General features: G+C 42.5%; 21 protein-coding genes across 21 annotated transcripts; 12 read left to right on the plus strand and 9 right to left on the minus strand.

Moving 5' to 3' along the window:
• Positions 1–3,177: 3,177 nt before the first annotated feature.
• On the minus strand, positions 3,178–3,684 carry SERLADRAFT_432300 (uncharacterized protein; the record flags this gene model as incomplete). Its single annotated transcript, XM_007312515.1, has 1 exon — positions 3,178–3,684. One exon carries the CDS (start codon positions 3,682–3,684, stop codon positions 3,178–3,180), a length of 507 nt encoding a protein of 168 aa, XP_007312577.1.
• Positions 3,685–5,842: 2,158 nt separating this feature from the next.
• Positions 5,843–9,627, minus strand: SERLADRAFT_454975 (uncharacterized protein; the record flags this gene model as incomplete). Its single annotated transcript, XM_007312516.1, has 14 exons — positions 5,843–6,606; positions 6,660–6,862; positions 6,921–7,109; positions 7,163–7,305; positions 7,359–7,432; positions 7,485–7,653; positions 7,708–7,824; positions 7,872–8,010; positions 8,067–8,170; positions 8,226–8,291; positions 8,346–8,540; positions 8,594–9,237; positions 9,294–9,372; positions 9,428–9,627. The coding sequence occupies 14 exons, from the start codon at positions 9,482–9,484 to the stop codon at positions 6,014–6,016; spliced, it is 2,772 nt and encodes a 923-aa protein (XP_007312578.1).
• A 1,903-nt stretch (positions 9,628–11,530) lies between these two features.
• SERLADRAFT_404754 (uncharacterized protein) lies at positions 11,531–12,780 on the minus strand (the record flags this gene model as incomplete). The annotated part of the gene is made up of 4 exons (XM_007312517.1): positions 11,531–11,652; positions 11,995–12,031; positions 12,194–12,456; positions 12,756–12,780. 4 exons carry the CDS (start codon positions 12,778–12,780, stop codon positions 11,531–11,533), a joined length of 447 nt encoding a protein of 148 aa, XP_007312579.1.
• Positions 12,781–25,110: 12,330 nt separating this feature from the next.
• SERLADRAFT_432305 (uncharacterized protein) lies at positions 25,111–25,641 on the plus strand (the record flags this gene model as incomplete). The annotated part of the gene is made up of 1 exon (XM_007312518.1): positions 25,111–25,641. One exon carries the CDS (start codon positions 25,111–25,113, stop codon positions 25,639–25,641), a length of 531 nt encoding a protein of 176 aa, XP_007312580.1.
• Positions 25,642–29,263: 3,622 nt separating this feature from the next.
• Positions 29,264–29,855, plus strand: SERLADRAFT_454979 (uncharacterized protein; the record flags this gene model as incomplete). Its single annotated transcript, XM_007312519.1, has 1 exon — positions 29,264–29,855. One exon carries the CDS (start codon positions 29,271–29,273, stop codon positions 29,772–29,774), a length of 504 nt encoding a protein of 167 aa, XP_007312581.1.
• Positions 29,856–30,087: 232 nt separating this feature from the next.
• SERLADRAFT_454981 (uncharacterized protein) lies at positions 30,088–31,226 on the minus strand (the record flags this gene model as incomplete). The annotated part of the gene is made up of 5 exons (XM_007312520.1): positions 30,088–30,323; positions 30,386–30,775; positions 30,826–30,890; positions 30,945–31,064; positions 31,124–31,226. The coding sequence occupies 5 exons, from the start codon at positions 31,124–31,126 to the stop codon at positions 30,275–30,277; spliced, it is 627 nt and encodes a 208-aa protein (XP_007312582.1).
• A 1,545-nt stretch (positions 31,227–32,771) lies between these two features.
• Positions 32,772–32,948, minus strand: SERLADRAFT_345177 (uncharacterized protein; the record flags this gene model as incomplete). Its single annotated transcript, XM_007312521.1, has 1 exon — positions 32,772–32,948. A coding segment is annotated over one exon (177 nt), but the record flags the coding sequence as incomplete, so codon positions are not given.
• Positions 32,949–37,827: 4,879 nt separating this feature from the next.
• On the minus strand, positions 37,828–41,117 carry SERLADRAFT_404756 (uncharacterized protein; the record flags this gene model as incomplete). The annotated part of the gene is made up of 9 exons (XM_007312522.1): positions 37,828–37,949; positions 38,313–38,357; positions 38,412–38,449; positions 38,945–39,070; positions 39,141–39,267; positions 39,896–40,075; positions 40,120–40,214; positions 40,264–40,589; positions 40,809–41,117. The coding sequence occupies 9 exons, from the start codon at positions 41,115–41,117 to the stop codon at positions 37,828–37,830; spliced, it is 1,368 nt and encodes a 455-aa protein (XP_007312584.1).
• A 1,149-nt stretch (positions 41,118–42,266) lies between these two features.
• SERLADRAFT_432310 (uncharacterized protein) lies at positions 42,267–42,688 on the plus strand (the record flags this gene model as incomplete). Its single annotated transcript, XM_007312523.1, has 2 exons — positions 42,267–42,446; positions 42,503–42,688. 2 exons carry the CDS (start codon positions 42,267–42,269, stop codon positions 42,686–42,688), a joined length of 366 nt encoding a protein of 121 aa, XP_007312585.1.
• A 5,124-nt stretch (positions 42,689–47,812) lies between these two features.
• SERLADRAFT_432311 (uncharacterized protein) lies at positions 47,813–48,481 on the plus strand (the record flags this gene model as incomplete). Its single annotated transcript, XM_007312524.1, has 4 exons — positions 47,813–47,855; positions 47,918–48,051; positions 48,102–48,230; positions 48,293–48,481. The coding sequence occupies 4 exons, from the start codon at positions 47,813–47,815 to the stop codon at positions 48,479–48,481; spliced, it is 495 nt and encodes a 164-aa protein (XP_007312586.1).
• Positions 48,482–61,378: 12,897 nt separating this feature from the next.
• SERLADRAFT_404760 (uncharacterized protein) lies at positions 61,379–62,678 on the plus strand (the record flags this gene model as incomplete). The annotated part of the gene is made up of 6 exons (XM_007312525.1): positions 61,379–61,397; positions 61,637–61,756; positions 61,796–61,907; positions 61,983–62,181; positions 62,232–62,366; positions 62,580–62,678. 6 exons carry the CDS (start codon positions 61,379–61,381, stop codon positions 62,676–62,678), a joined length of 684 nt encoding a protein of 227 aa, XP_007312587.1.
• Positions 62,679–66,364: 3,686 nt separating this feature from the next.
• Positions 66,365–68,491, plus strand: SERLADRAFT_444411 (uncharacterized protein; the record flags this gene model as incomplete). The annotated part of the gene is made up of 4 exons (XM_007312526.1): positions 66,365–66,517; positions 66,814–66,992; positions 67,045–67,271; positions 67,324–68,491. The coding sequence occupies 4 exons, from the start codon at positions 66,365–66,367 to the stop codon at positions 68,430–68,432; spliced, it is 1,668 nt and encodes a 555-aa protein (XP_007312588.1).
• A 4,076-nt stretch (positions 68,492–72,567) lies between these two features.
• SERLADRAFT_404762 (uncharacterized protein) lies at positions 72,568–74,059 on the plus strand (the record flags this gene model as incomplete). The annotated part of the gene is made up of 8 exons (XM_007312527.1): positions 72,568–72,570; positions 72,603–72,755; positions 72,853–72,884; positions 73,018–73,028; positions 73,088–73,161; positions 73,459–73,629; positions 73,844–73,969; positions 74,021–74,059. 8 exons carry the CDS (start codon positions 72,568–72,570, stop codon positions 74,057–74,059), a joined length of 609 nt encoding a protein of 202 aa, XP_007312589.1.
• Positions 74,060–86,871: 12,812 nt separating this feature from the next.
• SERLADRAFT_432316 (uncharacterized protein) lies at positions 86,872–88,662 on the plus strand (the record flags this gene model as incomplete). Its single annotated transcript, XM_007312528.1, has 9 exons — positions 86,872–86,965; positions 87,452–87,534; positions 87,583–87,702; positions 87,751–87,813; positions 87,864–88,034; positions 88,104–88,238; positions 88,290–88,366; positions 88,439–88,510; positions 88,569–88,662. The coding sequence occupies 9 exons, from the start codon at positions 86,872–86,874 to the stop codon at positions 88,660–88,662; spliced, it is 909 nt and encodes a 302-aa protein (XP_007312590.1).
• A 2,698-nt stretch (positions 88,663–91,360) lies between these two features.
• SERLADRAFT_432317 (uncharacterized protein) lies at positions 91,361–92,101 on the plus strand (the record flags this gene model as incomplete). Its single annotated transcript, XM_007312529.1, has 4 exons — positions 91,361–91,566; positions 91,684–91,853; positions 91,913–91,943; positions 92,002–92,101. The coding sequence occupies 4 exons, from the start codon at positions 91,361–91,363 to the stop codon at positions 92,099–92,101; spliced, it is 507 nt and encodes a 168-aa protein (XP_007312591.1).
• A 9,320-nt stretch (positions 92,102–101,421) lies between these two features.
• SERLADRAFT_432320 (uncharacterized protein) lies at positions 101,422–101,835 on the plus strand (the record flags this gene model as incomplete). Its single annotated transcript, XM_007312530.1, has 2 exons — positions 101,422–101,511; positions 101,569–101,835. The coding sequence occupies 2 exons, from the start codon at positions 101,422–101,424 to the stop codon at positions 101,833–101,835; spliced, it is 357 nt and encodes a 118-aa protein (XP_007312592.1).
• Positions 101,836–110,361: 8,526 nt separating this feature from the next.
• SERLADRAFT_404764 (uncharacterized protein) lies at positions 110,362–110,994 on the plus strand (the record flags this gene model as incomplete). Its single annotated transcript, XM_007312531.1, has 1 exon — positions 110,362–110,994. The coding sequence occupies one exon, from the start codon at positions 110,362–110,364 to the stop codon at positions 110,992–110,994; it is 633 nt and encodes a 210-aa protein (XP_007312593.1).
• Positions 110,995–115,940: 4,946 nt separating this feature from the next.
• SERLADRAFT_454986 (uncharacterized protein) lies at positions 115,941–118,107 on the minus strand (the record flags this gene model as incomplete). The annotated part of the gene is made up of 4 exons (XM_007312532.1): positions 115,941–116,377; positions 116,434–116,518; positions 116,573–116,652; positions 116,713–118,107. 4 exons carry the CDS (start codon positions 116,870–116,872, stop codon positions 116,076–116,078), a joined length of 627 nt encoding a protein of 208 aa, XP_007312594.1.
• Positions 118,108–129,038: 10,931 nt separating this feature from the next.
• SERLADRAFT_432328 (uncharacterized protein) lies at positions 129,039–130,123 on the minus strand (the record flags this gene model as incomplete). Its single annotated transcript, XM_007312533.1, has 2 exons — positions 129,039–129,208; positions 129,265–130,123. The coding sequence occupies 2 exons, from the start codon at positions 130,121–130,123 to the stop codon at positions 129,039–129,041; spliced, it is 1,029 nt and encodes a 342-aa protein (XP_007312595.1).
• A 2,668-nt stretch (positions 130,124–132,791) lies between these two features.
• SERLADRAFT_432329 (uncharacterized protein) lies at positions 132,792–133,346 on the minus strand (the record flags this gene model as incomplete). Its single annotated transcript, XM_007312534.1, has 3 exons — positions 132,792–133,071; positions 133,141–133,179; positions 133,225–133,346. 3 exons carry the CDS (start codon positions 133,344–133,346, stop codon positions 132,792–132,794), a joined length of 441 nt encoding a protein of 146 aa, XP_007312596.1.
• A 5,724-nt stretch (positions 133,347–139,070) lies between these two features.
• On the plus strand, positions 139,071–141,101 carry SERLADRAFT_404767 (uncharacterized protein; the record flags this gene model as incomplete). The annotated part of the gene is made up of 6 exons (XM_007312535.1): positions 139,071–139,085; positions 139,141–139,156; positions 139,748–139,839; positions 139,896–140,063; positions 140,730–140,805; positions 141,016–141,101. 6 exons carry the CDS (start codon positions 139,071–139,073, stop codon positions 141,099–141,101), a joined length of 453 nt encoding a protein of 150 aa, XP_007312597.1.
• Between the last annotated feature and the right edge of the window lie 2,506 nt (positions 141,102–143,607).

A 143,607-nucleotide genomic window follows, 5' to 3' on the forward strand; every position in this document is an offset into this window, starting at 1 on the left:
AAGTTGTGCACAATAAAGAACTCAATGCATCAGCTGTTTTTTCTGAAGAGACGGCCGGTATCGGAGGTAGATCTTCAGTTCTTGGTTTGATCATTCCGTCTGTCCTTCTGTTCGTGGATGATACACCGTGGAGAGTGCAGTTTCAACGTTCAGGAGTTTGTGGAGTTCTCTGAATACTTCAGAGGTGAACTGTGGTCCATATGAGTTTATCATGTAATCCAAATCGTTTGAAGACGGAATCATGGAAGATTTGTGCAGTTTTGAGTGCATCAATGGTTTTATGATAGGGTGAGAGGATTACCCCCTTACTAAGTCCTTGGTCTACCACGACCATTATACTGTCATATCCTGATGACTCTGGTAAGTCTGTTATGACATCCACAGAGAGATAGTTCATTGGTTCTGTGGTTTTTGGGGTTTGATTTGGTATTAACGGTACTGTAGTTGGATGCATGTTTAGCATCCTTTCACGCATTCTTCTACTTGTTTCATCATTCCTGGCCACCAGTAGGCCTTTTTAATTAATTGGTAGGTTTTTAGCCTTCCTGGGTGTCCCGCCGTTAGGGAGTCATGGTGATCTTTAATGATTTTTCTTTGTTCCTCTGCTTTGTCAATTAGTAGTTTATTCTGATGGAAGAACTGTCCTTCTTCTTTGCTCCAATCTTCCTTCTTTGTTTGTCCTGGATAGTTGTTGTTTGTGAGCATTGCTTGCTTAATAGCGTCTTTTATTGTTCGTGTGTGATATAAGAATGCTGATGCTGGTATCATTGGTGTGTCCTTGTCGTCTTCTTTGTTGTCAATGTACAAGTCGGGTCTCCTCAAGAGTGCGTCTGGTACCACCATGTGGGTTTCTGGTACGTGTTCTAGGGTGTAAATGTATTGTGACAGTTATAGCTGCCATCGTCTCTGTTGTGGAGTGAGTTTTCTGGCTTCTTACCAGTACGTCAGATTTTTGTGATCCGTTAAGATTTGGATTGTGTGGGAGCTTCCTAGAAGCAGGTGTTTCCACTCCTTCAGAGCTCTTATTACTGCCAGTAGTTCTTTGTCGTAGATCTGGTAGTTCTTTTCCGCGGGGGACAGGGTTTTCGAAAAAAATGTGCACAGGTGCCATTGTCCTTGGTCATCTGGTTGCATTAATACAGCCCTAGTGGCATTTTTGCTAGTGTCTGCTGCTATTTTTGATGGTTTCAAAGAGTCAGGCATTTGTGTTACCGGGGATTCGAGGAATTTTTGTTTCATTAAGCTGAAGGCATTATCTTCGATTTGCGTCCAGTTCCACTTTTTGTCTTTTTCTAGTAAGGCGTTTAGGGGTCTAGCTAGATAGCTAGATCAGAGTAATGACCAATGAACTTCCTGTAGAAGTTTCCGTAACCTAGAAACTTTTGTACACCCTTGGTGTTTGTTAGGGTTGGCCAATCATGTATTCCTGCGAGTTTAGCTGGGTCCATAGATACCTGGTTGTGGGAAACAATCATTCCTAAGTATTCAATAGTTTCTGCCTCAAAGGTGCACTTTTCTATTTTGAGGAATAGGTTGTTATCGCGCAACCTTTGTAGAACCTGTTTTGTTCGGATTTGGAGTCTTTCAATGTTGGCGTTGAAGATGAGGATATCGTCCATGTATATGATCATCCATCCTTCATCAATGTAGTCTTTGAATTTGTCATTCATCAGCCTTTGGAATGTCGCCGGTGAATTGCACATGCCAAAAAACATGACTGTTGGTTCGAACACTCCTTTGCTGGTTTTAAATGCAGCTTTCCATTTGTCTCCTTCTTTTATCCTTACATTGTTGTATCCCCAACGTAGATCTAGTTTTGTAAAAATGGTGGCCCCTTTCAGTTTTTTGATGAGGTCAGGTATCAGGGGTAGTGGATATGGGTCTTTCACGGTATATGCATTCAGTTTTCTGTAATCTTGGCATGGTCGGAGTGATCCGTCCTTTTTGCCGATGAAAAAGAAGGGGGACACTTGTGGCGACTTGCTTGATCTGATGTATCCCTTTCTGTAGGTTTCTGTTAAGAATTCCGTTAACACTTTGTCTTCCTTTGGTGCCAATGGGTATAATTTGCAATCTGTTGGTATAAATTCCGGTTTCATGTTGATTACGTGATTATATTCCCGTCGCTTGGGGAGTTTTTCCAACTTTTTTTTATCAAAGACGTTTGAATACTCTTTATATTCATCCGGGAGGATATGCTCCTTCTTTTCTCTGTGTATCTGTGCGTGTTCCATTGCCGAGTTGACCTTTAATCTAATTGTGGTTCGAGGATAGGGTGTTTGGTCGGATACAAATCTATGAATGGTTTTGTATATGTCTTTGTTTATCGCGGTTGTCCTGTTTTTTATTTCCGTGGTTGTCTGGTTTGTCCTGATGGAGTGTTCGTCTGGGTTTGGTAATTTTTTGTCTTTCCAGTTAATGACTGGATTGACTTTTTGTAACCAGTAATATGTCTTCTCCGTCTAGTCCGGTCAATAGAAACTTTGTAAACTGTTTTGTCCTCCTGCATTTATCCTCTGATAGGTATAATGCATAATTTTTCCATTTTTGCTCATAGTTTCGTCAACGTTTTTACACGTTATAGGAGTTGGGAGTTTTTGGAGGGGGAGTCGGTGTTTGATGGCGAATTTTGTGTCCATGAAGTCATCTGTAGCTCCTGAATCTATCAGGGCTTTGGTTCTGATGGTTTTCTATTTTAATGAGCAATCAATTTGTAAAGAGTTGGCATTGATCATTGCTATTATTACAGTTGCCACTTTTAACGGTACTAACATCGGGGTAGTCCGTTGTTTCAAAAACCCTCGCCTTCCAATTCCTTCATTGCTTCTGCTCGTTGATCTTCTCCTAATTCCCTCCACATCCTCATGATGTTTTGGGCCCTGTCTTCTTCTACCACTGTTTTGGTGTCATCTTCTGTTTTGGCTTGACGTACCTTTCTTTCGGGAGTTTTTCCCTTATTCTGACAATTCCTTCCTATGTGCCCTTTTTTGTTGCATATGAAGCATCTCCCTTATTTCCTTCTGGTTTCTTCTTCGTCTTTGGTCAGTCTTTTTGCGCTAGTGAGTGGTCCACCTTTCCAATTTTTGTCGTTCTGTTTTTCCTTGTTTCTGGTACCCCACATCCCTTCGGAGATGGTGTTGGCACTGATCCAGTTGGCATCAAGGTTTGCCACCGTGTTCATCCAATCTTTTCTTCTATGGTGACCAGTTCCTTTCTGGTGAGTGCTCCGCGGAGGAGGGGAGGTCGGATTGCTTTCTGATAAATCATGATCATGGCTCCGTTGTTGATGCCGCTCTTCCCGGCATCTAGCATGAATCTCGAGTTAAATGCCACTGCATTTTCTCCTGGTTCCATCTTCATTTTCATCAAGGCGGCTGAGGCCGTTCCTTTGATGTTTGCCGTTCTGAAGCTGGCTGTGAAGGTTTTCATGAAGTCTGCCCATAAGGGGTAGGTGTTCTTTTCTTTGTACTCGGTCATTTTGGCTTCGCTCCACGAGGCGGCAGTCCCATCCTTCATGTAGCTGAGTGCTACATACACCTTTTTCTTGTTGGAGGTGTAAATGGTGTCATTGATATCAAAGTGTAAATCTGTGGATGATATCGATATTTGGGCCTTATCTGGGGTCCCATCAAAGTCATCAATCTTTCCAATCATCATGGGTTTAGAGGCTGCAGTATTAGACATGGTGTGTGTTGGTGGGACTGGAGATGGATTGGGTGCTGGGGAAGTATCCGTGGTGTGGGAGGTGGTATTGGTTTGCCTTCTGCCACATATTCCTCAAAGTTGTTTTCGTCGTAGATGTCTGCTGTAGTTACTGGGGGATTGTGTTGTGTTTTGGGTATTAGTTGTGGGTGGCTTTCTGTGTAAAGCTGTAGCCAAAGTGTTCTGGTTTTGTAGAATGTGTCCGCCTGTTCTCGGGTGTGGAGTCGAGTGACGTCAGGTTGGGGAAAGGGAGGTGGTGCTGCTGTCCTTCCTTGTCTGGACGATGTTGGTGGTGTTGCTGTCCGTGGATTGTCCGAGCTTTCCTGCTCTCTGAGATCTGCTTGTTGGTCGTTGCAACGTCTTGTCAACTTTTTCTTCCCAAACCTAAATAGGTGGGATTTCTGGTAGGAATATGATTCTTTTGTTACGCACAAAGTGCTTAACAAAGTCTGAGGATTCGTCGAGTGTTCAAAGAGACTTATCTGAAGACAAATTCGAGGACGTAGTTCTGAGTAGAGTTCTTTCAACGAGAGTTGGTCTTCTTCTGGGTAGAAGTCTGATCTTAGGAGTCTAGCTTTGTAAGTGTAAACTGCGTAGAATTGTATTGAAGAAATACTACTACTGTTACAAGGGTATTTATAGGAAATATGATCGGTGATAGGAGTTAGGTCCTATCTAGGGGAGGCTTGCCTGTTGAGGGCTAACTACTATACTGTTACGATAACACAATTTTTGGACTTTCCCTTTACTTTTATTCTCCGCTTTAACCTTATACTATAGCTTTCACACAGGGTGCCGCGTGGCACTTCCCCTTCCCGCGCCGTGTTGCCTTTATTCTTATTTTGGACATAACTCTCTCACACAGTGGAGCTGGCCACACGGGCTAGGCCCCATGATATCATCAGCCACTATATTTATCAACTGTATAGTACACATGTACAAACAACCCTGTAGTAGTATATAAACCCCAATAGATCCAGGAGACTCCTTAGCGAGTCCTCCTGTTGTATACCAACTAACTCACTGCATATTAAGGGGTAACCACTCCCTCATCATCTTTCTCTATAGTGTGTTCCTGTGTGCGCCAGAGTATATCTTGGTCATTACACTATACTAGGAAATGCAGTCTGCAAAGAAAACGGAAATATACGTGAAGGAAATGAGTCATTGGTCCGATGGTATAACCGACAAGTAAAGAAAAATGAGTAGTCCATAAAAGGAATAAAAATTGTAACATCTTCTTTGTGAGGTTCTCAACGTGACTTGTTCAGCTGAAAATCTTGTAGTCTGTGTTGCGCTAAATACTTGCAAGCCCCAAGTTGCATCAGGAAAAATGGAGGTAGCTATATAGAGCTCTATAGCACTATAAGTGCTCATAAAGCTGGTATAGTGGTCAAACCTGCTATAAAACCTCTTCCATCTATAGAGCCTCATATAGTTCTATTAATGCCCTTATAGTTGTAAGAAATTGTTGTGTGGCTGACGAAAAAAATTAACACAGACAGGATTTAAACTCTCAACCTGCTAGTCAGCTTTTGGTTGACTAAGAAATTTATAGCCACGCATTACACATTTATCCACTATACCATGAGTGCTTATAAAATATATTATACGGGTGTTATATATTGACCTTTTATGGACTTAGATTATTTTTTTACTCACTGTCACCACTTATATTTGGATAAATCATTATTCTTATTTTTATAAATATCAAAGATACAAACTACTATTTCACTAATACAGACTACATAATTGATTAATGCTGTATGATTTATTAGCCCTTTCAAGCAGCTTGAACTATATTATAACTGTGACCTTCACAGCTATAGGAGCTATGTAGGCTGCCATAGGCTATAAGGGCACTTATAGTACCTTGCCTATATTAATATACTTGACCCCAAACACTTTTGGCCTCTTTCTATTGTTGAACAAGTTTATTAGATTCATCCAGAGTTTGAGGGAAATATAGATACTTCTCCCCTTGGTTAAATTTTGCTTACTACTATGCTATAAGAGCTATAAGAGCTATGATTGCACTGATAGTACTATAGTTTCTATGAATGCATTTATATACATATGTGGTGGCTATATAGTGCTATATAGCAAAAGGGTTTTTCCCGATGTTCTCACACAGCTGGAACACCAGAATCTGCTTCAGTTATCCAACACTGGTTTGCATTATGTAAATACATGAGTTTGCTTTCTACGTCTAAAAAAAACACAACCTGGCGCTTGCGGGCATCTCCGAGCATGGCCAGTTCTCACTGGGGATGACGCCTGGTCCCTAACGCCTGGTCCCTAAGATCCAGGGTCAAAGCTCCATCATAAATGCTGGGAAGTTTGTCATAAAGGATGGGTTGCATGACAACCGCTGCAAAATGGCGGCGCCAGCATTACAGCTACTACGCGACCGCAAATATCCACCCAATTTCATGGCTATCAGGGTGGTCGATTGCCCTGTGCCATTGCTCTGCGGGCTAAGAACAGACTGCGAAGCACACTCGATGTGCATAGCAGCAGTGAGAGACGACGATACGATCGCGGCGAGTAGCTCAATACTCATCAACTTCTCAGGCGGCTGTTGCTGATCAACGGCACTGATTAGCACCGGTAATGCAATATGCAGAAACAAGGGCAGTAGAGGGGTTGTAGGTTGTGGCATGACGAGGATGGACGTTACTAGATTCCGACATGCTTCCATTTCCCTCACGTTCGCGGGAGTGTTCAGTTCGTACCAAAGGAGGCGCACAAACTGCATAGGAGAAGACAGCGTTAGGCAGCGCGCGAGATTGATATATGGGGCCTTTCCCTCTCTCGTAAGGGCAAGTGAACCATGAATGATTTTTCGAGGTTGATCCATCCATGTAGCACGAGAATGGTGGTTCTTTGATGCATCGCCGGCCTCTGCATATCGTGATCCATTCAGCCGAAATGCAATGAAAGTGGCAATGACCTACTCTCAACAACTGCCAAAGACTGTAAAGCAGTATTGCGAATGATGTCCAAATCATAAACTTGGCGAGACGAACTCGGTGGCAAGGGCAGGCCAATGGACAACATTTTCAAAATATCTGCACCGCACAGATTTAAGACTGACGGGGGGCAAGAAGGCGAAAGGAGTAGAGTCCGGAGAACTTCTATGTGTACAGATGCCGCCAGGCTGCCAACCGAAGGCCATCTGAGTAATTTTAAAGGCCCTACATGGCAAACAAACGTACCATTCCCGCTGTATTTCACTCAGCATAACTTTCACTATACTAACGAGCGTCCATTTCAGGAGCGGACTCATAAAATATGAGATACCGTTACTGAAAACATCTTGGTCCATTTTCCCTTCGTATCGAGCCCGAATTGCATGTGAAAAAACCGTCGAGGAAATAATCAACAAGTTTGTCGGATTGGTAGACCTGAGCCAAAAACTAAATCGATAAATCAGGGATTGATTTAGCGATCGACATACCGTAATATTGTATCTTCTATACCCTCACTGTTTGTATCAAATAACGCCTTGAACCATAAGGTAGTACACGGGCCCCCAAAGCCTTCGATCGAGGGAATCAGCTCAAAATGCGCGAAGTCCGAGCTCGGGAGCTCGCGCATTAGCTTATATGAGCATTTCAGTGTGCTTCAGCATTCCGACTGCGCAGATTACCCACCTGAAATCGTGCCGATGCCACCTGCACGAACAATACGACGTTTCCCAAATGACTAAGAGCAGTTTGTGGGTCACCTTGAGCAGACTGAGTGAAGAGTACACAATGTAGATCAGAATAAATACCAACCGACAGTTTCACAATCATAACCTGAAAGAAACGCCATGGCTTCACTGATTAATAGTGATATCGTAATATAGACAGATAAGATATCCAGTACAGGGTTGTGTGAGAACAATAATCTGGATAAGCGACCTAATAACTCGACGTCAAAAGCTTTAGAAAAAGACAAAAAATGCTAGCCACTTGTCAATAGCCGACATCAAAAGACTGCAAGTTTATATGAACCTACTTTTTGAATCATCTTCGCGAAAATAACATGACTACCAGGATCTTGGCAGATGCGTTTCACAGTGGAATCAGTCTCATTCTGATTTTGTTCCTGGATCAGCTTGAGATTTAAATATGTCTATATGTTCCTTAGCATCTGGTAAACATCAGAATAAAGTGCTTAACCTCCATGTCTTGCCCGTGTATATATGCCTCTGCTTGCAACGTATGAGTAGTGCTGTTAGTCGATGTCCTTATAAAAGCTGAATTTATTGCATTGACGTCAACGAGTGAATGGAGAAATCTTCGAATAAAACGGGAAGTACTGTGTGAATGGGGTTCAGGTCAAAGAGACTATTACTTCGCCTCGGAGTAACTCACGATGTATGGCTTTCGTCGCTGTGGTCGGTAACATCACGGTGCAAGAAATTTACCCAACCAAAATGTTCGAAGACTGATGAGAGGGAAGCTTGCATAGCAGACTGCTAATCTTTGAACCCGTCAGACGATCAAAATAACTAAACCAGAATAAAGTCTAACGCAGTCTATTTTGGCAATGCCGTGTATTTCGAAAACCTTCTCGAGTGCCAGGAGAAGGAAAGGAAGCTTTGACAAGTGAATTAGAAAAGATAACTGCAGTAATCGGAATCGAAAACATACACGGCCGATCATGAAAGACTTCCAGATAAGGGAACCGCGGTGGGTATTTTGCGCTTGCGTGCAGGTAAAAGCAGCTATGAGCAGATGAGTATACAATGCACTCGTCGACCACGCATTCCATCGTTGCATTCCGAAAAACATGGCTACCGTATTTGCTACACAACCGGGGCCAAAATCACCACCACGGCAAGTAACCTAAAATGAGCAAGGTAAGCATTATGTTGTGCTGCGCGGCCTCTGAGACTTACCAGAGCCTGGAGTAACATGGTACAGGTGATTACATCTGAACGATCAGGTCCCAACGTTTCTTTCTTCCCCAAAGCAAGATGAAGAGTTTGCATCATCTGCGCTTCTCTTGCTACTTTGGCGTCATTCCCGATAAGAAAGCTCAGCGACAGTGCAAAAGATTGCAAAGCTTGTCTAACATCAGGTAGTAGTTGTGAAGTATGCAAGATGTCGTTTGCATCTGCGAGTAGGAGTGCAGCCCGTGAAGCAGAGACCCGAGATATATCCGGCACCCACGACAGTATGACAACGATGAGCTTAGAGGTGGAGAACAGGAGCGTATGAAACCTGGATGAGGACGAAGAGTTCACAGTGCGTAACAGCGTGAATGCGTCTTGTACTACATCCATCATGATCACAGCAGTGTGAGAGTTTGCTATAGCCACGTAAGACACCATTGGGAGCTTGGCCACCCAGCGATGAGTATCCAAAGCAATTTTACAAAGGATATCAAGCGTGTCGTCACGTAGTTCCGGTGATCTTACTGCTTGAAGCAGCGTGGCCACAAAATCAACCACCGATATCATCCCTTCGTCCAACCCGTTTCTTAAATAATCATGAAGTCGAGTATCCCCAGGATGCCTGTGGTACAAGGAGATCACTGAGTCTACATGATTTATCTCAGCGGATAAGTCCCGCGACATGCCAACACAATGAACATACTACTCAAAGCTGTCCCCGAGTTAGAAGAACCGTAGTATGGATCGTTTCTTCCAATAAACATTTGGCAGTGACTAGTCCACTTAATCAAAGTCTAGGTCAGAGAGATGAAGGAGTCAAGATCAAGAATGGCTAACTTGCTCAGGAGAAATCCCATTTTGAAAACAGCTTCGAGTCAAGTCAGCTAGTGACATGATTCCCACTGATATCTTCTTTGTTTCAAGGAGTGACACAGGATATAATCCTCTTTGCAATCGGTCAAGACTTTGGATGGACGACGATGATAGATACAAGAAAGATCTACAACTTGTATTCCTGGTACTGTCAGGTCTGCATCAGCGAAATAAAGTTACCGTGAGATGCTCTTATGCTTGTTCCATTTGGGTCGAAAAATTAGTAAGCTCTTTATTTACCTACAAAGTTATAGAAAAATGTCGCACTATTTTCTGGGCATGACGAACAAAATCGTATGTGATGGTAGAGGCAATGTATTATAACATGGCCCTCTGATGATTCAGATGATCAACGCGCTAGTATCATTAGCACTCCTGACCGGCTTGAGTCCTATGCATTATTAGGTACAATTGAGAACGCCAGAATTCTCTTTCGGCAATGTTACTATGCTGTTTCCTGTTGACTCTGGTGTGAGCTAGCTAACATATTTTATCCCTCCTCTACTGAGTGAGAATGAACAATTACAACCCCTCTCTATGTAGCACCCAGAGAGTACCCCTGTTGTCGTTAGATTTGTTTGGAAGAAATGTGCCTCAATTGTTGACTATTTTCTCTTTCATGTCTTACAGGACCTAACCCACTTGTGGCGTCTCGACCACCATCTCAAGCATGGCGGTTTGCCTGACTGAATTCCTGATGAGACTATCGCTTTCTTGATCGCAGTGGTGAGTCTTCAAGTTGGCTATTTGTGACGACACTAGTGCTGACTATATCATCCTATTACCAACAGATTCAATGGAGGCTCGAGGGTTATTCAGGCAATGTCTATATTGCACGCAAACTCTAACTATGAAGTTCTGGCAAGAAATTACTGTGCCGCCCTGGCCATCATTAGTAGTTTCACAGGCGTGCAGGCAGAATTATATGAATGCACCATGCATACACAGGGCATGTGAGTGTGTTAATAGGCTTAGATTATCAGTTTCATTTACATGGATGTATTGTTACAATACACAATTTTCAGACCTTTAAATTTCATTCTCCACTTTAACTTTCTTTTGTAGTTTTCACTCCCCGTGCCATGCAGCACTTTCCATTATTGTTCAAACTCCACTTCTCACACTGCGCTGCCTTTTCTATTTTTAGATACAAGTCTCTCACACAGTGGGGCTGGTCACATGGGCTGTGCCCTATGACATCATCAGCCACTGCCTTCATCAACTGTATAGTACACATGTACAAACAGTCTGTAGATGTATATAAACCCCAATAGATCAAGGAGACTCCTTGGTGAGTTCTCCTGTTGTTTACCCACAACTAACTCGGTCCTATCTTAAGGGGTAACCACTCCCATTCAATTCACTATTGCTTGTCTGAGTTGTGTGCCAGAGTATACAAACTCTAGGTCTAAGAATCAATACTCAGTTTTGTGCAATACAAACTCTGATTTATTATGCTGTACCTAAGAAATCAATACTGAAGCATAATAAGTAAATGAAGATGTGAAAAAAAAAGACTGTATCTACTAACCTCAGTTTTGTGCAATACAAACTGAGGTGTAACTATTCTAGAAACGAGCATAAAAATGAGAAGGAAAAGTCCGAGTTTTTGGATCCCAATGGGGAAACATTTTCCCATAACTATAGGGTGAAAAGTCGGACTGTAAATGAATTATTTAGTACTTGAAATATTAGCGTAGGCTCAAATAAACTGTTGAATCATGAAAATGATATATTGAATATATAGAAATATGCCTACACCAGATTGTTACATGTATAGGATTTGATTGAACCTGAGGATCCCTTAATAATATAATTACGGTCTGTTTATTGGCATTGAAGCAATTTGTCAGTAGTAGTTTGCATGTTTTGTTTCACTCTGGTAGATTATGATTGATGGTGTCAAATCATGAGGGTAGTGAGGTACACATCACCATAACTCTTCAGTTATAAAGGGCATGAACAGATGTAAAAGGTGAAGACTATAGTCTAGGCAAGTATAAAAAGTTTGTTGTGCAGGCTCATCCGTCATAGGCTTCACTCCTTCCTGTTATATGTCAAAAAGACCTAGATATAGATACTATACAACTCATACAGCCAGAAGTTGTATGCTAAGGTCATTGCCACCGCTAATTTGCAGTACTCTAGCTGAGCATTGATCTGTTGCTGCAGCTGTATGAACTTTTGGCCTGCAAAAAAGATGTCACTATGCTACGTTCATAAGAAGATAAGTTTGATTTACCTCAATTCCAACCCATCATAGAGCAGCTACCTCACTATATGTACACCCCCCTAAAAACACACCGTGACATCATCAATTATGACAATGACTCGGATGAGAAAGAGCTCAACTCGGACCGTGACAGTGTGGTGGCTGTTGATAGGTGCCGGTTTTGGCTTTTTGTCAAGGCTGTGCTTGCCACACGTGGCGGATTGCTCGCTTATCCCTTGAAGGTTGCAAATTTGTCTCAATCCGATTGAGTAACCTGATTCTGTTTGAAATGACATCAAATTCAGGTACCCCAACTAACCATGAGTGGGACAGATTACCCAATTTGGTACTCTTATCTGACAATATCAAATTCTAAAGTCAATAATAATATTAACAATAATATCAACATCAATATTTGTATAGACGTAGAGTACAATGGTGGGGCTGACAACGACCTTGAAGTAAGTAACTACCTTCAATCATTTTTGCATTTGCTCATGCTACTTCAGTCCGCTCACCATGACAATACGGCTCCCACAATCTTTGTTGTCGTCCTGGTGCGTGCAATGGGGATGGTTTTTGAGAGGGGGAGGGGCTAGGATTGCAGTCGTAGTCGCCAGCGTTGAGACATTGGGTGGCAGAGGATTGAGGATCAAGAGCCAGCGGTACATCTGTTCTCCTTCATATGCGGCATTGTACTGACGCAATGTGCGGCCAACAGCCACCCCAGGCCCGGGAGCCTGAGAGGAGTATACTATTGGTGCTGCTTTTCCTCTGCATTCTATTGGCGTTACTCCATGCCATTACTCAATTGCCGGGCGTCATGTGGAGATTAGCTTGGCATAGGTTCTGAGTTGGACAACAAAATTGTTACTGTAGATGGAATTGGCTCCCATTTTATGTTTTAGCTGGTGTGATCTTTGGAATATATTACTGTAATTAGCCAACAAACTTGCCATAAAATATGATGTAGTGGGCCTGCACCTGGAATATACCCCTAACCTGATGGGTCTCTTGGGTCCCATTTAATGTAGTGTCCTCAAAGTCAGCACAATCCCTCCCCCTGCTTGCCCCACTCACTGTCTTGCATGACCTCCAAGTGCATGAAAAATAAAGCTTATTGGCTGGATGATGACTTCAAAATTCAGATAAGTTTTAAGTACCTATACAATTTTTCTAAACCAATAAATTGTGATAGCTTTGAATTTTGAAAGCCTTCAATGCTGTCTACAATGTCTCAAAGGTTGGTGCTAGTGTGGAATTTTTTATCTGGTAAGTTATGTTTTTTTATACACAATTTATTTATTTCTGATTTTTTAGTAGCGTATTCAGGCTTTACATTTGAGTAGTCGTACATTTCAATAGTATACTATACTTGTTACTTTGTATATTAAATCCATAGTATAATGATTATAATATACTCTATATCTGTTTCAGAGTAAAATAAAGCTTATTAGAACAGCTAAAACAACTGTCTACTAGTTGTAATAAATTGATATGAACTGATATAGCTAATATATTTGCTATAATAGCAAAAATTATGAACTAGTGTGTACTTATTAGCACTTATAGTAAAACCATGTTTTCCTGATCTGTGTGCATGCAGTTTTGTGAGAGCATGCCATTTGGCAAATCTGGAAAGTAAAGACATAACTAAGTTATCATGTCGCTGAGGTAATATTTCTTCAAAAATGAGGATAGTGCACTATTGATAGGAAGTTTTATTAATATTCAAAAAAATCCAGGTAGGAAAGACTTAACCTGTAATATATCCTCAAAATCCTGTGCAGCTAACTTCTTCATCTCAGAAGCGTGTTACAACCAAAGTTTTTATACTCTGGTGCACAGAAAAAACAAGCAGAGAGGAGTGAGTGAGAGAGTGGATAAACTCCCTTAGGTTTAGGACCAGGTTAGTTGTGGGTAAACAACAGAAGAACTCGCTGAGGAGTCTCCTTGATCTATTGGGGTTTATATACATCTACAGACTGTTTGTACATGTGTATTATACAGTTGATGAAGGCAGTGGCTGATGATGTCATATGGCACAGCCTATGTGACCAGCTCCACTCCGTGAGACTTGTAGCTAAAAATAAAAGGAAAATAGTTTAGCATGAGAAAGTGGAGTTTGAACAAGGGGAAAGTGCAGCATGGCACAATTGTGTGAAAACTAAAAGAAAAAGTTAAATCAGAGAATTGTGTATCGTAATAGTACTGCTTTCTCCAGGTGATCTTTATCTTTAGGAACAGGTCACAGAGAAAATGTTACTTTTGCCTTTTTGAGTTCATTGAGATTGAACTGATAAAATGTTTAATCAGATCATTATATGTATAGACAAGTGAAGCTTACTAGTCTCAGGGTCTTCAGACTGAAGTATGGACACGTGTGATCAAAGGACGCGCTGAAGTCAAGGAGGGCGAAGAACCTCATAAAGAATAGGTTGCCTGTCTTTGTGACCCAATAATCTGGCATAGTTATCCTTGTAGAGCACCCTGGGGTTGTTAACATTGACAATATTGCTGAGGTGGGCAGGGTAACAGCAATTTATGACCTACACACATTAACAAGTGCAAGATTTAAGGGAGAGAGTATTAAGAACAAAGCTTGAAGGAAGTGTCTAGCCACTTGCTGAGAGCAATCAGGGACTGAAACTAGAGTCCAATGTGAGTAACTTTATTATTAGAGAGTATGACAGGTATACAGTACCTAGAGTCCAATGTGAGTAACTAGAGAATAGGAAGCATTGGACTCTGCAGTACTGTCCGAAGTTTTGTAAACAAAGGTAAACAAAGCAGCCATAAAGGCGAAATAATAGAGAACACAATCAATAGTGAATGATAGAAGAATAGATAGAGAAAGGAATGAAAATATATAGGTAGCACAAAGGTGCAGAATCACCAAAACTAACAGAGAGGGCTGTAGGGCTTGTCATTTTCAGCACTATATGTTTGTTATCAGATTTGGGCGCAGGAGGTGTGCTGGGCTTCTCAATAGTGGGTAGAGGCTCGGGGGAAATTGAGTGAGTTGTGGTGAGACTTAATGTTGGGGAAGGAAAGGAAGAGAATAATGTCATACTGTACAGAGGAGACCAAAGATTCAGCAATAAAATTGTTAGAGGCAGATTGGAAGCTGCAATGCAGTGAAAATAATAATATCAATACAGTCTTAAATATTGTAAATGAAACATACCAGCTAAGGACCCCTGATAGAGATAGCAATATAATCAACTTTTCTGAGTGTACACGTAAAGGTACATGAGGTGATTTTTGGACACCAGAAGAGCTGATTGTAATTTGTCTTCCCCCATTGAGGACAGTGACACATTATGGACCAGTTTGCCTGTGTTCACTTGTCCATTGTAATACCAGATGTCCCCATCAGCAGACATCAACTGCGCAGTAAAATAGTAGCCCCCTGTATACACTATATCTCTAGCAATGTTGAATAGGGATTGAGTCTTTAGATTCTCAGGAGAAAAAGCCAGTTGCTTATATGAATCAAACAGCAAAACACCAGGTCGTTTATGACCTTACAATCATGTTTTTGTTCTTGACTTGCATCAATGTAAAGGCAAAAAAACACCATGAATACACACACTGTTATAAAAACAACACCAATCAGTCAAGGACCAGCGATATCCTGAGAACAATTCCACTAGACAAATAGACTCAGCTGAAGTGGTGTCATCTACTTGTTGTAAAATGGATGTCGGATGAAATTTGAGGCTTGAACTGTCATGAGGAAATTCACTACTACCACTTTCAGAAATGAAAAGTTTATTGCCTTCAGTGGTGTTACACAATTCATCTTCTTTGATTACATCCAACCAAGTTTCCTGTGAGATATCCATCTTGATTTTTTTCTGTGGTCGCAGGCAGTATTGACCCGTTTGAGATTCTTCCTTGGCAAAGTATTTATCAAATCATGGTTATCCGAGAATCTTGCTGGGAATGGAAAAAATTTCAATAAAAACTTGGACTCTGCATCAGGTACAAAAACAAGATTACCTTTTTTAAAACTGTGCACAATATACGTGTTATGCTCAATAACTTCAAATTTACGAATTTCCTGTAACAAATCAATGTAGGTTTATTTAATTGATCAATAGTGACTGGCTGTGTGATGCTCAAGCCCTTACATGTGCATGCTTGTGATACGGTACAAACGCCCCAAAGCCTCCTTTGTGCAGGTTAACCAGGACAAAGTTGAGAGTTTTACCTTGATATAAATGTCTTGTTACTGCAAAGGTAGGCTGGATAGGTAATCAATAATGTGTCACTCAAATCCTCAAGTTGTCAGTTTTTTCGACACCATAAGGTTCTTGGGGTAATAATGTGACAAATGACCAGGAGACAGGTATGATTGGGAAGCAAGCAGGTGGCAAACCAGGTATTTTGCATACATAAAATCACAGGCATACCGATGAACAGTACTACAAAACCTGGCAACAATCTGCTTGAAGTCAAAGAAGAAATGTCTGAGCCGTGCCTTCAAGAACAGTGCCTATCAGAGTGCCCAAGGTGCCTCCGTGGCACTCTGGGTCACTGGACCACGTATATGGTACTTGAAACAGCACTATGTCTGAGTAATCACATGACAAAACCGGATAAACCCGGTCTCTGCTGAAGCAGCCATTGTTCTCCATGGAGCATAGCCACCACTCCATGGAGTAACCATTGTTCTCCTAGGAGCACAATTGTACTCCTAGGAGTCATTATACTATAGTGAGTAGCACCTCCGGCTATAAGTAGTAGGGGGTTTAGTATAGAAATACCTCAGTCGTTTCTATAGCCTCTTGGGCAGCGGCTGAGGTATGTTACATTACATTTATTAGAGATCACCTTAAACTAACATCCATTGTAGTTTCACATAGGTAAATAATAAAGTCGTTTCTATAGCCTCTTGGGCAGCGGCTGAGTTTCACATAGTTTTATTAGGTTATGAGCCCTGGTGTGCAAAAGCTACGCAGGAGATAATTATTATTTGAAATGGCAACCTCGGAACCATGACCACAGCACATGATACTGTTAGTTTTGGTGATTCTGCACCTTTGTGCTACCTATATATTTTCATTCCTTTCTCTATCTATTCTTCTATCATTCACTATTGATTGTGTTCTCTATTATTTCGCCTTTGTGGCTGCTTTGTTTACCTTTGTTTACAAAACTTCGGACAGTATTGCAGAGTCCAATGCTTCCTATTCTCTAGTTACTCACATTGGACTCTAGGTACTGTATACCTGTCATACTCTCTAATAATATAGTTACTCACATTGGACTCTAGTTCCAGTCCCTGATTACTCTCAGCAAGTGGCTAGACACTTCCTTCAAGCTTTGTTCTTAATAGGTTATGAGCCCTGTGCTCTAGCCATCTTCCTGACCTCATATCTCACCATCCAAGCGTCCTACTGCTTATCCATCGTAACCATCGTCTTCTGGGACTCTTATTATCTCATCCATCACCTCAGATTACTCTGATCTCATCTTGATCTCCAACAACAACTCCTTGTTGCAAGTTACCCCCATTTCGGACGCTTTTTTGGTCTTATCTGCACCATATCTCGCCCAATCCTTATCTGATCGTCCTGTAACTTCTACCATCGTCTTCTACGGCCTAAATAACACTAGGAGACCTGTCAGAGCGGTTGGATTTGAGCTGGATCTTTCTGTGAGCCTTCATCATCATTTGATCACCTTTTGGCCCCCTATTCCATATCTCCACATCCTGTGCTCGGATCTTGGCCCTATTTGAGCCATCTACTACCCTATACTATTGCACTTTACACCGTCAATTTAGGGGAAATCCATCCACTCCATCATCTTCTGTGAAGTTCGCATTTTTGGCACTTTCACCCCTATTGGACTCCTATTGCATATCTCCACATCCTGTGCTTCACTTCTTGTGATATTTGGGCCATCTATTACTCTATAAAGACGTTCCCTATACCTCTGATTTGGTGGCAATCCATCCATCTTATCTGTCTCTGCATCAATTTCGACTTTTTGCCTATTTTTCGCTTTTTGGCATATCTGGTGTGTGCATAAAGCTCCAATCTTCTCTACTCTGTCCATTATCAGATAGAACAAGCCTATAGACTGTGAAGCTCGCCTGCATTGCCTCAGTTTGCTCTTGCACAGAGCCTCTCTCAGTCTGCGGTGTTTGGGGAGCTTAAGTCACTTTGTTGACTCATATACAAGCCCTATTAACCAACACTGTCTCGAGGCGATTTCTCTGTTAATATCAGTGTGGAATTGAAAGGGGAACACAGGCGTAACCCTGTAGCAGCACTAGGAAGCCTTAGCACCCTCCTGGATCGCTTTTGGACACTTTTTGGACCCTATTTGGACCTATCCTTGCGCTTTCTGACCCTCTCCATATCCTCTCTCTACCGCCTCACCATCTTATCTGCTCGCCTCCTACTGTTGCCCATTGTCTTTGCCACTATTTCATCGCCTATAGCCGTCTCCTACATCATTTATCATTGCTCTATTGTCTTATACAACACCCATCATGTCTGACTCTGATCCCAAGTTCCATCCCTTATCTGGCACTAACTACCCCCAGTGGAGTGGTGAAATGCAAGCTTGGTTGATGACCAAGGGACTGTGGAGGCTCATCTCTGGCGCTGAAAAGTGTCCTGGGACTGACGCTGAAGCAATAGAGAAATGGGAGTTGAGAGCTGAAAAGGCTGCTGGTGTATTACATCTCAATGTCACCAAAGAGCAGCGCATCCATCTTGATGGCATCATTGATGATCCTGTCAAGATCTGGGAGTAACTGGCAATTGTGCACGTCTCTAAGAAGCCTGGGACGAGATTTAATGCCTATGACAACTTCTTCTCTATCAGAAAGAAGGAGGACGAGTCCCTGCAGTCTCTCATGACCAGAATTGATGAAGGCATGTGTCAGACTCAAAATCTTCGTCCTACTGGCTTCTCATTGTCTGAATTGGACGATGAATTGACATGCATGGCCATGATTAGGGCGCTTCCTGATCAATATGCCCACTTCACTTCATCTCTACTACTTCTGGGCACCTTGGACAAGACCCAGCTCAGGGATGCTTTCCTTGCTGAAGAGGTCAATCGCCGTCATCGTGCTGAAGTCGATTCTGCCTTGCATTCTTCGTCTACCACTGCCAATAGCACCTGCACCCATCCTAACTGCCATCATTGCAACCAATCCACCACCTCTACTCGCGTTCAGTGTGATTTCTGTGGTTTACTTGGTCATACCCAAGACAAATGCCACAGGTACATTGCTAGTCGCCAACAGGCAGTGGAGGGCGCTAAGAATCGCTACAAGCGTGGCAATAAGGCTCAGGCAGGCCCCAGCAACTCTCAGAATACCTCTCAGCAGCCCAAATCTTCGCCCAACAATGCCAATTCATCTACTGTGGTCACTGAATCAGCTGGAAATGCAAGTCTTCGTTCCATTCATCCCTCTGATCCTCATTGCCCTCTCCAACTTGATGCTGACGTTGATTGGAATGCAGACACAGGCGCCACTTCTCATATGACACCTCATCGTCATTGGGTGCACCACTATACCCCATATCGTGTGCCAATCAAGCTGGCTGATCACACTGTTGTCTATTCAGCTGGTGTTGGTACTGTGGTGTTTAATCCTGTGATGAATGGCAAAGTGGCTAGGGCTGTGGAATTCTCTAGAGTGCTCCATGTACCAGATCTTCGAAATAATCTCCTCTCAGTCTTGTATTTAACTCGTCAAAGTGGTTTCAATGTCACTATTTCGTCTCATTCCATGTCCTTTATGCGTGACAACACTCTCTTGTTCACTGCAACTATCAATGACAACAATGCAGCATTCCTTGATGGATCTACTGCTGCTTGTGTTGAATTGGGACATTTTACTGCGACTATACCACTTGATTTGATGCTCTGGCATCGCAGATTGGCTCACCACCATCATGCTGATGTCAAGAGACTGATACAGAGAGATCTGGTCACTGGGCTTACACTGGAATCCAAGGCTGCTCCTGATCCTGTCTGTGAACCGTGCTTGTCTGGCAAGATGCATGCCAATCCATTCCCCTCATCTGATACTCGCTCTGCTCATCCTTTGGACCTCATCCATTCTGATGTACACCAAGTCTCTTCCCCCACATTCTCTGGTTATCGCTACTGGGTCACCTTCATTGACGATCACAGTTGATTCCGTGTTGTTGTGCCTCTCAAGGCCAAGTCAGATGTCTTTGATGCTTTCAAGAGATTCAAGGCTTATGCTGAGACTCAATTGGAGCGTAAAATCAAGGCTCTGCACGATGACAAAGGGGGAGAGTACATGTCCAAGGAATTTGAGCAATTCACAGATGACCATGGGATTGTCAGACAGCATACCACCAGGAATCGTCCTCAGCAGAATGGTGTGGCAGAGCGAGCAAACAGACTTCTGACTGAGCGTATTACTGCCATGTTATCAGAATCTGCATTGCCTAACAGCTTCTGGGGTGAATGTCTGTCCGCTTTGGTGCATGTCTGGAACAGGTGTCCCACTGATGCAGTGGCCCATGCCACTCCATTTGAGTTGTGGTATGGACACAAGCCTGACATGTCTCACCTTCGCGTTTGGGGCTGCACTGCCTATGTGCATGTGCAAAAGGACAAAAGAGGCGTCTTTGGCTCTCATATGGAGAAATGTGTGTTCATTGGTTACCCTGAGGGATACAAGGGATGGAAATTCTACAATCCTACCACCAAGCACACTGTTATCTCTGAGAGAGCTGATTTTGATGAGCGCTACTTCCCTGGCTTGAAGAGGTCTTCTGACAATGTCCCACCTCCACCTCCCACTCCACCTTCGCTATCCATACCATTGGGCCTGATTGAGGATGTCCCTGCACCAGGTCCAGGGGGAGATATGGGCCCACCAGCTGCGCTTCAGCAGCCTCAACCATTGCCTGACAATGGGCCTCATTTGGACCTTGATGCAAAACCACCTGTGAATCAACCTCCTGAGCTTCCAAATCACCCTCCTCATTGCTCACCTTCTCCTGACTTGCCTATTGCACTGAGACGCCCTGTAAGGGCTAGGAGACCACCTAGACCATGGTGGCTTCAACACAGACAACCTACTCCTGCCATTGAGAGTGATGACAGTGATTCTGAGGCAGTTGATGATGAAGTGGCACACTTTGGAGACTCTGCTAAGCCTAGGTCATTTGCAGATGCAATGAAGCGTCCTGATGCAGATAAATGGAGAGAGGCAGCCATGGAAGAGCTTCAAGGTCATGAGCGCAATGGTACTTGGTCACTAGTGGAACTACCTCCTGGAGTCAAGGCTATTGGTGGCAAATGGGTCTTCAAGATCAAGCGCAACTCAGATGGCACTGTTGAGCGCTACAAGGCCAGATATGTGGCCAAAGGTTATAACCAGCGCCCTGGCTTTGATTTCCTCGAAATATTTGCACCTACTGTCCGCATATCATCCATCAGAGTTGTCCTTGCCATTGCAGCCATCCACAACCTCCATTTGCGCTCCATTGACATTTCCCATGCATTCCTGAATGGAGTCATGGATGTCAAGGTCTACATGCATCAGCCAGAGGGATTCCATCAGGGTCCTCGCAATCTTGTTTGCCAATTGGACAAGGCCATCTATGGGACAAAGCAGGGAGGCAGAATGTGGAACCAGAAGATGCACACTGTGCTTGAAAAACTCGGATTCAAGTGTACTTATTCAGACTCTGCCATCTATGTCTTTAACAGAGCTGATGTGCGCATTATCCTGCCTGTCTTTGTTGATGACATGACACTGGCATCCACTTCTACTTCTGCACTTGACCAAGCTGTCAAGGACCTCTCCCTGCACTTTAAGCTTCGTGATCTTGGCCCTACTTCTTACCTACTTGGCATTTCCATCACTAGAGACCTAAGTAATCGCACCATCTCCCTCTCCCAACATCAGTACACTCTGGACATTCTGGAGCGCTTTGGCATGAAGGACTGCAAGCCTGTGTCCACTCCCATGGATCCTGGTTTGCGCCTCACCAAGGACATGTCTCCCAAAACATCCAGTGATGCTGCTTTGATGAAGGACATTCCCTACCTTGCTGCTGTTGGTGCTCTGATGTATCTGGCCACTACAACTCGTCCTGACATTGCCTACACTGTTGGAGTCCTTGCCAGATATAACTCTAATCCTGGTCTTACTCACTGGAGCGCTGTCAAGCACTTGTTCCGCTACTTGCAAGGCACCCTTGATCATTCCCTTGTCCTTGGTCCTGATCCTAATTCCAATGAACTCTTCACCACTTTCTCTGATGCTGATCATGGTGGTGACAAGGACTCTGGTCGTTCTACTGGTGCCTATATTGTCAAGATGGGATCTGGTGCTGTCTCCTGGAGCTCCAAGCTTCAGAACATTATTGCTCTGTCCACCACTGAAGCAGAATACATTGCTGCTGTTGAGGCTGGCAAAGAGATTTGCTGGATGCAAAATTTGTTGAAGGAAATGGGCTATCCTATCACCTCTCCTTCCACCCTTCATATTGACAACCAATCTGCCATCTCTGTATCCAAGAACCCTGAGCACCATGATCGGATGAAACACCTTGATCTGCGATGGCATTGGTTGAGAGATGTTGTTGACTCTGGGCAGATTGCTCCTACCTTTGTTCCCACTGCTGAAATGCCTGAAGACTTGTTGACCAAGGCTCTTGCCAAGCCTAAAGTGGAAGTGTTCAGGAAGATGATGGGACTTATTAGATCAGGGGGGAGCTGATGCTTGGGAGGTGCAGCATCAGGGGGGAGTGTTAGTTTTGGTGATTCTGCACCTTTATGCTACCTATATATTTTCATTCCTTTCTCTATCTATTCTTCTATCATTCACTATTGATTGTGTTCTCTATTATTTTGCCTTTGTGGCTGCTTTGTTTACCTTTGTTTACAAAACTTCGGACAGTACTGCAGAGTCCAATGCTTCCTATTCTCTAGTTACTCACATTGGACTCTAGGTACTGTATACCTGTCATACTCTCTAATAATACAGTTACTCACATTGGACTCTAGTTCCAGTCCCTGATTGCTCTCAGCAAGTGGCTAGACACTTCCTTCAAGCTTTGTTCTTAATAGATACATCCATATGTCCAGTTCTCACTGGACCCAACAATTTTTAGATATGGAAACTCCGGATCATCTCAAAGCTACGTCGGGAAAAAGTTCTCCGGGTTGTTACTGGAGAGGAGCTTAAGCCCTCACCAGGAAAACCTACCTCCTTGGAGGATCCTGAAATCACCTGGATACTTTAGGATGAGAAGGCACATGGAATCATCCAGGACCACATCTCTGATGCCCTCCTAATGAGGACTGGAGACCTCACCAGCTCCAAGGAGTTATTTGATAAACTTGTCTCACTCCATCAGACGTCCAACATTGCCTCGGCCTTCTATGCATTCCAGCAACTCACCAAATTGTCCTGGGATGGGACATCATCTATCCAGGACCACATTGCAAAAATCCGGACAATTGATTCACACCTCTCCGGAATGAAACTAGGAGTTGATACCAAACTCATGGCCTTTGCTCTTCTCCAATCTCTCCCATGCACTCCTGAATGGCAAATATTTTAGTCATTGGTAATCAATATGAGTGAAAAAAATAAACTTACCTTTGATGCAGTTGAGATCCGGATCACTGCAGAAGTTGCACGACAGTCAGGGAAGGCCCCTGGAGGTTCTGAATCAGCACTCAAATCCAAGGAGAAGTGGTGTGACTTCCACAAAGCCAAATCACACAACACTTCAGTCAGCTGGAAAAGGTCAAAGGAAGAAGGGAAAGGAAAGACACAAGGATAAAGGAAAAGAAAAGGAAAAGGCAAATACGGCGGAGCAATCATCTGGATCTGACTCCGAGGAGGAACAGAGTCATATTGCATTGGAACATGTACATATTTCCAAGCCCCTTGCTGAACACATTCAAGCTTACCTTGTGTCGGAACCCAATAAGACCAAAACAACAATCATCATTGACTCCGGAGCAACATCTCACATGGTCCCTCACCGCTCCTAGTTTGAGCCAGGAACATACCATGTTCTGAATCCTCCGAGGACAATCAGTTTTGGGGATGAATCCTCTGTAAATGCCATTGGAATTGGAACTGTAATCCTACAAGCAACTGTTTGCAAAAAGGACTACAATATCACACTCTCAAATGTCTTATTTGTGCCAAACTTCACTTTAGCACTTGTCTCTGTCCACAAATTGTCTAAAACGGGTTTATCAACACTTTTTCCAGCAGGGTCAAGTGCTTGTGAAGTTCGGAAAAAGGAGGAACTTATCCTCACTGCGTTACACAAGCAAGGACTTTATCACATCCAAGCAAAACCTGAAATTAACCCGGAGTCAGCTTTTGCAGCAGTAGATGTATTTATTGCACAGGAGAATGGGACACATTGGAATGGACCGCTTGCAACAAATGGTTAGAAAAGGAAAGCTCCAGGACATAGACACCCTTACCGGAACCCCGGAGTTTTGTGAACCTTGTGCTTTAGGAAAGATGAAGAAATTACCTTTCAAGTCTACTGGAGGAAACCAAGCCAAGCGCCCCATACAAATTGTGCACACAGATGTTGGAGGACCAATCAAACCAACTTCCAGGGAGGGTTTTTGGTACTGGATTATCATTGTAGATGATTTCTCCAAATTTCCATGGATATATTTCCTACAACATAAAAGTGAAGCACTGGAATGATACAAGCAATGGAAAGAAGATGTCCAAACATTCTTCCGGACTCATTTGGGAGAAGAAAACTTCACTCCACTGTACACAGAATTCCTCCGGAGCAATGGGGGAGGAGAATATACTGGCAATGCATTCAAAAATCAACTCCAAGGAGATGGTGTCATCCAAGAAACTACAGCTGCAGATACTCCGGAACAAAATGGCATTGCAGAACGCATGAATCAGACATTGGCTACATTAGCAACCACTATGCTCCATGATTTCAAGCTCCCAAAGTCATTTTGGGTAGATGCTATGCAAACAGCTGCATATATCACAGCACGCAGCCCAGCATCAGGACTCCATGGAAAGACCCCATATGAAATACTGTTCCAAAGGAGAGTTGATCCAACTTTGTTTCGCCCTTTCGGATGCCAAGCATATGCCTTAATTCTGAAAGACAAGAGGCAAGGGAAGTTTTACTCCAAGGGGCGCAATGCCATAATGATTAGCTACACACATGGAAAGCAAGCCTACAAACTCCTAAACACTGAAAAACGGACTGTGTTTTCCAGTCGGCATGTCATATTCAATGAATCCGGAAAGGTACAAAAGGATGACACTGCTCCCTGGAACACAGACACTAGCATAGATTAGTGGGAGGGACTCATTCCAGAGAATGCTCACTATCCAGACCAAAATACATTGGAGGAGGATGATCCTGACCCTCGGATCTGAGATCCAAATGAATTGCAAATGGAACCACATCTCCAAGGAGATGTTCCACAAGCAATGGAACCATATCAGCATCCGAGAGCAGTGGGGCAATACCTCTGTGGAGACGTTCCGAGAGCAGTGGGAGCACCTGATCAGCTAAGACACCCTCCACAACAGTCTCTACAAACAAGACCTGAACACTGGCCATCTTCAGAACGGAAAGCCAAAGTAGAGTTACAGTCAGTGGGAGGACAGCCCCTCAACATACAGCCAGCTGATGTGGAAAAAGTCCGAATACAGCTAGACAGCCTGTCCATTGGATCAGCTTCTGGAAGGCATACAACACCTCCAAGGAGTCATCCAACACCTCCAAGGAGTGATTTAACACCTTCAGGAGTGAGTGGGGCAACAAATACACAAATGTGTCTACTCCCTGGAGTACCTGCACAAGTTCCTAAAAGAGCAGTCATGCCTGCTGAAGTCCTAGGAGTACGCAGAAGCAGTCGCCAGACCCATCCTGCAGACAAAAACCAAGATTATCAAAGGACTCTAAACGAGGAACAGTCTTGAAAAGAGCAGCATGACAACTCCATGGAGAAACCTAACACTCCTGAGGTTCATGAAGAAACATCTGATACAGAGGAGACATTCTTTGCTGGAATAGCAAGTACCGGTCCATCTAACACAGACCTTCCAAGGACACTAAAGGAAGCCTTATCACGTCCGGATGGAGAATTATGGAAGTCTGCCTTGGAGGAGGAACTCCTAAGTCTCAATACTAATGCAGTATATGACACTGTTCCACTTCCGAAGGGAGTAAAACCCATCACATCAAAACCTGTGTTCCGGATCAAGTTTGATCAAAACAGAAACATTGAGAGATACAAACTCCGGATTGTTGCACGAGGTTTTACTCAAAGGGAGGGGATTGATTACCAGGAAGCTTTTGCTCTGGTTGTAAACTTAGAGTTGATCTGAATTATTCTAGCCCTGGCAGCAAAGTACAACCTAGAACTTGATCAAATGGACGTATCCACAGCTTATCTCAATGGAGAACTTGAAGAAGAACTGTACATGCTTCCTCCAGGGGGTGTTCCTATCCAACCTGGATACTGCTGGAGATTGAAGAAATCCATCTATGGGTTAAAACAAGCTGGTCGTACATGGAATAAAACTTTTGATCACAAGCTCCAGGAGCTCGGTTTCACAATGTGCTCCCATGTGTGCCGCACGCAACTTTTGAGACCACCGTCCAGTGTTAGATGAGCTGTGCCTTCAAGAACAGTGCCTATCAGAGTGCCCAAGGTGCCTCCATGGCACTCTGGGGCACTGGACCATGTGTATGGTACTTGAGACAGCACTATATCTGAGTAATCACATATGTGTAAGGTGCTCATGCAGCCTGATTGGAGATCAATGAGATTGTCATCAACATGTTCACCATTGCTGTGACTTAACTGCATGACTTTCATACCGCAAAAAGCTTGTATTGTGTTTGCTGCCCCTTCTCCTCATGCATTCTTTGTATATAATCTCGAGTCTGACAGAAGAGCTGGCACAAACTAACTTCCTTTTGGATTTTCACCACTTGGTTTACCTAGCCTTGCAGTCTAATATCAGTCCAAAAAAATGGGTCGAGAACGAGATTAGTGGAGAATTGATAACTTTACAGATCATCCCAAGCACAAAGATAAGGATCCAACATCATTTGCAAGCAAGGATGGCAAGTGTGCAAAAGTTGCATGTAACATGTGCTGACCCGTAATAGTGGACAAGCATAAGATACAAGATATAGAAGATGTCACACAAAACAAGAGAGTGACAGCACATACTCAGGAAATAATTGAAAGTGACAGTAAGTAGGAATATTTGCGCTATAGCATGAGACTAATATGACTACACTAATGTGGGCTGACCACTCCGAGAACAAACCCTGGCTTCCATCTCGCAAAAACACAGTTCTGCAACATCTAGTTCTTCATTGTCCAAACCAGCCACAATTTGTCCACCAGCGTGCCAGACATGAATACAAGAACCGTGGTTATTCTGTAGCAGCATCACCATCTTTGAAACAAACCCGCAGCAATTATGAGCAAGCTGGTCCCTCATCATTTTCACCTCTTCCAAACCTCCTACTTTCAAGATCAAACTTCAGCTCTGGATCACCTTTTCGGACCCCAAGTGCATTTCCAGGTACATTAGCTTCCCCATATCTGCCAGATCTTTATCAGACTCATGCCAAAATTCCATCAAAACACAGCTGCAAAAGCTTCTCGCATCAACCATCACAAACATTGCAATGGAGTATTGAGATGCAGCAAGAGTTTGGACGATGCCTTGCCCACCTCACAGCTTCAGCTGGTCTACCATTCCAATGGGTTGAAGACCCTGAATGGATTCAGTTCTGCCAAAGGTTTCTTCCGAATGCCCAGCCTATCAGCCACAAAGTCCTGTCTAATCAACTTATCCCCGCAGAGGCTAAACACTATTGTGAAATGGCAAAAAAAAGCCTTGGCGGACAGCTTGGGACAGGACAGTGTGATGGATGGACCAGTATCAACTCACACCACATAATTGTGTTTATGGTCACATCAGCATCTCATGAGGTAAGCCACATTTATGATTTTTCATGTTTGTATGACCTATTTCAAGTTGTAGGTTCATACTGTGAAGGTTTATGATGTGTCCTCTGAACAAAAATCTGCCAACAACCTATATACACTCATCAAGAAAATACAGGAGATACTCAAAGTTAGCTGGCATGTGATCCTCATTGCATTTACTTCTGATGCTTCTGGAGACTCTCACAAGGCAAGAAAAATCCTTTGTCAAGATAGGCCTGAGATCATAGTCCTAGACTGCTACGCACACCAAATTAACCTCATTGTAGGGGATTATTTTGCTTGCAAGGAGGCACAGTTTGTATCCGATTTTTCAACAAAGGCTATTGACCTCATTATATAGATACAGAGCAAAATACTCCTTACTACTCTCATTCGCTCTATCTCAAAATACTCACTGGCTCTGCAAAATCTGTTATCCGCCCTGTGATTACACAATGGACAGCACACTATCTTGCATTTCAGCATCTACTTGAACTATGACTTACTTTGCAACAAATTGTGGCTGCAGACGCCCAAAAATACCTGCTGAACGGCTGGTCAGAACTGAAGACCAACAGGCTTTAGAGAAGGCCAACAGAATGGTAGAGACCATTAATAATGTGTTGATTTGGCACACCATAGCGCAGTATGACTTTCATCTGGTCTGAGATTTTTCTTGCACTTAGGCTTCCATAGGATTAAAAAACACCTCGAACCACTTGCACTTGCAGCAAATATCACTCAGGCAACATATTTTTGACTTGACCAAGTCCTGATTACCTTTGGAATATTATTTTCCAAATTTTCATCTATTTTGAACACTCCCAACAACCCAACTGATGTCCCACTCATGCGAGCAACACTGAAAAGCATCGAGAAACACTGGGAAAAATCAGACCAAGACATATTCATTGCTGCAGTAATCCTTGATCCTCTCTGCAAGGCCTCTCCATTCAGCTCCAGTGTTGAGTTCATGACAGCAGCAGGAGTCTGGGAGCTCTGTAGTTGGCTGTGGATGCACTTTTACAAAGAAGAGGCCCCAATTCAGCTCTAACTGTAGAAATTATATTATGTAAGCAAATTTTGGAGCTTCGCCCAAAGATTTACTCTGTGATTACAACCAGCCTTTTGTGGCTATCATTGTCTTTCACATGATATTTACATATGTTTGTTATATAAGATATGTATTTACATTGTTACAGCATTTGTTTGCCAAAGGAATCCTTCTCCCGTGCCTGTTCCTGCACCCTGAGGGACCGAATATCCAACACTACCGTGAGCTTGTGAGTTATCTCAGTAACCAAGAACGGTATGGAAAGCTCCCAGATCACATTCAGCATGAAACTGCATTAGCAGCTAGCGAAGTAAGTAAATTTACTTGTTGTAATACAATTTTGTACTCAATTACCCTTTGACAGAACAAGTCTGTCTGTTGACCAAATGAGCATCTATATTGCAATGACCAACCTAGTCAACCCGCTCCCAACACCTCTTTAATGTCTTGCAAGATATCTACTCACTGTCTCAGCCAACTCAGCCTCTTGCGAGAGACTTTTCAGTGCCTTTGGGCTTATCCTCACCCGGCTTCGCTCTCAAATGAGTATCAAATCAATGACTGATCTTGCTGAGCTCCGACTTCACCTACGTGATGAACATGTCCGCTTGGGGATACTGAAACAAAAGCTGCGCAAACGCCAAATACTCTCAATGTCAACCAATGACTTCACTTTGGGCAAAGCTGAACCTGCTAGTAATCCAGGTCACCCGCCTGACAATTCAAACTCGGAGGCAGAAGCTCTACATAGTCCATCTTCTACATGCGGGAACTCAATGAACGACATAATCATAGGCTTGTGTGGCTGTCTGGATGCAGATGAAGACCCAGAGGTTGTGACATTCGGAAAAATACATGTATCAATCTCTCAGCTATTCAACTTCGAGGATACAGCTTGGATACAGGTAGAGGAGAGGTTTTTGCTACGAGGTTTAAATGAGGAACTCGAGCTATATGATCTGGTTAGTCTGGATGCTCCTGGTGAGTTAGACAAGTCTTTGGACATGGACACTTTCAAGGAGTCTGTGCTGACTTCGGCACCATGATTTTTGGGATATAATTTATATATTTCATGTAATATAGATACACACTGTCTGTCTAAATATCCCCTCTTCGCTCTTTCAAAACCCTTGCCTCTGAAGGCTCATTATTTTGAGCTGCAACTGTCGACACTGCTGCTCGAATGTCCTGCAGGGTGAGACCGGAGTTGCTCGGGATCTTTCGGTGCCATAGGCACCTTGGGCCTTGTCATCGTTGTCTGGGGGTGCCCATGTGCCGAAGGCACTATAGTGCCAACGGCGGTACCCAAGGCCCTTCCACTACTGCCACCGTCCCCTTCGTTATAGATCACACAATTGACAAGAAAACCATCATGGATGGATGGATTGCAAGACAGTATTTAAAACAACCCTACTATATTTCCAGGGTCCTACCCTTCTGACTTTTCCGAGTTCGCGTCAAGAACTTTTTGTCTGCACTCCCCTTGCTTGATTGTATGAAAATTACAGTTATACTTTGATCATGAAGTACATGAATACAATTTTTACTAATCCATTCTACCTTTTAGAGTCCGGCTGATTATACTGTCTTTCGTGCTAGATCGTATGTTCGTGTGGCATCAGTAACGACAAGGGAAATTTTAAAGATCCAAACTAACATAACATGTACAACAGCTCCCCATCCCGAGAAGGCATCTCTATCCACTGAGTTTAGCAATGTTTGTGATATTGTCTCAAACAAATCCTCCGGCTCTAAATCTGGCTCCCATAACCCTTCGGCTACACCAAGCAGTTTCGTGCTTGCTGTACCAGCAACCACGAAGTCTTTAGCAAAGTTCAGACATCCAATAAGGTCAGCAGCAGCGATTAATGGCTTCACACCGCCAGATGGTGTCTTCGAAAGACCAGCTATGACAGGTTCGATGAAATACGGGCCGAAACGATGTTCATAGAGTGTGGAAGACACGAGGTGAGCAAAGGTCTCTGGCTCGATCTCTCTTTCCTCCTTGATAGTATACATGTTAATTCTGTAACGGAATCGTTCTCGCCTAAAAAAATGGCAGATAAGCGTGGCTCAAGGCGATTGAAACACCCATACAAAGTCGTCACGTCAGTTCCTAACCCTGGTAGGCCAACATATATTCTGTCGGTAACAGGGAAAACCTAACGATACATATTCAGCGGACAACACAAGATGTTTCGCGGGCACTGGCATACCTTTTGAAAATTTGACGATATTGACAGAGCCTGATTCCCTAGTCGAAGATCAGAGGCAATTGCAACACAATCCTTGCCCACCATGGCTATTACGGAGCCACCGTTGTATTCCATGATCGACTAGTAGGCGGGAAAGATATGTCAATAACTGCGTTGTCAGAGGGACGCGATGAGCTAACCATTGTAGTGCGACAACTGTAGAATATGAAAGTGAAGTATTCTGAGTCGTATTTGTTGCGTGGTCAGGAAATATGTGACGCGTCCATGTATCCTGGGTTTCCCAGGTCTGCCGTTCATCGGCACCCTCACTTATATTTCAAGCAACGCCTAAAATCCCGCGCCGCGCCACCTGAGCACAGTTGCTCAATCGATTTTTGCTTCGGCCCAGCTCTTCCCTGTTAGAGAGGAGAAAGAAAATAGACAAAGCGTGGACCAGCTGACTCTAATTGCCTGCCAGTGGTAGAAGACATTTGTAGTCTAGAAATAGAAGATAAAAATCAGATTACCTTGAACAAATAGCAGATCCTCTTATATGGTCTACCTATCCATCCTATCATCAATTCTAGCAGCATATCCAACTCCCTCCCAAGTCATACAGCCCCAGATCATCATAGAACCTCCTCCAAACTTGACAGTTCCCTGTACCAATCTATCACTGAGGCCCTCACCTGGCTTTTTCCACACCCACTTGCATCCATCCACCTGACCCCAGGTGATTGATTTTGTTCTCATCAGACCATACAACCTTCTTCCAATCCTCCACAGTCCAGTCCTTGTGAGCATGAGTAAAGTCCAACCTAGCTTTACAATGGTTGGTGTTACAATACACAATTTTTGGACCTTTAATTTTCATTCTCCTCTTTAACTTTATACTGTAGTTTTCACACCCTGTGCCATGCAGCACTTTTCTTTTTGTTCAAACTCCTCTTTCTCATGCTGCGCTGCCTTCCTTCTTATTTTAGCTACAAGTATCTCACGCAGTGGAGCTAGTCACATGGGCTGTACCCACGACATCATCAGCCACTGCCTTCATCAACTGTATAGTACATATGTACAAACAAACCTGTAGTAGTATATATACCCCAATAGATCAAGGAGACTCCTCAGCGAGTCCTTCTGTTGTATCCTCACAACTAACTTGCTGAAGCCTAAAGGGTAACCACTCCCTCATCATCATCTCTATAGCTTGTCTGAGTTGTGCGCCAGAGTAACAAACTCTTGGTTGCTACACTTGGCAGAGAGAAGTGGGTGTTTCCGCCCGACCACAGCCCCCATGCAAGCATTTTTCAAGCACCGGCAGACAGTGTTTGGGCACCATTGGTAGAGGCAATGGAGTGAGCAGTTTGACCTGCATCAAGGAGGTTAAGGATCTGGTTCTTTTGAGCCGGAGAGAGGAATTATGGATGATGGTGGTTGAGAATAAAGAAGTGTGTGAACTTTTTTAAACTCAGACACAATGTTTATATGTATATCTTTGTTTGTAGGACCAAACAAAGCCAATTACTCTATGATATCATTGTGATCTCTGCTTCTAACTCAAAACTGAAAAACTATTGCAGTGGTATTGCTGTTTTGAAATATAAATATCTTCACAGCTGCTGGGCCAATTCACATGACCCAAGAACCATTTTGTAGCCAAGATCAAGTACTCTTGCTGACCCACCGAAGATAAGCAAAATTTCCACGCCTGTTGGCAGTGTGCTTTGTGCACGGCATTTAGACCAAACATTGTAACGGTTTTTGGAGTCACTGTATCTATTGGATGATGATTTGTTTTGAATGGACTTGTTCATAGATGTAATGAAAATAAATATCTATGTGTTTGGCTCATGCATGAAATGATAGGTTGTCACTAAGAGTAATAGTGCCATTGTTATCACATAGTAAAGGGAGAGGCACTTTCTGTGTTCTTGATATTGCACTGAGTAGCGAGCATAGCCATACTACTTCTTTTAAAGCTTTGCAAGCCATGATATACTGCACTTTATGAGTTGATGTAGTTACAATATGTTGCTTTGTTCTATGGCAATACCAACACAGAACTTAGCCTTGCCAAAGTCAGATATCTGCCTTTGCATTTCAAGTCCACTTTGAAGTGTTCATTCTCCTCCTTTGATGTGGCAATGGAGAGAAAATGGTCCACATGGACAGCAGCAATGCAAATTCCTATTGGGAATATGCAGATATAAACACACTATTCTGCCAACATGACCTGCCTATTCTATGGCCTTATTCAGGTGCCAGACATGGTCCTCTTCCGCAGAAGCCAGCAGGTTGTTCCATATAACAAATTTTGTCATTGGGGAGTGTGTCATTTGAGAAGGCCATTTGTATGTCAATTTGTAAAAGGTCTCAAGAGAAAGTGGCAACAAGGTGAAGGAGAAGGCAGAAAGACTCAAGACGTGCTGTTGGGGAAGTTGTTTTGTGGTAGTCACAACCAAGAATGGTGGTAAAGCCCTTACAGACATACCTGGCTTTAATGCAAGAAGGGTAGCCATGTACATTGTGTTTGAGTATAAAAACAGGATGGCCATGCATAAGATGTCAACCAGGATATCTTTCTGGGTAGGGCGGGTGAGCGGAATGTCAATGCTAGAGTAATTGTTAATGAAACAATGGTGGGGGTTGGTGAACCCTAGAAAGGATTATACATCCTGAATTTTTTGGGGTTCTTGCCAACTGTGGATGGTTTGGACTTTGTTATTGGACATTGTGAGGCCTTTCAGAGAGAGAAGGAAACCAAGTTATTCAACAGAACTGGTATAAAAAAAGCATTTGTCAGGATAATTGTACAGACCATTGGTGTGGAACCACTGGAGTACCTCTTGGACATGTGCTGTATGCTGCTTGGGGTTATTGGAGAATATGAGGACATCATTGAGGAGATTAGCAAAGATGGTATTGATGAATCATTGGAAGACTGCAAAAGCATTGGTAAGCCCAAAAGGCATAACCAGCCATTCATACAACACCACAGAAATAAAACAGTAGAAGCCAACCTAGCTTAGTTCTAATATGTGACTAAAAGTTTGACTTTTAGCTTCTATAAAATCAAGCTGTTATATTGATAGTGTTTGAAAAACCATATTTGTAACAGTTGTACTAAATAATTACTTATTATTTGTATAAAATATATGTTGGTTTAATATTAGTATTTTAAATCCCAATTTGGAGTTTGTGACATCTATTTGCTTGCTGATACACAAAAACCTTCACAAAATAGTCACACTAACTTCCAAAACAGCCTTTGTTGTACTTGCTATTATGTGACTGTTTTATGACTACTTTGTGACCATCATCAAGCTAACAGATGTCACGTACTCAAAGTCGAAACTTAAAATACTAGTATTTAACCCATCAATGTAACAAAGGCTGGTTTGTGGCTAGGGTTTTAAGTATTGCAAGCTAACAAATGTCACTAACTTAAAGTTAAAACTCAAAATAATAACATTCAACTAGCATTAAACTAGCACATTTTTTATACAAATAATCAACAATTATGTAGTAAAGTTGTTTACAAATATGATTGTTTAAACACTAAAAAAAAATAACAGCTTGGCTAAATAAAAACTAAGAGTCAACCTTCCAGTTACATTTTAGAAGCAAGCTGGTTTGCTTGCTATTGTTTTATTCCTGTGGTGACAAGCCATAGCAGGTTTGGGAAGCAGTTTTCCATTCATCCCCATTGGTAATCCAGATCAGATGGTAGGTGTGTTGGAGGATGAGCTTGGTATAGATCTTTGCACGGCTTGGAGTATCTAGAAGGTTGGATATACGGGGAAGGGGGTAGCATCTTGTTCAGCCCTTGGAAGTCTACACAGAGCCTGAGGGAACTGTTCTTTTTCCTCACAAAAAGTACTGGGGCTCTGCTTGGAGCAGAAAGGGCAAATAATCCTGTTGGCTAGGTTTTCATTTTCTTCCATAAAGATGTGAAGAGTTTCCAGCTCTGTTTGTGATAGTGAGTAGATCATAAAAAGTGGAGGAGCAGCTTCTTCATCCAGGTCAATTACAAGATTAAGCAGACAATGAGGCGGGAGTTTGCCTGCTTTGGCTTTTCTGAAAACTCTTTCAAATTTGTGGTATATGGAGGGGACAGAGGACATACCCACAACTCCTGGGGCAACAGAGGATGCCCTAAGTCCAAAATTTCCCACTTTTTTTTTCAGATCAGCTTTGAATAAGTCATGCTCAGATCTGGATAATGTAATTGCGAGGAAATTATGGACATGGACAGCCCAAATAGTGTAGTAATAACCTTCCATCTTAGACGGGGCATTATTACCTGATAATATTACTATATAGACGGGGCCAGCAGAGTCCAGCGGAGTGTGCCAGCCGGGCCATGTTAGACGTGATATTATTGTGCCCATCATCAACAACACAGCTGGGTGAGAGTCTGCTCGTTGGAGACAACCAGGCTGGGTCACAGGGTGCTTGTTGATGACGACCCAGCTGGATCAGAGTCTGCTCATCAAAGGCCTGTCTGTCACCTTTTAAGCATTGTTTTTTTCTTTTTGACATTGGATATGCAAATATAATATCTCATAACTTCTAAATCTGGTGGTATATTGTTGCTGGGAGGCTCTCTAAGACTGTAGTGCTTACATTATAGATTCATGGACATGCTTGAACAACATGTTTCTGAAATGCGGTATTATATAATGTACTGACCAGTAATCATTTATTAGAGAACCCACATATATTTTTGATGTCTACAGCAATGCCATGAGTCCTCAAACCCCTGAGCCATCCATTTCCTCTGATATTCCTCTGAGCTGGAAATTTCTGTTTACAGAACTTGCAGCACAGTGTATGCTATTTCAATTCCGGCAAGTATTGATTCACATGTATACTGAGGGGCCCAACCTCCACCAGCCAGAGCCGGGATCCCAGTGGGATTGGAATGCAAAACTCCTGGGAACATCATTTGTTAGCAAATGTGAGAGAGCAGCCGGGGTGTTAGCAATTGCATACCTCATAAGGAGTAAGTCATTTGTATTGTACCAAAGACATTACTGATGAATACCCGGGTAGTGAATATTCAATGGGATGCCACATTGTATGCAGAGCGGTTGGGCTCTTGTAATAACAGCCAGAACAACAAGCTCAAACAGAGTATATCTGAGGAATATCTACCCGCTGCAAAAAATATTGGCATCATCACGATCCCTTCCATCATATTCATGGAAGAATAGTGCTATGGTACCTTCCGGGCATCCTCACTGAGGAAAGACAGGTGAAGATATATTTACATGGTTAAGCAAAATACTTACATGGATATAATATATTTAGCAAAGCATTTGTGATAGTCTACAGCATCTCAAGCAAAATATGGAAAGCAAATGCCCCAAGAAGCCCTTAAAGAGTTGGCATCAATCTTCCAAATATTACACAAATCCTGGGGAGTGTCAGCTATTCCCTGTTACAACCAAGAGTTTGTATACTCTGGTGCACAACTCAGACAACGCTGTAAAGGTAGTGAGGGGAGTGGTTACCCTTAAGATAGGACCGAGTTAGTTGTGGGTAAACAACAGGAGGACTTGCTGAGGAGTCTCCTTGATCTATTGGGGTATATATACTACTACAGTTTGTTTGTACATGTGTACAGTACAGTTGATGGAGGTAGTGGCTGATGATGTCATGGGGCACAGCCCGTGTGACCAGCTCCACTGCATGAGAAACTTGTATCTAAAAATAGAAAAGGCAGCGCAGTGTGAGAAGTGGAGTTTGAACAATAATAGAAAGTGCTGCATGGCACAGGGTGTGAAAACTACAAAAGAAAGTTGAAGAGGAGAATGAAATTTGAAGGTCCGAAAATTGTGTTACTGTAACATTCCCTTGTGGGTTGATAGACTTATCCCCGGCGTGGTTGCAACTCGGTCATAAAGTTTGTGTTATTGAGTTATAATCTTATATATTACAATTAATAAAAGTTTCACCACAGAAAACTGGTGAGGCTCCACAAGCTTCCCGGTCCTTGCGCAAATCTACACCCTTGGGCAATGGTGAACTGTGGTTGCAATCCTTTGTGGAGACCGGGGCCCTCATAAGTGCAATCTTGCATGTAGCTCACCCTGCACTTTATGAATCGGCTCGGGAGGCGCTGATACAAGTTGAGGACTATATGGATGATGTGATGGTACTAAAGGCATGGAGCTCAGTCTTCAATGCACTTTCTATCATTCTATCATCAGCAACCGGGAGACACCAGTACACTGGGATTGTCTCTCCAAAGCAGAGTGGTTTGACATGTTTGCAAGCGTAGGAGACTACAATGAAGCCATTCTGGAGCTCACCGGGGCATGTTTTTGCTTCAGGTTTGATAGTGGGACTATTGCTGCATTTAGTGGGAAGTTGCTGAATTATGGGGTTTCATCCTGCAGTGGTGAGAGAATATGTTTTGCATATTACATGAGGGAGTATATACATACAATGTACGGGGTGGGGACCCTGGGATAGTCAGTACCTTCACATGATCATGTTATGCATTTATAGATGTGGAATAGCAGCTGAACTGCCTTGATCTGGGTACATCACTGCTGCAAGTTTGTAGCTATTTGTAGTAGCTTGCTCAATAAAAAGGGTGAAACCCGGGCACCCTGCAGTTGGATACCGGAAGTGAGTAGAAGCCCGGGAATCTTGTATTACTACAATGGATTGCTATGAAGTCCAAGAATACTGGACTACCATTACATAGTATAATGAACTCAGGGTTTCTATTTAATTGTGGTCCACTATTCTAGTCCCCTCAAACCACTATGCCTAGCCTCTGGAATGAGTCCTTTGCCTGTTTTGAGAAATAGTTCCATGTCCTGATTTGCCTCTCTGCACATGCTACATAACCTGGTTTAGCCTCCATTTTATTGGCATCCCAAAAACCCTTTCAATGCTTAGCTTGATGTTGAAAATACTGAACTGTCCACTTTATCTTGAGGTGCACCAGAATATCTTCTTCTATCCACCTATTGTACATGGCTTTTGCGCTTAGCCAGTGAACCCGGTAAGCTGTATTGTATTACTAAATGTTAGCTGTGTGATACCGTGAAATTGTGACCAGGCTGGGGCATATATATTCAGACATCCAGGTCTGTTGGGAGGTGTCACTTTTCAGATATATGCTCCAAAACCATGGCAATCCAGTGTTGCAGAGTAGGGTTGCATTAGGATTTATGAGCTGGGTACTTGTCTTGAGGTGGTCTGGTTTGAGCTCTTGATATTTTGTAATATTTCTGCCCAGCACCCCAGAGATATAATTGCATGCCAGGCTCTCTTATATATGGCTGAGTGGACTTTGATGTCAGCATCCATGTGAGTAAGCTCTGCCCAAGCCTTCAACTTTTTCTTTTGAGAGCCCCGGGCTGCTCTTACCTTTGTCATGAACAGAAATGACTTTTGACCCAGTAGGATACATATCTGATGCAAGGTGTTGTTGGCCTGACCTTCCCAGAGTGTAAGCTCTTGACTTACTAGATGGTGTAGGCCTTTGATTTTGCAAGTGCCTTTTCCTAAGTTACAGGGTAACACCAATTTTCTCCTCTCAATAGGCTCATCATCGCCATCAAAGGAACCCGGGAGGTCAAACAGATTTATGTCTTCTGCATCATTGTTTTTATCAGAGTTTGGCCACCCTAGGACCTCCTCAAGAAACTATTAAGAACAAAGCTTGAAGGAAGTGTCTAGCCACTTGCTGAGAGCAATCAGGGACTGGAACTAGAGTCCAATGTGAGTAACTGTATTATTAGAGAGTATGACAGGTATACAGTACCTAGAGTCCAATGTGAGTAACTAGAGAATAGGAAGCATTGGACTCTGCAGTACTGTCCGAAGTTTTGTAAACAAAGGTAAACAAAGCAGCCATAAAGGCAAAATAATAGAGAACACAATCAATAGTGAATGATAGAAGAATAGATAGAGAAAGGAATGAAAATATATAGGTAGCACAAAGGTGCAGAATCACCAAAACTAACAGAAACTTGACAACATCAATATTGCCTAGATACCTTTCAACCTTAAGGTTGAAAGCATCTACGCGGGAGAGCAGGTGTTGACGCCTTTCCTCTAACTCCAGTTTTTCTGCTGTTTTCCCCTTTTTGTTGATTTGTCTTGCATACATTTGCAGCTGTATACTGTTAGGTAGAGTTAATCAGTATTCAAAAAAGCATATATTCCTGGGATCCTGGGGGCCCGGGGACTTACTGAGTCTCTTCCAACTTCAGACCCACCAATAACCAAGCAGCGGTTCCTTGAACCACTCCATTTTTTGTTTCCTGTTGCAATAAATGCAGCTGGATTTCTGCTTTGCTGCGTAATTTTGCCAAAGAGACTTTATATATATCCATGGTGTCTTCTTTATGCAGCTAGTTTTGCTGTGCATTTTTTTCCTGGGCAATCTAGGCCTCTGTGTCCTCGGAGTCTGCAGTGGAATGTATGTTTTTGAATGCAAGCATGCTTGATGGCAAGCCTTGTTGAACCTTTTTCAACTTCTTGCAAAGCGCCGGGACTAGGGATGCACTTAGTCATGAATATGGGTGAGTTATTGAAGCCCGGGACCTACCCATTTGTATAAGCTATTAAGAACAAAGCTTGAAGGAAGTGTCTAGCCACTTGCTGAGAGCAATCAGGGACTGGAATTAGAGTCCAATGTGAGTAACTATATTATTAGAGAGTATGACAGGTATACGGTACCTAGAGTCCAATGTGAGTAACTAGAGAATAGGAAGCATTGGACTCTGCAGTACTGTCCGAAGTTTTGTAAACAAAGGTAAACAAAGCAGCCATAAAGGCAAAATAATAGAGAACACAATCAATAGTGAATGATAGAAGAATAGATAGAGAAAGGAATGAAAATATATAGGTAGCACAAAGGTGCAGAATCACCAAAACTAACATAAGCTTCTTCCAATTGGAATCACTTATGTGGTTGTCCAATATTTCTTGCCTATGTGACTTACTCATAGCCCAGGTGCTTTGAGAGACTTCATTGAGGGGAGCCCAAAGCTTTTCTAATATCACCATCAACCTGCCCGGCCCCAGGGATGAAGTTAAGGGCATATCTTGGGAAGCAGATGTCTTGATGTTCATGCACATGGAATAATCCAAATGCCCTTGTACATGGATACACCACTGGGGACCTGAAGATAAGGACTTTCAAGGACCCACTTCAAGAAATGTTTACCATATTGGCACATTATATCGTGGAGGACTATGACTGAGTTAATACCGGCCAATAATGACAAGGCCTGACACAGGGAATATTCCATGTTCATTTGGCTATGAAGAGTGAGCAATTGCCACGATCACAGATTTGTGGGCAACTCACCATTCACCTTTCTGAAAATCTGCTACGGTACCCAAGCAAAATACTCCATGCCGGGCACAGGCAGTAGCACCAATCCCGGTAGCATCAAGGTGCTGCCAGTCCTTGTTTTCCAGGTTTACAGCTCTGTGGCCATTACAAGTAGACCCCACTTTATTTTCTTTGGCAATTTTGAGGTGCTCCATGTACAGTTGGCTTGCTATCAAGAATGCTGTGCCATTGGCCAATGGAACATCATCATGGGGGTTCTTTGAATTCATGTGCTCTGTGTTAAAGTTTTCATCCATGACAAAAGTCCTCAAGTGATACTGCCTGAGGGGGTCCTGCTTCTAATCAAGCGAGACATTGATACCCGGCTAAGGGCAAGCCAGGAAAAACAATGCTAGAGACCCTGGGGGAAGGGTGACAGCTGGGTTGGTGTGCAAATCCATGCCAACACATATCTTTCAAATGTCTCCACTGCTGGGACACCCTGAACTCCTGATATCTATTCTAGAGGGGGGAAATGTTATTGAGGTACCCAGGAAGTCTAGAACTGAGGGACGCACTGGGACCTTGTGCGGGAATGCACTATTTGTCGCCCACCGTATCTTGGAATAGAAAGTCATTGCAGAAGTTTTACATTCCTTGTTATTGATTAAGAAGTTATCAAGCAAAGCAAAGGTAAATGCTGTTTGAGGCTTCTTCTGACTTGCTGGGTACAACCCATTGGACAAGAGCTGAACGTCCAAGCAAGCAGCATTGGGACAGCTACACCATTTAACGGGCAAATGATGCACACCAGATCTGTCTACCAGAAGCATCATTGTATTGCCATTAATGTCAATGGAGCCAGTCCTTTTGGGAATATCACTCATTGTGATGACTTTTTTATCTTCCCATAATTCTCCTTCCTCATTGTCCGATGGGGCACCTGGAAAATTGTCCTGGGTAGCTTCCCCCTAGGAATTACCCTCTGGTGAGTTGTCCTCTGCTAGACTGTGGTTGTCATCACGTCCCAGGTATGGTTTCCCGGCGTGGCCCAGATGAATTACCAAGCTGGCTCTATAAAGCCAAGAAGGTTCAAAATGTGTGCCCACCCATTGCTCAACTCTATGAAATGGTAACCTCTGGTGAGCATCCCTGCAGCATAACATGAAATACTCTGGTTTCCCCAAACATTCTGTGCATCACCAAGTTCTTTCTCTCACTAAACAAAGGCTGCAAGCCTGTCCGGGGACTGCCCCTCTTCCTGCATGAGGACTTGCAGATACTCTGAATGATGATCCAGCCATTGTCTCATGTAATCATTCATTTTGTGACTAAACCAATGTCAGACGAATAATGGTAGGTGTGCTTACTCAATAGACTTGCCTTCACATTGGCTCAAGGACAGGATGGTCAATGTCTTGGGTGGGGAACATATCATGTTTATGAGGAGTTTAACGGGGTGTTGACAAAGTTGATTGGGATATACGGTCTTTCACACTTATTTGTTTTGTATGCACACTTCTGCTTGTTTTGAACTCCTTCTAATCTACTCTTTGTAACACTGAAGCCAAACATTGGGAAGAGCTGTGGCCCATGCTAAATAGTTCTGCGGAGAAGAGATGATGTTGTTAAACCAGACACCAGTTTGAAAATGCTCATACAAGGTATATATGATAGAAGGCAGTGATCGATATGGAGCCTATGCTTCTAATTTACGTTAGCTTCTATGACATCTAGGCCTCACAAAGCTAATTAACTGGATGGATTTGGCACTAAATTTCCATATATGGAAGCAATATATCAGGGAAGGCATTAGCCGGGAGGTACCTGACACATTCTGGGCCTTAGCTGAAGGCCCAGTATGGAGTTAAGGTGATGATATTATTGCTCACATCTGACAGAAGAGCCAAATATTTGCTTGGAATGGATGAATGTGGTATTTAATTGCCTGAAAATTTGCACTCAAACGGAAGAGAGAAAGATAGTGCTCATCTTCAAACATACACCTCACTTTTTAACTTGTACCACATTTGATCATGCCTGAAGTACAGTTTAATGACGCCCAAATTGAAATACTCAATGCACATTTGAAAGAGTTCCGGGGTGCAAATTCTCTACAATGGGGATGTGTATTTGATGATACCTGGGATGAAGTCAGGGAAAATTTGGGAGGACATGTACTAACCAACATCAAGGATTTAACTGACATGAAGGAGGTATAATCACTATTAATTGTCAAAGTATATCATCATGTTTACAATTAATATTGCAGCGGGTCAGATGTTGGTTGTACAACCACACTGGTAACAAAGAGCTCGGGAACAAGGTTGCTGGGCATGGAAAGTATTTAGGTCTGAATCAGGTGCTGAACTTAATGAAGAAGAAAGGGGTGGAGAAGAGGATGTGGGACCTTTACGGAGTGAAGCTGGGGCAGTCAGGTTATATTGGTAAACTGTAGAGTGTCCTGAAGGCAATGTTGACTGAGCTCAGCAAGGAGGGAGCTGGCAGCCCGAGTCTCCAAAATTATGCAGAATCAATGTTGTAGTAACCTCCTTGTGGACAACTTCAGTTCCAAATGGGACTGCCTCCACCCCCCGTGTCCAATCTCTCACGTCAAAATTAACTGGTGTTCATGTGAGCTCAGTATCACCGGTCTAACCATTGGCTCAGAATAAGCAAAGGTCTTGTTCAGGCTATTGACCCATCCTCAAGTTCTTGTTATCAAAGATATCGGAATAAATCCTAAATAGTCCTCAAAACTAATTCATCATTGGAAAGTAGATCCTTGATGGTCCAATGAGTTGACTTACCAATGTCTCAACACAACAGTAATTTTTCTATCTCATAACATCTGAGCATTTATTGGTGACATTGATATTTGCTAGATCTGAGTCTTGATTCCAACTGGACCCGTGATTTGCTTCAGGATATTGTGAATGGCCTTTGTCACAGATATGGTGACAATGAAGAGCAAGCTGTGATTCACACTGTGAACATTTTTGGGTTGGGTTTGGTACCAGTCCAAGGCAAGGGCAGCCCAGAGTGATCTCCATCCATGCCATTCTCACCACACTGTGCCTCTCCATCCAGACTATGAGCAGCTCATTCAATCAGCTGCGGAGTCTATGCATGGTCAATACCAATATTCCAGTAGCAGTTTCACAGCAGCAACTCATAGTGTGTATCTTCAGCTGGTATTCTGGTAGATGGGGTTTATGGATATTGTTTGATAGTTAGTACCTTTCAATGGACCTATGAAACGGGGCCATCAGCTTGCTCATTTTGACAGGCCAGTGATTTTCAACCAGTCAGCAACAACTTCCAACAGGCCAGCAACCAAGCCTCCAGTATTGTGTATCCAAACACGGATCTGGATTTGGAGTCAATGCTTTGACACCTACTAGAAGTGGACAGTGTTCCTGGTGTTACCAACAAGTATTCCCCTGTTGCTACTGGCGGAGGTCAGACAGCCCAAGGTACATAATTTGTTTCTTTTGCATTTTTGTGACGTGTACCACTTATGGCTTTATGAAGACTCCTCAAGCTCATCTGTGCACACTAGGGAGCCCTCTAGTGGCCCTACTTGCAGCAGGCCCCCAAAGCATCAACAAGCAAGGGAAAATTGGTGGTCCTTAATTCCTCATGCCACAGCATCAGTCAGTATTCCTGCAGATTCCGTAGTAAGTGGAGGTGATGTAGTAGACACTATGGGTTTTGTGAATATCATGCCTGTTCCCGGCCCTTCTGACTCATCTGCTGCTTCCAGCAGTACCAGCAGTGGCCTCATTAAAGGAGGCCCTTCCAATAGAGCCGACACATTTCAGACTGAAGCATCAAGTACAATTTCTTACCAACACAATTCTTATCAATACTAACCCTCTTTTACTCAATTTGTAGCTTCTTGCACCACATTTGTGAATTATATTTTGGGCAGTTGGACTAGCGGGGTATCCAACGACTTGGAAGGTACATCAAAATTTTTGTTATGACTAATTTGCACCCCTCACGTTGAAAATCAAAGATATGAATACAGCATTCTTAGACAGTCTCCAAGATATCGCACCTATGTGGTGCATAGTTCAACCTACAGCTATACGGTATACAAATTCCAGCCTCACTTTGGATACAATGTTCCCAAGGAATTGTCTCGTGTTGCAGCTTGCTTTAAGGGCTGTAAATATGGGTATCAACATTCATTGTACTGGAGAAAATTGTCATGTAGAACACGGTGAGTGACAATTTGAGTTTAAATCTATGATGTACATTTACGGACAGCTAACTCTGAATATTTTAATACAGATGTGATGACACTTGACTTGGATCAGGTTCGAGAACCTTGTCTTTGCACAATAATAATATATTGCCACAAAGTGATCAGTACAATCTACAGATTTATCCATACACCTTCTTTTCAACTCAATGATTCAGAGTTCCTGGTCACCAGAGCATCAAAAAATCCACCAGCATCAAAGTGTGAGCCCTCCTCAAGTGGAATCCAAGCATTGGATTTGGTTTTTTCCATGCTAGTTATATGGATCTAGTATCTGCTGACGTAATATCACCTTGCTCTTTTACTAATACTCATTAGATTAACCTTCACTCATTTGCAGAGGAATTCTACCGAGTCCAGTCTTGCTCTGGCCCAGGCTGGGTGTGACTATTTTGACCACCCTGCTTTCCTCCACATTTTGGATCCGCTATACTTTATGCAAAGCTCGGAACACTATATGGGAATAGTGAACCTCAATGCTAGTACTTCACATTGGGTTCCTTTGACCCATATAACAAATGCAATGGTTGCTAATATTGTAGCATTGGTATGTCAAGTCACTGTTACGTCTCACTGGCAAAATACTCTACCCAGCTAATAGGAACTACAATAACAGGTACACTGTTTCATCACCCAATGGGCATTGGGCACTTGCAAGCCCTTGCTCTTGGACTTGACTGACACTGCTACACTCCGTGATATCAACAGGACAAGTGACCGGATCCTTCAGTGGTTGGGTAGTGTTCCGTCATCTGCTCAAGTGAAGAGATATCACAGCGCATCAACTGAACAACCAAAAAATCCTATCATGGCCACACTTCTATCTCTTGTACAAAGAATCTCACTGGAAGAAATATCCTGACAACTTTTAACATGTATATTGGAATAGTAGGAATGAGATAGCTTCAAACTATGCTAAGCCAACTCAGAGTACCACTGGTAGTACTAGTGCTTTTACTACACCTCCTCTGAATCACATCAGTAGCTAGATGGGTCCAAGTCAGTCTTAGGTGCACCAAAACCCTCCAGGACCGCTAACTGGTATGATAAGTCCGCTGTTCGATCTTGAACATCTTCTAATTGGCTGGATATCACAGCCAGAAGGTGCTCAAGCCTTGATACCTTAGCAATCAATGTATTCCAGTCCTGCAACTCCGAACCACCACTTCTATCCTTTGTAACAACCAAGAGTTAGTTACTCTGGCGCACACAAAACACACTATAAGGAAGATGATGAGGGAGTGGTTACCCCTAGAGCTGCAGAGAGTTTGTTGGTTAACAACAGGAGGACTCGCTGAGGAGTCTCCTGGATCTATTGGGGTATATATACTAATACAGAGTGTTTGTACTTATGTACTGTACAGTTGATAAAGTCAGTGGCTGATGATGTCATGGGGCCTAGCCCGCATGGCCAACTCCACTGTGTGAGAGAGTTGTGTCTATAATAAGAAGAAAGGCAATCCGGCGTGAGAAAGAGGAGTTTGGACAAAAAGGGGAAGTGCCGCGTGGCACCATGTGTGAAAGCTAAAGTACAAGGTTAAAGCGGAGAATAAAAGTAAAGGGAAGGTCCAAAAATTGTGTTATCGTAACATCCTTGATATTGGGCTCTGAGTCCACATTCACATCATAATGAAGTTCTATCGGCCATTCAAGTAGCCAATTCAAAACAAAGTCAGCACTTGAGTCACTCTACAGTTGGCTAGGATACTTAACTTCCGAGTCCAAGTCCAAGTCAATACAGGTTCAGGTTTCACCTTTGCCGTTGTAAGGCCCATTGTAAGGCTTCCAAGTCAGTTGTAGTTGCTGTGATTCATAGTTTGAGGAGCGCTTGTCCCTTTTCTTTTGATTCCTACACACAGCAGATTCCACTGACTCGGACAAATAACATGAACCTGGAACACAATTTCCTTCTTCAGGTAGGTTTACCCATTTATTTTTTGAAGTTCTAAGTCTTCCCTATTTTGAGATTAAACCCAGCCCTTCAATTTTTGGGATCATCCCTCATCATATTCAGCAGTTTGAGTTCTGTAAAAAAACCAGCCAAAGAGGTACTCTGTTATGCACCTTACAGTTATTTCCTGCCCTCTGATCTTGTCGTTAATCACTCCACTGGCAGTGTTATTGAGACAAAAAGTCAATGACTCGGAAGAGTGCGTGCATTTTATAGATATTTGTAGTGCTTGTTTAAGATCTGAAATGACTGCCCTGTGAACTGGAAGAAGCCACACAAGAACCCAAAGCTACCAGGAGCTCAGGCTAACAACTGTAGCACTGTACTACCATTTATGCCCAAGGAGACGCAACTGGATTTCCATTTCAGGACTTGAACAGCTTTCAAGTACCAAAAAGTCAACTCACCCAATGTGGGTAGGCCCCCCTATTTTATGCATTTGGTGTAACTACCTTATAATCATCTTGCTGCCAGCATCACATCATGGCAAGTTACGGCTCTTATCAAAGTTTTAGGCTACGCCACTTACTCAAAAATAGCCTCTATGTCCCAAGAAGTCTTTCAAGAGGATATACCGCTTGTGCAGTCATAAGTGTCATATGGTCACTGTAGTAATGCACATCAGATATAAAATGTACTCTAAAGTCGTCTGCCATTGATTTTCCACCTTTTGCATCTATGTCTGACAACAAAGGTGACAGGGAATATTGGCGTAGTTCAGAGAATAACAAGTGTGGCCGAAGTTCTGCCTTGGAGCTGGGCCCTAGGAAAAGACCATAAGTCTGAGTTTGATTTGTATGATGCAGCGATGCCAGCAGCTATCCTGCCATGCTTCACTAGGCATAGTATTTGCTAATGTTTGACTTACTATCTGTACAGTTCTACCCAAGATCCTATTGTTCATCATGGACATCATTTTGAGCAAGCAATACATGCATTCTGTAATGTCCAGAGTCTTATCAAAAACGGTATTGAACATATGGTTTTGGATGAGCCCAAAAAGAGCTATACAGCTGAGTATGAGACTGTCTTCTTTCTCTGTATTTCCATTCATCCGCTCCTTAATTTCCAGGGAACGTAAAGAACAAAGTGTATATTTAGAGCTGCTTAAAATTATTCCGAGGCTGGAGAAAGATTTGATGAGAGAAGATTCCTCTGAGGAAGAAATAATCCATATTGCCGACTTGGTATGGACATTTTTCTTACCACAACATACTCTTATGATAAATTTGTTTACAGATTCAAAAGGTGCAAACAATACAAAAGGTCTTAAAGGCAGGTCGTTGATTGGATTACCCCTAAAGGTCAAGCACTTCCGCCTTACATACATCATAATGTAAAGACTGGGCATGGATTCAATAATGAGCATATGGGGGCTCTTCTATGCTCAGCAGGGATGGATTGGTCAAACTTAGAGTGCATTATTCAACTTGTCTTTGATTTGATGTATTGACTTGTTGTTATAGGAATTGGAGAAAAACTCGTCAATGGCCAAATTCAAGTCTCAGGAGATCAGTGGCCGATAATGCTGTATGCTAAATACCAGTACAACCTGGATGATCCTTGGGAAGATTTATTGAGAAGCAGTCTTCTTATAAATGTGAGTTTTTTGAGTATACTACTATTCTGATGATTTGAACTCTTTTATAGGTGTTTGAGCATATTTTTACATCGCCCAGCTCTGTCAATCAAGAGCCGAAGGCTACACGCTCTTGTAATGCCCGTATACATGGCATGCTTGCTGTAACAAGAGCCTCCATTGCCTACATGGCTACACAAGTAAGCTATGGCACCTCAATATTCTAAAGATCACGCCTTGATAAGATGACTTGAAAATATAGGTTCATTTTGCACTAACTTCAGCACAGGTGTTTTTACGGACAGATCTTACCACTGATTCCAAGTGTTTCTACAACAGCATCCTGATTTTGTTGGATGATCCAGAGGAGTGTGATGAAGTCGAGTCTTTGATGAATTGGTGGAATCAGTCAGCATTTCCTGATGACAGAATGACTTTCCACTGGGTTTAAGACCTTATTCCTGGTACCGTAGGTTATCAGGTCTATCTTTACAATTGCCACAGGAAATGGCACCGGAACATTGTCTCAAGTCTGAACAACCGGTTTTTTCTGGTCACCTCTCTTTCCGGCCATTTTCCTGCTTTTCAAGCTTTCCTTTCTTCCATCTTATCACTTTCCTTCCTATCAATGGCTCAAGCCAACTCTTCTGAGTCCTGTGTTCTTCACAATGACTCTTCTTTACACTTTATCCCGTGCTCTTCATGTCCTCCGCCTGACCATCATATTCCTCCCTTCCCCAGCATGCTTTTGCATGCTCCTCTGTTCAACATCAGTCTTACCAATGCACCCCATCTGCATCTGTATCTGCATCTGCTTCTCCTTTAACTTTGTTGTACCCGTCAATACCCTCCTCCTCGTCTGCTAGACTTTCAAGCACTTCAAGCAATCACAATGTCACTCCTCCCTTTCTTCACCGTGGTGAGTGCTATTTTCAAGGTCCTTCTCATCCTTCCTGATCTCTGTCCTTTTTGCTCGTTGTATGTTTCCTTTGGTTGTCTCGGATGTTTGCACAATGATAGTGCTGCCGGTTGTTGAACGAGATTATGAAAGTCGGAATGGTAAAGTTACTGACAACTTCATTAGCACTTATTGACTTCGGCGTAGTTTTAGTTTTTGTGATGTTCATGACAACAAGGGCTATTTCTCCCCAACAACTGTGGCCTATGGGACCTATTGTAGTTGCTCAATTTGAATCTATTTGCCCACTCCTTGAACATTTTCAACATCTTACTGTGCCAAATTTAAGTGTCATAGCTCGTGCCCATGCAATATATGTTGCAAAGAATCCCGTCGAGATTGTTCTCGTCCGCCATTTGCTTGCACATCATTGTAGTTTTTGTTGTATGCACTTTCACAGATATGTCTTCCATGAATTGAAGAGTGATCATTGTGATTGCAATTGTCAATGCCAACCTGACTTTATAGCTGACATTTGCGCTTGACAGAATCAATTATCCCTTCAACAAATGGAAAACCAGCAACAAAGTTGAGCAAGCCATCAGCCATATCCCCCCTCTGTCACAACTCTGTCTTTTCCTCCTATTGCATCCGCAAACAACAAGTTGCGTATCATACAACAATGGCAATCCACCAAGTCCTCCTTTGTCCAATCTTGCAAGCCATGTGCTGTCTGTGGCCAAAACAAATTGTTTGACAATGTTGAAGCTGTTCATCCAGTGAGTTTTGATCTGAAGTTATTGAGGAATGACTATCTTCCCAGATATACTTTTCCCCGGTCTTATGATTTTGAACTATATGACCAAGTGATCTTATACCACAAAGGAATGCAAAGTACGCATACATTATGTCCCATCCTTATGTGTTCCTTGTGCCCCCATTTGCTTGTTGATCATCATAAGCAACCCGTGGATTCATGGTCCAATTTTTAGTATTACAGTCATAATGTATTGCCCTCAGCTGTACAACAATGTGCAGCTACTTGCTCCAAACTAGATCTTATACTCATTGCACAGGCACAATCCATGCAGCTGTCTTATTTATTTTCAGAGAAGGAGGGAGCATTTAGGGGTGATCCTACTGCTTCTCAAAAGTTCATCAGAGGTAATGTTGCCATTTTACCACAAGATACTCTAAATGTTTGAGATTTCTTTGCCCCCTTCTCGTTCCAACATTGATGAGTCTCTTTGCACTTTATTTGTTAGGGCTGACACTGCTGTGAACCGGGAGAGCATCCATGGTACCAAAGGAGTGGTGTTCAGTTTAGCAAACACAACTTGAATGAGTTGTATAGTGGCAATGATGACAATCAGTTGCCCTCTGCCATCTCTTTGAATTTTGTAGCTCCTGAATCTCATGGCAATTCTGCAACTTCAGACTATACAGATTGTTCACAAGTAGAACTTGACTCACCAGACTTGCCTGCACAGGATGACTATATACTTGACAGAGTTGGCTATACTGCTGGCAACCATTCACCTGCAAGCTACAAATTGATGAAAGCCACTGCACTCGCTTCATGTTTGAATGGCCATAGGTTTCTACAAGTTTGGAGTGCTAGTAAGTTGATGAATGATGAAGATTCTTCAATGTTATCATTATTGTTTCCTCATTTGGATCCATGGGGCATAGGCAGCTTTCACCACCCAGATCACACAGAACGGCAACACATATGTTCCGAAGACAAGTCCATAATCTCTTAATGCAGGATGATGGTCGGTGTTACAATAACACATTTTTGGGCCTTTAATTTTCATTCTCCTCTTTAACCTTTTACTGTATTTTTCACACTCCGTTCCACGTGGCACTTTCCCTTTTGTTCAAACTCCACTTTCTCGCGCCGCACTGCCTTTCTTTCTATTTTAGATACAAGTCTCTCATGCAGTGGAGCTGGTTACACGGGCTGCGCCCTCTGACATCATCAGCCACTGCCTTCGTCAACTGTATAGTATATATGTACAAACAATCAAACCTATAGTAGTATATATACCCCAATAGATCAAGGAGACTCCTGAGCGAGTCCTCCTGTTGTATCCTCACAACTAACTTGTTGAAGCCTAAAGGGTAACCACTTTCTCATCATCATCTCTATAGTTGGTTCTAGTTGTGCGCCAGAGTAACAAACTCTTGGTTGTTACAGTTGGTTTCAAGCAGATGCCAACTTTGCCTATGTCTGTTTTAACATTATGCAAAAGAAAGAGGTCAACCAGCAAGTGTCTTTTTGTGTATCCTCATCTTTACGTGAGTTGATTGGTGCCCAGGTCACTGAACATGCCCCTGGTTTGACTGACCTTATTCATCTCTGGGAGAAAAATCTGTTAGAATATACTCTGACATACCAATACCCCATAGGATAATACCTCTGATTTGTAAGCCAGCCCAGTATGCAGCAGCTATTCTGTGTAAGACGTCCGTGGTTGCATGTCATGTTTAAGATCCTACATTGTATAACCTTGGCCATATAGCTCAATTGGTAGAGCAGCTATCATGTATCCAGAAGGTTCCAGGTTCAATCCCTGGTCTGGTCATTTATCCAATTTTATCAAAATCCTGTTGCAAAAGCTTGTCAAATAAACTCAAGCTCATTGCCAAAGAAGTTAAAGGGTCAACTGGCTACAAACTCTGCCACAGAAATGAGATTCGCGCTCTACTGAAGAGTTTCGGAACTCCTGCTCTTTTCCTTACCCTTAATCCCTGTGATGTTCACCATCCCCTTGTTGGTATTCTTGGCGGTTTACTCCCTGAAGCTTGGCAAGCTATGTCATTGTATGAGCATAGTGTATTTGTAGCAAATAACCCAGCAGCAGCTGCTCAGTTTTTCCATGTTATGATGACTCACTTTCTTCAAATTATTGCTTAACACGGCTCAAATTCTCCAGGTTTGTTTAGATACAGTGAAGCCTACTATGGTATGGTTGAAGCCCAAGGGTGAGGCACCCTTCATTGCCATCTATTGCTGCGAGGTAATCCCAATCCACAAAGGTTGCGTGGTCAAATGCAAGCTGACAGTGTCTATTGTGATCAAATAATTGAATGGTTCGAATCTATTATCAAGTGTGAGCTTTATGGCATGAATAATATTTTGACTCCAGAGGATGGGACACCAGTGAAGAAACCACCTTGTTCTCCTGATTCTATTGACCCGCATGTACTAAACACTCCTTGTTTTTCCCCTGATTCTGATGATAGTCAATTTCAGACTGATTTCCAGGTTTTCATTACTGAGTTGGCAATTGCGTGCAACTGGCATGAACATACAGATACCTGTTGGAAACATCTCAAAGTAGGGGAACCTAGGGATGATTCACATTGCTGCATGCGTATCAATGGTAGTACAAGGTCACTCACTGAAATTGATCCTGAAACGAAGTCCATCTTGCTTTGACAATTGCATCCTTGGGTCAACAACTTCAATGAGGTTGTCATTTTCCTCATGCGCTGCAATATGGACATCAAGTATATTGGATCTGGCCAAGCCGCAAATTATTATGTAACTGATTACATTACAAAAAGCACTTTGCCAGTACATGTCGGTTTTGATGCCTTGCAATATGCTGTAAAGCAAAATGGGATAAAATGGGTGTCGTCAGAAGAGTCGACAACCTTCAGAAATCGTAGTTTATTCACCAAGGCTGTTAATGCTATCATGGCACAACAAGAGCTGTCACATCAACAAGTAATGAGCTACTTGGTAGGTGGAGGTGACTGCTATAAAAGCCATTTTTTTAAAGTGCTGCGATGGGGTGATTTTGATTGATACATACTGAGGGAAGAGCGCAATGAAGAAAGTGTTGAAAACAACATTAGTACAGAGGACAGTGATAATGATAACTCATCAGGAAAAACCATTTTGCTATAAAGCTGGGTATGTTTCTATAGCTGTTATGATAGCTATTAAATTCCTATTATAGCCATAAATCTCTATGTGAAGCCTTATATTTACTATGTCAGCTATACTAGCTATACCAGCTCATTATGTCTATGAGAACCTTTTTCTGATACTAATAATGATAGAATTAATATTCACCAAATAGTGTGGTATGCATACAAACTAGCCCAATTATTTAATAGAAATCTATCACAAACATCCAAAGCATTTTCTGTACACCAGTGAGCAGGCACTTGATCTTTTCCAAACAAAGGCAACAAGTGGCAGCCTTGTTGTATACTGCTCAATGGTACTATGGAAGCTGGTGGAGTACCATCAGCTTTAAGTGCAGGTTTTGTAATCACATACATCATATGTGCTGGATCTGCACTACTTTTCAACTTGGTGTACCATTCAATGTACGCCAATGGAATTTTGGGCCAATGTTTTGGTATACCAACAGAACCACCATGAAAAATGGCAGGGAGCTTGAACATTACTTTAAGTCTCCCGACACGTGTACCTATGTCATGAAACATTAATTCACAACTTGAAACTGATCATGAAATTAGAGGAAAATATTACCAGCAACACCTGTTGACTCTGCTTCTAATGAGTCTAATATGACAACATTATCAAACTGTGGAGCAATTCCTTTGGACCTAGGTCTTGCTTTGATGACTTCATACTTTACACTTGCACTTGCACTAGCATCATCTCCAAGGTGAATTGGAGTGAATTTGAAATTAGTGAATACGTCAAGTGAATCAAATGGGAGATTTGCAATATTGACTTGATTTCTGGACATATAACCTGGCTGACCATGCATTAGGTGATTCAGAAACTCCTTGCTATCACGTATAAAGCCATGACATTGGTGGTTTTATTGAATTGATTGAAGGGGTTGTCGTGGAAGAGGAGGTACTTTGGCTATTTTAATACCTAAGCCAGATGGATTCTGGAGAATATCTTGCTGATGTGAAACTGGTCTATTTTGTAAAGACAATTGATAGCATTCAAGCCATGCAGCTTTTTCTTGTCTTGTTAGCCAGGTGGTCATTTGTGTATGCTCATTCCTATGATTTGATGCTCTCCATGCATCCTTGGCCATGTCTATGTGGAAATGTTCAAAATTATCTGTGTTGTAGTTATTTGTAGCACCAAACCAGCAAATAGAGTCAACATAGAGAGTGGAATTTAGGAAGATTCAAATTTTCTCTAACACCCAGAGTGACAAAAATTGCTTTGTTTTGATGATATGTTTTGAGAGCATCTGATAGATATCCAAGGGTTGTATCACTGTGTGTGGGGTACTGAGCAATGTATATGAAGTCCAAGATTGATCTAATTGCAATAATTGCCTGCTTGGGGAATTTTCCTACAAGGGATCCTAAAAATACCTTGGCCATATCTTTTCTTTGGCCTCCAGATATCTGAGAAAGAGCCGATAAGCCATTTTTGAAATGCTTTGATCCATATGCAGGAGGTAAAGTGCATATTCTTGCATCCAGTTCCTCTATACCCATAAGATCTTAGCACTATGAGACAATATGTTTGATGACAACTTGATATAACTAATGCAAGACATCGGGGGTAATGCAAAAATGAATATTACAGTAGGGAAATCCTTCCCAAAATGGCCTGTAAACACCTCCAGATACATCTTTATCCATACATTGATCAAAAAATTCTCTCCTTGAGTTCGAAGATGAGGCTTGATTAATGACAGAGAAAGTCCAGTCAGACGTCCAAGGTTCCCCAGCTGCTTTATTTTCAAGGTCTGTTGCTGGACGCCTGCACTTGGGACATGTTCCATACTTTGAGCAAGTCACCAGACATTGCTCTGGATAGTCGGCGACATAGCAAGCAAGAATAGGGTGAATTTTTCTCACTGCACCATCTCCACCTGTAACCTCCATTCCTTTACGTCCAGCCTCAATAAGTGGCTCCAAAATCATCCATACTGAGGCATGGAAAAGTCTTTGAACATGTACTGTCTTCTCCTTTGTTGTCAAGGATCAACTCGGCCGTCGACACTTTCATAGCACAACTCGCGGCTGCACATGAAGACTCCTCAATGTTCAACTCAGGAGAGTGGGCGCACTCTGTCAACTCCCTGTTGACCTCTGTTATGTCCACCAATGACTACCTGGATGGCGCATGACCAGTAAAGACATAGGTGTCAACTTTTTGCTGATGATCAGCTACATCCAGCTTGTTGCCAAGTCCCAAAGGTAAGTGAAAATTGTTACAAAAAATTATCATTTCTTTCTGATGTTTGTATGCTAGTCTTTGCTCTCAGCAAGGTATCTCCCAGGCAAACCTTTGGAGGGATCTCCCTCAGCCCAAGCCGTCTAAGAAACAGTTTGAGCAATGGCATGCTATGGGCTGCAAGTTTGCAGCCATAGCAGCCGGTGGTAAGATTACCTTTGTCCATATTCAACCATACTTACAGATCTATGTAGGATCTATCTATGCTCTTGTTTTGGTTGCTTGAACTTACGGGTTCAACTTGGTGAAATGGATGGAACAACGCCATAGGAGATAGCCAATGTCTTTAGGTGTCCAGTTGAATGTAAGTGTACTATTTTTTACTGTGTGTATGCTGACTAAACAATGCCATGCAGCTACTGTTAGTGGGCAGTTGGTGATTAGTAGAATCATCCCAACTATTTCTAGCTTACGCCAAAACCTGCCACTGAACATGAACTGCATGTTTGCACCTGGCGTGATCAGTTATTATGGCCTTTCTGCCAATATTGATTGCACAAATTTTGAGGCTTCTGATCAATTTTTTAAGGTTATCCGATTCAAGTACGTTACAATCAGTTGATTCTAACAGTTTCTGATTTTTTTCTGGTTTTTTGTAGTATTTTCCAACTCTTGGATTGTCGTCTAGATTGTTGGGGAGTCTGTATGCACACTATAGACATAGCTCATGTACCCATACATTGTCATGGTCAGGCTATCTTAGGTGTAGGTACAACATTTTCAGTTCACTTCCTGACTCCCTTATCCGATCTTGACAACATCCTGCCCCGTTCTCAACCACCATCACCATCATTACCATCAGTTGTCCTCCCTGAAATGTATGTGGTTAGCACAACATTCCAGAATATGGCTGAAGGCAATCGCCAATACTCTGCACCGCAGGATCCTGGCGCTAACTACGAGTGGACCGAATCAGAAAGAGAAAGGGCTAGTCGAGCCATCAAGGTCACAGATGTGGAGGACCTGACGGCCAAAGTATGTCATTATCATGTATGTAGTGTACACAATCTTAATGCTGAATACTTGTTCTTAGATACAGAAACATTATGATGGGGGTGTTCATACAGACCCCTCAGCATACTTGTATATACCTTGATAGTTCCCTACATCCCTCTTCTCTTGAAAAACAGCAATGCTTTGTTCATGTTATTTTTAAATAGCTCTATGCCAGAATCAGTTCACACCACTCTCCTGCCTAACTTCCAGTCCTGCAGATGAGAGAGGGGGATATTGTGCTCTTTCGCTCATGTGATATAACTCATTTTAACTCACACTTAGAGTGCAGAGGGGCTCAATTGTCTTGCAAACTGACAAGGAAATGGATATTGGAGGAATGGGCAAAATGGATGTGCTGGACATTCTTCTTTACATTGATAACCATGGACTTTGTACTGCATTTTGTCTTTTTGACCTTGATACTCTTAGATATTTACCAATTGTTTGATCCAGAGTTTGTCACTAATTGTACTAGTGTATATTTGTTTGTTGTATCACTTTTGAGAAGAAAGTTGAAAGGTGTGAGGGATGAAATGTTCCACTGTTTGCTAATTCCTTATTTTCTATATCTTTTACCTCTGTCTCTGTCTACTATTTTGGTGATGGCTGCTAGCACAAGATCTGGGCAGAACAAAACTTAGGGGAGTAAGTCCAAGAAGCCTTTAACTAAACATTCCAGGGCTCAAAGGACATTAAACTCTTCCGATGGGCTTACACGAGATGAAGAAATCTTATACAGCCAACTGATGAAGAAGTTGCAAGCATCTGGAAAAGATGCAAATGCTGACAGGCTAGCATGTGAGTCATTTAATATGTATTATGTATCATGTCTATTACATAGTACACTTCCCAGATATTTGTCAGAAAGCAGCTCACATGGTGGAGGCTAAGGATGATGAGGAAGAAGGAGACTTGGATAGGCCTGACATTGATAGCGAAGATGAAGCTCTTCATAAGAGGGCCAAGAATAGCATGGAAGAGGAACTAGAAGATGAAGATGAAGATGCTCTGATGCAGACCTTTAAACGCTTGACAGGCAAGTAACTCAACCTTAGCTATAAGCTTTACTAATGCAGCATCATCAGAAGAAAGCTCACAGCAAGTTACTCCCTCACCTTCATTGACCCAGGAGTTGGACAATCCTTGCTACAAACAAATGGTCTCATCATTGCGTACCGATGTGAGTTTTACCTTTTTTTTTCTAGTTCACTAATCCACATATACAGATACAGATTACTGCATCACCAGCTGAAAGTGTCAGGTTGGTTAACAATAAGTGTAACAGGAATAACAGTAGTTCTCCTTCATTAACACCTTCCAGAAATTCCAAGGTAAGTGTGCAATAAGTTTAAAGATTATGAGGCTTATATTTTACACAGGCTGTCATCACTAGCTTTAGCCCCACCAGCTACAGGCTGGCTAAAGCAGAACATTCTCAAATGTGTGTCATTCTTTCTACTGTGAAAGGCTTCCCAGGTACTGATGAACGAGATGAACTTGTTTGGAATGCAATCATCAAAGTTGCCAGTTCTTCTTCACTATTCAAGATTACCATAGTAGATTTGGAGAATGCAAGGAACGAGCAGAAAAAAGGTAGAATCATTGATTATGTGAGTGAGAACAATGCTTCCAATATTTTTAATCATAAAATTTTAAACAGGTGTGGGCGGCTGCAGCTCAGCTTAGAGGTGAAGTCAAACAAAAGGCTAGGATACTCATTCTCTCAGAATACGCCCTCAAAGACAAGCTATCAGAGGAAGTACATACTATACTGGAGTGGTTGTTGAGTAATGGAAAAGGTGTCTTTACATTTGGTGGTTTAGATGTTTCTGTAAGTGTTCATATGTACTTTTCTTAAATGTTTTATGACTATGTATTTCAGACTTATTCATATGATAAGCAAAAACCTTTTGGACATCAGATACTGTAAGTTATCCATACTGTGTACAATGCACTCAGTAATGTTATATAAATGCTACCATGAAATTAAAATTACTCACCACAATTTCAATAATGGCTTGTGAGTTTTTCTTGATAACTCATCAAGTCTGTGCAAGACAATAACCCAATAAGTGACTACCACCAAGTATTAAATGGGTGAACTTACCTCTGTTTATTCACCAACGGCTCAAGAAAAATAAAAGTGGTTATACATATACCAATAAATCACTGTAATAACAAAAGACATCAGTGGGGATAACTATGACTGATGAGTCCCATATATAAGAATTCTGGACACAAACTATACCTGAAGGTAGACTTGTGATGTGGTGGTTGAATATAGTGGGGGCATTTATAGTGCTTATGCCAATGCAGATGGTGGCTGAGAATAAACAGAGCTTGTATGAGTGTCATATAAGATAACTGTAAAAAAGAAAACATACATTAAACTAAGATACTCATTGAGTGTTGTGTTAGCTTGACTTTGTTGCAAAAGATGGAGAAAATCCAAGTGAAGCGTCCAAATGTACTGAGCTGTGATGTAACTTGTGACATAACACTAGTGCCACGTATACATCAAGAGCTGACTCTGAAAAAAAAATGGCACAAAATCTAATCTAATCATAGGAAGCGTGTCCATTTTCACACACTCAATTATAGTGTTCAACTGCTGGAAAATTTGCTTTGGTGCCACATATTCAAAATCCACCTAAATTCATCCTTGTGCGTCAAGCAAAACACTTCAACTTTGATGTGATGTGAGTGGTGTTCTTTAGTATCTGTACGATGGAATATTTGTGATAAATTTTTATAAAACCATGAGACTAATTTACCTGCATAAAAAACCATTGTATGAATAATAAGAGCATACTCATTACCACCAGAAAAATGTCTCATGGAAAACAACAAGCTATTATAGCTCCTATAGCTGCCATAGCACCTATAGCATCTATTATAGCAATGCCTGGTTGCTGAAATATACAGAAAATATTGGGGATATATGTGATAGATTTTTATTACATAGATAAGCAGGCTAATATATATGCCAAAACATTTAGTGAGTAATAATGGTGTTTTCATCACAATCAGAACAAAGTTCCCATAGATAGAAACAAGCCATTATGGCTACTATAGCAGTTATGATATCTATTATAGAAATGTTTTGACTATTATAGTAATGCTATAGCTGTTATAGAAGCCATAGAAACATGCTTAGCTATATAGCAAAATGGTTTTTCCTGATGTGTTCCCTTCCACGACTTGTCGTTGTGGGGATATACAGAGCAAGCGCAAAAGATTTCTGTCAGTGCTGAGCATGCCAGGTTACAAAAACACACTGCACGTACTGAGCACAATGAAACTGATACTATTATGGGGAACCAATTACAAGGAAAACAACCTTTTCCGCGGGGCCACTTTTTACCTTCTCATCCGCAAAAAGATTCTCATCTTGTGCATATCCGAGAGGACCTGTTTGTGCCTGTGTTGTTGGGAAACACACTACCTAGACAAGACCGGGGCGAGGTAGAGTTTCAGTTGTGGTGTAGAGCAATGTTGATTTTGTTCAAGCCATGGCGGTCACTGTCTGATCTGAAGGATAAAAACAAAACATGGCAATCAGCTTTTGTTCAACATGTATTCAAAGAAAAGTTGCAACAGATTATCTGTAATATCAATGTCAAACATGAGTGCCAAGATGCCTGTGACAAGAATGAAGACAAAAGATGCAATGATCCCTTGTCACAACAAACCTTGCCCTTACAGTCTGAACGGAACACCATGGATAACATTGATGTCTTGCAACTTGCTACTATGCAAGATGAACAAACCATGCATATTGATGGACTGTTTGACTCCCTTGCCGCTCTTGAAAGTATCAGTTTGCCAAGAAAGCAAGATCATAATATCCGCCAGGTTGTTTTTGCTCTTCATGTTGGCAAGCCTTTTGGAGGGATCAATGTCATGTTCACAGGGGATTTTGGTCAGCTGAAGCCCATGAAAGGGACGGCGGTGTTCAGCTATTCCTTAGTAAATCACATATTACCCAACACACACTGAATATGGCCAATCATCACTGCACAGAGCTTTTTTATGGCGGCAATTTAACAAAGTTGTTGAATTGAAGAAGAACTGGTGTGCTGATGGTGATCCTGCATTTGTAAATCTCTTGCACCGCATTCACCTAGGTATTGCCTGGGATGCAAGTAGTCCCTTATCCTATCAACAAAAAGAGTCTGGTTCTAACTACATTGTCTCCAACTTTGACACTCTCAACAGTCGTTGTTTGCAATATCTTTCTGCACACCAGCCTAAAATGTTGTATAATTTCAAGGACACCCCAATAATTGTCTGTGAGAAGGTACTCAGAGATTCAATCAATGATAAGAAGGTATAGAGTTTTGCTTGCTCGACTAACCAAGCTTGCCATGTATATCATTTCAGAGAGCTCATCAAAAAACAACAGCTGCCACAAGGCATGCAAGACTTTGCATGGGACAAAATTGGATCAAGCATCACACACCACACACAACAGCTTAGGCAAATTGCCGTTGGTGCGAGGCATGCGCGTCATGGTTACTGAAAATGTTGCTATTTCCTATAACATTGTCAATGGAGCAGATGGCTTGTTGGAAGACATCACATTTTCAGTGGACAAAAGCAATTGATGCTACACAGAATGTGCTTATGTGAAAATTGATGGCTCTAACTTACAATTGCCTAGCTTGCATACTGACATTGTACCAAATTTGCCCACTCCTACGAGATTCACTTACAATCCTAAACTTTCCAGTACGGATGGCTCTTCAATACCTCTCAAGAGTTGTAATATTGTTTGAACACAACTACCTCTTCTTCTAGCTTATGCTTACACTGATTATAAGGTTCAAGGTTGTTCTCTAAAAAGACCTCTTGAATCTCCACATTGGCCACATACACTTCCCTTTTCCACAACTTCGTGTCCCCAACAACATAACCTTCTGAATGCTGTAGGTAGTGCAACATTCTGTTCCTCCTCCACAAGAATGGCACGTATAGATCCATATCAGCTGGCCACCCACTACTTCCTGCAAAAAACTTGAGAGCAACAGATCCGGACACAACACTTTTGAACTGCTGCAAGATAGCAAGAAATAGGTGGGGATAGCACACAAACTGCCTCAGGATCTTAAACAAATGATGCCTAAGGTGTGTGTTCACAATACAATAATTGGTGCGAGAGAGTCCTCCATATAACATGGCATCTGCAACAGACAACAAAGCCAATACACGTTCAACAAGCCCCGGCGCACAAGACGCCACAAGGCGCCCATCACATGAACTGTGTCGCAATGGGTTTGCGTCTAATTCATGGGCGGTGGCTTGTTTGATGGATGACATCTCTCACTTCTTTTGTTTTTTAAATCACAACGGCATATTTCAAATGACTATCCATCCCTCTCTTTTCTTCCCTTGTCTCCTCAACTTCTTCCCAACACATCTATCCTCTCATTACCGCACTCCAATGTCTTTTATTTAAGGTATACTCTTCTTACAATTGTCTTTCTGCTGTTCACAACTTCACATCTTTGCAGATAGCAACAACAATGTTCTAGTAAAAAACTGGCCTCACCAACTCACTGAGACACTTGCAAAAGCCATTGAGCCTGAACCACACGACTCAGTTTTGGTACCTATCACCTACCATGAAGTCTGTGAGTGGGCATATGTACCCAAAAATCCTTCGTCATCAGATTGCAATCATGCGCACCTCTTGCTCTATAAAAATCCTCAGAATGGAATCAACAATAACACATTATACCCTGTCTGCATTCAAATTCAAGGTATCCTGGAGAAAAGCTTGTTGTCAGTGCTTGGTTCTTGGGACGGGTATGATACAATACTAAGCACACTCTCACTAATTAATGTCATACTTTGCAGCACTTTGCATTTTGCACCATCTGCTACACAGAATATTACATTGGGTAGTGGACCCTTCAAAGATCAATGGGAATCCTTGTTGCTGGCTATAAGCAACTTGCATCAACTAGTACATATCAGCTTGGATGAGAATGGCTACAAAGAGCCTCCTATCACTGCTATGTGCAGCTTGTACATGCAACGCCGAGTGTTTTCTAAGGTGTGTCACTCTACTTACTGAATATGCCTCCTTTTCTGACGGTGTTCTAGATAACGGCCACTAATTGCGAAGTGTCATCAGCCCTACACACAACAGATGATCCTTCCCATAAAGCAGATTTTGTAAATGATAAGTGGCGTGTGCTGCAAAAAATCACCCTTGCACGCAAAGATTCACAAGGAAAAGTAGTGCCCTGCTCACACACTTTATTTTGGAAGGGGGATTTTGTAGATGTTGGTGTATCCCTTGACATTAGTGTTGAGCCATACAGGCAAGTGTTCTATTCGTGCCCACTTGAACCTCAAACATGTCTTGCAACTTGCTCCTTCTGCTACTTTGCGTGTGGTTGAGTGTTATCTCCTTCTGCATACACCACTTTGTAATAATTTGTTATCAAGCTTGGCATAAAGTCCGACTCCAAGGAACGCCAATTGCCAGCCAACACCTCCAATACTTTATCAATTGCTGTACAATCTTTGGCCTTGGATACTGAATGAAATTTTTTTATTTGTAAATACACTCAATATTTATTTTTGTCCAACTTTCTTGTCTCCTATCAACATTTCAAATATGTTGTGCCCCTTTTCTTTTCTGGAAATGCAGGCTGCGCTCTGATCTGAACCCTTGACATCTGAGTAGTCTCTACAAACCCATCATTCATCCATCCCCAGCAACAAGTTCTGTCTTATTAACTTTGTTTCCCTCTGCAGCTTCCAAACATCCCTTTTTGCATACCGGAAGTCATCACTCGTCAATCTACAATGCCAGCAACTAAACACAATGCGCCTACCAACTCTCCTGCTCCTGATGAACTCCTGGCCAAAAAAAGTAAAACAAGTGGAGATGTAGATCAGCAGTCATGCTCATAATGTATTGCTACAACATCTGCGGACAGGTGTGCCACCCTTATCAATTTTTCTCCTTTGAAAATGAAAATGACGCAATGTACAACAAGAAAACTCACCGCTCAACAGATTGTACTGAGAAAAGTCACTGTCTCTTTGCACCATGCTGTGATATCAATGTATGATGAGAAACCAATTCAGTGCGTAAACAATGTCTATACCATCCACACTATTTATATACTTTCATTCCAGATGCATCAGAAACTTTGTCAATTACTCCAACTCAGAAAACTACACTTACAGCATTGAACAATTACCTCCCATCAACACTTGGGGAGTGAAGAAGCACAAAAAAGACTGATTGCACTACATGTGCCACCCTAGAAGTAACACACCTCATACAATATGGGTAGTTGGTCGCATCAGCAAGGTCTGGTTCTTTGTGCCTGGGCCAAACAGAGCCCCACACCCTCAAGTAAATGTCGCTATAGAGCTATTTAGCACAACTGCACTTGCTCTTTCTTGTGCTCTTATAGGTTCCTTGCAAGAACCTCAGGAAGGTTAGTTTTCAATGTCTGCATGAAACTTCACATATTCTAATTGTGTTTTGTCTAGATACAGAAGCCAATGATTGGGGTGATATCATGGCCTGGCACCATCAAACTCCTTTGACTGACAAGGAAATTGTCAAACAGTAAATTTCTATAACCTGCTCAACCTCTTGGCTCACAGATGTTTCAGGCTGTCCCCTTCACAGCCTGCTACGATGCTTGTAACTTGTTCGCTGAAAAATGCAACATGGAGGCCTATTCCACTCGCCGTGTGAGCATAAATGATGTAGGCCTCATGGAAGTCTACATCAAACACTACAAACATGACAAAACTGCCAACCATTGGCAAAGTTGAAATGTTTTCCTAGAACTACAACAACTGTCTGCCATCCACTCTTGTTCAGCCAGCATTAATATTTGACAGTGTTTTGCTTTCCATTCCTCTTACGTTTCATTCTTTTGCACACACCTTTCCCTTCTGATATGATTGCAAATACACATTAAATTATATATTGTATATATGACCATGTAACGCACATTCTTCAATATTGAACAGTCCTTCATTTGATGGTGATCCGTTGTCCACACACACCTCCTTTCTTCAATATTGAATGGTCCTTCGCCTGATGCCAATCTGTTGGCCACTCTTCTGTTTGAATGGTCCTTCATTAGATGCTGATCCCTTCCCAACAATTGGGTTTTTCAATATTGAATAGGCCTTTTTCCGATGCCAATCCCTCGGCCTCTCTTATTCAAATATCCTTCATTAGATACCATCTTTACAAATCTTGAAATTTCACTCCTCACTCTTGACCTCCATGCGCTATCAACTCCCCTCCAACCAGGAAGTGCAAGAAGCAACATCTACATGTGATTATGCCATGCATTGGATTACATCAAGGGCATCAACTGTCACTTGAATGGAACCCTTTGTGGAAGGTCAGCTTGCGAGTAAGTCTCTCCAACTTCATACCCTCCAGCAACTGCACATTTCACTGAAATTTCACATCTACACAGCAATTTTGCAAACTCTGAGTCAACATTGACCAACAACAACAACAACAACAGCCTCAATTATTTACCTGTTTCCAACTGAAGCCGGTCATATTGCAAATCCAAAACATGACACGTGAATGTCTTGAAAGAGGCATTCAGGGGATCTCCATGCCTTACTCCCCTGATGATCTTGCCGTGCTACTTAAAATCATTGCCAGGGCAATCTACCATGCATGATTTGGGGTGTTTTTATCATCGTGTCCCTCAACGTGATTGTTCATACTACCAGTTATATGGGTCAATTGCCTCTCCAACTTCACCACAGATCCCAAACAACATTGCCAATTTCTTATTTGCGCATGAAAAAAAAAATATAGAATCAATTTTGCCGCTTTTCATATCACGCTCTTCTAACTCCTCTTCTTTCATGGACGTACACTCAGCCATGGACACTTTTCGTCGTTGTCATAACATTCCTGCAATTACTCACCCATAATTTATTCTCTATCTTCTCACTGCGTACCGCTAATCATGTATCACCCTGATCAGGCACTCAATCATATTTTTGCCGTTCTATTGCCATCACCATGAGGCTTATTCAGCTTCTTCTATCACTCACAACTGATCATTAGCTCTCAATGTATTATGTCGGGTTCCCCCAAAAAAGAACTCGGAAGCTAAGGAGCTATTCTCTTCCAATGGTTAGGTCTCTTTCTTTTTCATTTCACCCCCTAGAGTCCTAGCCCCGGCACGCTCCGAAGGTCCTTTCATCGATCAGGTGACGCTTCTCGCCGAAAAACAAAGACCTTCCCCACCAAACCATGAAATATATTATTTTACAATACTCATTACATGTTCTCTTTCTATTCTGTATCCTAGAGAAAATAATCCGTCACTACAACTGAGTGAATCACATTATTTTCCTTTTCTCTTCACTAGTGCGGCAAACAACAAAGCCCTGGGATTTCAATATTTCAATTCTCAGTCGCCCCCGCATATGGGGAGTTTGACATTTGATACTCGTCATCGCAATGCCAATGGTGACGCCCATTCGATCACAGGCTCTATATCCACAATCCTCTTGGCATGAAGCTCGCGTTGGAGATGATGAAGGATCATTTGTTCAACCACTCTTACAGCAACCATATTGCCCAAAACATTCTCGTGCCCCATTTTCCTATAACTTACTCACCTCTTCAGATGACGATGGCGGTATGGTGAGGTCTCCAAAAGGTCGCACACAAATCACAGAGGGACCTAAACATCGAGATCATTCAACTTCTTCCCTCCGACTCCCTGATTCTACCGACTCAGGTGATATGAATGCTCAGGATTTAACGACACGGAGCTTACTGATAGAAAAATTTCCTATCGTGGTATCATCTCCAGCTCCTGGTATCGAGGCCATAGATGCATTGGTGGATAGCATCAATGGATTCTCGATGCATGATTACCGCCACACAGAATCAAACCATTTTAAGTTTACAATACCCAAACTTCAAACGTCAGCAGGTTCCGGTCCCAGCAGGATGTGCACGAGACTAGTCACAGCGTCTTCTGGACCAAATCAAGTTACTCGCAACAGATACAGTCCTGTTCCCTCTGTTTTTTCTGCGTGTGGTTGCTGTACCGACCAAGTTCCCATGTTGAAATCCACCAATCACGCTGGCCGTACCCCACATAACATAAAACAGATCCCTTGTTCTCCCGACTATCCTCCCCTTCCTTTACAGCAGTCAGTCATTGAAAGGTCTAAAGCTCCATCTATATCCGACATCATTCGTGACTATAATGTTCCGGTCCATATTCGACCACAACTTCGCCCTGTTTCCGCTACATCACCACAATATTCCGCTCACAATCCACTACCACAGAAGTCCGATGCATTATGCGAGTCAGAATACGATCGTGAAGAAGAAATGCTGTCTCGATCATCTATTGACAGTATAGCAGATGAAGTACACCGAACATACATAAACCAAATCAGCTCTTCGCTTACTCCACGGTCTCAAGGTTGTCATGGCCTCCCGCAGTTTTCTATTACGCCTGCAATCTCAAATGTGATCAACCGTTGCTGTTCTGCAGGATGTACTTCGCCGGATCCCGATAATTATTCTCAGTCATTCACGGATACTCATGTGCCTAATTACTTAGACCCGGTCACGATAGGCATCAAACCATCGGTATCCCAGATCATTGCGCAATTCTTACGGTCCAAGCGCCTCACGACGTTACTCAAGCTTACCCGATATCCTCACGCTTCATCAGATAACCCTCTTACTGTCAGCCTCTCCGACATGGGTGATCCCAATGGTTTTCCCCTCGTAATATTTCTTGGGTTGGGGTGCGTCAGGCATATAATGGGTCTCTATGATGAAATGGCGGACTGCTTAGGCCTCCGCCTCATAACCATCGACAGGCAAGTCGGCTTTGTGTGATCATTTGTTCAATCCTGACATGGTGTCTCACAGGTGGGGTTTAGGCCGCACTGATACACCGCACCCAATGCATGCGGGAGGCATCTTAGAGTGGGCTCTGGTAGTGGAAGAAGTCCTCGATCATTTAAATATCGATCAATGTAGCGTCATGGCGCATTCGGCGGGAGCACCTTACGCTCTATCATTTGCAAATAGGGTCCCAGATCGAATTAGAGGCGATATATGTCTGTTAGCGCCTTGGATAGGAGGTAATGAAAATGGTAACGCGCCAGTACAACAATGATCTCTTACCTGCTGATGAACCTCACACAGGGTGTTATAAGTGGCTGAAGTATATCCCAAATGGGATATTGAGGACAGTCCAAGCAGCTGACTGGAAGATTCAGGCATGGATGCTAGGAAAGCCTCCCTCCCTAGCTTACCAAGGAATAGGATACACTGTTGCGTCTTCCAAAACGTTCGGCGTGGAACCTATTTTGTCCGGACAGGCACCCTTGTCTGGGGGGATTAATTGCGATAATAATCACTGTGTCTACCCATCCACTGAAACAGTACGGCGCCCAAGCCTATGTTCTAGCTCTTTCGGGGAGTATGACGACTTACACGATTTCAATGGTCACTTCGATAGCCAGGGCTCGCTTGGAACATGGTCTACGTCACTGCATAAGAGTGATTCAGGCATTGTAACAGAAAGACATTCAAAAACAATTCTTAGAAGGCTCAAGTTGAAGGCCGTCTCCACCTCGTTGCCAGCCCAGGCTGAGAAGCCCCCACCATGGAGCTTCAGAAAATTGAAGACGCTGCGATCTGTGGGATCCCTTAAAGGCAAATCATCAACTCCTACCCCCCTTCCGAAAATTGGAGATTTACCGTGTCCTGCACAACTTCAGCGTTCTGTAAGCACGATTAGCATCAATAACCTTGGTCTACACACTACTGCCGAGAAAAGCGATTCTACGATATACAAAGCGAGCAAAGTATTTGATCCTACCTCGCAATCCATTCTACCTCAAAATCGGCCCTCGATAACTACAGGTCGCCTTCCGTCATTTTCTACATCGTCTACTACTTCATCGGATGTTACCACTCGCAGATCGGACTGTCTGCAGGCTGCACTTGGCAATGCTCTCCTTGCAGCTTCACATGCTGAATCTGCCAAAGGAACGCACAGCGATCTTTTGCAAATTTTAAATCGTGATCATAGGCCGTGGGGTTTTTCGTATTCATCGTATCCACACAAAGTTCTCGTGTGGTATGGAGACAAAGACGACAAAATCACCGAGGACGCTGTGAGATGGATGGAACGAACTATGAGCGAGGATAGGTGTCATGTTAAAGTTGTGAAAGGTGCTCACCATGCGCTTATGTACAATAGCTCAGTGGTAGTGGATGTCTTAGAACGTATTAGAGAGTTTTGGTGATAAGTGTAGCAGTAAATAGGTGTAATATACTGTCACTTCATTGGTTTATATGACGCTGTAATTACACAAGAAATGCATACGGTCCGGACCGTATACAATGTGTATGGTCCACCCTGGCTTGTCGGAGCCGCTTGCTGGACTGTTACCTCAGGGACCTCGTTTGTCTCTGTTGTAGATGATATTTTCACATGCGTAGACACTCAGTACGATACAGCAGCACAGCCACTCACATGGCCATAGTAACCTGTTTTTAGACAGAAGAATCTAACTCTCGACGGTCATGTCTCAATGATGCTAGCTGGTAGCATTTCAACATTTAATAGGTTATGAGCCTGGCTTGCACTGGAACCTCACACATTCTGCTAGCTAGTATACATTCATTCAAAATTACTGATTTCTTTCTACATTGGCAGTTATGAAAGGTGACCTCTTCACTAAGGTACATTACACTGCCATGTCACACTTGTTACACCACAAACTTGCAGTAACAAAGACAGACTCAGTCAGTGACAGTAGACAAGAAGAGAGTACTCATATGTCCAAAGTACACCCTGATGTCTGAGGATGCATCCATCCTAGTGTTGCTGCAGCTTTGGTTTGCCACAGCCATTACATCAGGAAAAATGGACATTGATATAATCATGGATAATTACCACAAATATCATGATATTAGAGATAATCAGCAATAACTTGGCTTTTTACCTTCATAAACATTTTATTTAAGTCCCCCAGTAATTTGCTTCAATTATTTCAAATAACAGGTGATGATGTCTAGGTTATAGTGAATGCGACCTAATTTCAAGTGGCTATATCTCATTTGGTGATAATTTGGTGTGCTAACAATTGTAATATTGCAAAAACCAAAGACATAGCATAACCACAATTATCACTACTATGTTATGCATGTCATGAATTACAGTGGTGGTATGAGATTGGCCCATACAGTAACTATGCATCAAAATACTGCTCCCAGATGATTTCCCACTAGCTCAAGCCATGTTTTCTGAACCACTGTTCATGAATACAAAGCAAACTTAGCTGCTATTGAGTGAAGTGTAGAAGCACTCACTATACTTGCATGTAGATGCGGTGCATCATAACATGATATTTTCATGCATTGGCATCAAATATGCCATTGAGAACAAGCATGTGCCCGGAGTAGACATTAGCAAAGTATGATGAGTTGAAGTCCTGTGATTTATTTGAGCCTATTTGCCACTCCAAAATAACAGCATGCACCTGTAATCAATGACATTCAATTAGCAGAGTAAGAAGCCACAAAAGAATACATACCGTAGTAGCAGTCATGGCAACCATGGCTGCTGCCACTTCTGGTTTATCTAGATGGTCATCCAGAGTTGAAACAATGTCTTCACAATGCTTGACTCTGACACAGGATAACCACCAAAATAGACCTCTTTGAGTGTGTCAAGAAGAGCCGGATGCTGGTATGGTTTGCTCCATATGGGTTTTCCCTACCAGAAATTGTGAAAATAATGATGTGAAAAAGCAATAAAACCTATGCCCGCATTACTAACATATATGTATGTGTTACCTTGTAATAATTTTGTGATGTTGCACCCTTTGCTTAATCCATAATTTGAGACTACATGAATCTGGGCCACTTTCTTGATACAGTGACTCCAAAAACCTGTTCCATGTTTATTCTGGATGTTATGCATGAAGCATACCATTAAACAGCTTGAGTATTACACTTAGCTTTGGTGGAATTATAAATAGTACATACCCTTGGCTATATTACAATTACCCCATAGGTCATGTGATTTGGTTCACATGCTATAGAGATATGGTTAATTTAAAACAGCAACACTATGGAAAGGGTATTTGGATATTATCAGTACTTGGTATAGCCTCCTTTTTCCCTAAGCACTGCCTGAATCCTTCTAGGCATGCTTTCAATCTATTTCTGACACTCCTCAACTAGTATCTTCTCTCACTCCACTTGAGTCCTTTCCCACAATTCATGAATCCCATGGGGGGGATTTTCATACCCTGAAAGTCTCCTTTTGAGACAACCCCAGAGATGTTCAATAGGGTTTAGGTCAGGAGACTGTGCAGGCCAAACCATAGTGTTGAATGCTTGCTCACCTAGCCAGTCCTTGACCTTCCTGCAGGTGTGCTTGGGGTCATTATCTTGCTGAAAGATGATGTCAGGAGGATTGAGACCATAATACTCCAGGGTTTGCTGGAACTCATCCTTCAAAATCTGTAGGTAAAGGTCCCTATCCATCCTACCATCAATGTTAATCGCAAATCCAACTCTTTTTCAAGTCATACAGCCCCACATCATTAAGGAACCTCCTCCAAACTTGAGGGTTCCATCTACCAGCTTATCACTAAGCCCTCCCCTCCCTCTTTCTATGCCCATTTGCATCCATCTGACCCTAGGCAATTGATTTTAGTCTCATCAGACCATATTACTCTTTTCCAGTCCTCCAAAGTCCAATTCTTGTAGGCATAGGTAAAATCCAAATGAGCCTTGCATTGCCCAGTAGAGAGAAGGGGGTGTTTGGACTTCACCACAGCCTTTATACCAGATTTCTTCAAATGAGACGAAACAGTATAGGATAAGAGGGGTTGGTTGATGATGCTGGTAAGGGCTTTGGTCACTTCAACAGCATTTTCAGCTTTGCCAGAGGTAATAAGATGTTGGGCATATCAGATATTGGTAGGTGAAAGCTTGGAAAGACAACCTCCAATAGCTTTAGGTAGGGTAGAACACTCTTTGACGCAAAGTTTGTTTATTGTAGAAGGGCTAACACCAGTCTGCTTTGCAATGGCTTCACCAGAGTAGCCAGCATTAAGCAATGAAAGGATAGAGCTTCGTTGAGTAAGAGGGAGGGATCTGACTATGATGGTGGTTGAGAAGCAAGAAGTGTGTGAACTTTTTTAAACTCAGACATACTATTTGTATATATATCTTTGTTTGTACCAGCACATAATGGCAAATATTCAATGTTTTAACTAAGATTCTAGTCATCAGTTCAAAAGTGAAAAACCCCTTCCATAATGTTGCTATTTTACACTAACCATATCTCTATAGCCAAATCACATGACCTATGGGGCAATTCTATAGCCAAGAGTATGTACTATTTATAATTCCACCAAAGCTAAGTGTAATACTCAAGCTGTTTGATGGTATGCTTCATGCATAACGCCCAGAGTAAATATGAAAAGGGTTTTTGGAGTCACTGTATCACCACAGCTTGAGCTAATCCGTCCTTCAGGCTGCGGTATATATGTAGCAGCATATATTCAAAACAAAATCAAAAACAGTGTAAACATACCACCAGTGCCAGTGCACGTACATATTTGTGGTCTCTTTTGAGACATGAATAGATTTCATGCAGGCCATGCAATTTGGCTGATTGCAGAAGAGAGTCACAAGAGGTTTTTGTTTCTGATTAATATCTGGGTAGATCATCTTGAATGCCAGGTACTTGACCATGTCAGCAATGGATTCACAAAGAATGGATTGAACTGATATTTTCTGAGCTGTCAGGTTAACCTTGCTGTCTGTCATCATTGTATCATATACAAGTAGATTTTGGCCATGTTTTTTCAGCATCTTGCCAACCTGTATACACCAGTGCAGCAAAATCCTTCAACTCAGACTTGGACACAGAGTCACTTTCTGCAGCATTTGAGTCTGGGACATGTTTGGTTGATATTTTTTTTGTAGCTCAGCTAGGTTTGATTTTGCACCAAACAAGTTTCTTTTATAAGATAGTTAAAGACATTGGTGTGTCCATAGTGCAAATGCTAGATAGCAAAATAGTCTGCTTACCTCCTGTGCATGGGACTGTGCTCAATGGCCTGCTACTTGAGTGTGCATCTTGCCTGGACTTCTTTGTACACTGGTTTTGGGCTGGGACTTGCATCTGACCGAGGCAGTAGATCAGTAGATTGTTGTTCTGGAATTACTAACAGTGGCACAAAAGGTGTACCACTGTTCTTTTTGACACAATAAGCTTACAGTTCACGTTATGGTTAGAAAGGATATAGACAATATAGCTTGAGTACACACATATGGGGCTTGGTCTGCAAAGATTCCTGTTAGTAAAGACTGGAGCCTATTAAACAGAAGTGTAGTTGTTGCGAACAATGATAAAATATGGTACATATCTCTTGATTTATAATTCTTCTCAGTGTCCCCAAGCCTTGAAGTCAGCCCGGGTTGTTGTCGGTGTCAAAATTGTCACTGTCAGCTTGATACGGTCCCTCATCACCTTGATCTGGGGCAGTTGCTGGTTCATTGTTGCATTCAAGTCCAATGAGGTTCCCACTGGCACTTGTCAGTTGGTAAGCAGCCTTTGGCAATTTGCCACTGGCCCTAGGTACATTCTTGGCCACTTTCTGGCTACTGGGCACTGTGTCTTGATGCATAAGAGTGCCGTAGCACCCTCATGTTGATGTGGCACTGCGAGAAAAGTGAGTCATCATGTTGATAAAATTGACTGCTATTTTTTGTGTGAATACTTTGGTGGCCATACTCCTTCCTCATTGCCGCCACCCAGCTCCTTTTTTTTGCACATAATGTTCAGCTTTGAGGTTACACTGGCAGCTGCTTTGGAGGTAAGTCTTTTATTTTGAATATTAAATCCTATACTAACCTGGAGCTTTTTGTTTTGTAGGTTTTTCCAAAGTACCATTTCAGAGCTGGCTCATTTTTGGCTTGTATGTTGCAATTTTGTCGAGTTCTATACTGGTAAGCAGTCAGTTGGGCCCCTTATTTGATTAGGTCAAATTACTGATCTGCTTTTGATAAGGCATTAGTTTTGGCTTTGTGTGGTGTCCCCTCTGATAGAAGGCAAGTGAACTACATATTGTGTTTGCAGCAATTGATTTTACTAGGTTTTTCAATGTCATCCTTGTTAGCCAGTTTTGCAGCCCTGGCTGCAGCGGATTTTTCTGTGGCTGATACTTTTTTATAGATTTGCCTCTGGATACACCAGCATGTAGCTCAATATATAACTGAACCAACAACTATTTGCCTACTTTCAAGTCAGAATTTGACTTGGATGAAGAGTCACAAAATTTGCAACACTTCCATAGTGACTACTTTGGCACCTACAATGACAACAAGCTTGATTGGTCTTTGGGTCATGCAGAAATCATGATCCCAATAATAGCAGTAGTGCAGATGACTCAGAAGATAGAACATGGGCAGAAATTGGTGATGAGTGGGAGCTACCTGTGGATGATACTTAACAGGATGGTGTAGCATCAACAGAGGATGCCAAATAATCTATACCAGCAATGGCAGATCATGAACTGCTTTGTCAAGCAGAGTCTCAGCTATGACATGGGCTTTTTGTGACAAAATACCCTTTCCACAGTGCAGGAGCTCCTATAGCGCAACATCAGCATGCATATAACTCATATTGTAGCCAATAGCTGGCAGCAAGGATATCTGGGCCCCTTTCAAGTCAGACATTGACTATGAAGTGGCCAAATGGGCCAAGTTACAAGGTGCAGGCTCAACTGCATTTTCAGATTTACTTAGTATTCCTGGGGTATGTGCTTTGTCGCGCTCAAACACGGCTCATGCATTGATAAATGAATAGGTATCAGAACGACTAGGCCTTTTTTTCAAGAATTCATGAGAACTCAATCAAATCATTGATCCAAAACTACCAAAGAGATCTAAATTTGGACGCAAAGAAATTATTGTGGCTGGTGAAGCCTATGATGTTTATTTCTGAGACATCATAGAATGCATCAAAGCACTATATCACGAGCCTGAGTTTGCACCATACCTGGTATATGTACCGGAGCAACATTACATAGATGCTGACAAAACAGAGAGATTATATCCTGATATGCATACTGGGAAATGGTGGTGGACTACTCAGATTTGTGATTTGGTACATCCACAATTCATTGCTGTTGCTAACATAGAGCACAGCAGGAACTGGATAAAAACAACTCAGATGGCACCATTATTCCAGTGTTGTTGTCGTCAGACAAGACACAGCTCACTTTGTTCCGAAATAAAGTGGCATGTTCAATATACTTAATTATAGGGAATATCCCAAAGAATATCCACCACAAACCATCAAAACAAGCTTATATCTTGTTTGGCTATTTGCCTTTCACTTGTCTTAAACACACCACCAATAAAGCTGCACATTGCCGTACTATCATGAATCTGTTCTATGCTTGCATGCATCAAGTAGTTGAGCCATTGGAATCTGCTGGAACTGAAGGGCTTTGCATGGCCAATAGTGATGGAATTAGACGTCAAAACTATCCTATAGTAGCCAGTTATATTGAAGACTATTCAGAACAAGTTCTTGTAACAGGGACAAAAGCAGGTGAATGCCCCAAGTGTGATGTGCCCCATGGTGAACTAGGACAGGATTCTGAGATATATGGCCTGCAAAATCTTGCAAATGTCTTGGAGTCACTAGCGCTAATAGATGGTGACCCCCTTCTCTTCACAAAAGCCTGCCAGGATGCAGGTATAAAGCCTATCCACCATCCATTCTGGGAAAACCTACCATATACCAACATTTTCCAATCTATTACACCAGATATCTTACATCAAGTGTAACAGGGCATAGTCGTGTACATTGTGTCATGGATCAAAGAATCTGTTGGAGACTCAGAAATTGATGCACAATGTCAATGATTGCTCCCAAATTATAATGTCCGCCTCTTTTCCAAAGGAATATATAGTCTTACACGGATAAGTGGTACAAAGCACAATCAAATTTGCCGTATTTTGTTTGCATTTGCAGTTGGATTCCCTCTACCAGATAATTTGGCACCTGCCAGGCTGATACGTGCTGTACGGGCCCTACTTGATTTTGTGTACCTTGCACAATATTGTTGCCACTCAAAGGAGACACCACAACTGCTTGACAAGTCCCTCAGTCAATTTCACGCAAATAAGTCAATTTGTAAAGATTTTGAGCTGCCAAAACAGCATTCATACCAACACTATTCATATATGATCAAGCTCTTGGGTATGACAGGCAACTACAATACAGAATATACCGAGTGGCTGCATATTGACCTTACCAGGGATGCATATTGGGCTACAAATCACAAGGACAAATATAAGCAGATGACAAAGTGGCTCAAAAGACGAGAACAACTTCAATGGCATGATAGCTATGTTTATTGGTGGTGTTACGATACACAAATTTTGGACCCATAAATTTCATTCTCCTCTTTAACTTTCTTCTGTATTTTTCACACACTGTGCCATGTGGCACTTTACATTTTGTTCAAACTCCACCTTCTCGTGCTGCGCTGCCTTCTTCCTTATTTTAGCTACAAGTCTCTCACATAGTGGAGCTGGTCACACAGGCTGTGCCCCATGACATCATCAGCCACTGACTCCATCAACTGTACAGTACATATGTACAAATAACCTGTAGTAATATATATACCCCAATAGATTAAAGAGACTCCTCAGCGAGTCCTCCTGTTGTTTACCCACAACAAACTCGGTCCTATCCAAAGGGTAACCACTTCTCTCACTTCTTTATAGCTTTGTCTGAGTTGTGTGCCAGAGTATACAAACTCTTGGTTGTAACAGGTGGTAGTTGGATTTTTGGGCATAGGTTGAAAAAGGAAATTAAAAAGGGTTGAATCCATGCCTCTAAGCTTCCTAGGAGCTGAGGGATTCTTAGAATAAAAATTCCCAAACAGCATTGTGGGAATTGTCCAGCTTCTGGTTTCCATGTTCTCTCCTTGTCTCCATAGCCCTTCTATAGGACCAGGAACTCTAATTTTCCACACTTCAAGTGTGCATCCACTACTTGTTCCACTTCAAACTCTTCTTCACCTTCCTGGGTGACTAACTGGTCTGGGCCGGTCTACACGCTGTCCCAGCAGCAGCCCTTTGTAGGGTTTCACACGGCTAATATTGACCAGGGGTACTACCCTCAATTGTTTTGGGGTTCCAGCTCCACTACGTTGGGTTTGACTTCCTTACTCTGATAAGGCTCAATCCACTTTATGGTCAGTTTTCTAGACTGCCAATCTTTTCATTTAAAGTGGTTGGTATCTAACCAGACCAGGTCACCGACCTTGTAGTCAGGGGCCTTAGAGCGTCTACACTCTGCCCTGTCTGTCATCTGTTCTGCAGCTTTGAATAACACCTTGCAAGACAGACTTTATGTCTTTGACCATGTTCCCAGCAGCCTTGTTCTTGCTTTTTCCAGGTTCAACACCCATTCTGGGGAGGTACAACCTTGTAACCTCGAATGGTGCTTTCCCTGTAGCCAATAACTGTTTGATATTGTACAAGAACTGGGCTATCTTTAGCCACTTGGCCCAATCCATCTGCCTGTCATTAACAAATATATGGAGGTATTGCTTCAATTCCTGATTGAGCCTCTTTGTTTGTCCATCTGTTTGCAGATGAAACACCCTGATAATTTAGATTTGATGTGCAGCATCCGGCAAAGCTCCTTTGTAAATTTGCTAGCAAATTGAGGTCCCTTATCAGAGATAACTGTCTCCGGCAACCCATGGATAGACTATACAAAGTCTCTAAATAAGTCCGCTGTACCTGTGGCTGTAGAAGTTTTATTGATGGGAATAAACACCACTTCTTTGGAGAAGCGATCTACAGCCAACATTACTGAGCTGTACCCCTTTAACTCAGGCAGATCTGCCGCAAAATCAACCAATATATCTTGCCAATGGCCAGTTGGTATCAAATTTGGCATTAGTTTACCGGCTGGCGGTTGATGCGAGTTCTTTGCCATGGCACATCTTAGACAGGATTTTATGTATTCCTGTATATCTTTGACCATGTCAGGCCACATAGTTCCTGGAGATCAACTCCATGGTTCATTGCCACCCAGGGGGCCTAGCTGCTGGTGTGTCATGTTGTCTGTCTATTGCCTTGATCCTTGCGGGCTCAGGCACATAGATCTTATCTTTGTAATGGAAGAGCCTATCTTCCCATAAATAATTTTCATTGCCGTCAAGGCACACCTTCTCTTCTGATGAGATGTCTTTCTTGAAAACTTCTAGAGAATTGTGATCCTGCCTGATTTGAACATTGGCAACCCTGGATTGATCTATCAGGGTAACACCTTTGTTATTATATTTAATAGTATTGGCATGATCCTCTCTTCTCAAGAAAGTGTCTGCTTTTCCCATAGAAGTCCCAGGCTTATGAATTAACTTATAGTTAAACCTAGATAAGTACACCGCATAGCAGGTCTGTCTCTGGTTCAAGTCCCAAGCTGTCATAAAATATTCCAGATTTTTATGATCAGTCCAGATTTTGAATTGGTGCCTAGCACCTTCTAAGTAGTGCTGCCAGTGCTCTAGAGCTCTAATGATGGCCAGCATCTCTTTGTTGTAAATTTGATAGTTGCGCTCTGTAGGCAACAAACTATGCAATAAATAGGCACAAGGCCTCCAGAGATCATCAGGGCATTTAATTGATAGAACAGCCCCAGTAGCAAAATCAGAAGAGTCGGTTTCTAGCCGGAACTCTTCATTAAATTCTTGAAATGCTAATATGGGCGCTGTTGTAAATGTCTGTATAAGCTTATCAAAAGCTTTTTGTTTTTTGGTGCCCCAATGCCAAACAATGTCCTTAGTGAGATTATTCAACAGTCTTGTTATCTTCGCAAAGTTTTCAACAAACCTTCAGTAGAAGTTGCCTAAGTCAAGGAAGGCCCTAACTCCTTTTACACGAGTAGGTTCTGGCCAATCCAATATAGCTTGAACTTTCTCAGGGTTCATCCTGATTCCATCCTGTCCTATTATCATACCAAGGAAGTCTACTTCTTTTACTTTAAAATTACATTTTTTGGGTTTGGCAAATAGGTCCCATTCCTGTAAGCGTCAAAGAACTTCTTGCATAATTTTGTCATGCTTAGCCTCATTGTCCAACTTTGTAAATATTAGCAAATCATCAATGTAAATGATGACACAGTTTTTCATATCCGCAAAGATCTTGTTCATCATGCTCTGGAAGGTTACCAGTGAATTGGTCAACCCAAAGAGCATGAAAAGGGGCTTAAAGAATCCTCAGTGGCACGTGAACACGGCCTTCCAAACATTTTTTTCTTTGATGCATACATTATTGTACTCCCATCTGAGGTCCATCTTTGTTAAGATCTTGGCACCAGCCAATTTGTCTACTACCTGACTGATCAAAGACAGCGGATACACATTTTGAACTATGTATTCATTTAAATAATGATAGTCCATAATCATTTGCTTCTTGCCATCCTTTTTAGGAATGAAGAACACCGGAGACATCAGGAAAAATGGGGTGAAAAATGGGGTAGCTATATAGAGCTCTATAGCACTATAAGTACTCATAAAGCTGTTATAGTGGTCAAACCTGTTATAGAACCTCTGCCATCTATAGAGCCTCATATAGCTCTGTAAATGCTCTCATAGATGTTGGAAATTGTTGTGTGGCTGATAAAAAAAAATTAACACAGACAGGATTTGAACTCTCAATCTGCTAGTCAGCTTTTGGGTGACTGATATCACATTTATCCACTACACCATGAGAGCTTATAAAATGTATTATACAGGTGTTGTATATTGACCTTTTATGGACTTAGTTATTTTTTTACTCATTGTCACCACTTATATTTGGATAAATCATTGTTCCTTTTTTTATATATATCAAAGATACAAACTACTATTTCACTACTACAGACTACATAATTAATTAATACTGTATGATTTATTAGCCCTTTCAAGCACCTTGAACTATATTATAACTATGACTTTTGCAGCTATAGGAGCTGTAACAACCAAGAGTTAATTACTCTGGCGCACACAAGAATACACTATAAAGGTAGTGATGGGGGAGTGGTTACCCCTTGAGCTGCAGAGAGTTTGTTGGTAAACAACAGGAGGACTCGCTAAGGAGTCTCCTGGATCTATTGGGGTATATATACTAATACAGAGTGTTTGTACTTATGTACTGTACAGTTAATAAAGTCAGTGGCTGATGATGTTATGGGGCCTAGCCCGCATGACCAGCTCCACTGTGTGAGAGAGTTGTATCTAAAATAAGAAGAAGGCAATGCAGCACGAGAAAGAGGAGTTTGAACAAAAGGGGAAGTTCCGCGTGGCACCATGTGTGAAAGCTAAAGCATACAAGGTTGAAGAGGAGAATGAAAATGAAGGAAAGGTCCAAAAATTGTGTTATCGTAACAGGAGCTATGTAGGCTGCCATATAAAAGCACTTATAGTACCTTGCCTATAATAATATACTTAACTCCAAACACTTCTGGCCTCTTTCTATTATTGAACAGGTTTATTAGATTAATCCAGAGTTTGAGGGAATGATAGATACTTCTCCCCTTGGTTAAATTTTTGCCTACTACTATGCTATAAGAGCTATAAGAGCTATGACTGCACTGATAGTACTATAGTTTCTATGAATGCATTTATATATATAGGTGGTGGCTATATAGCACTATATAGCAAAAGGGTTTTTAGTGATGGATGTCATAGGGCTTTTGGAAGGTCTAATGTAACCCATTTGTTGCGTTGAATTTCCTCTAGAGCTTCCCCAAGGATATTGAGAACATTGTCATGGGAGACATGCAATAGTACAAAGAATGGTGGCGGACCTGCCTCTACAAATCTCTTTGAGAGGAACAATGTGGACCCAAACAAAACCTTGCAGAGGCACTTGAAGTAAGGGATTATAAAGGCAAAATATTCAGATACATTGTTTTCAAGAAACAAACTGAGAGTGTCGACTCTGCCAAAGGTCTGATACTTGTGGAAAGCAGCGTCAAAGCAGCTAAACATTGAAATGAACTTGGGATTTAGCCATTTTTTAATGTCGTCCTTTTCTTTAGCATCTGCATCCTTCATCTCATAGGGCTTTACCATCAAGACTCACATGGCCAGCAATATGTAATAGAATGACTCCAGGTTGTGATAGGCAGTGTGTCAAATATAGTCACCAGGCTGTGCATTTTGCACTTCCCCCGCCATAAAAGGCTCTGTGCCCTGTAAAACGGATACATAAAATAAAATAATAATTGAACAATGGCTGATATAAACACTTACTGTATGCTCAAGAAAATAATTTCTATTATCAACCTACCAGCCCTCCTTACACAACTGTTGTATAACCCCATCAAGAGTACCCTCTGCACTCAGGTTGATTATGATGTAAAAATGAATTTGATGAATAGACACTCTGGTTGGAGTAAATTATTCCTTCCTTGTGGTTAACGGTGGATAGCATGGACTTCACCAACTCTTGCACCTTCTTGACATTACCAGATTTCAATCCAAAATAGCAGTCATCCTGGTCTGAATCTTCAGACACGCCATCTGACACAGGGGGAAAATGTCAAGTTTTCCTTGAAAAAAATGCTGATAAAATTATATCTAAAGACAAAGTAAACACACCTTTTTTCTCCAGATAAAATGGTAACAAAATTCAAAACGATTACTTGAATTTCCCCCTCTTATCTCAGGATGTAGCAGCAAAAAACATTGGACCTTGAATTATCATTTTTCTCACATTAAAATGTTATATGTATTGTCAGGTCATTTTAACTGTTCACAAGTTTTTGTTGAAATCTTTCGACAGTCAAGTTGGTGACTAAATGGCAATTTAATTCATAATTTATGTCAGCATAACAATGTAGATCTTCTCCTTCCTTTTTTACAAATTTTCTCTACCCCAAATTTAGAATTTTTCTTTGAAGAAAATGTAAATAAAATATTGACTAAAAGTGAAAATGTAAGCAGACAAAACAGGTTAAATGTAGAGCTGATTATTTTGTGATGTTGTACTGTGAAAAATATACATTTTACCAGGCCAAAAAGGTTTGAATTTTATTAACCCAAGGATCTAGCAATCATTGAACTAACATTCAAAAATTACTTTCTTTTTTCTTTCTTTTTATACAAAATTTGTTTCAAATTTTCTTTTCAGTTTAATAGCCTTCTAATTTGTGTAGACATGTGATTCACATATATAATGTTCTTTTCATTATTTAACATTTTTCTCACCACAATAAATAATACTATAAACAGCCTTTTTTCTCAAAATAAATTCTAGAAAAATTCAATTGCAACAGTAAACACTACTCTCAACTCATAATTGACTGTTGATTCTAGACAATCACTAGTTACACAGTCAAGTCAACAATCAACAGTCAGTGTCAATAGTCAGCAGTATTACAATTTATTCATAATTGTATCCATATTATTCTTGCCAGTATCATTCTAAATGTATACCTCATGTTCTTCACAATGTGTATCTTCAGACCATCTCTTTGATTCTGTTATCTTCAAGTGTGTGCTATAGTTTTTAGCTCTATTGAAGTTTAATAGGATATTCTTGCTAATGGCAATATACCTAGTAAATTTGTCTTACTTGAGCATAACTGCATTGCCTGACAGTCTTGCTACACTTCCAATATCTGCACCAGTAATCCAGCTATCCCTCTGCACCAACTGGGTTACAACATGCTTGCACCACTGGAACACTCATTTTTGAGTAGGCCGTACAGTCCCCCATTAACTGACATCAATGAGGAAGAGGACTGTTTTCTTCCTACCTCCTATCCATTTTGCTCTTTCAGCCAGAAAAACACCACCACCATCCATACATTGTATAATCATTCTTTGGCTGCAAATAAAGTCTTTCAGGTAGGACATGATTGCCATGCCAATGTCCTGTGGACTGAGAAGGAAAGGGAACAAGCAGTGAGGGGCCATGTAACAACAGACATTAATGACTTGCGCACGCAGGTATGTGGCTACACATTGGGAGCCTTATCCAATCATTTACCTGAGTTATTGTTAGCTTCAGTCTCAGTATCAAGACAGTGTAAAGGCTGCATGTGAGACGTACCTGAGGATCCCAGCAAATATCATTTTCAGGTAAGTTCATTGTACACTCAAGCATTTGGTGCCTTATCAAACTTCTTGATATCAGCCAATCACTCAATATTCGCAACTTAGATGGCTCCCTTATGGTCTTTGTTTGCACATCCCTCCCTGACTATATCTGCTCATCACTATAGCCAAAGCTCCTAGCTGCATTTGAGAATAACGAGCTGATTACTGAGAAGCCAGGTTAACAAGATGAGGATGACATATTTGAGGCGCTACACTCTTCTTGGTACGACCGTCACTGCACAAGGGTAAGTACTGATACAGCCATGTTATTCCTTTCCAGCTGCCCACTAATTTCCTTGAAAACCAGGGAGATGATACTTCAACTGGTATTTTGCCTCTCATGTTAGAGAGGGAAGATGGAAGTTGTACCAACTATTCATCCCTTACCTGTTGAAGGGAATCAAAGATCATGGCACTATTTACCAGACTATCAAAGTTGTCTTTGCAGACCTATTCCATTGGATCCATGATGTGGTAAGCTTAAATATAGTACATTATTGTGGTATCTAATTTAATAATCACTCTATCCACAAGATTGAGCTCCAGCTGCCTGAGAAGTATGAGCTATTGCCTGAAGTTGTGTCAATTTTGCCTGGCAACAATTTGTCTCCAATATTCCCCTTCCTTTCACTGGTGATTAATCTCAATGTCTTTACCAAAGGTCATCAAGATAGCAAAGACAAGGACTTCTGTCTTGTCCTTCCTATTGATAATTTCCAAGGTGGAGCCCTTGTCATGGTTGAAACAGGTCTGGTCTTGGAAATAAGGCAAGTTGACTTCGCCATCTTGAGATCTTGTGACATTATGCACTTCAATCTGCAATACCAAGGTAAGAGAGCATCTTTTGTTTTCCATACTGACAAAGGGTTCTCTTTATGGGCAAAAAATAGAAATAGATGGGCAGATAATGTAGTTTGAATAGTTTAGCTTTTTGCACGTCTTTTCTTTGTGAAGTTAGTATACTTTCAGATGTTCCCACACCAAGATTTGAGTGCCACATTTTCTTCAGAGTCAGCTCTTGATACAATGTAAATGTGATAAACGCTGGTTTGAATGGTTGTTAGGGGGTGGTCTGCTTATCAGGCACACCAACTGCTGAGCTAAAGTACTCCCCTTAACACTGGGGGCCATGTAAAGTTTGGTTCTGATCTCTCTAGTACCTCGTCCTGAGGAGCTCGCCTGTAGGATTTAGGCACACACTTTGTTTCCGGGGGCTAGCAAAAGCTCAACGCCCCACTGGCACCAAAGTTTTACTGTTTGAAAGACTCCACTTAACCATGTGGTCCTGGTTTGCACAAAAGTGTGAGAGAGTAAAGAGAGCAAGTCCTAATGTAATACCCAAAGTTTGTATACTCTGGCACATGTCAAAGACAAGCAAGGACAGGTGAATGGAGGAGAGGATAATCTCCCTTGAGTAGAAACAAATTTGTTATGGGTAAATAACAGGAAGACTCGCTGTGGAGTCTCCTTGGGGTATTTATACTACTACAGACAATTTGTACATGTGTATTATACAGTTGTTGAAAGCAGTGGCTGATGATGTCATAGGGCACAGCCCATGTGACCAGCTCCACTGCAAGAGAGACTTGTAGCTAAGAATAAAGGAAAGCAGTGCAGTGCAAGAAAGTGGAGTTTGAATAAAATGGAAAGTGCCACATGGCACAGTGTGTGAAAACTACAAAATAAAGTTAAAGTGGAGAATGAAATTTAAAAGTCCAAAAATTGTGTATCATAATACCAACTATCACTTTTTAACAGGAACCTTACCATTAAACACTGTGCCCTTAAATAGATCAACTACATTGGCACAGGTGGTACAACAGAAGAGGACTCTGAAGATGAGCTTCTCCTCATGCTTAGCAAATCACAAATTGACAAAGTCATTGCATCTTTTACGCCGAGTATCTCAACTAGTTCTCGCAAACATATTTGTTTATCACACTCTGGGTCTGGAGGCTTAGGTTCTCAGTCAGTGTTTTATAGTATATCAATTATATCTATTTAGACTCATATGTTTATAGTTTGTAACCTATTCACCAACCCGTTCAGAGAAGCATTAGACAGGCAATAAAAGAACAGGGACTCTTTTCTAGGCTATACTAGTAGCATAATGACCTGCTTGTACTAACTTCTGCTATGAATTGTACTAACATATTTTTCTTGCTGTCTGTAATGTAAAACAAGTATACGCAACCCCAACATGTCAAATCCATTCACTCATTCTTGCTCTCTCTCTTACACATATATGTGAACAACTTGATGGTTCCTCAATACATATTCCCCCAGAACACAACAAGTGCACATGTTCAAAATGTGTCAAGAGTATACTGCAATACAAGGTGCAAAGGACAGCAACCACCCAACACCATTTACTTCAAGATAACCAGGAATCAACAAAGAACACAAGCTGTATTAACCTGTCAGAAAATCCCTCACATCCACAACCTTCTAATGCATGACAATGCTCAGCAAGTCCAGATGATGCAAGACCTAATTTTGGCACTCAAGACAATCACACCAATGAATATTCACACCTCCCATTCCAAGGTCAAGGCTTTTATTTTGACAAGCCCCAAGATGATGACTCCAACTATGATCCAACACAGGATAACAGTTGAGACAGCCAGGATCAGCAAGCGGATGAGCCAAGCATAGATCCAAGGCAACCCCCCATACATGTAACCAACAATACCTCCAATAATCCTGACTTTGGCCCAGAAACACTTGTCCCAGCATTTGATAACCCCCCACCACTACACCTTGCATATCTACAAACAGCAATGAGTTATATTGTAGACGGACACACCATAATTGAGGCAATAAATCAATTACAAGGTGCACTTGATTTAATCAATATATGCAGTGCCTTACCAATTGAACCACGCCCTCTGTTTTCCCTTGCTGGAGTCAAAAGTCATCTTGGCTTTGATCTGAATGAATACATAGGATATCAGGCCATATGTACACTATGCTTCAAATATTACACTCCTCAAGATATTCAGAAAACATGAGGACAGATGACTTTGTTACCCGGTTCCTGGCCTCTCCATCCAAGGGGGTCTCAGAAATGAACACGCAGTGGAATTGTTGGAGCACAATGTGTCATCAGCCATTGCACAACAACTTTACATACAGGATATGCAGAGAAAAAACCTTGTAACAGCTGCTGAGGAGGTTCAAAAAATTGGTAGGGCCATAAAGCTCTACGCTATGCAATTTGGTGGTGGGACCACCACCAAAAACAACTATTCCCAGAGGTGCCCTGGGTCATCAGACCAAAATAATAACCATTCTCATGGGTTTAAGCTATTTGGGGTGCAACCAGGGTAGGGAGCCCCCATGGATATTGGCGCAGTCCAAGGCAGACAGATGTGCAGATTCAAGGGGAACTGCTATAATTGCGGCCAGGAGGGACACATGTGCCGAGACTGTAAAAATGGGGTGCAGGCCACCCAACAAAAAATAACCAAGGGTGCCAATTAGAAATGGAGAAAGGATTGACTGTCCATTATATTAAGGGGTAGTATCATTTGCTATGCGGTCAGTATGAATTGATACATTCTGATGATCTTAAAACAGCGGGAAACTGGACTGTGGACACACCTGATTCCCACAGCAGACTCAGAGCGGACTCAATGGGAGCCAACTCAGCAGAGTAGCCCCGACACATGTACTGACCTTTTATTGGATTTCGAGAGCCGCACAGCTATCTGCATGGTAAAACAGGTGTGGTCCATTATTTGCTCACACAGCTGGCCACAGACATCGAATCAGGACACTCGGCACACCTAATTCCCATGCTCAGTGTGCATACTCAGTCAACGCTTGATGTCTGTTACCAGCTATGTGAATATGTATGAGCAGCATACCTGTTTACCATGCAAATAGCTGTGCGGCTCTCCAAATCCAATAAAAGGTCAGTACATGTGTCTAGCGTAAAAATTTATAATAGGTACTTATAAAGGGAGGTGAGCCTACTGGATATGCAATTGACAATCTGACCATGCTTTCTACTTACTCAGGATCAATGAGTGCTAGATCCACCTTTCACGCCACAGTCACAGTATCTCAGTCCAGGGAGTCTGTGAGAGAATGCTCTTCTACCTACTCCATGGCAGTATTGCCACTACCCATCTCACGTCAGTTGTCAATTTCCACTAGCAAGGTATTGCCCTCTGCACAGCTACAGCTTGCATCTCCCTCTCCAAAGCAGTCCCCTGTGGCACCAATAATATTAACACCCTTCACAGATGAGGGTAAGTCGACTCATAAAGAGGCTTGTACACACTTACATACAATCACCAGCCTTGGAAAAGACTGTGTCTGTCACCATGCCTATTGTACTTCAAAATGCATTAGATATTATCTCAAACAGCACATAAGATTCTTTCTCACCTGTTGTATGTTTATTATTATTTTTTTCACAGCAATAAGTTTATTCTCCGTTAAATCTTCAGAGGCTTCAGTCAGAAATTATTTGCACAATTCTCATCCATTGTTGATGATGCTAAAGTAGCAATAAGGTATGCCTCTTTCCATAATGGCCCTTATGGGTGTTTTTGAGCGCTCCCTGAAGGGCCCTTCCTACAACAAAAATAAATCAAGCGCTGACGCAAATGAGTCTGCTCTTAGAGGTATGCACAATAATGGCCCTAATAAGTATGTATAATAGCTAAAACGGTGTATGTAGGAATTCATGATTGGGAAATGCAGAATTTGCACAACCCACATGGCTACTATGCCCATGCCATCCACTATCCACTTACATGACTTAGATGACCTTAAGGTTGTTGTCCTGATGTTGATAGTGAAGATGAACCTCTTCATAAGAGGGCCAGGAATAGCATGGAAGAGGAACTAGAAGATGAAGATGAAGATGCTCTGATGCAGACCTTTAGACGCTTGACAGGCAAGTAACTCAACCTTAGCTATAAGCTTTACTAATGCAGCATCATCAGAAGAAATCTCACAGCAAGTTACTCCATTACCTTCATTGACCCAGGAGCTGGACAATCCTTGCTACAAACAAATAGTGTCATCATTGCATACTGATGTGAGTTTTACCTTTTTTTTCTAGTTCACTGATCCACATATACAAATACAAATTACTGCATCACTAGCTGAAAGTGTCCGGTTGGTTAACGATAAGCGTAAAAGGAATAGCAATAGTTCTCCTTCATTAACACCTTCCAGAGATTCCAAGGTAAGTGTGCAATATGTTTAAAGATTATAAGGCTTATATTCTACACAGGCCGTCATCACTAGCTTTAGCCCCACCAGCTCCAGGCTGGCTAAAGCAGGACATTCTCAAATGTGTGTCATTCTTTCTACTGTGAAAGGCTTCCCAGGTACTGATGAACGAGATGAACCTGTTTAGAATGTGATCATCAAAGTTGCAAGTTGTTCTTCACTATGCAAGACTACCATAGTAGATTTGGAGAATGCAAGGAACGAGCAGAAAAAAAGTAGACTCATTGATTATGTGAGTGAGAACAATGCTTCCAATATTACTAATATTAAAATTTTAAACAGGTGTGGACGGCTGCAGCTCAGCTTAGAGGTGAAGTCAAACAAAAGGCTAGGATACTCATTCTCTCAGAATACGCCCTCAAAAACAAGCTTCCAGAGGAAGTACATACTATAATGGAGTGGTTGTTGAGTAATGGAAAAGGTGTCTTTACATTTGGTGGTTTGGATATTTCTGTAAGTGTTCATATGTACTCTTCTTAAACATTTTATGACTATGTATTTCAGACTTAACCATATGATAAGCAAAAACCTTTTGGACATTGCATCATCAAGCTACTAGTTCAGGTTCAGTGGTTCCATAAGAAGGGGGAGGGTGTCCTCTATCCAAGTGATTTCAAAGACTCACCTTTTCCATTAATTGCCTTGGCTATTACAGCTGTGAGTTTGTGGTGTAATATACATGAATTTTCCTCACTCTATATTTCACAGGTCGAAAACTGTCTTCATGAACTTGCAAAAAGTGTTTGCACCACCTTGAATTTCTCTGAACAGGTCTACAGGCCCAGGTAAATTCAATATCCACTCTACGTCAACCTTTACTCACAAGTGTTTATCAGATATTTATATTATCTGTCCAGGTTAGAAGAGCTACAAAGGAAGGCTCCTAGGTGGTTTTTGCAGTTTCGTAAAAACACTTACAACAATATTCTGTGAGTAGCCTACCAAATTATTTTAGAACAACACTCATAAGCATTATATTACACACAGTCAACAGTGTGATTTACAGTACTTGAATGCACAAGAGGACAACTGGGAGGATGAGGTTGATTATGCAGCGCTTGAAGATTCAGCATCCTTATAATTGTTGATACATGCATGTCATTATATGGTATCAGAAATATACTATAATATATTCTCTGTATATGATCTCTGGCTAGGATGCTATAATAATAGTGAACAAAACTGAGAGAATATGAAAACTATGATAAGCTTGTGGAACATATATAATATGACCATTCTGAAATAACCATTGATGGTTGCTATATCTATTATATTCTATGAGAGCAACCATAGTAGAGATGGATTGTATATATCACTTCTGTGATACTATAGCTGGTATAGCAAACATCTCAAAATAGCCCTGCTATATAGAGCTATATAATAGGGACTTGTTTAGGCGTACTATAGCTACTATTTTCCCTATATAGCACTATAACAGCTATGATAGCTATAAAAGGAAACTATGGTTTTTCCTGATGGTATACATCTATCTGCTAATAGTAGATCTACACTGATGCCTATGTACTTGATATCTGACACTTTGTTTGGTGGTACAACAGCAACATACTCTTCCAGTTTCAACTCGAAAAACCTGACCTCCAACATTAGCGACACAATCATCTCAAATATCCTCAGACTGACGGCGATCAGTTCTGTGGGTGCAGTTCGCCCTAGGTGAGTCAAAATAAACAGCTTTATCCTCCCCAAAATGACCCTCCCAACACGGACATGCTCATCCCATCTTAGAAACAAATAATCAACCCCCAGCTGTCTTTTTACTCGAGCAAAGTCAAGCTCTCTGTGAAAGTGTTTGTTCCACCCACTTTGAGGGCCCCACCCTATTCCCCAAGCTCCAAACGCACACTCGATCCCAACAAAATCTTTCCTGATATTCTGCCAGCCAAAATTGCTGGTTATATAATCCTCCAGTGAGTCTGAACTGGTGATCGCCTCAGCTCCATTGATTCCACCTGGAGTAGCAATCCCGGGATTGTCTGGCTTGTGAAATAGGGTGATCTTAGCTTTATCATTGTGTTTTCTTCTCATTAAAGGTATATCAGCAGTTTTATAGACATATACACAGGATATCAACTCACTTGTCACGATATCTGTGGTATGATCAGGCCAGAAACTCGACATTCAAAGCATAATATACTCACTGTGCTGAACATTCCCTCGCCTTTGCATTTTGGATTGCATGGACTCTATTTAGACGGTTCACTGGGGCTATCACAGTATACAAGGAGGACAGTTACTTGGCATTCAAAAGCCATTTTTTTGTAGCAAGAAATTGCTTTTCTTTCTTCTGTGGTGAGTCTTGCAATATATGTTTTGTTGTCCACTTGCTCATGGTTGTGGCTGACATATGATTGCAGCGATAGTATCAGCTTGGCAAAAAAAAAAACAAGATCAAAGTTAGACTCGCGTAGATCCAGAGTTATATCAAACTATAGTGTACCGTTCACTATAGCTGTAACATAATGTACAATCCAGTGTATTTTGTAGCCCACTAGGAATATAGGTGACAATAATATGATTGGAGGGCCTTTTTGGATGTCGTGAGTAATATTAATATGTTGAAACTGAGGAAGAGAAGCAGACATCCTAGTACATTGAACAATATCACAAGATTGTAGAACACGCACTGAATTGAGTATAGTGTAGTATTGACATTTACACCAGCATTTTATGCAAATGCTGGCTTCACTGTATAATTCAAACTTATTAATATGTTACGAGTACTTATTTTTCTGATATGCATGTAGTGATTTGCGGATATAAAAATATCAAGACATCATGTTAGCCAATGCTATTTCTACATTACATTGTAATTTGTATAAAACCATATTTTAATATAATGTACAAGTCAGTAATTTGGTTGTAGTCAATCACAGAAAACTTACAAGGCTCATAATACCTGACTAAATTGTTCCACCAGATCGTCAAAATTATCGTCCGTTACAAAGTCATCAAGTTCCAAGGAGGGTTGGGTGGGATCAGGGCTATTGGTTTGCACATGCCAGAAACAACTACCGGGCACAGCTGCAGCGCACACTGCACCTAGTTTGTATTTCTGTCTGTATTTCCCAAGCGCTTCCTCAAAGCTCCTGTACCTCTTGAACCTGTGTAACAGATATGGTAGTAGTTTTTGACCATGTCCTTGTAACGGTCTTGTTACAAAACCCTGGTGATGCTGGAATGGCGGTTATGAAGAAAGCTTATTCCACAATCCCATGCTAAAGCCAAAGTACGCATACCTGAAGATTGGGAGTTATTAGTATGTTGACTTGACATCTGTGTTGTTTGAGGATAAGATGTGGGGTCCAATGTGATTGATGCGGCATAACTGTACTACAAATCAGTCATATCACGACCGCACGTGACAAACCCTGATTAATTGTTGATCAGGAGGACAGTGAGATTTAGACTCTAGTCTATGCTATCATTAAGACTTTGACCGGCAAACAATTCTCCTTCCTCTTATTGGCCTTGTTTCCCCTGAGAAACTAAAACCACTGCTGAAACAACGTGAAAGGAGATGGTTAGCACAGGAGCAACACGACCAAAGGGATGCACCAGCCTGTCCTCTGGAAAAGTTCGTCAAGTGGGATCCTCTCAAAATCAATATGGCCAGCAAATTAAGCAAACAAGTAAGACTTTGAGCTCAAAAGGTATTGCAAAATGAATTGCTGAAGGAGATGAACGGCAAAAAATATGGATAGAAGGTGAGTGCATTGTATTTCAGAATAAAACCGAGACATACTTTACATGGGTTAGAAATGACTGCTAGCAAAAGGAGAGCATTGGAGGCTTTGAAGCACCTTCCTACCGTGGAAAACTTGGAAATGGACCAGATGGATTACTGGGAAGATAAAAACATTGATATCAAAAAAATCCTTGATGGTTCGGAGGCACTGAATATGAGTCATGCTGGAGGAGAGTTCGAGCTGTTGGCCCAACAAATGAAGTCGGACATCTTACAAAGGTGAGTAAAACGCATCTGGTTTAATAGATTTGCTGTGCTTACCATTGCCAGCTGTCTTCAACATTGTAAACCATGGCGTCAAGATCATCAAAATTGCCGTGATCGAATTTTATGTAGGGTCAAAGCCTTTGATAAGCAACTTGCAACACTGATAGATGCATACATGGAGTGGTGTTACAAACATAAGGGAAGTGCTGACCATGGCTTGTTCAGAGATTATTATCAGTCCAACTCAGAGGCATCAGAAGGTGCTGGCAGTGTTAAAGTCAAAGTGGTAGACATTTACTGTGAGTCTTTGTCTACTTGTAAGCGAATCTCACAGGTACCAACAATATGGTTTGATCAGACGAAGTCATATGGCTTCCTTGGCAGCATTTGTGAGTGCAACATACTCTGCTTTGGTACTTGATAAGCTAATCATTGATTGCTTCTTAGAGCTCCAGGATACAATGCTGCCTTTGTACATGAAAATTTATCCGGAGATGGGGTATTGATGGGGTTGGGATGCTCAATCAATATCCGAATGACCGGATAGGTTTTTATTTGTATCACCCAGGGTAAGTTTGTAGTTAGCTGTTCCTTTTATATATCTGAAGATGCATTTTACAGCTTGCCAATGAATTTGGCCTGGGTTATTTGAAAATTGAGGTAACAATGAGACAGCAAATGCAATGTCTTGCCTCATTCCTAGAATAAGGTACATTAGCTTGCTGATTGCCTCTCAATATGGTATATTTGGCTTTGATTCATTTTTGCAAAGACATTGATCCGTTGATAGGTTATTTCCTATCTCAAGGGGTGTGGTGACAGGCTTACATTCTTCCATGCTAAAGTGTGTTAGAGACAATTCTATGTATGCCTTTTGTGAGAGTGTAATTGTTTTTGTGGTGCGATTACGAGTGATTTGAATTTTGAGAAGCCAGTAAATAGGACCAAGGTCGGTGATGTCATATTTTTTCTTTATTTGTTGCTTTAATTCAATTATAGCATGCACAGGTTCTGCCATTATTGCCATGTCATCAACTTACACACCAACAGCTATATGGCCTTTACTGTGTTTTTCTAATGAAAACAGCATGGTCATGTTTTGAACATATAAAGTACATGTGTTCAAACATTTTTGTAAGTTGTTTGTACCATCCTAGACCTGCTTGCTTAAGCCCATATAATTCTTTCTTTAGCTGGCATACTAGGCCTTGCTGACTGTCTTTAAGGTAGCCTGGGGGATGGTGCATATATATATCTTCTTCAAGGTATGCATTTAAATATGCACTTTTGACATCTATCAGATGTATTTTCCAGTCCTTCACAGCAGTGTATGCAAGTATAGTTCAATGAGAGGTTAGGCAGGCAACTGCAGAGTAAGTTTCATTGTAATCAATGCCATACTTCTGTATATTGCCATTAGCAACCAATCTGACTTTGTATCACAGAATCTCTCCTTGAGCATCATACTTTATTTTTGTGACATAGTGGCAGCAAATGATGTTGGCATCAAGTGGGGGTTTTACTAACACCCATGTTTCCAAAATTTCCAGCTGCTTCAATTCTTTGTCAATAGCTTGCTGTCATTCAATAGCATTTGGTCCATTTAGGGCCTTATTTATGCTGGGGCTATCATTTGGGTGATCAACAAGGAGAGCAGATGCATTCAGTGCTTTGTAGTAACCGGGGGGCTTTATGGTGGTTCCTTGTCTGGATCTTCTCACTTCAGGTTGATGGCTAGAATTAGGTGCGTTGTGATTTGTTTCAGTGGGATTTATGATGTTGATAGGAAGTGATTTTTTGTTCATAATTTTGTTGTCCTGAATAAACCAGTCCTCCCCTTCAATTTTGGCAACATCTCTTCCAGTTGTCTGGGGTTTGAATGTGTAGTTTTGTTCTACACTGACTGTTTTTTTGTTTGGCCAGTAGACTCTAATGGCTTTACTTTGGGTATTGAACCCCACAAAATGTCCAGCCTTGGCTTGTGGATCTGGTTTGCCAGCTGAGTTGTCTTTTATATAGACCTCTGCACCAAATTCACAAAGATTGGCTAGATTTGGTTTTTTGCCCAAGGCCATTTCATACGGGGTTTTTTCTTTAATTGCTCTGGTAGGTGATTGGTTTCTGAGCCAGTTCGCTTAATTGATGGCTTTGTCCCATAGAAACTTTGGAAGTTTGGCATCAATCAATATAGCCCTAGTATGTTCGAATAGGGTTTTGTTGAGACGTTCAGCAACACCATTCTGTTGTGGGGAGTCATGGACCATCAACTCTCTAATGGTTCCTTAATCTTTTAGGTGAGTTTCAAATAATTTATCAAGGTATTCTCCACCCCAATCTGATCTCAGTATTTTTATCTTTGTATTTTGTTGTGTTAACAACCAGGCTTCAAACTATTTGTATATTTACATGGCTTGGTCTTTGCTGCATAGGAGGCGTATGTGGGATTCCCTTGACCAGTCATCCATAAAAAATATAGTGTATCATTGCCCTTTAATATCTTCCACAACTGCTGGTCCCCAGAGATCTGAATAGATTTTCTCAGCGTAGGTTGAAGCACGGGTATACAATTCTTTAGGGAACAGTTTTCTGTTTGCTTTGGCCATAATGCAGGGTTCACAGAATGTTTCTGATTGGGATACATCTAGTTATATCCCTTGGATCATTCCAGATTCTACTTGATGTTTTGCAGATTGATAGGATATGTGACCCATTGATTGTTACAACCAAGAGTTTGTATACTCTGGCCCACAACTCAGACAAAGCTATAAAGAAGTGAGGAGAGTGGTTACCCTTTGGATAGGACCAAGTTTGTTGTGGGTAAACAACAGGAGGACTCGCTAAGGAGTCTCCTTGATCTATGTGGTATATATACTACTACAGGTTGTTTGTACATGTGTACTATACAGTTGATGGGAGCAGTGGCCGATGATATCATAGGGTACAGCCCGTGTGACCAGCTCCACTGCGTGAGAGACTTTTTGTAGAAAAAAGCAGTGCAGCACAAAAAAGTGGAGTTTGAATAAAATGGAAAGTGCCGCATGGCAAAGTGTGTGAAAACTACACAAGAAAGTTAAAGAGGAGAATGAAAATTAAAGGTCCGAAAATTATGTATTGTCACACTACCCCCCTTCTAAGGCTTGACTTGCAGGCAAGACCAAGTACTGGAGGTGATAGTTAAATGTTTGGGCATAGGTTGAAAAAGGAAACAAAAAGTGTTGGATTCTTAGAATAAAATGTTTGGACAGCATTGCGGGAATTGTCCAGATGGGCTTCTGGCTCCCATGTTCTGTCTTTGTCTCCATAGCGCTTCTATAGGACTAGGAACCCTAATTTTCCACGCTTCAAGCATGCATCCACCACTCATTTGACTTCAAATTCTTCTTCACCTTCCTGGGTGACTACAACTGGTCTGGGCTGGTCTACAGGCTGTCCTGGCAGTGGCCCTTTGTAGGGTTTTACACGGCTTATATTGAACGTGGGTACTACCCTCATTCGTTTTGGGAGTTCCAGCTCCACCGCGTTGGGTTTGACTTCCTTAATCCGGTAAGGGCCAATCCACTTTTCGGTCAGTTTTCTAGACTGCCGATCCTTTAATTTTAAGTGGTCAGTATCTAACCAGACCAGGTTGCTGACCTTGTAGTCAGGGGCCTTAGAGCATCTACACTCTGCCCTGTCTTTCATCTGCTCTGCAGTTTTGAATAGCGCCTTGCGCGTTTCGTCTAAGACAGATTTCATGTCCTTAGCCATGTTCCCTGCAGCCTCATTTTTGCTTTTACCAGGTTCTACACCTATTCTGTGGAGGTACAACCTAGTAACCTCGAATGGTGCCTTTCCTGTAGTCGACAACTGTTTGATATTATAAGAGAACTGGGCTATCTTTAGCCACTTGGCCCAATCTGTCTGCCTGTCATTAATAAATATTTGGAGGTATTGCTTCAACTCCTGGTTGAGTCTCTCCGTTTGTCCATTGGTCTGCGGATGGAACACCGTTGATAATTTAGGTTTGATGCCCAGCATCCGGCATAATTCTTTCGTAAACTCACTAGCGAATTGAGGTCCTCTATCGGAGGTAACCGTTTCTGGCAACCCATGGATGGACCATACAAAATCTATAAATAGATCTGCCGTACCAGTGGTGGTAATGGTTTTATTGGTAGGTATGAACACCACTTCTTTGGAGAAGCGATCCACTACTACCATTACTGAATCGTACCCATTTGACTCGGGCAGATCCGTTGTGAAATCAACCGATATATCCTGCCAGGGACCAGCTGGTATCGGGTTCGGCATAAGCTTACCAGCCGGCGGTTGGTGAGAATTCTTAGCCATGGCACATCTCAAACAGGATTTTACGTATTCCTGTACGTCTTTGACCATGCCAGGCCACATGTAGCTTCTGGAGATCAACTCCATTGTTCGTTGCCACCCAGGCTGCCCAGCCACTGGAGTGTCATGATGTCTATCTATTGCCTTGATCCTTGCTAACTCAGGCACATAGATTTTGTCTTTAAAATGGAAGAGCCCGTCTTCCCATAAATAGTTTTCATTGCCATCAAAGTGCGCCTTCTCTTCTAAGGAGATGTCTTTCTTGAAGACTTCCAGAAGATTCGAATCCTGCTCAATTCTAACATTGGCAACCCTTGATTGATCTATCAAGGTAACACCTTTGTTGTCATCTTTGATGTTGTTGGCATGATCCTCTCTTCTGGACAAAGTGTCTGCTTTCCCGACAGAGCTTCTAGGCTTATGAATTAATTTATAATTAAACCAAGACAAATATACCACGTAGCAGGCCTGTCTTTGATTCAAGTCTCGGGCCGTCATAAGATACTCCAGATTTTTATGATTGGTCCAAATTTCAAATTGGTGCCTAGCACCTTCTAAGTAGTGCTGCCAGTGCTCTAGAGCTCTAATAATGGCCAGCATCTCATTATCATATATTTGATAGTTGCGCTCTGTAGGCGACAAACTATACGATAAATAGGCACAAGGCCTCCAAAGATTGTCAGGGCATTTAATTGACAAAACGGCCCCAGTATTAAAATCAGAAGAGTCGGTTTCTAATCGGAACTCTTTGTCTAATTCTGGAAATGCTAATATGGGCGCCATTGTAAACACCTGTTTAAGCTTATCAAAATCTTCTTGTTCTTTGGCGCCCCAGTGCCAAAAAATGTCCTTTTTAGTGAGATCATTCAATGGTCTCGTGATTTTTGTGAAGTTTTTGATAAACCTTTTGGTAGAAATTCCCTAAGCCAAGGAAGGCCCTAACTCCTTTGACGCGAGTAGGTTCTGGCCATTCCAAGATAGCTTGAACTTTCTCAGGATCTATCCTGATTCCGTTCTGGCCTATGATCATACCGAGGAAGTCTACTTCCTTCACCTTAAAATTACATTTTTCGGGTTTGACAAATAGGTCCCGTTCCTGTAAGCGTTAAAGGACTTCTTGCACAATCCTGTCATGCTCAGCCTCATCGTCCGACTTTGTAAATATTAATAAATTGTCAATGTAAATGACAACACAGTTTTCCATATCCGCAAAGATCTCGTTCATCATGCTCTGGAAGGTTGCCGGTGAGTTGGTCAACCCAAAGAACATAACAAGGGGTTCAAAGGATCCTCGGTGGCACGTGAACACGGCCTTCCAAGCATCTTCTTCTTTGATTCGTACATTATTGTACCCCCATCTGAGATCCATCTTTGTCAAGATCTTGGCACCAGCCAATTTGTCTACTAGCTGACTGATTAAAGGCAGTGGATACGCATTTTTAACCGTGTTCTCATTCACATAACGATAGTCCATAATCATACGCTTCTTACCATCCTTTTTAGGAATGAAGAACACCGGGGACGTCATAGGGCTTTTGGAAGGTCTGATGTAACCCTTCCTAAGCTGTTCGTCTATGAAACTTGATACCTCATCTCTTTCTGGAGCAGAGAGGGGAATCATGTGTCCTTTTCTCGGTTTGAACGTGTCCTTCAAATCTATTGCATGGTCCCAAGGCTTAGCCTCTGGGAAGTGTTCCGATTTATGTTTAGAAAAGACTTTCCAGAAGTCATGGTACTCGGGAGGCACCAGCCTCTTAATCTTTTCTTCGGGTTTTACCTCATCATCGTCATTGTTGATCTTTTCTAAAGATCTGAGCTCATAAACGTGACCAGTGTTTATCTTTTCAATACGCTTATTGTGATGGACATGATTTGGTTTACCCAAGTTTACACACTCCTGAGGGCAACGTGACAATGTGACAACCTCTGTCTGCCAGTCAATCTCAGGATTGTGTTTAAATAGCCAGGTTCAGCCTAAGATTAAATAAATCTTCCCTAGTTGGGTAGCCTCGGCGGTGACTCGTTCTCTGTGTCCTTGGTATTCGACAACAAAAGAACATTTGTGCGTGATGCAGCCACCCGCGTTAAGTGTACCGTCAACGTTATAGACAGGAATAGATATATCTAGTTTTACAAGGGGGAGTCCAATTTGCTCCGCCCAGACCTGATCTACGAAAATTCCGTTAGCGCCTGAATCAAGCAGTGCACTGGTTGGGTGTACTATGCCTCGAGCGAGGTTTTCCACACCGACGTCTAAACAGATTTCTTCTTGGAATAAATACGTGCGCATCAACACACGCCTTGGGATTTTGGGAAAGGGTGGCTCCAAAGAAGAAGAAAGGGTATCAAAAGTTACATGTTTTTATATTTTATTTTTACCAGAATCAAGCACCCTAGTGTTTGTCTCGCCAGGGCCACGCTCCAAGGGAGACACTGGTGCAGCGGTAGTATCATTAATTTTACAGTCACATTGCTTCATACAAGTATATACTTCAGATAGCAAATTTAAAAATCTATTTACAAATTGGGGAGCCATCCCCGTCTTTCCTTTATTGCTCATGCAACACCCCGGAGCAGGGGCCACCTTGTTGTGGTTTACTTCATTGTTCATAGGAGCGAAGGCACTCAAGTGACCTATGTTCTGAACTCTTTTCCCTGAGCCTTCATTTCATTGACCTGCTGGTCATAGAAAAAGGCCCGGATTGTGTTGTATGAACGACCGGCCAAAGAGTTGAGCCGATTGTCCGGTTTTTTGGTTTCTAATTGGCGCGCCTGGCGTCCTTGGTTATTTTTTTGTTGAGCGGCCTGCACTCCTTTTCTGCAGTCTCGGGACATGTGTCCCTCTTGGCCGCAATTGTAGCAGTTCCCTTTGAATCTGCGCATCTGTCCCTCTTGGACCATGCCGATATCCATTGGGGCTCCCTGCCCTGGTTGCAGCCCGAACGGCTTGAACCCGTGAGAATGTTTATATTGGTTCGATGACCCAGGGCGCATCTGGGATTTGTTGTTTATAGTGGTGGGCCCGCCACCTTGGTGCATTTGGTAAAGCTCCATGGCTCTACCAATTCTTCGTACTTCCTCAGCCGCCAGGGCCAAGTTCTCATTTCTAGCATCCTGCAGATAGATCTGTTCTGCAATGTGAGGGTTCACATTGCATTCCAGCAGTTCTACTGCGTGTTCATTTCTGAGCCCTCCTTGGATGGAGAGGGCCAGGAACCGGGTAATGTAATCATCCGTCCTCATATTTCCTTGTTTGAAGGAACGGATTTGCTGACGTGCCCAGTCACGCTCAGCTTGTGGTTTGAAGTATTTTTCGATCTCCTTCTTGAGATCATCCCAGGTCGGCCACACTCCCGCAGTGTAGCATTCCTGCAATCTAACTTGGGCGTATCGACCCGCCACAGGTCCTTTTAGTCGAGATAGCACCGCAGTGGCTACCTCAAAATTGTCGGCAAATGCATCCCAATTTGCCTTGACCCAAATTTGGAGCTTGATCCACCACTTGGTGAATTGTGCTCTGTCTCCTTCGAAGGCGCCAGGGTCAGTGACGACTTCGACTTTCTTGTTGAATTTCTTTTCCACCAAGGGGGTTGCCGCAGGAGGGTTCGTCTGCAGCTCGGCGAGTTGCGAGGTCAATGTTGCATCTGCGTACGCATGGCGTGTAGCAGAGCATTCATATCTTGTTGCAACAACATGTCGACTTGTTCTCTTTGTGAAGTAATAAAAAAAATGTAACTGGGGGTCCTCGCTTGCTATCTGCGGATCAACCTCTTCCCAGCTGAGTATTGGATCTCAATCTCCGACTACCCACACTATAGTATTTGAAGTTTTTATATAAAAGGTATTTGTAATAAACCCTGGTCCGAACGGTTGTCAGGGGGTGGTCCGCTTGTTAAGCTGTCAACCCTTCTCCAACTGGCGGAGGCAAGTGCCCGGCCTGGTCAGAGGAGAACAAAGAAGAAATTTTGTATGTAAATTCTAATCAACAGCGGTTCCACACCAACTGCTGAGCTAAGTACTCCCCTTAACACTGGGGGCCGCGTATCGCAGGCTTTGGTTCTTCTCCCAAAGCACTACAAGGCCGTCGCGAAGAGCGCACCTATCTGCTATGCGGGATATTCCCAACCAATAACCAAATCTCCTTCACCCTGGAGTCCGGGTGCCCAGTGGGACTTTTTGCACAAACGTGCGAGAGAGTAGAAGAGTGAGTCCTAATGTAACAACCAAGAGTTAGTTACTCTGGCGCACACAGGAACACACTATAAAGAGAATGAAGAGGGAGTGGTTACCTTAGGATGCAGAGAGTTAGTTGGTATACAACAGGAGGACTTGCTGAGGAGTCTCCTGGATCTATTGGGGTATATATACTACTACAGGGTTATTTGTACATATGTACTATACAGTTGATGGCAACAGTGGCTGATGATGTCATGGGGCCTAGCCCGCATGGCCAGCTCCACTGTGTGAGAGAGTCGTATCTATAATAAGACAAAAGGCAACGCGGCGTGAGAAAGAGGAGTTTGGACCAAAGGGGAAGTGTGCGTGGCACCATGTGTGAAAGCTAAAGTACAAGGTTAAAGCGGAGAATAAAATAAAGGGAAGGTCCAAAAATTGTGTTATCGTAACATTCAGGCCAATCCAAAATAGCTTGAACTTTCTCAGGATCCATCCTGATTCCATTCTGGCCAATTATCATACCAAGGAAGTTCACTTCCTTCATTTGTGTTTGACAAATAGGTCCCGATCCTGTAAGTGTCAAAGGACTTCTTGCACGATCCTGTTATGCTCAGCCTCATTGTCCGACTTTGTAAATATTAATAAATTGTCAATGTAAATGATCTCACAAAACTAGCCAAACTTGATGATATCAAGATCACAATGGCTTTCATCAATGTCTTAAAAGAGGCTCACTGTTACAATTGACATACCAGCACCTACTTACACTTCACTTTTTGTACTTTTACTTTACTTTTTCCAAGTCACATGACCAGTCATGTGACCATTTACTTTACTTTACATTTTCGGACTTTTCATAGTCACATGACCAGTGTCTAGACTCATCATGTGACCGGTCACATGCTAGACATTGGACTTTAAATTTTACTTACAACTGTGCAGTACCTCATGTATTTTAGTATATATACTGGAGCAATACATGGGGAGGGACTCAGCGAGTCCTCCTGTTGTCTACCAACAACTAACTTGCCAAAACCTAATGGGTAACCACTCCCACCTCTTCCTCTTCTTTTGAGTGTTGTTTTCATTGTGCTCCAGTGCCCCAAGACTGTGTCTTGTTGGTGTTGTCACACTCACCTCGAAGACAGCCATATGCGACTTGACCCAGAGGCCCTTGATCGCCTGCAAAACCCACCACAAGAACCATGTCTTCTCAAAAGTCCCTACAAATGACTTGCCCCGGATCTTTTCATAGCAACCCCCAACGCTTCAGAGGAGGTCTACAATCAAATATGTAACGCCTACCGCCGCTTACATCCAGGAAATCCTTTAAAGATCCACTCTCACTATTGTATCAAGCATTGTATGGCCGAATTGAGCAGTGTTGAGCCGCTTATGCATGACATGTGCGTCAACACATACCTTGCATATACGGGTCCCTTTGCAAACCTCGATGTCTGTCCCATGTGCCTTTAGCCTAGATATGATGAAGCCATACTTGCTTGCTCTAAGGGGGAAAAAAAGGTATCGCTTCAGCAATTCCACACCATGCCCATAGGCCCTCAAATCCAAGTTTTATGGTGTGACTCGGCCAGAGCAGATAACATGAGATACTGGGAGTCACGTACTCAGGAACTTATTGAAGAACTAGAGCTCAATGACAGCGTTCTTGGTGCTTATGACGACATCTTTGCTGGTAGCAACTACCTCAATGCTGTCGCGGATGGCCATATTCAACCTAATAACCCAGTGCCGATATTCTTAATGGACGGTGCCTAATTATACGGGAAGAAAACATCAAACTGCTAGATATATATCAGGGTAGTGTTTGACCTTTCCCCAGATAAACGATATAAAAAAAACATCACATCCCAGGGCTGAACAAACCCAAAAACATTGACTCTTTCTTATTCCCAGATCTACATCATTTATTTGCCATCCAACGTGAAGGATTATAAATCTGGGATGCCTCAAGAAACATCGTATTCACATCAAAATTGTTCCTTGCACTTGTCACAGCAGATGGCCCCGCCATGGCACAGTGGCAAGTTTGGCTGTCAATTATATTGTGAACTTCCTGGTCGACTCAAGGCTCAAAGCAGTCACTACAGCCCAGCCCTACTCAAGCCATCGGGAGATTACAATATCTCTGGCTGCACTCACAACAACATTGATCCTTACAATTTCCCTGCTGTATCATCACAGATGTACCTTGACAATCTTACCACTCTCACAGCTGCAGAAAATGAGTCACAATATTGGAAACTATGCTTAAAAATGGGGTTCAGCAAGCCGGAAATATTCTTAGGCCTGGCAACCAATCAAATACTTGGAATTCCGAACTCGTTCAGTTCTGATCTCATGCATCTTGTGTCCCTAAACATCCCTGATCTCTTAATTCCCCTCTGGCGCGGGACACTAGACTGTGACAAAACAGACAACAAGGATCTTTGGACATGGGCTACATTGTAAGGAGAAACATGGATTCAACATGGTAGAGATGTAGCTAGCGCTGCTAAGCATCTACCAGGCTCCTTTGACCGTCTACCCCAAGACCCTGCAGAGAAGATATCGAGTGGATACAAGGCTTGGGAAAACTTACTATATATATACGGGTTAGGCTCTGCTTTTTTGTATGGAATCTTGCCAGTCAAACATTGGAGCAACTTCTGTAAACTTGTACGAGGAGTTTGTCTTATGCATCAACACAAAATCAAGGTTGAGAATATCACTCAAGCTCATAATTTATTAGCAACTTTTGTACTAGAGTTTGAAGCACTATACTACCAGAGACAAAACAACTGGTGATGTGATGAATAGAACTGTAAATGAAAAGACTCTAAAGGAATGTGTAAGTATGTGTTTAACTGTAATAATGACATCAGGAAAAATGGGGGTAGCTATATAGAGCTCTATAGCACTATTAGTACTCATCTCTATAAATGCTCTTATAGATGTTGGAAATTGTTGTATGGCTGATAAAAAAAAATTCACACAGACAGGATTTGAACTCTCAACCTGCTAGTCAGCTTTTAGGTGACTAAGCAACCTATAACCACACATCACATTTATCCACTACACCATGAGAGCTTATAAAATATATTATACAGGTGTTATATTTTGACCTTTTATGGACTTAGATTTTTTTAAATCATTGTCACCACTTATATTTGGATAAATTATTATTATTATTTTATAAATATCAAAGATACAGACTACTATTTCATTAATACAGGCTACATAAATAATTAATACTGTATGATTTATTAGCCCTTTTAAGCACCTTGAACTATATTATAACTATGACCTTTACAACTATAGGAGCTATGTAGGCTGCTATAGGCTATAAGAGCACTTATAGTAACTTGCCTATAATAATATACTTGACTCCAAACACTTCTTGCCTCTTTCTATTATTGAACAAGTTTATTAGATTAATCCAGAGTTTGAGGGGATTATAGATACTTCTCCCCTTGGTTAAATTTTTGCCTACTACTGTGTTATAAGAGCTATAAGAGCTATGATTGCACTGATAGTACTATAGTTTCTACAAATGCATTTATATATATAGGTGGTGGCTATATAGCGCTATATAGCAAAAGGGTTTTTCCTGATGGATGAAACTATACCTCAGTCTTTCTGGTAAATGTCTGAGGTGTTTAAGGTAAGATGAGCGCACTTTTCTATATTCTAATTAAGAAACTTATATAATGTATCAAAATGTCGGAATAGTTGAATGAAAATGAATGAAAGAATGGAAAATATATAGTAGTGTCCATGATATGCCAACACACCCCCTCAAACTGAACTCACTCCCATCATCTTAACAAAATATTCTAGCTTGGGTTGAGCCAGTGGTTTTGTAAGGCAATCTGCAGGCATTTCTTCAGTAGGACAGTAGAATATTTGAATAACTCTGTTTTCTACAGTTTGTTGAATGAAATAAAAGTGGATGTCAATATGTTTGGTCCTTGAGTGGTACACATTGTTTTTTGTTAATTCTATAGCACCATGGTTGTCGCTGTGCAGAGGGATTGGTGGTTGCAATGGATTATTGGTTATTTCAGCCATATATTCTTGAGCCAAATTGCCTCTTTTGTTGCATGTGTTAGCACCACATATTCGGCCTCTGTTGTTGATAGAGTAACTATCGGTTGGGTTTTGCTATTCCAGGATACTGCACCACCATTTATTCGAAAAACATAGCCAGAAATAGAGTGCCTATGGGCATGTGAGGCATAGTCGGCATCTGTGAAACTGATGAGTCCCTCCTGGTTCTGGCCAATTAGTAAGCAATGGTTTCTTGTTGCCTTGAGATACCTGAACAATTGCTTGGCTGCTTCCCAGTGTGTGCATCCTGGATTCTGGAGAAAATGTGATAGAGACAAGATGGCGAAGGATATATCTGGTCTTGTTGCAAGAGAGTGATACAAGAGGGAGCCTATGGCTTCCCTGTAAGGTATGTTTTTCATTTCCTCCAATATGGCTGTTGTCGAGGGAGACTGTGTTGTGTCGAACAGAAGGCCTGGTTTGATGGGAGTAGAGATCGGTTTGGCTTTTTCCAGGCTGAATCTTCTTAGGACTGTATCAATATAGGCTTGTTGTCTGAGTGAGATGGTATCGTTTATGTGGTCTCATTTGATTTCTATTCCCAGCAGCCAGCTGATTTCACCAAGGTCCGTTATGTCATACTCTTCTTTTATCCCGCTCTTAAAACCCTCTATTAGCTCCTTGGAACTTCCCACGATTGCCTTGTTATCGACAGACACAGAGACAATAATGCCTCCACTGTTGCTATATTTGATGAATAGTGCATGGTTGTATTCAGATTTTTCAAAGCCAAGTCTTTTGAAAGTTGTGGTAAGCTTTTCATACCATTGCTTTCCAGACTGTTTTAATCCATATAGATCTTTCTTTAACTTGCAGACCAAGCCTCTTTGGTTCGCTTTCAGATATCCTGTTGGTGGCTGCATATATACATCCTCAGTCACTTCTGCGTTGAGGTAAGCTGACTTGATGTCAATCTGATGGATTTCCCAGTTGAGAGCGGCTGTATGAGCGAGTACAAGACAATTTGTTGTCAATTGTGAGACGGCCGAGTATGTTTCAGTGTAGTCTGTCCCATATATTTGGGTGCTACCATTTGCAACCAATCTCACTTTATATTTTAGGATGTTTCCATTTGGTCCTTGCTTGATTCGTGTCACGCAGTGCGAGCAAATGATGTTAGCGTTCACTGGTGGCTCCACCAGGTCCCAGGTATGCAATTTTTCTATCTGTTTTATCTCTTCTTCTATGGCTGCTAACCACTCCGTTTTGTAGCGCCCGTTTAGCGCCTCGGTAATAGAGGGTGAGTTGTTTTTGGACGACTTGGCAGCTGCGTCAGCCGCTGCCATAGCATACTGGTGAGTCGCTGCCTTACTTTCCTCTGTATCTGATGTCCATGCGAGGTTTGCGCGCCCATTTTTGTGTAGGTTTTGGCTGATCACAATGTGGATGCTCCTGGGCCTTGAGAATGGGGTGGATGGGTCCTTGTTTGACTGGATGAGGCTCATTAGGTGGGTTTGGCGCTGGTTTGAGGACCGCCGGTTTGTCTTAGGCTAGCACTTGTGCCAAAAACACAGGTGCCTTGTCCTCATGTTCCTCGCTTGCTAATGGATTCATTTGCAGGTTGTTTTTGTCCGGTTCTTCAACCGCATCAAGCAGAAGCGGGTCATTTTGCGGCAGTGGTTCGAGCTGCTCGTTTGGATTGGAAACGACATCTTGTTTGATGGAAATGGTGCGTTTGTCTGGCCAATATATGCGGTACCCCTTTGATTCTGAGTCATATCCTACCCATTTTCCAATCTTAGCATGGGATTCAAGTTTTCCCGCATTTAGGACTTTAATGTAGGCTGTACACATACCATTTCATATGGTGTTTTGCCTTTTAGGGCCTTTGTAGGTGATCTGTTTTTGATCCAAACTGTGTGCTTAACTGCTTCACCCCACAGCATTCTGTGCATGCCAGCAGATATTAGCATGGCTCGAGCTAGCTCGAGTAGTGTTGTTATTCTGCGGCGCCATTTTGCTGGGGCAAGTCATGAATGGTAAGTTCACGTACAGTTCCTTGTTTTTCTAGATGCTGATTATATTCATCACTTGTGAGCTCACTGCCCCTATCAGATCTGAAGTGTTTGACTTTGGTACCATCTTTTTGAGTGTTGAACCATACTTTGACGGATTGGTACATTCTTAGGACCTTGTTTTTGTGGGCGAGCAGATATATATGTGATTCACGAGAGTAATCATCCGTGATTGTCAGCATGTATCATTTGCCTTTTATGTCCTCAACTGAGGCAGGTCCCCATAGGTCCGAGTGGAGGTGTTCTCCATATGTTGTAGCACGAGTGTAGCTAATTTTGGGAAATGGTCTCCTTTGGGCTTTAGCTCTGACACAAGGCTCACAAAATTTTACAGCAGCTGATGGATCAATTTCTACTCCTTCGACCATTCCTGACTTTATCAAGTGTTCAGCTGCTTTGTGTCCAATATGACCCATCTTTCTATGGAGTTCATTCATGTTTAGCCTTTGATTTGCTACATTTGCTTCGTGCGTGCCACATTTGTCTGTTTTTGAGAACTGATACAGTCCTTTGGATTGTGGTATTATAGCAATGACTTTCCGTTGTGGCAGTGGAGTTTTTATCATGCATGCACCGTTCTCGATGTGTATAGCATATCCAGCATTGTCCATACGACTGGCTGAGATGAGTGTTTGGGCCATTTCTGGGCAATATAGTGTTTCTTGCAATTGCACACGAGAATAGCTGTCCCATTTGGGAGATTGATCATGACTGTGCCTTTTCCACTGGCATACATAGTTCAGCTATCTGCTAATGCGATTGGGATAGGATTAATGCAGCTGATGCTTTCAAACAAGTGCTTATCTGGACAGTAATGATTGCTGGCTCCGCAGTCTACCAGAGTATTGTATGATGGATTTGATGAAGATGCTTGAGAGGCTGTTGCAACAAATGCATATACTTCATCATTTGTGACACTTTGTGTGGTAGCAACATTTGCAGCTGGGGCAGGAGGATTTGTATCTGGTGCTTTAGTGGTAGGTTTTTGGCTTTGAGGACGTTGGCCCTCCTTTCCACCACCCGGTCTATAATAGTATTCAACTGTATGGCCCGTTTTAATGGGGCATTTGGGGTTTGTACACTTGAAGTGTTTGTGTCTCTCTTGCCTCGTCATCTTTGAATATGATTTAACAGCCATAGCAGATTCCCTTTTGGATTTTGAGGCTATGCTTCTGTGGTCTGCTGAAGATAGTGGGTGTTTCAAGATGCGAGCTGCAGTAGTGATTGATGATAGTAGAGGGCGGTAAGAAATTGGTAGTGAAGACAGTATCATTGCTGAAAAGTCTTTTTTGTCTACCGGAGCACCCATGCTAGCTAACTCTTCTTTTAGCCTTAGCATATCCCCCAAGTGGCTCCTGACATTGCCGCTTTCAGGACATCTAAGATTCTGCAGCCTTCATTGAATATCCACTTGCATCATTTCTGACTTGCCTTTGTGCATTTTGGTCAGAGTGTCCCATATTGCAGCTGCCAAGATCCTGTCCTGTATCTGGATTAAGGTCTTGTCGTGTATGGTTGAGTATAGTCGTTGTGTGACGAGGCATTCCTTTTGGGCATATTCATTCACTTTAGCCTCATACTCCTCTATTTGCTTTTCAGTTATTACTGTTCCATCATCCAGTTTAGCTACACCTGCCGAGTGATAATTGTAATTTTTGATAGGTAGCTACCTGGCAGATCCTAGTAGGAATCTAGATAGTCCTCTTGCTCCAACAGCAGTAGTGACTCTTGTTTTGTATGAGATCCAGTTCGAACCATCCTTTGCTAGTTTGAAAAGTAGCACTCAAAGCATTGCCGGTGAAAGTCATGTCACCAGGGCTCATAACCTGATGTGATGAATAGAACTGTAAATGAAAAGACTATAAAGAAATGTGTAAGTATGTGTTTAACTGTAATAATGATGTTACTATACCTCAGTCTTTCTGGTAAATGACTGAGGTGTCTAGGATGAGTGCGCTTTTCTATATCCTAATTAGGAAACTTATGTAATATATCAAAATGTCGGAATAGTTGAATGAAAACAAATGAAAGAATGGAAAATATATAGTAGTGTCCATGATATGCCAACAACCGGCTCCATTTTATCCAACCTGCTCTTCACTCACTGTTACATATAGCCTCCAAAGCTGTCCGAGCAGGCCCTCCCATCTATTCCTTGTAGTGGACTATGGAACAAATGATCGGCAACCTAGGGCAAGAAATTCATCAACATTCTAATCCATTCGCCAATTTATCCCAATGAGCTATTCTCCGTGCGCAAGTCAATGCCTTAAAGGCTATAATCCCTGATCTGGCACCTGTTGTCTAATTACCTCGAGGAGCTAAAAACATTGGCAATGGATATCTTCTCCTGTGCAAGTGAGACCGCACTACATGAGTTCTTTGTGAACGTGAAGTCTGTAGTCTCAATGTATTCGCCAAAGCCCGTCACTTCAAATTTTATCTTAACACCTGTGTACAAAAATGGGCCAGAATTTGCCTACCAACAGGTCAGATTTCCCAATGCGTCTGGGGGGAAAAGACACCAGGCGACCAAACTCTTCGACCTTCACGACATGTCAAGGTGATTTATTTTTGTTAAGTTACCTGTGATTCTTTTGCTGATCATGTCTGCATAGATTGACTTACACGGGTGCCTTTGATTTGCTGAGGTGCTATATTACATGCAGCTCACAGTAAATGACAACATGCATACCATTGCAATGGTCTCCTTATGGTCTCACCCCAATGAAGAACTTCTACAATATTTGTTCTTTACAGTCTATTCCTGCAAACACCAAGGTGATTTGGGGCTGTGTGTTATTGATGTAAAATCAATATTAGCTGTTGTCGCTATGGTGCCACATCAATTACAAGGCAAGGATAGATATTGTGTGTGGAGAAACCTGGTTTAGATGTGGGTATCATAGGAGGTCACACAGAACCTGACGAGAATGATGGGAATGTAGATGATTAATAATTAACCATACAATTTCATATACATACAGTGTCTACTCGGATCTATGTACTGTCTCTTTTACGCTTGATACTATGTCCCTCCCTCTTGTCTCCAGAAATATCCATCTGCCTTTAAACAATCCTAGCCCTATCTGCCAAACGTGCGCGATAAACTTGGTACCCTATGGTTGGAAGTGTTCCATTAACTAAAGGTTGATGTTCTGGGTGGTGTTTGTGGTCACAATGTTGTACCAGGAGCACAGAGGGCTATGCAATGATAGATTTCTCTTCTGGCTCCTCCAAGGGTTTCCTAGAAAGAATATTAAGTAAAATAAGCATGTAAAACAATCAGATCACTTACAAAATGCTATCAGTCAATGTACGATCGGGATCAACTAGAGCTGTACTGTTTATTTTGATCACAAAAGTCTTTCCACGCCATTTGAGAGAAAAATTAGATATAGATAAGATTATGCTTACCATAGGGCCAGGTTCCGCTTGGAGTGAATGTAATAGAATTTGGATCCCAGTCAGGAGGTATATTATCTACATGCAAAACCAATATATTATTGGCTTGAGATATCAACATGTTATTGTGAGGAGTGTTATTGATGGGAGTGAGATTGTTATTAGTATATTACCCCAGTCAAATGAAATCACATGGGTTTGGCCCACACGGCCACCTAAAAAATAACCCCAACTTTTCTCCCAAGTTCTCTGTCTCCTATAACCATGTCTAACAGCACTCTCTCATCATTGTCCTCATCTGCTTCACTCAAAGACTCGAATATGTTGTTTTTTTCTCCTTGCCATCCATCGCCAATTAATAACAGACTTGTACCGCTATATCTATCGGTAGCAATTAATTTTGCTCACTCTGATCAAGAAAGTTCAGGTAGCATTGATTACCTAGGCTCCAACAGAATTATTAAAATAGATTACAACATGGGCTCACAGGCGTCTCAGTATGTTCCTAAAAGGGTCCATCAGCAGGTACTCGAAGATCTGTACAAATGCCAAAAAGAATTACAATTAATAAATGGGAAATACAAGGGACTCATGTGACTATTTTCTGTAGTAACTAGAATTTATTGACTGGTAGATATTTTACAGGCATGGCTACAACCTATTGTTAGCTACAAGAACCTTACAGGCCTCTTTGGCGCCAAAAGAATATTTGTCCAGATAATAGATGGAGAAATCATCGATGGAGATCGAGCGACTTTGATCCGGGCTTGGCTGCATGACTCCTTTGTATACCTCATGGAGATGGGAGTTGCTCTGGAAACGTGGTCGGTCAGCGGCAGGTCTTGGAATCAAAAATAGTTGCTTGGGTGGGATCTCAAAAAAATTTCCGGAACTCACTTACTGCGAAGGAAATTGGAAACTGACCAAAATCATCTCCAATAACTACCCGGCCTGGTATGCAAACACAAAAGAAAGGGACTTGGATGTGACAATGGAAGATGACAAAGCCAATGGAGTGGTGCCTGCATGTATTATTGGCAAACACAAGCTAGAAAAACCGACAAATAGTGCGACACCCAAAAAAGTCAAGGTTTCACAGGACAGTCTAGACAGCCTTTACAGTCTCGACAATGAGGAGAATCCCGTAACAGCTGGCAACCTTGGTGATCACAACACTTATATGGGAATCGGAGCTACAAAAGACAGGCTGGGTATCACTGATAAGATTACGGAGGTTGTAGAGAGGACCTTGATCTGGACAGCCACAACGAGAAACCGGTGGCTAGCAAACCTCTTGCGGTTAGTCACGGTGAAGACAACCAAGGCCTCAAAGATGACCCACACTATCAAGGAACAGGTCAGGCAGCTATGGCTAGTGGTGATGCCTCAATCAAAGCAACAACTATAGTCAGCAAGCCAATCAGATCAAAGTGGGAATTTTGCTTCTCCAAGGTCCCGCATTTTGAATATGGATTTGAGTTTGGCTTTTGTGATATCCATGAATTTTCAGGATGAAGCTCCTAGTAGGAGGTCATCTACATAGAAAACAACAAAGCATATTTGTTTGTTTTCCCGGAATACATAGAGACATGTTTCTGCATTTAGTCTTGTGAAACCGAGCTCCTGGAGCTTGCGATCAAAAGTTTTGTTCCATGTACGACCAGCTTGTTTTAATCCATAGATGGATTTCTTCAATCTCCAGCAGTATCCAGGTTGGATAGGAACACCCCATGGAGGAAGCATGTACAGTTCTTCTTCAAGTTCTCCATTGAGATAAGCTGTGGATACGTCCATTTGATCAAGTTCTAGGTTGTACTTTGCTGCCAGGGCTAGAATAATTCAGATCAACTCTAAGTTTACAACCAGAGCAAAAGCTTCCTGGTAATCAATCCCCTCCCTTTGAGTAAAACCTCGTGCAACAATCCGGAGTTTGTATCTCTCAATGTTTCCGTTTTGATCAAACTTGATCCGGAACACAGGTTTTGATAAGATGGGTTTTACTCCCTTCGGAAGTGGAACAGTGTCATATACTGCATTAGTATTGAGACTTAGGAGTTCCTCCTCCAAGGCAGACTTCCATAATTCTCCATCTGGACATGATAAGGCTTCCTTTAGTGTCCTTGGAAGGTATGTGTTAGATGGACCGGTACTTGCTATTCCAGCAAAGAATGTCTCCTCTGTATCAGATGTTTCTTCATGAACCTCATGAGTATTAGATTTCTCCATGGAGTTGTCATGCTGCTCTTTTCAAGACTGTTCCTCATTTAGAGTCCTTTGATAATCTTGGTTTTTGTCTGCAGGACGGGTCTGGCCACTGCTTCTGCGTACTCCTAGGACTTCAGCAGGCATGACTGCTCTTTTAGGAACTTGTGCAGGTACTCCAGGGAGTAGACGCATTTGTGTGTGTGTTGCCCCACTCACTCCTGAAGGTGTTAAATCACTCCTCGGAGGCGTTGGGTGACTCCTTGGAGGTGTTGGATGACTCCTCTGAGGTGTTGTATGCCTTCCAGAAGCTGATCCAATGGACAGGCTGTCTAGCTGTATTCGGACTTTTTCCACATCAGCTGGCTGTATGTTGAGGGGCTGTCCTCCCACTGACTGTGACTCTACTTTGGGTTTCCGTTCTGAAGATGGCCAGTGTTCAGGTCTTGGTTGTAGAGACTGTTGTGGAAGGTGTCTTAGCTGATCAGGTGCTCCCATTGCTCTCGGAACATCTTCATGCTGATATGGTACCATTGCTTGTGGAACATCTCCTTGGAGATGTGGTTCCATTTGCAATTCATTTGGATCTCGGATCCAAGGGTCAGGATTATCCTCCTCCAATATTTTTTGGTCTGGATAGTAAGCATTCTTTGGAATGAATCCCTCCCACTGATCTGTGCTAGTGTCTGTGTTTCAGAGAGCAGTGTCATCCTTTTGTACCTTTCCGGATTCATTGAATATGACATGCCGACTGGAAAACACAGTCCGTTTTTCAGTGTCTAGGAGTTTGTAGGCTTGCTTTCCATGTGTGTAGCCAATCATTATGGCTTTGCGCCCCTTGGAGTAAAACTTCCCTTGCCTTTTGTCTTTTGGAATCAAGGCATATGCTTGGCATCCGAAAGGGCGAAACAAAGTTGGATCAACTCTCCTTTTAAACAGTATTTCATATGGGGTCTTTCCATGGAGTCCTGATGCTGGGCTGCGTGCTGTGATATATGCAGCTGTTTGCATGGCATCTACCCAAAATGACTTTGGGAGCTTGGAATCATGGAGCATAGTGGTTGCTAATGTAGCCAATGTCTGATTCATGTGTTCTGCAATGTCATTTTGTTCCGGAGTATCTGCAACTGTAGTTTCTTGGATGACACCATCTCCTCGGAGTTGATTTTTGAATACATTGCCAGTATATTCTCCTCCCCCATTGCTCCGGAGGAATTCTGTATACAGTGGAGTGAAGTTTTCTTCTCCCTAATGAGTTCGGAAGAATGTTTGGACATCTTCTTTCCATTGCTTGTATCATTCCAGTGCCTCACTTTTATATTTTAGGAAATATCTCCATGGAAATTTGGAGAAATCATCTACAATGATAATCCAGTACCAAAAACCCTCCCTGGAAGTTGGTTTGATTGGTCCTCCAACATCCATGTGCACAATTTGTATGGAGCGCTTGGCTTGGTTTCCTCCAGTGGACTTGAAAGGTAATTTCTTCATCTTTCCTAAAGCGCAAGGTTCACAAAACTCTGGGGTTCCGGTAAGGGTGTCTATGTTCTGGAGCTGTCCTTTTGTAACCATTCATTGCAAGCGGTCCATTCCAATGTGTCCCATTCTCCTGTGCAATAAATTTACATCTACTGCTGCAAAAGCTGACTCCGGGTTGATTTTGGGTTTTGCTTGGATGTGATAAAGTCCTCACTTGTGTAAGGCAGTGAGGATAAGTTCCTCCTGTTTCCAAACTTCACAAGTGTTTGACCCTGCTGGAAAAAGTGTTGATAACCCTGTTTTGGACAATTTGTGGACAGACACAAGTGCTAAAGTGAAGTTTGGCACAAGTAAGACATTTGACAGTGCAATATTGTAGTCCTTTTTGCCAACAGTTGCTTGTAGGATTACTGCTCCAATGCCAATGGCATTTACAGAGGATTCATCCCCAAAACTGATTGTCCTCGGAGGATGCAGAACATGGTATGTTCCTGGCTCAAACCAGGAGCGGTGAGGGACCATGTGGGATATTGCTCCGGAGTCAATGATGATTGTTGTTTTGGTCTTATTGGGTTCCAACACAAGGTAAGCTTGAATGGGTTTAGCAAGAGGCTTGGAAATATGTACATGTTCCAATGCAATATGACTCTGTTCCTCCTCGGAGTCAGATCCAGATGATTGCTCCGCTGTATTTGCCTTTTCCTTCTCTTTTCCTTTATCCTTGTGTCTTTCCTTTCCCTTCTTCCTTTGACCTTTTCCAGCTGGCTGAAGTGTTCAACACTCCGAGGTGTTGTGTGATTTACTTTGTGGAAGTCACACCACTTCTCCTCGGGTTTGAGTGCTGATTTGGAACCTCCAGGGGCCTTTCCTGATTGTCGTGCAACCTCTGCAGTGATCCGGATCTCAACTGCATCAAAGGTAAGTTTATTTTCTTCAATCGTGTTGATTACCGATGACTGAAATATTTTCCATTTAGGAGTGCATGGGAGAGATTGGAGAAGAGCGGCCATAAGTTTGGTATCAACTCCTAATTTCATTCCAGAGAGGTGTGAATTAATTGTCCGGATTTTTGCAATGTGGTCCTGGATAGGTGATGTCCCATCCCAGGACAATTTGGTGAGTTGCTGGAATGAATAAAAGGCCAAGGCAATGTTGGACATCTGATGGAGTGAGACAAGTTTATCAAATAACTCCTTGGAGCTGGTGAGGTCTTCAGTCCTCATTAGGAGGGCATCAGAGATGTGGTCCTGGATGATTCCATGTTTTTTCTCATCCTTAAGTATCCAGGTGATCTCAGGATCCTCTGAGGAGGTAGGTTTTCTGACAAAACCGGATAAACCCGGTCTCTGCCGAAGCAGCCATTGTTCTCCATGGAGCATAGCCACCACTCCATGGAGTAACCATTGTTCTCCTAGGAGCACAATTGTACTCCTAGGAGTCATTATACTGTAGCAAGTAGCACCTCCGACTATAAGTAGTAGGGGGTTTAGTATAGGAATACCTCAGTCGTTTCTATAGCCTCTTGGGCAGCGGCTGAGTTTCACTTAGTTTTATTACAATGGATGTTAGTTTAAGGTGATCTCTAATAAATGTAATGTAACATACCTCAGCCGCTGCCCAAGAGGCTATAGAAATGACTGAGGTATTTCTATACTAAACCCCCTACTACTTATAGCCGGAGGTGCTACTCGCTATAGTATAATGACTCCTAGGAGTACAATTGTGCTCCTAGGAGAACAATGGTGACTCCATGGAGTGGTGGCTATGCTCCATGGAGAACAATGACTGCTTCGGCAGAGACCGGGTTTATCCGGTTTTGTCAGTCCTCATACCACCTCCATCCCAGTACCACCATGAACTTTTTACAGCAAGGCCCTATGTATAATTTTAACTGACTCTTCTGCAGGTCTGCAGGAACTTGTGGACTAGAAATGGGGTTCAAGATCATCCCACTAGACACAAGGTGGACTTTAACATCTTCTACAAGGACCTCCTGGAGGATTTGCAACGGGTAAGGTTGTTTCTCATATTCTCTGTATATTTGCTAACCCTTATTTTAGAAATATGCTTTAGATGCTGCTATTATGGTGAGTACCACAATATTTTACTGGTCTGCTAGTACTAATATCATACTATTTTGATTCTAGAAACTCAATGCAAAGGCATAATCATTATAATCATTTTGGTTCGGCAGATATCATTTTATTTCGAGTGAATTGCTGTAATTTGTTGTGTTTCGTTTTCATTTGTTTTTGATGCTTACTAATAAATCAATAGCTTTCGTTTTCAATGGTTTTGAGTCTGAATGGTCCTGAAATCAAAGAAAGACAATGATTCAAAACAATATATTCAGTGTAAATATTCTACAATAGCTGACAATAATATTCTAAGAATTGAAAGGGTCATTCTGGTATTTAGATAGATACAGAATGATATATTCGGTGACAATCATTTTCTATCGGCCTAAATATTGTCGTTTCCGACTGGGACTGAGGAGCAAAAGTGAATTCTGGTGCTATCCAAAGAGTCTGAATCTTGTGATCTGTCTCTATAGTTGAAATGACGAGTTGACTTTCTACAGTGGTGTCACCTGAGATGGCAGACTTGGCTTCATTCTACTTTCTCAAGTTAAAGCCATATGGCGACTTGTATGTATCTTGTCGTCGTAAGATCATTGTAACAATATTCAATATTTCGAGATGTTGAAATTGAACATACTTTTAACGGTACATCAGGTAAGACTACAAAGCACAATAGCGATAACGAGTACAATAGATGAAAGAAAGAAAAAGCACAAGAAACCCGTGGCTACCCCAGCGTCTCCGTGATGCTGAAATGCACATGATCGCCTTCTCCCAGTGTCAGACGAACAGGTAGACGGGGATCAATACGAACCGGAGCACTGGTGCCTACATAAAAGTCGCCGCGGCTGAAGTTGCGTGTGATAGCTGCCGCTTCTTCCTCTGTAAGGTTACGTGGTCTCTTGTTCGGTCTGAAGGTGGACGTAGAAGCGCCAGTGAAAGCACCATTATAATCATAGTACTGTTGGTGGTTCAGGTTGGGTGCACCGTGAACATAGCCTATAGGAGGGGCGGCGAATGCTGGTACTGCTGCAGCTGAGGTAGGTTACAATCGATCGCGACAGAGATGATGCGATATCACAAACCTGGTGGATGGTGCGACGAGTTTTGGTCGTGAGTATCTGGATCAGGATAAGCACAGGTTGCTCCCAAACCTCGCTTCAGACAGCTCTGATATGGCTGTGGTGAGAAGGGTGCAAAATCGAGATTAGTAGAGTAACTGACCTGACAGGGTAATACCTCACTGCATCTTGTTTTTCCAGTATGGCATGCGGTACATGCTCGTCGGACTGAAGGTGCCTTAGCTATAGATTGAACAGCGATGAATAGAGGGGAAAAAATGGAAGGGACGGAGTCCGACGGACGTTTTCTCCCTCCCTCGTTCGCTGACGAATTCGCGCCTGTTGGGAGCTGTTGTCCTTGCTGTTGGAGATCTGCAGCATGAAGTTGCTGAAGTTGTTGTGTATCAATGGAGGCCGAAGCCGTGTCTTGGGCCGGTGTGGATGCCTCACTGAGGGCCGACATGGTAGCGGGGCGGGCAGGGTCCGTAGATGTTCGGGGAAGAAGGTATATAAGTTATCCCGCACGGTCGTCGGAGCGGTTAGCTATTTACTTATTTATTCCTGTTTGTGCCGGTCCAACCGGCACACCTTTTCATTCCGCTACCGCGACCATGTCCTCCCTTCCGCCTCAGCCGCCTGTCCCCTTCTCTGAATTCGAGTTCACATTTGACCCTGCCCTTTTAGGCCTTTTCCCCGCCCCATCTTTGCCTTTACCTTCCTCCGCAGACCTTTTTTCGCCTTCAGAAAAAACAGATTTACTTGGTTTTCTCGACGACTTTAACTGGGAATTCGACTGTGACCCACTTGCAAACGAACATCCCAATCGTGAATTTGTGTATCCACCATCGCCCACCAGCACTTCACCTGTTGCTCTACCGCTATGTTTTAACTCAACTGCTTCACTGCAGCCATCCACCCACGACCTCCTCAATGGCCTCAGCACAAAAGCCAGACTCCGATCCACTGATCAGCTGTCGATACCACTTTCACACTCCATCCAGCCCTCTCTCGTAGCCGAGTCCACTCCAAACAGTGTCTCCTCTCAGGTGACGTCTCGAGTAAAGCCACCACTGTCTACCCCTCAGAAGAGGCTGAACCACATACTGTCCGAGCAAAAGCGCAGAAATGCCATTCGCGATGGCTATGCTCAACTTATATCGTTACTTGCTCCTGTTGGTGCACCTATCCTTGACATGCCAACTCGAGGTAGACCCAAAGGCAGTGGGGGGAGAGGCAAAGGACGGAGCAAGGGTAAAAGCGGTGTTTTATTCAGGGCTGTGGAATACTGTCGCTGGCTTGAGGAAGGAAGGGAGGCTCTCAGAGATGAAGTATTACGCTTAGAAGTTGCCGCCAGCATTTACCGTCAATGACCATGAACAGGAAGTATTTCAAGTCTCGCATGAAATGCTTTCAGAGTCCCTGACTCTAAACGTTAGTTGAGGAGGGTTCTGCACCTGATGTTCCCACGACAAGCCTGTAATTAGAATTGATATTGATGCCTTGATGCAACTCTAGTAAGAGGGGAACACTGCTTCCCCGCATCTTTTATTATCTCCTCAATATCTCGGTGGACTTGGAAAAATGAGCACCTAGTTTTTGCTCACCCATGCTAAGGACAGCTACATGCACATATACACGTCCTTATGGTGAGTCATCAAGCACACTTGTGTCATCTTATCTTGTCATACAGGTTCACGTAATCACCCTTGGTGTCTTCTACAGTATCTATTCGCAGGTATGACATGCTCACCCCTACCACGTCCTCCAGCACCCTCCAGAGCATCCCGCCGTGCCACCAATGCTCTCAACATCAACAGAAAATTACATGTTTCTGTGCTGACATGCAACAGTGATGCATGATTGTGCAACACTGTAGCTTGTCAATGTAGAGGCACATGAACTACTAATAAGAAGCTAGAGGACATGTTGTAGAAGAGGCAGCGAGTGGGGATTGTTCGTTGCAGTGGTGGGTGCTTCTTGACGGTATGTAAATACATCATACATCCTCTGATACGGCAGCAATGTGTTCCAGCGCCCTCAGCGTCTCTTCTCTTCTTTCTCTTCCAAATCCTCATCTTCCACTACCCCTCCTCCTTCATGATTCACAACGAGGGATTGTCGGTGGTCCTCACTAGAACCAGAACTCACACCTGCTGTAATGGTGTCAATGTACGGAGTAGCTTTGCTAGCACTTTCCCCATTCCAATATTAGTAATACAATCAATACTCACCTGTTTGTGTTACAATACACAATTTTTGGACTTCCTACTTTCAGTCTTTGCTTCAACCTTCTTTTGTGCCATGTGGCACTTTCCTTTACTTCAAACTCTACTTCTATCTTCACTTTCTCACGCTACACTACTTCTCCTTTACCTTTTAGATACAACTCTCTCACACAGTGGAGCTAGTCACACAGGCTACACCCTATGACATCATGAGCCACCACCTTCATCAACTATATAGTACATATGTACAAATAGTCTGTTAGTTGTATAAATACCCCAATAGATCAAGGAGACTCCTCAGTGAGTCCTCCTGTTGAATACCATCAACTAATTCGCTCCTATCCAGAAGAGTTTATCCACTCCTTCATTCTCCCCTCTTTGCCTGTCTTCACTATGCACCAGAGTATAAAAACTTTGGTTGTAACAGTTTGTAACCTATTCATTTTGGTCAGCTTGAACATCCGAGCTACCACTAAGCCTTCTAGGTGTAACAACCAAGAGTTAGTTACTCTGGCGCACACAGGAACACACTATAAAGGTAGTGAATGGGGAGTGGTTACCCCTTAGGCTGCAGAGAGTTTGTTGGTATACAACAGGAGGACTCGCTGAGGAGTCTCCTGGATTTATTGGGGTATATATACTAATACAGAGTGTTTGTACTTATGTACTGTACAGTTGATAAAGTTAGTGGCTGATGATGTCATGGGGCCTAGCCCGCATGACCAGCTCCACTGTGTGAGAGAGTTGTATCTAAAATAAGAAGAAGGCAACGCGGCGCAAGAAAGAGGAGTTTGAACAAAAGGGGAAGTGCTGCGTGGCACCATGTGTGAAAGCTAAAGTGTACAAGGTTAAAGCGGAGAATGAAAAGGAAGGAAAGGTCCGAAAATTGTGTTATCATAACACTACCCCCCTTCTAAGGCTCAACTTCCAGGCGAGACCAAATACCGGAGGTGGTAGTTAAATTTTCGGGCATAGGTTGAAAAAGGGAATTAAAAAGTTTTGAGTCCATGCCTCTAAGCTTCCTAGGAGCTGAGGGGTTCTTAGAATAAAATTCTCGCACAGCGTCGCGGGAATTGTCCAGATGGGCTTCTGGTTCCCACATTCTGTCCTCATCTCCATAGCCCTTCCATAGGACTAGGGACTCTAATTTGCCACACTTCAAGCGTGCATCCACCACTTGTTCGACTTCGAACTCTTCTTCACCTTCCTGGGTGACTACAACCGGTCTGGGCCGGTCTACAGGCTGTCCTGGCAGTGGCCTTTTGTAGGGTTTCACATGGCTAATATTGACCGTGGGTACTACCCTCATTCGTTTTGGGAGTTCCAGCTCCACCGCGTTGGGTTTGACTTCCTTAATCCGGTAAGGGCCAATCCACTTTTCGGTCAGTTTTCTAGACTGCCGATCCTTTAATTTTAAGTGGTCGGTATCTAACCAGACCAGGTCGCTGACTTTGTAGTCAGGGGCCTTAGAGCGTCTACGCTCTGCCCTGTCTTTCATCTGCTCTGCAGTTTTAAATAGCGCTTTGTGCGTTTCGTCCAAGACAGTCTTCATGTCTTTGGCCATATTCCCAGCAGCCTCGTTCTTGCTTTTACCAGGTTCTACACCCATTCTGGGGAGGTACAATCTAGTAACCTCAAATGGTTCCTTTCTTGTAGCCGACGACTGTTTGATATTATAAGAGAACTGGGCTATCTTTAGCCACTTGGCCCAATCTGTCTGCCTGTCATTAATAAATATACAGAGGTATTGCTTCAACTCCTGGTTGAGTCTCTCCGTTTGTCCATCGGTCTGCGGATGGAACACCGTTGATAACTTAAGTTTGATGCCCAGCATCCGGCATAACTCTTGTGTAAATTCACTAGCGAATTGTGGCCCTCTATCGGAGATAACTGTTTCTGGTAACCCATGGATAGACCATACAAAATCTTTAAATAAATCTGCCGTACCAGCGGTGGTAATGGTTTGATTGGTGGGTATGAATACCACTTCTTTGGAGAAGCGATCCACTACCACCATTACTGAATCATACCCATTTGACTCGGGCAGATCCGTCGTAAAGTCAACCAATATATCCTGCCAGGGAAAAGCTGGTATCGGATTCGGCATAAGTTTACCGGCCGGCGGTTGGTGAGAATTCTTAGCCATGGCACATCTCAAACAGGATTTTACGTATTCCTGTACGTCTTTGACCATGCCAGGCCACATGTAGTTTCTGGAGATCAACTCCATTGTTCGTTGCCACCCAGGCTGCCCAGCCACTGGAGTGTTATGATGTCTATCTATTGCCTTGATCCTTGCTAACTCAGGCACATAGATTTTGTCTTTAAAATGGAAGAGCCCGTCTTCCCATAAATAGTTTTCATTGCCGTCAAGGTGCGCCTTCTCTTTTGAGGAGATGTCTTTTTTGAAGACTTCCAGAAGATTGGAATCCTGCTCAATTCTAACATTGGCAACCCTTGATTGATCTATCAAGGTAACACCTTTGTTGTCATCTTTGATGCCGTTGGCATGATCCTCTCTTCTGGACAAAGTCTCCGCTTTCCCCATAGAGCTTCCAGGCTTATGAATTAATTTATAATTAAACCAAGACAAGTATACCATGTAGCGGGCCTGTCTTTGGTTCAAGTCTCGGGCCGTCATAAGATACTCCAGATTTTTATGATCGGTCCAAATTTCAAATTGGTGTCTAGCACCTTCTAAGTAGTGCCGCCAGTGCTCTAAGGCTCTAATGATGGCTAGCATCTCTTTGTCGTAAATTTGATAGTTGCGCTCTGTAGGCGACAAACTATGTGATAAATAGGCACAAGGCCTTCAAAAATTGTCAGGGCATTTAATTGACAAAACAGCCCCAGTAGCAAAATCAGAAGAGTCGGTTTCTAGCCGGAACTCTTTGTCTAATTCTGGAAATGCTAATATGGACACTATCGTAAACACCTATTTAAGCTTATCAAAAGCTTCTTTTTTATTGGCGCCCCAGTGCCAAACAATGTCCTTTTTAGTGAGATCGTTCAACGGTCTCGTGATTTTTGCGAAGTTTTTGATAAACCTTTTGGTAGAGATTTCCCAAGCCAAGGAAGGCCCTAACTCCTTTGACGCGAGTAGGTTCTGGCCAGTCCAAGATGGCTTGAACTTTCTCAGGGTCCATTCTGATTCCGTTCTGGCCTATGATCATACCGAGGAAGTCTACGTCTTTCACCTTAAAATTACATTTTTCGTGTTTGACGAATAGGTCCCGTTCCTGTAAGCGTTAAAGGACTTCTTGCACAATCCTGTCATGCTCAGCCTCATCGTCCGACTTTGTAAATATTAATAAATCGTCAATGTAAATGACAACACAGTTTTCCATATCCGCAAAGATCTCGTTCATCATGCTCTGGAAGGTTGCCGGTGAGTTGGTCAACCCAAAGAACATAACAAGGGGTTCAAAGGATCCTCGGTGGCACGTGAACACGGCCTTCCAAGCATCTTCTTCTTTGATTCGTACATTATTGTACCCCCATCTGAGATCCATCTTTGTCAAGATCTTGGCACCAGCCAATTTGTCTACTAGCTGACTGATTAAAGGCAGTGGATACGCATTTTTAACCGTGTTCTCATTCACATAACGATAGTCCATAATCATACGCTTCTTACCATCCTTTCTAGGAATGAAGAACACCGGGGACGTCATAGGGCTTTTGGAAGGTCTGATGTAACCCTTCCTAAGCTGTTCATCTGAGGGCAACGTGACAATGTGACAACCTCTGTCTGCCAGTCGATCTCAGGATTGTGTTTAAATAGCCAGGTCCAGCCCAAGATTAAATTAATCTTCCCTAGTTGGGTAGCTTCGGCGGTGACTCGTTCTCTGTGTCCTTGGTATTCAACAACAAAAGAACATTTGTGTGTGATGCAGCCACCCACGTTAAGTGTACCGTCAACGTTATAGACAGGAATAGATATATCTAATTTTACAAGGGGGAGTCCAATTTGCTCCGCCCAGACCTGATCTATGAAGATTCTATTATGAACAAAGCTTGAAGGAAGTGTCTAGCCACTTGCTGAGAGCAATCAGGGACTGGAACTAGAGTCCAATGTGAGTAACTAGAGAATAGGAAGCATTGGACTCTGCAGTACTGTCCGAAGTTTTGTAAACAAAGGTAAACAAAGCAGCCACAAAGGCGGAATAATAGAAAACACAATCAATAGTGAATGATAGAAGAATAGATAGAGAAAGGAATGAAAATATATAGGTAGCAAAAAGGTGCAGAATCACCAAAACTAACACTCCCCCCTGATGCTGCACCTCCCAAGCATCAGCTTCCCCCTGATCTAATAAGTCCCATCATCTTCCTGAACACTTCCACTTTAGGCTTGGCAAGAGCCTTGGTCAACAAGTCTGCAGGCATTTCAGCAGTGGGAACAAAGGTAGGAGCAATCTCCCCAGAGTCAACAACATCTCTCAACGAATGCCATCGCAGATCAAGGTGTTTCATCCGACCATGGTGCTCAGGGTTCTTGGATACAGAGATGGCAGATTGGTTGTCAATATGAAGGGTGGAAGGAGAGGTGATAGGATAGCCCATTTCCTTCAACAAATTTCGCATCCAGCAAATCTCTTTGCCAGCCTCAACAGCAGCAATGTATTCTGCTTCAGTGGTGGACAGAGCAACAATGTTCTGAAGCTTGGAGCTCCAGGAGATAGCACCAGATCCCATCTTGACAATATAGGCACCAGTAGAACAACCAGAGTCCTTGTCACCACCATGATCAGCATCAGAGAAAGTGGTGAAGAGTTCAGTGGAATTAGGATCAGGACCAAGGACAAGGGAATGATCAAGGGTGCATTGCAAGTAGCGGAACAAGTGCTTGACAGCGCTCCAGTGAGTAAGACCAGGATTAGAGTTATATCTGGCAAGGACTCCAACAGTGTAGGCAATGTCAGGACGAGTGGTAGTGGCCAGATACATCAGAGCACCAACAGCAGCAAGGTAGGGAATGTCCTTCATCAAAGCAGCATCACTGGATGTTTTGGGAGACATGTCCTTGGTGAGACGCAAACCAGGATCCATGGGAGTGGACACAGGCTTGCAGTCCTTCATGCCAAAGCGCTCCAGAATGTCCAGAGTGTACTGATGTTGGGAGAGGGAGATGGTGCGATTACTTAGGTCTCTAGTGATGGAAATGCCAAGTAGGTAAGAAGTAGGGCCAAGATCACGAAGCTTAAAGTGCAGGGAGAGGTCCTTGACAGCTTGGTCAAGTGCAGAAGTAGAAGTGGATGCCAGTGTCATGTCATCAACAAAGACAGGCAGGATAATGCGCACATCAGCTCTGTTAAAGACATAGATGGCAGAGTCTGAATAAGTACGCTTGAATCCGAGTTTTTCAAGCACAGTGTGCATCTTCTGGTTCCACATTCTGCCTCCCTGCTTTGTCCCATAGATGGCCTTGTCCAACTGGCAAACAAGATTGCGAGGACCCTGATGGAATCCCTCTGGCTGATGCATGTAGACCTTGACATCCATGACTCTATTCAGGAATGCATGGGAAATGTCAATGGAGCGCAAATGGAGGTTGTGGATGGCTGCAATGGCAAGGACAACTCTGATGGATGATATGCGGACAGTAGGTGCAAATATTTCGAGGAAATCAAAGCCAGTGCGCTGGTTATAACCTTTGGCCACATATCTGGCCTTGTAGCGCCCAACAGTGCCATCTGAGTTGCGCTTGATCTTGAAGACCCACTTGCCACCAATAGCCTTGACTCCAGGAGATAGTTCCACTAGTGACCAAGTACCATTGCGCTCATGAGCTTGAAGCTCTTCCATGGCTGCCTCTCTCCATTTATCTGCATCAGGACGCTTCATTGCATCTGCAAATGACTTAGGCTCAGCAGAGTCTCCAAAGTGTGCCACTTCATCATCAACTGCCTCAGAATCACTGTCATCACTCTCAATTGCAGGAGTAGGTTGTCTGTGTTGAAGCCACCATGGTCTAGGTGGTCTCCTAGCCCTTACAGGGCGTCTCAGTGCAATAGGCAAGTCAGGAGAAGGTGAGCAATGAGGAGGGTGATTTGGAAGCTCAGGAGGTTGATTCACAGGTGGTTTTGCATCAAGGTCCAAATGAGGCCCATTGTCAGGCAATGGCTGAGGCTGCTGAAGTGCAGCTGGTGGGCCCATATCTCCCCCTGGACCTGGTGCAGGGACATCCTCAATCAGGCCCAATGGCATGGATAGTGAAGGTGGAGTGGGAGGTGGAGGCGGGACATTGTTAGAAGGCCTCTTCAAGCCAGGGAAGTAGCGCTCATCAAAATCAGCTCTCTCAGAGATAACAGTGCGCTTGGTGGTAGGATTGTAGAATTTCCATCCCTTGTACCCCTCAGGGTAACCAATGAACACACATTTCTCCATATGAGAGCCAAAAATGCCTCTTTTGTCCTTTTGCACATGCACATAGGCAGTGCAGCCCCAAACGCGAAGGTGAGACATGTCAGGCTTGCGTCCATACCACAACTCAAATGGAGTGGCATGGGCCACTGCATCAGTGGGACACCTGTTCCAGACATGCACCAAAGCGGACAGACATTCACCCCAGAAGCTGTTAGGCAATGCAGATTCTGATAACATGGCAGTGATACGCTCAGTCAGAAGTCTGTTTGCTTGCTCTGCCACACCATTCTGCTGAAGACAATTCCTGGTGGTATGCTGTCTGACAATCCCATGGTCATCTGTGAATTGCTCAAATTCCTTGGACATGCACTCTCCCCCTTTGTCATCGCGCAGAGCCTTGATTTTACGCTCCAATTGAGTCTCAGCATAAGCCTTGAATCTCTTGAAAGCATCAAAGACATCTGACTTGGCCTTGAGAGGCACAACAACACGGAATCAACTGTGATCATCAATGAAGGTGACCCAGTAGCGATAACCAAAGAATGTGGGGGAAGAGACTTGGTGTACATCAGAATGGATGAGGTCCAAAGGATGAGCAGAGCGAGTATCAGATGAGGGGAATGGATTGGCATGCATCTTGCCAGACAAGCACGGTTCACAGACAGGATCAGGAGCAGCCTTGGATTCCAGTGTAAGCCCAGTGACCAGATCTCTCTGTATCAGTCTCTTGACATCAGCATGATGGTGGTGAGCCAATCTGCGATGCCAGAGCATCAAATCAAGTGGTATAGTCGCAGTAAAATGTCCCAATTCAACACAAGCAGCAGTAGATCCATCAAGGAATGCTGCATTGTTGTTATTGATAGTTGCAGTGAACAAGAGAGTGTTGTCACGCATAAAGGACATGGAATGAGACGAAATAGTGACATTGAAACCACTTTGACGGGTTAAATACAAGACTGAGAGGAGATTATTTCGAAGATCTGGTACATGGAGCACTCTAGAGAATTCCACAGCCCTAGCCACTTTGCCATGCATCACAGGATTAAACACCACAGTACCAACACCAGCTGAATAGACAACAGTGTGATCAGCCAGCTTGATTGGCACACAATATGGGGTATAGTGGTGCATCCAATGACAATGAGGTGTCATATGAGAAGTGGCATCTGTGTCTGCATTCCAATCAATGTCAGCATCAAGTTGGAGAGGGCAATGAGGATCAGAGGGATGAATGGAACAAAGACTTGCATTCCCAGCTGATTCAGTGACCACAGTAGATGAATTGGCATTGTTGGGCGAAGATTTGGGCTGCTGAGAGGTATTCTGAGAGTTGCTGGAGCCTGCCTGAGCCTTATTGCCACGCTTGTAGCGATTCTTAGCACCCTCCACTGCCTGTTGGCGACTAGCAATGTATCTGTGGCATTTGTCTTGGGTATGTCCAAGTAAACCACAGAAATCACACTGAACGCGAGTAGAGGTGGTGGATTGGTTGCAATGATGGCAGTTAGGATGGGTGCAGGTGCTATTGGCAGTGGTAGACGAAGAATGCAAGGCAGAATCGACTTCAGCACGACGACGGCGATTGACCTCTTCAGCAAGGAAAGCATCCCTGAGCTGGGTCTTGTCCAAGGTGCCCAGAAGTAGTAGAGATGAAGTGAAGTGGGCATATTGATCAGGAAGCACCCTAATCATGGCCATGCATGTCAATTCATCGTCCAATTCAGACAATGAGAAGCCAGTAGGACGAAGATTTTGAATCTGATGCATGCCTTCGTCAATTCTGGTCATGAGAGACTGCAGGGACTCGTCCTCCTTCTTTCTGATAGAGAAGAAGTTGTCATAGGCATTAAATCTCGTCCCAGGCTTCTTAGAGACGTGCACAATTGCCAGTTACTCCCAGATCTTGACAGGATCATCAATGATGCCATCAAGATGGATGCGCTGCTCTTTGGTGACATTGAGATGTAATGCACCAGCAGCCTTTTCAGCTCTCAACTCCCATTTCTCTATTGCTTCAGCGTCAGTCCCAGGACACTTTTCAGCGCCAGAGACGAGCCTCCACAGTCCCTTGGTCATCAACCAAGCTTGCATTTCACCACTCCACTGGGGGTAGTTAGTGCCAGATAAGGGATGGAACTTGGGATCAGAGTCAGACATGATGGGTGTTGTATAAGACAATAGAGCAATGATAAATAATGTAGGAGATGGCTATAGGCGATGGAATAGTGGCAAAGACAATGGGCAACAGTAGGAGGCGAGCAGATAAGATGGTGAGGCGGTAGAGAGAGGATATGGAGAGGGTCAGAAAGCGCAAGGATAGGTCCAAATAGGGTCCAAAAAGCGTCCAAAAGCAATCCAGGAGGGTGCTAAGGCTTTCTAGTGCTGCTACAGGGTTACGCCTGTGTTCCCCTTTCAATTCCACACTGATATTAACAGAGAAATTGCCTCGAGACAGTGTTGGTTAATAGGGTTTATATATGAGTCAACAAAGTGACTTAAGCTCCCCAAACATCGCAGACTGAGAGAGGCTCTAGGCAACAGCAAACTGAGGCAATGCAGGCGAGCTTCACAGTCTATAGGCTTGTTCTATCTGATAATGGACAGAGTAGAGAAGATTGGAGCTTTATGCACACACCAGATATGCCAAAAAGCGAAAAATAGGGCAAAAAGTCGAAATTGATGCAGAGACAGATAAGATGGATGGATTGCCACCAAATCAGAGGTATAGGGAACATTTTTATAGAGTAATAGATGGCCTAAATATCACAAGAAGTGAAGCACAGGATGTGGAGATATGCAATAGGGGTCCAATAGGGGTGAAAGTGCCAAAAATGCGAACTTCACAGAGGATGATGGAGTGGATGAATTGCCCCCAAATTGAGGGTGTAAAGTGCAATGGTATAGGGTAGTAGATGGCTCAAATAGGGCCAAGATCCGAGCACAGGATGTGGAGATATGGAATAGGGGGCCAAAAGGTGATCAAATGATGATGAAGGCTCACAGAAAGATCCAGCTGAAATCCAACCGCTCTGACAGGCCTTCTGGGGTTATTTAGGCCGTAGAAGATGATGGTAGAAGTTACAGGACGATCAGATAAGGAGATATGGTGCAGATAAGACCAAAAAAGCGTCCGAAATGGGGGTAACTTGCAACAAGGAGTTGTTGTTGGAGATCAAGATGAGATCAGAGTAATTTGAGGTGATGGATGAGATAATAAGAGTCCCAGAAGACGATGGTTACGATGGATAAGCAGTAGGACACTTGGATGGTGAGATATGAGGTCAGGAAGATGGCTAGAGCACAGGGCTCATAACCTATTATGAACAAAGCTTGAAGGAAGTGTCTAGCCACTTGCTGAGAGCAATCAGGGACTGGAACTAGAGTCCAATGTGAGTAACTAGAGAATAGGAAGCATTGGACTCTGCAGTACTGTCCGAAGTTTTGTAAACAAAGGTAAACAAAGCAGCCACAAAGGCGGAATAATAGAAAACACAATCAATAGTGAATGATAGAAGAATAGATAGAGAAAGGAATGAAAATATATAGGTAGCACAAAGGTGCAGAATCACCAAAACTAACAGATTCTGTTAACGCCTGAATCGAGCAGTGTGCTGGTTGGGTGTACTATGCCCCGGGCAAGGTTTTCCACACCAACATCTAAACAGATCTCCTTTTGGAATAAATACGTGCGCATCAACACATGCCTCGGGGTTTTGGAAAAGGGTGGCTCCAGTGAGGAAGAAGAGGTATCAAAAGTTACATGTTTTTATATTTTATTTTTCCCAGAATCAAGCACCCTATTGTTTGTCTCGCCAGGGCCACGCTCCAAGGGAGACGCTGGTGCAGCGGTAGTATCATAAATATTACAGTTACAATGCTTCATACAAGTACATATTTCTGATAAATTTTGAAATCTATTTACAAATTGGGGAGCCATCCCCTTCTTTCCATTATTGCTCGTGCAACACCCCGGAGCAGGGGCCACTTTGTTGTGGTTTACTTCATTGTTTCGTGGAGCGAAGGCACCCAAGTGACCTAAGCTCCGAACTCTTTTCCCTGAGCCTTCATTTCAGCAGCCTGCTGATCGTAGAAGAAGGCCCGGATTTCGTCGTACGAACGGCCGGCCAGAGTCTGGAGCCGATCGTCTGGTTTTTTGGATTCTAATTGGCGTGCCTGGCGCCCTTGGTTATTTTTTGTTGGGTGGCCTGCACCCCGTTTCTGCAATCTCGGGACATGTGTCCCTCTTGGCCACAGTTGTAACAGTTGCCCTTGAATCTGCGCATCTGTCTGCCTTGGACCGTGCCAATATCCATAGGAGCACCCTGTCCTGGCTGCAGCCCGAACGGCTTGAACCTGTGCAAGTGATTATGATGGTTTGATGACCCAGGGCGCCTCTGGGATTGGTTGTTTAAGGTGGTCTCGCCACCTTGGTGCATTTTGTAGAGCTCTATGGCCCTACCTATTTTCCGAACCTCCTCTGCTGCTTGAGAGAGATTCTCATTTCTCATATCCTGCAGATAAAGCTGTTCTGCAATGTGGGGGTTCACATTGCGTTCCAGCGGCTCCACTGCATGTTCATTACCAAGACCCCCTTGGATGGAGAGGGCCAGGAACCGGGTTACAAAATCATCCGTCCTCATGTTGCCTTGTTTGAAGGAACAGATTTGCCAACACGCCCAGTCACGCTCAGCTTGCGGCCTGAAATATTTTTTGATCTCTACTTTGAGATCATCCCAGGTGGGCCACACTCCTGCGGTGTAGCACTCCTGAAGTCTTACTTGGGTGTATCGACCCGCCACAGGTCCTTTTAGTCGAGATAGCACCGCAGTGGCTACCTCAAAGTCATCGGCAAATGCGTCCCAGTTTGCCTTAACCCAAATCTGGAGTTTGATCCACCATTCAGCAAATTGCGCTCTGTCTCCCTTGAAGGCGCCAGGGTCAGTGACGACTTCAACTTTCTTATTGAACTTCTCTACCGAGGGGGTTACTGCAGGGGGGTTTGCCTGTAGCTCGGCGAGTTGCGTAGTTAACACCTGAATCTCGGTGAGTTGCGTAGTTAACACCTGAATCTGCGCATGCATGTCGCGCAGCAGACCGTTGATATCTGGTTGCGACGACATGTCAACTTGTTCTCTTTGGTAATGTAAAAAAAAAGGTAACTGGGGGTCCCCGCTTGCTATCTGCGGATCAACCTCTTCCCAGCTGAGTATCAGATCTCAATCTCCGACTACCCACACTATAGTATTTGAAATTGTATATATAAAGTATTTTTATAAAACCCTGGTCCGAACGGTTGTCAGGGGGTGGTTCGCTTGTTAAGCTGTCAACCCTTCTCCAGACTGGCAGAGGCAAGTGCCTGGCCTGGTCAGAGGATAGAGAAAGTGAAGTTTTGTATGTAAATTCTAATCAACAGTGGTTCCACACCAACTGCTGAGCTAAGTACTCCCCTTAACACTGGGGGCCGCGTATTGAAGGTATTGGTTCTTCTCCCAAAGCACTACAAGGCCGTCGCTAGGAGCGCACCTATCTGCTATGCGGGATATTCCCAGGGAATAACCAAATCTCCTTCACCCTGGAGTCCGGGTGCCCAGTGGGACTTTTGCACAATGTGCGAGAGAGTAGAAGAGCGAGTCCTAATGTAACAACCAAGAGTTAGTTACTCTGGCGCACACAGGAACACACTATAAAGGTAGTGAATGGGGAGTGGTTACCCCTTAGGCTGCAGAGAGTTTGTTGGTTAACAACAGGAGGACTCGCTAAGGAGTCTCCTGGATCTATTGGGGTATATATACTAATACAGAGTGTTTGTACTTATGTACTGTACAGTTGATAAAGTCAGTGGCTGATGATGTCATAGGGCCTAGCTCGCATGACCAAGCGCGAGAAAGAGGAGTTTAAACAAAAGGGGAAGTGCCGCGTGGCACCATGTGTGAAAGCTAAAGTATACAAGGTTAAAACAGAGAATGAAAATGAAGGAAAGGTCCGAAAATTGTGTTATTGTAACACTAGGTGGTCCAATGATCACTGGTACTTGTGCATCACCAGCAATCTTTCTGTAGTTTGCCATTGTTTACTGTTGCTTGTCCATCATTGAACAATATAGAACATCATTTCCATCTGGTGAACCTTCTCTAGCTCCTTGTTGAATTTTTTCGTGGCATGGTGATGTGCTGTTTTGAGCTTTTGAGTTGAACCTGACATTGCAGAAGCTGTAGTTGCAAAGTGGGATGAGATTTTGAGTAGAGTGTTTAGTTTAAGTCTACAAGGGAATACAGCACTTATCATCTTGCAGGTTCAGATAGGGATCACATACACTCTCTTATCCTGCAGTTCTATCAAAAGCTCCAAATACTCCATTTGGAGTGTTTCCTCCTGGGGTTCTTTGCATAAACTATTGAGATAGTCTTCTCCTTCTCTGAGCCAACACTCAAAGACACTTTCATTGAAATTGAGTTTTTGCATTGCAGGCCAGATTGATGGGACCAGTGACAAGGATATCCAGTGCCTGCTTGTAGTTATTGTACAGGAACATTGCTATAGGATATCAATATTGGCGGGTAAAAGAATAAACAGAAAAACTTATTAAGGTTTTGGTATACTTCAAAAGTATCATTTTGCTCAAAACATGAGATGATAGCCTGATTGCAATGAAAAACACATAAATAGCAGACAGATGATGCTAAAGCATTTGATTTCAAGAAGGCTCTCTCACAACATTCTAGATTCTTGAGACCAAGGTCCGTGATTCAGGTTGCAAGGTAATCCAGCTGGCAAAGAAGCCCACTGGGGAGATGTGCTCAGGAGCTCAACCACACATGCCTTGTTGGTGAATTTCATGGACACGCACTTAGGCTTCTGCTCAGTGTAGTTTTGAACTTGCAATTGATGTTGAATCCCCTAGCAAGGCCATCACCAAAGGAATCCAGAAGTTTCTCTACAACAGCGAGAGGATATTTCGCACTGAATAATATTGTTCATCAAATGAGCATGCATCAGCCAGGGGAAGACTAACAGCTCACCACTCTGTACCATATCAGCGATAAGGAGGAAAAAGCCATGTGTAAAGATTTTACCTTTAATCAAACCACAAGTATACAAGGCCTCGTCATATTGCTGTAATAGCTAGTACAAGGTATGCAACGTAGTGGTAGTGATTTTAGATGATTGTCTAGATAAGGTTATTACATAATGCTAGAAAAGCGGAAATGTGGCTGTAAGTATTAGGTAAGGACTAGGAAGGGTGCCACCCTCACACCCTCCCCCCCTAAAAAAAAAGAATAGGGAGAAAGTCTTGAAAATAAAGACAGTAAAAGAAAAGAAAAGAAACTTAGAAATCGAGTCAGTAGAAGTTATACAAGAGAAAGAGAAAAAATTATCTGTCCCTACTCTCTCCTCTCCCTTGCTTTCCCTCACTCACTCACTCATTGCTTACGGGTCCGCCTCTAGGCCCATCCATGGATGGTTCTCTGAGGTAGTGAGTACCTCCCTATATGCCCCCTGAAAACTGAATTCTGTGTTTGGACAGGAAAACTGCATCCACAGATGCAAAAATATGCTCCATAAGCACAGGTATAATGCCAGTACCTGCTGGCATAGGGCTAGTTGCCAAGCATTGGTAACTTGACATGGGGCACTGAGCTTTGCAGTGCAAGTAATCCCCTCTCATACAAAGTGCAGAGATGATAAGGGAAAATGGTGGCCTAGGGCCTTAACCCCAGGCCCTTCCATTGCAACACATGCAGCAGGGGCATGCACTATTGAAGCAACCTGCAAACAACACAGGTTACATCATTTGCTCTGTCCCTTCACAGCATAAGCCACTCCCTCTCGTGCATGGTGTAGAGGGGGAGAGTCAGGCAAATGAAAATGGCCTGAGGGTGGAGCCTCAGGATCTTTTGCTGCACCGGGTGCAGTGAGACCTTGCACTGTAGAAACAACACGTAGATGACACAAATTGCGTTGTTTGCGCCTTTGTTTTTGCAGCTGTGTGGTGCAAAAAGAGAGAGGCGGTAGGGTGGAGAGTGAGGTAGTCATTGTTTCAGCCTCGGAACAGGGACTATGAAAGTCCCTGCATAGGCATGGACAATGCAAAAAATGTTGTTGTTGCCATGCAGACAACATCTTGTGCATGGCGCACGAGATGGAAATGCCTGCACACACAGGTGGGGTGCCACTGCTATTGAAGTAGGAGCATGAACAACGCAAATCACGTCATTCTCACTGCCTGCTTGATGTGCGAGCAAGCAGAGAGCGGGGAATGGGGGTGGACGAAGCAGTCATCAACTCAACAACTGCCTGAGCCTTGGGACCAGGGAGGTCCCTGAGGACATTGCGCAATTGCATGAGATCCCAGCAGTGGGGCTTGCACACACTCCAGCATCAACATTGACACTGGCGCGTGTGTATTCACTCGGTGGCACACTGCCATTACAGCAGCAACGCAAATGACGCAAACTGCGTTGTCCTTGCTGTCTGCTCAAGCGGGTAATGTGCAGGGGGCATGGAGCAGAAGGATAGGGGGTGGATGCAGCTGCAGCAGGATTACCTTGCTGCTTCTGAGTCTGCCTCCTCCCCCGCTTTCTGGCCCTAGCTCTTTGTCATCCTCTGACTGCCTCCTTCTTGTGGTGCTTGTTTGTGTGGTTGCATTGTCAATGTGGCGGCACATTTGAACAATTGGGGTCGGTTGAGGGAAATGGTGGTGGTGATGTTGGCGGAGGTGCTGGGGTTGCTGGAGGAAGTGGTTGTAGCTGTGGTGTTGGTGGTGGATGTGTTGTGACATGTCTGTCACAGCATTTGCAACACTGCTTGCAATGCTTATATCGAGATGGCAATGTGTCTGCATCATCGTCATTGCCCATCCTGTGGCTCTTGGTCACAGCACTGGTCTTGGTTGAGACTGGGTGAACTGGGTGGGCAGGAGGTGCACTTGTTGTACAGCCTCCTGGAGCTGATTCAGAGCCATCTAGGTTCATTGGTGTAACGACCAAAAGTTTGTATACTCTGGCACACAACTCAGACAAAGCTATAAAGAGGTGAGGGGAGTGGTTACCCTTTAAGTTAGTTGTGGGTAAACAACAGGAGGACTCGCTGAGGAGTCTCCTTGATCTATTGGGGTACATGTACTACTACAGTTTGTTTGTACATGTGTACTGTACAGTTGATGGAGGCAGTGGCTGATGATGTCATGAGGCACAGCCCGTGTGACCAGCTCTACTTTGTGAGAAACTTATATCCAAAAATAGAAAAGGCAGTACAGCGTGAGAAGTGGAGTTTGAACAATAATGGAAAGTGCCACATAGCAAGGGTGTGAAAACTACAAAAGAAAGTTGAAGAGGAGAATGAAATTTAAAGGTCCAAAAATTGTGTTATTGTAACAAGGACCAGAAAACTTAGAAGGGGACTTGAATAAAGGTGAGGGGAACTAGTTGATATTTGAACTGCAGGAATGGAGTACAGGAGTTACAACTTATATACTATCAGAGGAATAGGAGTTTGTAAGAAGTAACTTGTAATGTAGGTACAGAGTTCCATGTGGACAATTATCTAGCAAGCAGAAATCATATGTGGGAGGAGTGTACCATAAAGTCTAAACTACAGAGTCTATGAGGAAATGAGAATGTGTGGAGGAAATGCATGGCGGACTAGCAGTTTGGTGCAGGAGTGTTGGAGTGGATGTCCAGAGTACCATGTGGAGGTGGGGTACAGGGTTATGCCAAATGGCCAAACACAAGGAGCGTAATCCCAAAAATACCAAAGATTTGGGAGTTCAGACTTGAGAATTTGTCCTCTTCAGAATTCTGGAACTATGTCTAATTACTATGTAGAAATCGAGCAAAGTATGTTAGCTTGAATATTATCAGAACAATGAAACAATAGGCATACCTCTGATACCCAGGAAATGTAAGGATACTCACAAAGACATTAAACCCAATAAACTCAGCACTAGATCACCTACAAAAAATGATGTTCAATCTCACCAGGAGATTGTTGACCCAACAGATGAGACTTTACAGCTGCAAAATGCACAGGTTCTCAAGAAGCTGGTTGGACTAGATTATGTTGTTAGGGAGTGGAAGATGGGCTGGGGACCTCAAAATAACTGGAATAGGTGCTTCAAGGAAGAGTTGAATGGAGCTGAAAACTGAGGGCCGCTAGGGATCAAGTATGAGCTGTTGACATGCAATTATCATGCATGCAAAAAAAGGGATCCTTTGAAGAAAATCAAAGAATTCATCCTCTCCTACCTGTCCAGTACTGAGGCGAGTGAACTAGTGGGCATCACTTTGAGGTTATATGAGATGATTGTGGCTGTGACATTGGAGGTCAGGTTTTTTGAATTGAAATTGGACGAGTACGCTCCAAGAGTACTATCCACTAGCATGTAGGATATAGACTTTGACAGTGAAGACTTACAAGAAGCTAACAGCAATCAGGAATATTACAACATGTAAAATAGCATAGCACATACCTTGTATGACATTTGACATTTCCATGCTGGCATGACACTAAGTTGACCTAGCATCTCAAGATTTGGCAAATGTGTGATTATTGTGATGATCCTTGTTACAGTGATTGTCATACTGGACCTCACACTCTCACCCCATTAGTGTTCAATCAAGGTGACAATACTAGTAAGCCTCAACAAGGCCACATTGTCACTGGCAGCTAACTTTGTGCTGGTATATATATATCTGACCCATTACTTAGTTCACTGACTGGTATGTTTACAGGGCCTTTGGATTTCATGGGTGAGCCAGGTAATTAACTTTTGTCGGTATTCTTGAATCTTACTGACAAGCTCCTTTCCGCTCTATTAGAAATTTACGAGGGTCTGACCACATCACATACAGATGCGTGTGCGAACCAGAGGTGTGTGATTTTGTCAGTACTCTTGAAATTCACTAACAGTGTCCTTGCTATGTTCTACAACAGAAGTTAGACTATAAGTGCTCTGTTTCATGACCCTCATCCACCAAAAACACTAACATACAAGGGAAATCATGGATGTGTAATGGTAGATGCGTAAAGTTGCATGTGATGGATGGACACACTGACTGTTGTTCTTTTTAGCATCAATGATAGATATACATAGACTTGTATTAATTTACATCAAGCCTAAATTTCCCTGCTAGACTTGCCTATTGGTGGGAAGAAACTTTAAGACATACAGAATTTGGTGGGCAGTGTAACCTACTCCTTAGCTGAAGAGAAGAAGAGCACAACCAGCTTCAGAGTCACTTACTTGATTTGCATGAAGTTAAAACCACTAGTAGCCAACTAATGCAGCAGCAGTACAAGACATGATACTGACTGCTGACAGGATTGGAAAGGAGGTGTGTTATTTCATATTATGTTGCATTTTACTGATTTTTTGGCCTTAGTTTGATAATGTTGCCTTACAAAACGGGGCACACAGACATCCTTTCCACAAGAGGCCACATATACAATACTGGGGCACCAACACAATACAGAAGTGATAATGTCTGGGAGGACATCATTGAGAGAAATCTGAACAAAATTGCAATACTGTTTGAGCAATGGGCATGTTCACGCAATCAAAGTATGTTTCCTTACCTTTGCTGTTCTGTCTCCTTATAGTCTTCTAGGTATTCAATTCTGCAGAAGTTGTTACAATTGACATACCAGCACCTACTTATACTTCACTTTTGTACTTTTACTTTTCTTTTTTCAAGTCATGTGACTGATCACATGACCATTGAGTTTACTTTACATTGCAGACTTTTTATAGTCACATGGCCAATCATGTGACACATCACCTGACCAGTGTCTAGACCTGTTATGTGACCAGTCACATGCTAGACATCAGACTTTGAACTTTATTTACAACTATACAGTACCTCGTGTATTTTAGTATATATACTGGAGCAATGCATGGGGAGGGACTCAGTGAGTCCTCTTCTAGTGTCTACCAACATTAGTATAACAAGTTCCCTCTCTTAATGGGTTGTGCACTTCCTTTCCTCTATTGATTTGTTGTTGTGGTTGTGCTCCAGTGCCCCAAGACTGTGTCTTGTTGGTGTTGTCACAGAAGTGGGCTGTGTACATTACTTTGCATATCTATTGAGCCCCCTACTGATACACTAGATAGGAAATTGAAACATAAGGTTAAGATGGTGTATAAGAACTATGATATGGCCATGGTTGCTACACATGGCATTAGAATTGTGGGCTGGCCAGCAGGTGTGCCATTTGTTAATCCATCAGCTATTGGCACTGTAGCAGAAACCCGAAAGCTCTACAATACTCAGAAGACCGGGAGTTATTGTTGGGTCAAGCTCTCAGCACATGAGCTTCAGGAACATAAGAAGGACCTGGAAGAGCGCCAGCTTGCAGGCGAGGTTATACAGAGGAAAAGAAAGAAGTGTTCAGATGCTGGGAAACCACATAAAAGGCAGAACAGGGGTGGTCAGCAATGTAGCCAGAGTACAGCCGGGGAAAGAGCGGGATGTGCCCCATAGAAATGTAGAAGGAATGGGGGGTCACAAAAGAACATGAAGGCTATTGATTCTTCATCTGAAGACAAATCAGACTAGAGTGCACAAATACAAGGTATGTTTGTTTGATGCTTTCATTCCAACACTTATCACAATCTCACTTGCCAGCACCATACTATATCCCTGTCTTTACCTCCTCACCCACTATGGCCAGCACTATCCCTCCTTCCTGTCATGCCTTCTTGCTACCCACCTTGCCCACTATTGTCACTACTGTTCCCCCTTCCTGCCATGCCTTCTCCCTACCACTATGACTCCTTGTTACTTTCTGTGCTAACCTCTTTTACCCGTGCCAAAATATGTGCATAAGCTAGGGATATGGGTGATATTGGATAATTTAAAGTGGCACTCACCAAAAAAGTGTCCCCCCTAAGGCCCGCTTGCTGCCTCGTCTACAATGTGTTCATGTGCCTCTACATTGACAAGCTACAGTGTTGCACAATCACACGTCACTGTATGCATTAATGACCTTGTCACAGTGGTCTAAACTCTTAAACAGATTTTGACTTCTTGATCAATGATGTAGGTAGTGCATGCCAAGTTGTTAAGAGTTTTTTCCAATGAGGTGACCTCAATTAACCATTTTGGGATGGATATTATAGTGGTATAGTGAAGGAGTAAAAGCCATCCAACCACTATGATTGTGTAAGGTTCTCCCATATTTGAACACAACTTTTTTTGAGGTCATTCTTTATAGGGTGGGAGAGGTGATTTATAGGATAAATTGTGTTCACATCATTTTTCACGCTTGCAAACATGTGTGCTCAGCTACGACCATTTAAGATTTAGTTCAAAGGAATATCAAAGCAAACAGTGCATACCATAAAACTTTTGCATGCTGTTTTTTTTTTTTTAACATCCAATTTTGTAACAGAATATAGCTTAGCTTTTTGCACGTCTTTTCTTTGTGAAGTTAGTACACTTTCAGATGCTCCCACGCCAAAATTTGACATGTGATGATTTAATCCTCCCCACATATTGCAGGTTCATTGGCTAAAAAAATTGCTTCCAGTAAAACCAAATATCAGAAGGGTAAGGTTACATAAGATGCTGGGGTGTATGAGAGGCTTAAGGAAGTTGGGAAAGCTCAAACTAGGGCTGCCAGCAAAGCAGCTCAAAAAACATTTTTGGAGAGACAGCGTCAAGGTATTTGTTTTTTTAAATCTCACATAAAATATTATATTCTACTAATGCTATTTGGAAATCCTGAAATGTACTGCTGATACTCTTGATAAAGAGGATGAGGGGGAGGATGCCCCACTGCCACCCTCCCAGAAGTGTAGGCATAGGAGGGAGGTAGTAGATGACCAGGATAAAGAGAATAATAGTAACATGGTCCAGACTCCACCTTCAACTCAACCTAGATCCTGGAGGCCTATAAATAATGAAAATGAAGATGAGGGTGGGGTGGGGATGACAATACAGATACAGAAGAGTATAGGAACACTGTTAGAGGGGATAGTGAACAAGAAGGTACAATTCCTTTATCTTGTATATCAAAGTTGTCTTTTATATAAGAAGTATAGAGGAGGAGGATGGCGATAATTCCCAGATGCAAGGCAGAAAAGTGAGTATATCTATCTACTCTCAATAAAAGTTAACATCTTCACATATGTATATAGGACGCCAAACAAGCTGGTAATATTGGTGAAAGCACTAGCACACCATCTTGCTTGCCATCTGCAGCTCCTATTAAGAACAAAGCTTGAAGGAAGTGTCTAGCCACTTGCTGAGAGCAATCAGGGACTGGAACTAGAGTCCAATGTGAGTAACTAGATTATTAGAGAGTATGACAGGTATACAGTACCTAGAGTCCAATGTGAGTAACTAAAGAATAGGAAGCATTGGACTCTGCAGTACTGTCCGAAGTTTTGTAAACAAAGGTAAACAAAGCAGCCACAAAGGCGAAATAATAGAGAACACAATCAATAGTGAATGATAGAAGAATAGATAGAGAAAGGAATGAAAATATATAGGTAGCACAAAGGTGCAGAATCACCAAAACTAACAGCTCCTTCTATTCAACCTTCCAGTTGCACATTAAGCACAGCAATGGCTAGTGTATTTTCATCTTCTGCTATGCCTAGGAAGTGCAAACCTATACTAGCTCTTTTCCCTCCTTCTTTGGCACAGCTAGCTATAGAAGCCCATACTCAAATGTGTCTTTATATTGCAACAAATGAAGGATCCCTGCTTCTAATATATGGTCTGATATCTCATGGCAAATAGTCATTGAAAGCTCCAAGATTAGCAACAGCTTTGAATCCAAATTAAGGGAGGTTGAAGAAAATGAAGTGTTGAAAATCTTCATGATGGATTACGTGAGTGTATTCTTTCATTGCTGTGATTTGGTTTTAACTCTTGCTTGAATTTCTAGGTATGGCCTGCTGGGCCCCAAATACGGGGAAAGGTTGTAGCCAAGGCCAGACTCATGATCAATGGTGCATATGGTATCCCAGGGGATATATCTCCTGAAAAAATCAAACTTGCTGTTCGGTGGTTGATTAATACATGCACATTTACTGATGGGGACCTTGATATCAAAGTAAGAACTATTTTTTTTGTAACAACCAAAGTTTTGATACTCTGGCGCACAACTCAGACAAAGCTATAAAGGTAGTGAGGGGAGTGGTTACCCTTAGGATAGGACTGAGTTAGTTGTGGGTAAACAACAAGAGGACTTGCTAAGGAGTCTCCTTGATCTATTGGGGTATATATACTACTACAGGTATGTTTGTACATGTGTACTGTACAGTTGATGGAGGCAGTGGCTGATAATGTTATGGGGCACAGCCCGTGTGACCAGCTCCACTGTGTGAGAAACTTGTATCCAAAAATAAGAAAAAGGCAGTGCAGCGCAAGAAGTGGAGTTTTGAACAATAATAGAAAGCGCCGCATGGCACAGGGTGTGAAAACTACAAAAGAAAGTTGACGAGGAAAATGAAATTTAAAGGTTCAAAAATTGTGTTATTGTAACATTTTCCATTGTATTACAACTTATGGGTATCAGGGAAGAACCTATAACAAGCAAAGGCCATTCTCAAACCCTATTTTCAAGAATCTCATAAGGAACCAATGGTTTAGAAGAAAAGGTGAAAAGTTAGGTACGCACATATTTTCAAAGGTATTCCTCTGCCTCTACTTGCACTGGTTGCCTCTGCGGTATAACTTCTTCTTCCTACTCTTGAATATTTACTTACTTATCCACTAGGTTGAGTGTGCTCTTAGAGCCTATAATAGTGGTGGTAAGGCGTACAAGATTTTTCTGAGAATATATTCAAAGCTAGGTGAGTTCCAATCACATTTAAAATAGTTCTGTCTAATCTTATTAGTAGATGGGGATTCTACTTTGAGAAGCTCTCTACACTCCAGGAGTGTTGCCCTGGTTGGGTGACTCAAATGAGGAATAATCTTTACCAAAGCATTTTGTAAGTGGTATATATCTACTGCCTATCCCTTAGCTAATGCGATATATATATATATATACAAACAATCAGCCAATCTTCAATATCTTAATCAAAAACCTCAAGACAAAGATTATGGGATTGACTTTGATGCTTTAGAGGAACCTATGGTATCATAAGTACTCTGTTAGTAGCAAAGTCTATTCATAGTCTATTCATAGTCTAGAGTGTTTGAATTTTTTAATGATATTGTGCATTTTTGATATTGTTTTTGATATTACGCATTTTTTGCATTACCCTTGAAGTTATAATGACAATAAATGTCTAAATAATTGATCCAATCGATAGGTACATATTAAACAATGTGAAAGCTATAAGACTTATATTACAGCTATTTTTTCTATAAAGACCATAAAACCTAGGCAAAAACTATAATTAGTTGACTTGACTCTAAAAGTAGAAAAAGATCCCCAACATCTATAAAAGCCTATAATAGTTTTGGGTCATCTATAAGAGCCTATATGTGGCTATATAAATGCCAGAGGTTCTATAACAGGTCTAACAGTTATGACAACTTTATAAGTACCTATAAGCATGTGTAGCTTTATATTTGCTCTATATAGCTACCCCCATTTTTCCTGATGTGGGCTATCTTTTGGCTCAATTTGTCTGCCTGTCATTAATAAATATACAAAGGTATTGCTTAAATTCTTGGTTGAGCCTCTCCATTTGTCCATAAGTCTGTGGATGGAACACCATTAATAATTTAGGTTTGATGCCCAGCATCCAACAAAGTTTTTTTGTAAATTTGCTAGTGAATTGGGGTCCCCTATCAGAGATAACTGTTTCCGGTAATCCGTGGGTAGACCATACAAAATCTTTAAATAAGTCTGCTATACCAGCAGCTGTGCTAGTTTTGTTTGTGGGAATAAATACCACTTCTTTGGAGAAGTGATCTACTACCACCATTACTGAATCATACCCATTCGGCTTGGGTAGATCCATTGTGAAATTAACTGATATATTCTGCCAGGGACCAGCTGGTATTGGATTCGGCCTAAGTTTACCGGCCAGCGGTTGGTGAGAGTTTTTTGCCATGGCACATTCCAAACAGGATTTCACATATTCCTGTATGTCTTTTACCATGCCAGGCCACATGTAATATCTGGAGATCAACTCCATGGTTCGTTGCCACCCAGGGTGCCTAGCCACTGGAGTATTGTGATGTCTATTTATTGCCTTGATCCTTGCTAACTCAGGCACATAGATTTTGTTTTTAAAATGGAAGAGCCTGTCTTCCCATTACTAATGTTTATTGCCATCAAGGCGCGCCTTCTCTTCTGATGAAATTTCCATCTTGAAGACTTCTAGAAGATTGGAATCCTGCCTGATTTGAACATTGGCAACCCTGGATTGATCTATCAGGGTGACACCCTTGTTGTCATCTTTGATGCCATTGGCATGATCCTCTCCTCTAGATAAAGCATCCACTTTTCCCATAGAAGTATCAGGCTTATGAATTAATTTATAATTAAACCTAGACAGGTATACCATATAGCGGGCCTGTCTTTGGTTCAAGTCCCAGGCCATCATAAAATACTGCAGATTTTTATGATCAGTCTAAATTTCAAATTGATACCTAGCACCTTCTAAGTAGTGCCGCCAGTGCTCTAGAGCTCTAATGATGGCCAGAATCTCCTTGTCATATATTTGATAGTTGCATTTTGTGTGCAACAAAATATGCAATAAATAAACACAAGACCCCCAAAGATCATCAGGGCATTTGATTGACAAAACAGCCTCAGTAGCAAAATCAGAACTCTTTGTCTAATTCTGGAAATGCTAATATGGGCGCTGTTGTAAATGCCTGTTTAAGCTTATCAAAAGCTTCCTGTTCTTTGGTGCCCCAGTGTCAAACAATATCTTTTTTAGTGAGGTTGTACAACGGTCTCATTTCAACAAACCTTTGGTAGGAATTGCCTAAGCCAAGGAAGACCCTAACTCCTTTGACACAAGTAGGTTTAGGCCAACCTAATATAGCTTGAACTTTCTCAGGATCCATCCTGATTCTGTTCTGGCCAATTATCATACCAAGGAAGTCTACTTTTTTTACTTTAAAATTATATTTTTTGGGTTTGATGAATAGGTCCTGATCCTGTAAGTGTTAAAGGATTTCTTGCATGATCCTGTTGTGCTCAGCCTCATCATCCGGCTTCATAAATATTAATAAATTGACAACGCAGTTTTCCATATCCACAAAGATCTCATTCATCATGCTCTGGAAGGTCACCGGTGAATCGGCCAACCCAAAGAACATGACAAATGGCTCAAAGGATCCTTGGTGGCACGTGAATGTGGCCTTACAAGCATCTTCTTCTTTGATTCATACATTATTGTACCCCCATCTAAGATTCATCTTTGTCAAGATCTTCGCACCAGCCAATTTGTCTACTAGCTGACTGATCAAAGGCAGCGCATACCCGTTCTTCACCATGTACTCATTCAAGTAACAATAGTCCATAATCATACACTTTTTACCATCTTTTTTAGGAATGAAGAACACCGGGGACGTCATAGGGCTTTTGGAAAGTCTGATGTAACCCTTCCTAAGCTGTTCATCTATAAAACTTGATACCTCATCTTTTTCTGGAGCAGAGAGTGGTATCATGTGTTCTTTTCTCAATT

Source organism: Serpula lacrymans (genome assembly GCF_000218685.1).
Source record: "Serpula lacrymans var. lacrymans S7.9 unplaced genomic scaffold SERLAscaffold_1, whole genome shotgun sequence".
Classification (NCBI taxonomy): Eukaryota; Fungi; Basidiomycota; class Agaricomycetes; order Boletales; family Serpulaceae; genus Serpula; species Serpula lacrymans.